The sequence below is a fragment of the Myotis myotis genome, unplaced genomic scaffold, assembly GCF_014108235.1.
Source record: "Myotis myotis isolate mMyoMyo1 unplaced genomic scaffold, mMyoMyo1.p scaffold_m19_p_15, whole genome shotgun sequence".
Classification (NCBI taxonomy): Eukaryota; Metazoa; Chordata; class Mammalia; order Chiroptera; family Vespertilionidae; genus Myotis; species Myotis myotis.
In genome coordinates this window covers 39217857-39353967 of record NW_023416319.1, presented here as the reverse complement: position 1 = coordinate 39353967, position 136111 = coordinate 39217857, and the positions used below count along the sequence as shown (strand labels likewise).

The window sequence follows — 136111 nt, the reverse complement described above, 5'->3', positions numbered from 1 at the left end:
ACCCACCTTACCCAAGAGTTCTTCCATAGATGCTCTGTAAGAGGTATCCTCCTGAACTAGCTTACTACTATTTCTTTTTCTTTTTTTTTTTTTAATATATTTTATTGATTTTTTATAGAGAGGAAGGGAGAGAGATAGAGAGTTAGAAACATCGATGAGAGAGAAACATCGATCAGCTGCCTCCTGCACATCCCCCACTGGGGAAGTGCCCGCAACCCAGGTACATGCCCTTGACCGGAATCGAACCTGGGACCCTTCAGTTCGCAGGCCGACGCTCTATCCGCTGAGCCAAACCGGCTTTGGCTACTACTATTTCTTATAACCACCTTTGTACAACCTTTATTTTATATCAGGTCCTTGCTTTCTGTCTGCCCCATGAAATCATACTTTTCTTTCTTTTTTTTTTCCTCCACACACTACTTCTCTTGAGTTTTGGCTTCAAGATTCTACTGCCCATAGCTAGCTGAGGGGCAGTTCTGTCCACTCACATGCCCTGGTTTGGGGGATACAAGCTCAAGTCACAGACTGAGCTCCCTGTTTTTCTAGAAATAAAGATTATACTTAAGACATATATAAATTTTCTCTTATTTAGATCAAGATTTCAACTATTTGTGACTGACTCCAAATTGGACTTCTTGAAAGGTAGATAAGCCAAAATGAATTACTTAGCTACCCAAGAGACCCTAACTGACCCAGCCCAGTGTCCACACCAACCAAGCTTTGTTGTTCATATGTAATACATATAATTTAGTTTAATACAACAACCCAGGAAGTATGGGTCATTATCCCAGTTTATGGAGGATGAAACGGAAAAAATTATATGCTACTGTGGTTTTTGCAAATTTGGGGATCTGAAAAAGTCTCAGGAAGTATACCTTGAGATTGTCCAAAATAGACTATATCATTATACTCTGTTTTATGTTTAAAAAATTTCTTTTGATGAGAGAGAGGAGAGAGAGAAATTGATTTGTTGTTTCACTCATGTATGCATTCACTGGCTGATTCCTATATGGAGATCGAATCCACAACCTTGGCATATGATGCTCCAGCCTGAGCTACCCGGCCAGGGCTATCCTCTTTTTTTTTTATAGAGGAATAAACTGAAGATCAGAGAAACAATTTGTATAAGGCCACTCAGAGTATGATTCATATCCAGGTTTATATGATGCTTCCAAGCCCTAGCTCTTTTCTACTACACCATACCACCTTTCAGAGGCATCCATGCTTGTTAGTAATGTATCTAGGGATTAATTTGAAGAAAAGAAAACTCAGAAGATGTAGAGTGACAAGAAGGAGAGCGCCAGTGATACTGAGATTATGTTGATTTAGTGACTCTCTTCCAAGTCCTTCTAAGTCCTTGGAAATCTGGATGATTCCCTCTCTCTGGCTGGTCAAAGAAACAACGTAAAGGAACTGAAGCAACAATAAATAATAAACAATTCTCTCTATGCATGTCTGTCTGAAAATTACTAGACATAGTGAAATTAAGCATAAGAGGCCATATAGTCATTATGTTTTAGGTAGATATTTACTTAGCATTTTATCTTTTCAAAGTTATTTATATTATATATTGGCTATTATGCTCTAATTAAAAAACAAAAACAGAACAACTGCCCTGGCTGGGTGGCTCAGTTGGTTGGAGCATCATTCTGTATAATGAAAGGTTTTGGGTTCAATCCCAGGCCGGGCAGGGTGCTTATGGGAGGCAACTGATCAAGGTTTCTCTCTCTCTCTCAAATCAATAAAAACATATCCTTGGGTGAGGATTAAAAAAAATAAAAACCCCAACAGAATTGTTTTTGCCCTTTAAGTTGGTCTTTATTATGATTGCTTTATACATAGGAAAATTAAGTACTAGAATGGCCTTGCTACATGGAAATGTAAATCAGCTGTAAAACCCAGATTGCATTTATGTTACTACTAGAGGCCTGGTGCACAAAATTGTGCATGGATGGTGTCCCTCAGGATGGCCTGCAGAGATCGGGCCCATTTGCACCCCCAGCCTCACAGCCCCAGCTCATGCCCCCAGCCTCATGGCCCTACCTGGCACCCCACCTTGGCCTGGTGCCGCACCCTCACCTACTCCACCATCCCACCTGCGGGGCAATCAATCAGGGCTGGAACCCCTGCCCAGCTCCCTCAGCGCCTGGGAGCTGGGTGGTGGCCCTGCTCCTCGCTGCCGCCACTGGTCACAGTCTGCAGGGTGATCGGGCCCCCGCTCACACCCGCCTTGACCTGGTACCACCCGCTCACCTGCTCCACCATCCTGCTACAGTCCTGCTCTCATCATGGCCCATCAGGGCCAGCAGCGCCTCCACTGCCGCCCGTTGCCAGCACCACATTGCTGATGCCCACCATTTTCTGTGCCGCCCCCTGTGGTCAGTGCACATCATAGCGAGCAGTCAAACTCCAGGTTGAACGACCACCCAGGGGGACAATTTGCATATTAGGCTTTTATTATATAGAATTACATTAAGTTTACAGATCAACTTTGAAGACAGCTATTTTGGGGAACACCCTAAAATTTATCTATTTGCAAAACTGGGGCAATAAATATGTGCCATATGAGACTTACAACATGCCTTGAGTAACTGAGTATAGAAGGCAACTAAAAGAAACACAAAAAATGATTATAGATTGTTTTCTATTTCTAGCTGGTAATTATAGCAAATAATATTTTACTAAATTGTAAGAAAATTATTGTGAGAAGCAGGTTAATTGATTTTCTCCATTAAAATGATTGCATTGCTTATTAACTTTATTTTAAAGGTTATTTAAACTTCCTCCCTATCTACCATGGAGAATCTCATAAAAGAGACCCAGATTTTCAAAAATATACTTATCTGTTTTCTAATTTTGCATGAATAGTAGGTGGAAAAAAATCCAATTACTATGTTAACAAAAAGAGGCAGCTGGACTATTTGGTGATCATTCACTGTTTGTGTTGGGATAGACTGGTTGGCAGGATTTCATTTGATTCTCCCTTCTTTATTAATGTAGAAAGATAAAGTCAGAGACTGTTTCTAGGTTCAAGTAATGTTTATCTCAAACAACAAAAAATAGATGCCATAAAAGCCATTGTAATATCAAGCTATTCAAGTACCTTAAGTTAAAAATAATGATGTACCTAAATCAAATTTAAGAGAGATACATGGCCTCTTTCAGAAAAAAATAAACTAGGTACAGGAAGATGAACAATTTTATTTTATTTATTTTTTTAAAAATATATTTTATTGATTTTTTACAGAGAGGAAGGGAGAGAGATAGAGAGTTAGAAACATTGATGAGAGAGAATCATCGATCAGCTGCCTCCTGCACATCTCCTACTGGGGATATGCCTGCAACCCAGGTACATGCCCCTGACCGGAATCGAACCTGGGACCTCTCAGTCCGCAGGCCGACGCTCTATCCACTGAGCCAAACCGGTTTCAGCAACAATTTTAAAGTTGAGACATTGATGTGTGCCCTGTTCGGTTTAAACACAGAATATATATAATTAGTGGTATAGTAAGATGGTAAAGAAAAAAGAAAAACAGATGTTATAATTAGGCAGAGAGTAAGTATATTCAGGGTTGATTCCAGAGTCACCACTTACTAGCTGAGAAGCCCTAGGCAAGTTATTTAATCTCTGTGCCTCAGTTTTCTCATCTATAAAAAATGGAGAAGTCCAGCTGGTGTGGGTGTGGCTCGGCTGATGAGCATCGACCTATACACCAAGAAGTCACTGATTTCATTTCTGGGCAGGGAACATGCCCGGGTTGTGGGTTTGATCCCCAGTAGCGGACATGCAGGAGGCAGCCAATCGATATGTCTATCTCTTTCTCCCTTCTCCTCCCTTCCTCTCTCTCCAAAAATCAACAAAAACATGTTTTGTTTAAAAATGGGGAAAGTAATAGTACCTACATCATAGGATTATTGAGATAATTAAGTTAATATTCTTAGAACAATACTTGGCTCCTAGCAAATGGCCAATAAATGTTAGCCATCATTATTACCATTATTATTATAAAAAGATATATTTTAAGTGAACGTCTTTAAATCTGGCTTAGTGAGGTCACACAGAGTGAGGTGCATACAGTTGCGCTGAGCTGTAAGCACTAAGCAAAGGCCACAAGCTGAATGGGCCATCTAGACTGATGACTCAGACACAGCAGCAGTTCAGGTTTCCAGGCTGATTCAGCCAGTCCTTGGCTTCCAGCCTGACGTTGACAACAAGAATGCTAATTAGTGCCAAGAGTAACTAGTTTTTGTAACATGGGGTGCTGCTCATTAGAGACTGAAATCAGATCTTTTACATCTTGTATAGAACATTAATAGTGATCAACCAAGTTCACATTCAAACCCATGACATAAAGGTAACATGTTTCCTATCTGTTACCCTGCTCCCGAACCATCTGCTTCTGAATTCTAAATTCTCAACTCATCCACTGCCAAGGGGCTAAACATAGCTAAAGGATTTAAATTATAATTTGATCTGACAACCACGTATCAAACAAGCCTTCTTTAGCCAAATAAGTAGAGTGGTGACAAATATCACCGCAGTATATCCACCCTAATGGTATGTGCTTTATGACAAGAAAATGGCAACTGAGGGTATTGGTAAGTATCTTAATTCTCATCTCATCTGAGAAAAGATGTCAGCATAAGATTGGTATAAAACTCAGGTAAACAGAACTATTGCTAAGGTTAAGCGATCTGGAGAGGAGGTATCCAGGGAAGTGAAGAATATTGTAGTCTTTCTGTGATTCTGAATTGTCTAATAAATAAATGTTCAATACATATAAACACCATGTGGAATAAAATGAAGCAGATTTAGATGTGCTAAATAAATGCTGCTAATGATGATGAACTGGGGCAGGCATGAAAAACAAAGAACAGTGATATTTTAAATACTACTATTTAAATGCAGTTACATATTAGCACTGTAATTAAAGAGTTTTATTGTTTTTATTAGCTATTTCTCATGAGTCCTATCGGCAGATCTGCTTTAATACTCATGTTTTACATATGAGGAAACTGACATACAAAAAGAATAATTAGCTAGAGTTACACAACTCAATACAGCAGGTCCTTGAATAACATTGTTTCGCTCACATGTCATTTCCTCCAAGGTCATTTCCTCGTTTCCTTATAATGTTAATGAGAAAAATTCCCAGAGTGGGGGCCACTATCTGTGTGGAGTTGGCACTGTTCTCCCCATATCTGTGTGGGTTTTCACTCAGGACTCTTAAGTTTCCTCCCACATCCCAAAGATGTCCACGAGAGGTCAACTGGTATGTCTAAGTTGTATGGGTGAGTTTGGGTGTGGCTGTGATGCACTCTTTGATGGAAAGGCATCCTTGCAATGCCCTGAGCTGCTGAGAGAGGCTCTGACCACCTGTGAGCCTGAACTGGAATAAAAGGGTTGGAAAATAATTATTCTTACTTGTTTTTATTAACCTTTCTTAAATGTATGTATAGCCTGCATTTATTTTGGTGTTTTGGTTCTATTATTTAGAAGCTTGGTGATGTTTGGGTGAACAGAAATATGCCATAAGAACTTAACTGTTATTTATATTAATTAGCCTATTGGTAAAATTGGTTTTGTTATCAGTCATTTTGCTTAAAGTTGCAGTTTCCAAGAGCCTATCGACAATGTTAACTGAGGACTTACTGTACTAGAAAAAAAAAATTGGAGTATTGAGTTATTATTGGCATATTTTCTTTATCTTCAAGTTTTTGTGAATTGTGTCCCCATACATAAGATGATATGATTCAGGAATTTTTAGAAGTATTTGTTAATTTGTATACATTATCTTTTACCTATCTCTGAATCAAATTCATACCAAAAAAATGAAATGTCTTAGTATAATTCTGTTCTACGTTGATTTTGTGAGTAAAAGTCCTAATGAAAAACCTTTTTGAAAATCTAGTCTCCAGGTAACCTACTCTTTTCTCTAAAAAAATCAGTTATTTTTAATTGTGATATTCTATATAATAAAAGGCTAATATGCAAATCAACTGAATGGCAGAATGACCGGTCACTATGACGCACACTGACCACCAGGGGGCAGACACTCAATCCAAGAGCTGCCCCTGGTGGTCAGTGCGCTCCCACAGGGGAAGCACTGCTCAACCAGAAGCTGGGCTCACGGCTGGCGAGTGCAGCAGCGGTGGTGGGAGCCTCTTTCACCTCCACGGCAGTGCTAAGGACCCCTCGGGGGATGTCCTTCGAGGGGTCCTGGACAGCAAGAGGGCACAGGCTGGGCTGAGGGACCCCCGTTCCAGTGCATGAATGTCGTGCACTGGGCCTCTAGTCATATTCATAAAATGAAATTTACCATGCTAACCATTTTTAAATGTACAACTCTGTGGCATTAAGTACATTCATGTTGTACAATGATCACCACCTTCTATCTCCAGATCTTTTTAATTTTGTAAAACTGAAACTTTTTACCTACTAAACAATAACTTTCCATTCCCCTCTATCCCTAAATCCTGGCAACCACGATTCTACTTTCTGTCTCTTTGAATATGACTACGTATAGTTCCAGGGAACCTATTTATGAACAGTCAGAACTGTTTTGTGTTTTAAAGAAAGCTTAAGGAGAAAATTCCTTAAAGTGTTCATTTCTGGTTAGTCTCTGAAGTAAGAATTTGTAAGGGTTCTGCCTTGAGGATCCACACTAGGCTGGTTTTAGGACTCCGATTTAGCAGAGTTGTGAAACAATTAGGATTTCAGGTGGGAGGCAAGAGCCTCCAGTCTGCAATGTGATTTATGATTGGCTCTCCTACCCTGACAATGCCAAGGGTACTTCTGCAAACTGTGGCAATGAAGAGTTGTTCACATGTATTGGCTTTCATGTCTCACATCTTCACGTCTGACATCTTTATAGTTCCAATCACCTACTTTTTTTCTTTGAAAGCTCTAAAGAACAAGACCTAGTAAGAATATTTCTGGGCAGTCTAATTTCTATCATGGGGAAAATTTTATTTGTGATAAAATACTGCTGGCTATATTTTTAAAGCATGGTTTTTTCAAGAGTTCTAAGCCATTTTATAATACTTGAGAGCAAATACAGTGAACTCCAAAGGCTGAAAGCACTGGTTCCTAATTTTTTCAAGTACAAGGATGCCTTTCCAACATTAAAAAATGTGTGGGTCTCCTAAGTGATGATAAATATAATTTTTAATCTATTGATTTAGAAAATACATAAAAAACAGCCATTAATTTAATACTTATTTCCAACAAATTTATGTTTTACTATTTGTAACACTTTCTAATAAATAATATGCTTATTCTGTTTCCAGACATGGATTTGTGGACCTTTTACAATTGCTTCATGGCCCTACAGGGGTCTTGCTCACAAAAGAGAAATTACTGATCTAAGGAAAAAAGAACCTTCTAGCCCACCCAACTCTCTCACTCACTGGCTCTATGATCTTGAGAAAAATCACTCCATATACTTCAGTTAACTCATCTTTTCAGTTACTGAAAAATGAGGAAAATTTTTTTTATTTACTTCAGATTACAATTAGTATAAAATAAAGTATTTAAAAATTGAAATGTGATATATATATATATAAACTTTTAAAAGCGATATATAAATATGAAAAATTTCATATTATAGGAAAAACATGGAGACATTAGCAGAGAACCTTGGACACTAAAGATTAAAATAGAAAATATAAAATGACTAATTTTAAGGTGTAAATTTAGGCACCTTAAGAAAAGAACTAACATTCCAATGTAATTATGAGGATGTTTATAAAGAACTGTACTAGAATAAAATTGGAAACACATTTTTTTTTTAACGTGGAACAATAATTATGATATATAAAAATTTTAAAAAGTCTTTAAAACAGTATAATATGACCTTATTTTATTTATTTATTTTTAATTTATTTCTTAATTATAATTGACATAGACCCTATTTTATTTTTTAAAATTCTGGAGTACAATATTCCAAAAATTTAAATGGTTATGCCTAGGTAGTAGAATTATTAGAGGTTTTTCTCTCATATTTTTTCTTTGTTGTACTTTAAAAAAAACACCTCCTAATAAGGGTGTATTTTGTTTACATATAGAAAAAAATAGTGAAAGTTTCCCCCTCAAGCCAACCCCCCCAAACAAACAAACAAAAAACCCAAAGCCTCAAGTACACGGGAGGGGGGGGGGGGGGGGGGGAACGACAAAATTTAGCTGTTGTATAATTGATGGATTGATGGTATCTATCTAATATATGTGTGTATATAAATTAACTTTGTGTGTCTATATCTATTTCTACATCTACATCTATATCTGCACTTGAGGAGGTAATCAGAATGACCGGTAGGAAAGGGAAATGAAAAGAAAGAATCAGCAATGTTCATTTAAGAAAGTCTTATCTGCTCTTGATGATAGAGCTGGGGGCCCCGGTCCAACACGGCCAAATGCCACGACCAATTACCTGCCTTGCTGCAATCCTTGCAGCAACATTCTCATCTCAATTTAGTTGTTTAGTTTTTATTTATTTAAATTTTTTTCTTCTTATTGATTTTTTAGTTTAAAAAATACATTGCCTTATAGATAAAAAAAAAAATTATGTCAATAGAAGAACATATTTGTTTGTTCTAAAGCCATTTATCTCATTATAAATTAACAAATTGAAATTCTGGCTGCTATATTACTCTCTTCTGAGTTTGGTTTGTAAGTACTTTGCTAAAGGACTGGATCGCTGTAAGAATTTTTGATAAACAAATTAGGTTTCTGAGCTTGGACAGCTGAGGACCAGATGATGGAACTTGATGAGTTCATCAAGGTAATTACAAGCTGCAAGGTCTTGTGACAGTCAACCACTGGACTTCCCTAAGAAGCAGTCTTATAATTCAAAGTCTGACCTTTAGTATGAAATAAATACAAGGCAGGTGTGTCTTGGAGACTTTGCCATAAAACATTTCCACAGTATGAACAATGGGGATGGCTTTTAGCTATGATCCAGCATACCTGGATCTGGAGTTGTAGATGAATTGTGAACCAGAAAAGGTCAGTCAATTATCCAAAACTGCAGTTGAAATCAGCTCAAACATGAAATTATAATTGGTGCCTCCTAGTCCAGCATATGAAACTGTTTTATAGAGCCTTTATGAAAGAGTGTCACAGGTAGATAATGCACATATTCATGTCTGAATCTCCCTTTCCTGCTTTAATAAGCACTTACTGAGTAACTAGTGTGTTCAAAGCACTCTGCTAGGTTAAGATTTTCTTCAAATCTGTTCTGTATGTCTTATGAGTAAATGTTTAACATTCAAAGTAGGGCGGAGGAAAATGTGACTATTTACTAAGAATCTACTACTTGCCAGGCACTGTTCTGGATGTACTACAACTTAATTCATATATTATTTACTAAAACCTTAGGATATGTACCATATAAGTTCTCTAATGAGATCATAATTGGATGCACTTCATTTCATCAGGTCATTCCATCAAGCTACTTATTTTATCATTAAACAAAAACCATCAATACTGAAAAGCATTTATTAATCATATAATTTTATATAGAACTGAAGTGCCACTATAACTGAATAATTTTAGAGTAATGGGTTATAAGTGGTCATTCAGAATGGAGACTAGAGGCAATGACAGAGCCCCTTTGTGATGAATCAACAATGAATATTACCAAAAGAAGAGTTTTTTCTTCTCCCATTAAGTACTTAGGCGTTCCCTTAAAAAAGAAAAAGAAAAGAAAAGCTCAGGAAAGACCACATATTGTATGATTTCATTTATAGGAAATATCAAATAGGAATGACTGCTAAATGATTATGGGTTTTGGGGGAGAACGGTAATGAACATTTTAAATTTAATCGTGACAATGGTTAGAAAACTATAAATATACTAAAAAACCACAGAATTGTACACAGTTAGTTGAATTATTGTGTGGTATGTGACTATATCTCAATAAAGCTGCCATTTTTTAAAAGTTCTGAATTTTTGCTGTCCAATAAACACAACCCCTCAGACTGGCCCTGTGAGACACCCTCTTTCTAGTAATAGCATTGGAGGGTTTTTATCATTAATCAATTGTAATTTCAAAAAGCAATAGGCAACCAAAAAAGTGAATTCCAGAACAGAAGTCAGGAACTTATAGAAACTATGGAGAGTGATAAATACTCTGGGAATAACTTATATGCATCATAAAGCAAATCACTGACCTAATTCTTCATGAAATAATAATACTGAGAAAATCCTGACCCCCTCCAGGATTCTGTTGTCTGTCTTTGACCAGCTCAACCACTCTGTACTTCATCCATGAAAAAAGCACACTGTTGCCCAGCCAGGCCTATTTGTGTAATTTCTAACCTTTCCTTTTTGGCTCTGCAGTATCTTGTCCATTTTTAAATATTACTTGGAGGTACCCTTTCCTTCATTCCTCTTCCACCTTGTTTTACAATTTTCTAGGACAGCCTCCTCCCTGTACTTCCAACACTTGAAAAAAATAGCACCTACACACCCCAGAGAGCCCAGTTCCGCAAGGAGAAAAGGGGTGGTTTAGTAGAAAACCTTGGGTGAGGATAGATATAAAAATACTCTTACTGCTCTCTGAAACATTAGATTCCTGGGGGCGCCAGGAAATTTCCTAGTAAAATTTACTAGGCAATGTTAAATCTTTCAATTGTCCGGACATCCCCGTCAGTTTCCTCTTGCTTTGCCTCCCAAGGTGATTTCCCAGGGAAGGCCTTACCTGGCATAAACTGCAGTGGGGCTCCACCCGCTAAGGAGGTTGCCACCGGGGCTCCCAGCCCCTCACCTCACTTGTTGAGGGCAGGGAAAGCTGCCTGGCTCTCCCTTCCCGGGCTTGCCCGTCCTGCTAATTTTAGGCTGCTTCCTCATGCGGCTGCCATGGGTATCAGAGCATGTGGCTCCCTCCGAGGAGCTATTTTCTCCTGTGAGCCTCACTTGTTTCCAATGTCTCTCCCTTCTTTGCCCACCCCTCTCCACTCTGTGGGGTTGAACTATTTCAAAGTAATCAATAATATCTCTTTCAGAATTATGCTAATTCTAATCTGAATTTACTCCTGAATCCAAGGGACCAAGGAAAACCTTTTATATTATATTTTAGTTGTACCTTCCAGGGGCCATATTTTCAAATCATGTGTATCTAACAAATATTGACTAGGGTTTTACTGTGGCTAAGATGTCGCCTTAAGTCACAGGGATACAATGATGAGCAAAGCAAATGTGTATTTCAATGAGGTAATCTTGATAACAGACATTTATCAAACTTCCACTGTGTTTTGTGCTCTGTGTTAGCACCTGGGAATGTAAAAATCAACAAGGTAGAGCCCCTGTCATCAAAGATATTTCCATATACATAGAGATTCAAAGAAGCATGGCTTATAAATTCCTATTGAGAGTTAGATATAATGGATTCACTCATTCATCAATAAAAAGGGACCTGAGATGATTCTAATAACATAGTACTTACTCTTCAAGGCTTTGGAGGAAATTTTTAAAAAAGTATAATATACGTCCCTCCCTTAGAAAGATTGTAATTGAAACAAGGAACAAATATGCAATTGACAACTATTTAATGGATCTTTATTATACACATGTTCATTGTCTTCACTTAGGGCTTCTTAATTATCTTCTTCCCTAGAGACATTGTTTTGAGAGATTTTGTACAAAATTTTTTTTCTAACGATTAATTTTTCATATTTTATTGCTCAAAGATAAAAAAAAATTGGCAACTAGAGCTTCTGACTAATATGAAACAATTTGTATTTGTTCATTCTTGGGGATACAAGGTTGAAAAGACCCAAGTTCCTGACCTTGAGCTAGCAGTCCAGGGAGGAAGACAGACAAGTGATTATATTGTAATGTGGCAAGTTCTACAACAAAAGATGAAACCAAATTTGGTGGCGAGGGGGGTTTCCTAACTGTTATAGACAGGGCAAGTCTTCATTCAGAAAGAACTGTCTGAGTTGAGTCTTGAGAAATGATGATCTAATTAGGTTGAAGGCACAATGTGAAAATGAAGGAAAGTGTGAGAGAGCATATTTCATAGCTTATATACTGAAGATAAGGTATGATTGGGAGGATGCGGCAAGAATGAGGTTGCAGATGATGATAAAGACTTAATTGTGTAGGATTTTTAACGCCTAGTGATAAAGATTTTAAGGATATGTGATCAAATCTGCATTTTAGAAAGATCACCTCCATGGCTGTGTGGATGGACCAAAGAGCCAAGACTATTGGTAGTCCACAGTTGTGGCAGAAGTCCAGGCTGGAAATGCTGATAGTTGTAAATAAGGTAGTGTAGGGACAATGAAGATTTAAATATTTATGACCAAAAAGCCAAGAAATTATGTCTGCATATGTTATTGGCAAATCAAACAAATTGCTTATTAACTTAAAGAATAAAAATAAGCAAATGCAATAGACAAAATACACATGCTAAACAGCATCTCAAGGGTCTCCTTTATATCATCTTGAGCATTTTGCTAGTCTGTGGAGCCTGAGGGGTTGGAGAACCTGGCAAAGCTATTCTAGGCAATCAAAGCACAGATGATTATCCAAATATAAACAAGGCATGTCTGAATATATTCAGCTCAAGATTTTTAAAGTGGTGGAGGAATTAATTAACCTTACTGTGATAATCATTTCACAATGTATCAAATCATCACATTGTACACATTAAACTTACACAATGTTACATATCAATTATATTTCAACTAGAGGCCCATTGCAGGGATTCATGCACCAGTGGGGTCCCTCAGCCTAGCCTGCACCCTCTCACAATCCGGGACTCCTCGGGGGATGGAGAGCTGGTTTCGGCCCAATCCTTGCAGGCCAGGTGGATGGTCCCTTGGCCTGGCCTATGCCGATTGGGCTGAAACTGGCCCGGTGCATGAATTCAGTCATGTTTCTATGCCTGTGCACTGAGTGTCTGCCCCCTGTTGGTCAGTGTGCATCATAGCTACTGGTCAAACGGTTGGACACTTAGCATATTAGCCTTTTATATATATAGACTGGAAGCCCATTGCAGGAGGATTCCTGCAAGTCCCGGCTGGGGGCGGGGCTTAGGCAGCCCATTCGCGCCACCACCCAGGGCCGCACACGGGGGTCCTGGCTGGGGGCGGGGCTTAGGCGGCACACGGGGGCTCGGATGGCGGCTCATGCTGGCCGGCCCTGTCTGCGGTATGCAAATTAGCCGCCATCTTTGTTGGCGGCTAATTTGCATATCACACTGATTAGCCAATGGGAGGCGTAGCGAAGGTATGGTCAATTACCATGTTTGTCTATTATTAGATAGGATAATGCTGGCGGGGGGGCAGGGGAGGGAAGACCACCACAAAATAAAGCAAGTACAGACATACCGTAATATATTGCAGGTTTGGTTCCAGATCACTGTAATCAAACAAGTATCACAATAAAGTGAGTTGTAATCTTTTTGCTGGTTGAGGGTTTTGCGCACAGTTTGTTAAAAAAAAAAAAAAAAAGCTGTGGGACATTTACACAATGAAATACTATGCAGCTATAAAAAAGGGGATCTCTTACCCTTTGGGACAGCATGGATGGACCTGGAAAATATTATGCTAAGTGAAATAAGCCAATCTGAGAAAGCAAACATCACAGGATCTCACTTATTTGTGAATGAATTGACCAACAAAAGACCCGAAGCATGGAGGCATGGAACAGACTGACATACCTCAATGTGCGGTTGGGGGGATGAGAAGAGATAAACCAAAAAATGTATATACTTATATGCAAAGTCCATGGACATGGGCAATAGGGTAGTGAAGACCTGGGAGGGCGGGTAGGGGCTGGGAGGAAGAGGGTAAAGGAGAGAGGGGGGAATGGGAGATATATGTAATACTATCAACAATAAAAAATTATAAACAAAAAAGAACATGGCAGATAAACTTATAAGAGCAACTCTAACCCCTCACTCAGGCAATTGCATGAATCTCACTCTTTCCATTATTCTAACATTTTTGATTGTATGTAAATGGATATCTGCCCATGATTTTTAATAGTGTTTTAAGAAGAAAGCATAACTTACCTCAAAGCCTCTTAGTAGTTCTCCTTCATCTGTGTCTCCTTTTTCTTGGTTGTATCTTTTTAAAAAATGTCTCATGGATTTTTAAGTAGAATGTGACTCTCCATTGGTACCAAAAAAAAGATTCTTAAAAAAATTTTTTTTTTTTTTTATCCAAAATGTGTTTATTGGGATGGTTTCCCACTCATCTTGATTTGAGGTGCGTTTAGTGCTGCTTCCTTCTGAAGGAGCATCCTCTGTAAGCCTTGCTTTTCCTCCTGTTGGCTGACAGAGAACAGTGGAGCAACCAATGCACAAAACTACCGTTTGTGCATGGCTAAAGACGGTGGTGATTTTGTAGCATCCTGGGCACTTCACGTCCATAAAGTAGGAGTTGGGGCTCTGCACCAGGCACTTCTTCTTGTGCTTCTTCTTCTCCTCCTCCTCCGGGGAGGTGTGCAGGAGATCCTTGGCGAGAGGCATGTCGCCGCCAGAAAGTTAAAAAAGTTTTTTAAAAAGAAATGCAACACCTGTGGAGTGGAACAAAACAAAGCACAGAAAACAAGGTATGACTGCAATGATATTCTCTGATGGTGTAGTACTGAAAAAAAGAAAGATGTTTTCCACACCAAGAACAATTCTAACATTCACTACTCCCCGGGATTTCTATTCTATTGTCAACACTATCAGAGCTTGTGAATGAGAGCAGTTTGGAAGCTGCTTTTGGGACGTTAGCTCTCTTAACGATTGAACAGATGAAGTTTGTTGTTTGTTTAAAGTGAACAGCCCAAAACACTGAAATTCACCTCTTAATATACTTAAGTTTACAGAGTAATTTTTCTGTTTTGTTTTTGTTTTTGTTTTTTTTAAAGTAAAACAGCCCAGCTGATGTGGCTCAATGATTGAGCATCAACCCATGAACCAAGAGGATACCGGTTTGATTGCCTGTCAGGGCACCTGCCCAGGTTTCAGGCTCAATGGTTAGTAGGAGGCATGCAGGAAGCATGCGGGAGGCAGCCAATCTATGTTTCTCTCTCTCTCCCTCTCGTCTCAAAAAATCAATAAAAAACATAATTTTAAAAAATAAAACAGCATTCTTAGGATAAATTCTCAGAAGTGTGACCCCTGGATCAAATGGCAGTTCCATTTTTTTGATGCATGGAACAGACAGATCTCAGAGGGGAGTGGGGGAGGGAGGATGGGAAGAAATTAAACTAAAGTACTTATATGCATTTATGCCTGGCCCATGGACACAGACAATAGTGTGGTGAAGGCCTGGGGTGGAGGTGTGTGTGTGGGGGGAGGGTATGGGGGAAAATAGGGGACATCTGTAATAATGTCAACAATAAAAAATAAAAAATTATAAAAAAGTAAAACAGCAGCTTGAATTGTATGGATTTTTCTTGGGGAAACATTGCTGTCATTTTAATATAGCTAAACTGCCATATGGAGATGGCAACTATAGTATGTCTTTTAGGAGCACTGCCCTTCCTAGTCACTACTTCTCAACTGTTCCTACTGGCTATCACATCTTACATTGAGACTATAAGAATCCATTTTCAAACTCAAATGAAAATCTATTCATAAAATGCTTGTGTTTTATTTATTTTTGGATGATAGCTATTTTGTGATCCTGTGCTGCTTCTTTAAGATTTTTAATGCTTAATTAAGAACCTGAAATGTGTTGTAAATTCCCTTTAGAAATGAAAAAGGTGCAAGCAAGACTGTTTTGTTTATACAGTTGTGTACTTTGAACGTTGCTAATAAAGGATTCAATAGATGAACATAATCATTCTGTGCTTAGTTTCTATTCAAAGAAGTAGTACTGTTAATTTGACAAAGTCTTGTCAAATTTAGTTTTAGTCCTGATCCTATTTGAAAGCAGTGAGACATGCCACTTAAATATATACATACATATATACACATATGTATATATGTGTGTGTATATATATATATACATATATACATATATACATATATATATATATATATATTTTCTTGTCTTTTGACTTGATGAAGGTTATATTACTAATTTAAGTTGGTAGGGGACCGGGCACAAGGAACAAAATGAAGTGAACTTTCCAGATTTCATATTTCTGACAGCTATATTAGAACTTTCCAACCTCAGATATCTTTACAGGACCCTTCAAAATCAGTAGCAACAAAATAGTTCAATTTGCTACCCAAAGTTTGACTGTTAAGCCCTATAGTTGAGATTTCTCCACTTTATTGCTATTTTGTTTCTTTTAAAAGAAAAAAGATTCATGTAAGTATAGACCCCACACTTCATACTGTATTGCTTTGGTGGAGCTCATTATCAATTAGAACTTGCAGAATCCTCATCTTATGATTGCTGGGATAAAATTAACTTTAAAACGTAATTTATGATATAATTCTTTGTTTTTAAAAACAATTTTTATTCTTTACTGACACACAAGAAAGACCCAGGGCATTTTGAGCACTTTCTCTGCTCGGAAAGTATAGTAACTGGAGTACTAGCACGGTAATTTCAAAGGCTTGAACACATCCCCACATACTGGTCAAGGGCCACATTACATGTGATTTTGCAGGCTTATGCCTATTTCAATGCTAGTTGAATGCCTAATAATTAGGGGATGAAAAGCAAACACAAAGAACTTATAGAGAGTTATAGAAAGAGAGCATTTAAAAAATGTTTCAGATATTCATAATATAAACATTTCTACTGTTTCACACTAGGACACTGAGAAGGAAATTGCAGCTAGAATGTAAATTTGGAGCAGGATATGAAGTTAGTATAATTGTGAGAGTGAAAGTTGAGAAAAATTCTATAATAAATATCCAGAATAATTTTATATTATAGATTAAACGGCATAGGTTGTAACAGATATTATCAAAGCAAAAAATTACCAGTGGCTCAGCATTCTTTCCTACAAACCTTCCATCACAACCCTGTTAATCCTATTCCTGCAGAATGTTTTTTATCCACTTTCTTCATTTTTTAATCTCCATCACAACCTCCTTAGTTCCACCACTATTCTCTCTCATTTGTATTATTGCAAAAGCCTGCGCAATAATGTATATCCTCCATTTTGACCCTCCTCTAATTCAGCAGTCCTATTCAGTTCAGCATCAAATGAAACCTTTTTTTTCTTTTAAAAATATATTTCTTTATTGATTTCAGAGAGGAAGGGAGAAGGAGAGGGAGATGGAAACATCAATGATGAGAGTCATTGATCGGGTGCCTCCTGCAGGCCCCCCACTGGGGATTGAGCCCGAAACCCAGGCATGTGCCCTTGGCCAGAATCGAACCTGGGACCCCTCAGTCCGCAGGCTGACGCTCTATCCACTGAGCCACGTTGGCTAGGGCTGGAATCTTTTTCTTAACACACATAATCATTGCCCCTTCCGCTGGCATAAAACCCTTGAATAGTACACAGAATAAAACTCCTTAATGTGCCCTACTGGATCTGGACTCTTGCCCACCTATCACCAAGCATATCAAGTGTCCCTGTGCTCAACTGTATTAATTTTCTTTCAGTTCCTGGAAAATGCCACATTCTCTCCTCCTTCAAGGGTTCTGCATTGCTCCCTCCACCTAGAATTGCTTTTCACCCCTCTCTTCACATGGCTTGATCCTTCTCTTTGTTCTAAATTGTGTGTGTTTTTTCCATGATGAATCTAAGTTATTTATTAAACTATCTCCTGCCATAAACCCAGAGAAGGGAGATTAGTATGCTCTAGTCATCCTTTGGTACTTAGGAAAGAAAGTCATCTTAAGGCTCCATACACTTTTCTGGTCCATGTGCAGAGTAATGGTCCAAATCAGTGCTGTGATCCCCACTAGGTAGTGGTCCAGGTTCTCTTTATTCATCTTCATAGCCAGTTGGAAGCAGATTCACATGAGGATTATGAAATAGAGTATAGTTACCATATTCCCAGGGAGAGGGCTTAGACCTGATCTGAGATGGGGTAGGTCACAAATTCCGGTCTCTCCTACTCTTCTCAGTTTTTGTTGTTGTTGTTGCTTTTTTGAGAGAGAGGGAGAGGGATATAGAAACATCAATGAGCAGGAAACATCATCAATGGGCTACCTCCTGCACACACCCCATAATGGGGATGGAGCCTGCAACCCAGGCATGTGCCCTGACCGGGAATGGAACTGGTGATCTCTTGGTTCCTGGGTCAATGCTCAACTACTGAGCCACACCAGCAAAGCGGTGCTCTAAGTTTTAATAGTGACTCCTCTTTGAGGTCTTCACTGTCCATTCTATTTCAAGGACTTTCTCTATTATTCTCTATTTCTACCCTGTTTGTACCCTTAGTATTAAAATCTGAAATTCTTTTGGCTGGCTAGTCGTTTTTCCCCCTTCTATCTCTACCACTAGAATTGGGAAGGCAGCACAGAGTAGGTGCTCAGTAGAGACTTATTCAAGAACCTGGTAAAAGATCTGCCTTGTGTACACATTAGGCTGAAGCCATTAATGCTAGCTCAAAGGCCAAGGAGAAATGACTATGGGGCCCATAAGACAGAGGATGAGAAGAGCAGAACTCTCCAGTTGCTAGGGAGGGATCTAAAAAAGTGTGGCTGTTCAACTGCTTAAGTGGAGGCTCTAATCTCAGAGAGTAGGAGGGGGTAAAATGACTAGAGGAGGCTTTTCCAGTTGTCTAGACAAGGTGAAATTATGATTTGGTGACAATTGGTAATAAATTATTTTGGACAATACCATTTTATCCTTTCAAAGTTAACTAATAAGAGGATTAACCTTGCCACTCATCCCATTTTCCCATTGTTGGAACTTAGGTTGTTTTAAATATTTGGTATTAGAAATAACATTGGGTGCTGTAGGCTTAATAAAAAAAAAAGAAAAGAAATAACATTGTAACAAAAATCTTTGTTCAGACTTTTATTTTCCTCTTACTAGAATTGGGAGAGTAGCACATAGTAGGTGCTCAATAAATATTCCTTAAATGCATCTTGTATTTCTTTAGGACAGAGTTTAAGAAGTGATATTTATATAGTTTAGTACACTATCTCACAATAAATATTGCTATTATTATGAACTGTTAAGTGAAATTTACTGCCTCCTGAAACATATGGCTAAATATATTTATTTGTGATCATTTACAATGCTGCCAGCACCCTTAATAATTCAATAAATAATTTTTGAGCACATGCTGTAGGCCATAAACTGTAATATATTATAATTGATTATCTACATATTACATATATAATATACATTTATGAATCGTACAATAAAATATCAGGTAATGATAATGGATGTGAAAGGCAATAAAGTAATATAAGATTACAGAGAGTGAGGGGGTGGTTTTTTGGATAGAACAGTCAGGGAAGACTGGAGAGATACATGAGTAGAGAACTGAATGAAGAAAGTGAGGCGAGGTCCAGCACGAACAATATGGCTGGATGGAAGGGAGCAAAGCTAAGAGTGGGACAAAATGAATACCTATTTTAGTGGTGTCTCAACAGCCTGAACATTACCTTTTAAAATGAAAATAATACAGTAGGTTAAAAAAATTTTCATTTTGTTCTAAATTAAAATTATTTCATTATTGGTGATATGGAATACTTTCCCAAATCTTGACTACTTGTAGTTCAAAAGAGATAATATTAGTAATAATAGCAATCACTTATAAAAACCACTTGCCAAAGGAGCAAGACACTGTACATGTCACCTTACTGAATCCCACAACAACCTAGTGAGATAGGAATTAACATCCCCCACTTATAGAAATTGTGACTGAGGCATAATTTTCTGTAAAACAGATCATTAATAAATGTCTGAGAGGATAGGAGAGAGATTTGAGGTGGCCTGTAGGCTCAAGCTCTGAATCCAGACAAATCAACATCAGAGGCCATATTTCTCATCAATATCTCATGCTGCTTTTATGCAGTAAATTTACATTATCCTAATACCCCTCTGATCCTATAGTTGTCTCATCTTAAAGATAATCACAGGCTATTTTCTAAAATCTTACACTACAGTTTCATAGATTTATAAGGTTAAAAGGAACATCTACAGATGTCCATTCTACTTTCTATAAGCAAGACCTATCATTAAAAATATTCCAGAGAGAAGAGCAGTTGAGATCTTGCTCTTGGCATATGTTGCCAGTTTGGCTCAAATAAACTCATAAAAATTATCTACCAAAAAAAAAAAAAATTCCAGAGAGATGTATCCATGTGGCAGAGATAGCTGTCCACTAATTCAGGTTTCTCTTCTACAGTATAAAGTAGTACCTGGAACTCAGACAGGGATTGTTTCCCTGTCCCCTTGCATCTAGGTATGTAGTTCTTGCTAATGCTGCATGTGGCAGAATATGTGGCACGTCTCAGATAAGAATTTTAAGAAACTCCCCATACTCCTATCTCCTCAGGTTCCTGGAAATCAGCTTTCATTCAGTAGGAATATCCACTTGGACTGTTAAGAAGGTAACAAATACACCTTTATTATGTTAAGCCACTCAAATTTTAGTATTGATTTGTTGCAGCTCAAGTATATATCTCAAAAATCCCAAAGTCCATAACTTCCCCTTCACTGATATATTCTGAGGGATCAAGTCCTTAACATTCAAAGAGAACAAAAATCCTGTAAGGGCAATGAAGCTACCAAAATAAGAATGAAGCATTTTTTGTGGGCATTCTCACTATTCCTAATATTGAAATTACTAGAAGCTTGGTGCATGAAATTCATGCACGGATAGGGTCCCTAGGCTGCCAGCAGGGCCTTCCTTTGTTCCACGCTGCTCCCGGTCGAACTCCCGAGGGGACAATTTGCACATTAGGCTTTTATATATAGAGATGGATGCTTTCTTTGCTTAAAGCATCTTGTCATTTTTACACTTATTTCTGTAACATACTGTCGTTGGTTGAATTGGGTCCCCCAAAGAGATTTGTTGAAGTCCTAATTTCTGCTAGCTGAGAATGTAATCTTATTTGGAAAGAGGGTCTTTGTAGATAGAACCCAGTTAAAAAGAGGTCATAATGGATTGGGGTGGGCCTTAATCCAATGACACACTCTTTTAAGAGGAAAATTTGGACACTAAGTAATGCTTAGACTGTTGAGATACATAGGGAAGAACACCATGTGGAGATGGAGGCAGAGATTACAGTGAATGCCAAGGACTGTAGCAACCACGAGGAGCTAGGACAGGAGAATGGGGGCGAAGTTCTCTGAGAGTCCAAGTGGGAACCCATCCTGCTGCCACCTTGATTGCAGACTCCTGGCTCCTGTAACGGAGACAATAACTTTCCACTGTTTTAAGCCACCCGCTTTGTGGTATTTTGTTATGGCAGCCCTACAATACTAATCTGAAATGTGCTTTTCAAGGAGATAAAGACACATGACCTATTGTGGCATTCTTTCCAAGGCCTCAACATTCACCCCTAAGTCACAGGTTCTAGAAAAGTCCAACATAAATTACCGAAGTGCCTTCCTTGTTTCAAGTTTCCTCCTTTTAAGAGGTTAAAACTTCGATTTTATAAAGCAGGGACTCCAGCCATATGCATTACTACATTTTCCCCGAGTGAAGGAGATGCTGCAACGTAAATTTACCTTCCAGGGAGAGTGCAGCAAGTGATGGCAGCCATCACTATTACCAGAAGCCTAAGTGGTGGTGCTGACATTTAATGCCATGGCCTCAGCCATGGCTATGAATATACCTGTCATCCTCAGATTAGCTCCGGCTGAAGCTGAGAGAGACAAGAAAAGGCTTCACGCGCCTTCATAACTCTGTTGTCTTTCATCTGCTACTTAAAATTCTCCTTGGGAAAAGACAGAATAAAATTATAGCCTGGAACCTATGAGCAGAAAAAGAGGGTTTCTTCACTAAAAGGCCCTCGTACACGCAGAAGCACACCTCCGACGGTCAACTTCGGTATCTGGCCCTTGGCTTCCAAGGCAAAAAAACCAGCTCACTGCGCAGGCGCGCGAGGCGCCGAGTCCGGGGAGGATTCCGGCGCAGGCGCGCGGGGCGGGAAGTGGGCGGGCCCGCACGCGTGCTCCGTGGCTCACTTCCGGCGGCCCCTCCCCCTCCCCTCCCACGCCTCTTCACTTCCCCCTCTCCCTTCTCCCATCCTCTCCCCGAACTCTCCCCACCCTTCGCGCTCTCCGCCCCGCTCGGCTCCAGCCCTTCCCCTCCCGCTCCATCCGGGGCGCTGACGGCTGTTTCTGGACTGGACATCGGCGGCGGCGGCTGTTCTAAGAGGAACCCGAGAAACTTTCCCAGGAGCCGGGAGGGGAGCCGCGAGCAGCGGCACCGACACCGGAGGAGCCCTGCATGGTGTTCGCCGCCACGGGTTAAAGGAGGAGGGTCCAGGCGCTGGAGACCTGCCTCAGCGGCCTCACTGTCTGGGGGGGCGCCGCCCTCCGCTGGCCGGAGCTTCCCCCTGCCTTGAGCGGTCGGGTGAGTCGTTGCCCGGGGCGGGGGGGTTCGGGCGTGTGTGACGGCGTTAGGAACGGGGCCGGCGGGGCCGGGCGGATACAGGCCGGCCGGGCGCCGGGTGCTTTCTCAGCGCTTCCTCGTGGTGGGGGGCGGGGAACGAGGGCAGGGTCGCGGCTCCCCGGCATGGGGCCCGGAATGTGGCACCTCGCGGGGGAAGGGCCCCTTCGGACCGAAGGCCGCCGAGGTGCCGAGCCGCGACCGCCGGTCCCTGCGACTTGTGCGGGCGGGCGGCTGCCGTAGTGAACTGAACTGGTCGGCCGGCGAGGCTGGGGGTGCGCAGACGGGTCCTCCCCCCTGGTCCCCCCGAAGTGGTCTGAGTGGACGGACGTTCAGGGAATACGATGGGAATGAAAACTGCTGCTCAGCCCCCTACCTGTTGCTGGCGGGAGGACGCCTTTCTTAGACCCCTTCAGACTTGGAAAAGAAAAGGATGGTTAAACCTCGTGCGCTGAAATCAAGGGGTATTTTTCTCTGTCCTCTCTTCTTAAAATTTAAAAAAAAAAATTTTTTTTCCCCCCGGGGGAAACAATGCAGAGCTCTCGGGAACGATCGAGTTCTGATGTTCCAAAAGAATGAGGTCCAACTTGTGTGAATGGATGGAGTCGTGGAATGGGACGGCGTGGGCACCGGCTTGCCCGAACGTCGGAAAGTTGGGTTTTGAAACTTCGCAGGTTCTGTGTAATAATGAATGTGGGTGACTGCCGCGAGCACCAGGCGGACTTCCTGTCATTGTGTTACTTACTCAGTGATGCGATGTCCTTTAAGGCCCGGGTGGCTGTAGGCGAACTGGACTCTGTTATCTGTGTCTTCACAAACGCAGAAATACTCCATGTGCTGGAAAGTTCGACCGATTTCGCCACCCAGCTATCAATGGCCCAGCCCCCATCCCTGTTTTTTGAAAGGTCGGCCGTGCTGGAGTTGCTTGCGGGTTGTTTTTTTTCCATCCTCATATAATGGTCTCGGAGGTATAGATAGATATTGATGGCCCAGGGGGAATGTTTTCCATTCGCGGTTACCACTCATTAATAGACAAATGTTGAATTTGGGGGAGAATCTCGATATTAAACTGCGTGTTTTCTTTTGTGAGTATTACAATTATGTCCATTGATTTAGTTTTAAAATTAAAGTTGTAGTGAGGTCGGAGTGTTACGATTTTTATTTTTGTAAGTATGATCTTTGGAGGCGATTGTCGTTAAGATCGCGGCCTGGCAAGAGAATAATTTTCTCTAGGGCCTCAACATTGGCATGAATAATTGGAAGTCGTGTAAATGGTGGGAAATTTAAAGTTTCCATTATTGGTTTTCTATTACAGATCAGAACTTCAGTTTTCTGTTGATGTGGAGGTAGGTATTAGAAGGTTTAATTATGCGGTGGCTTCAGGGAGATTTCAGGGTTTTATGTTTCTGAAGTTGGCTAAGTTTTTCACTGTAATTTCCTTGATTGTTGAGACAGTAGATGTCTTATTTCTTCCATTGAAATTATTTAAAGCAAAAAGGAGAAAAGGATTAATTTCATCAAGATATTTATAATATTTGTAGTAGAGTAAAAACGAAATATTTAAACTTTTACAGAGCTCATGGAGAGAGCTAAATGTTTCTATAGCAAATATTTTAAAAAATACAACTGATTGGTTTTTGAAACTGAATGATGCTTATATGTAGCATATTGTGAGATAGATTTAATATTTACTATGTAATAGTTATTGTAGCCTTGCAATTGAAAGAGCAACAATACATCATATTTCCTTTGAAGTCATCTTAACTTTTTTTTCTATCTCCTCAGCCATAGGGATACCTCCAACTTTCCAGTGTTTCAGAAGGGAGTTTTTTGTTGAAACTGGAAGACCTAAAGAATTACAAACATGTTATGCTGGGGAAATGCATCTTTTGGACAGCTAGGTTTGGGTGGAATTGATGAAGAAATTGTACTAGAGCCCAGAAAAAGTGACTTTTTTATAAACAAAAAAGTCCGAGATGTAGGATGTGGACTCAGGCATACTGTATTTGTTCTGGATGATGGAACAGTGTACACATGTGGATGCAATGATCTGGGACAGCTAGGTCATGAAAAATCCAGAAAGAAACCAGGTAAGTTGAAAATTCGTTTGTTATTTCTAATAATTATATCATTTAAGTTTGACATGTCAAATAGTTCTTCTAGTCCTAGACCCATATTTTTTGTCAAACTTTAAAAGCAAACCAGGATTTAAATATATCCTTTATATTTACATACTCCTAAGTACTTTATATTGTGGTTTCCTTTTTTAACTCCTACTGTTATAAAACCTTACTGTATGAAGCCTTGTTTCAGAAAATAATTATGGTGATGTAAACAAATAGAGTAAAATCATTGTTTACATTGCCTACATTGTTTAGGTATATTTGATATAGAGTATATAGTATGCAGGTCTTTTTTACCAAGTACTGTTCAGCGACCTCTGGCAGATTTTAAATGCATAACTTTGTGTTGTTTTTCATACATTAGAAAGAAAAATATTAATATGAAAGCATTTTACTTTCCTAATATATATAATGCTTCTATTTTTCTCCCTGTTGTAGCATTTTAAATAACATCTTTTATTCTCCTCTAGCACCACTAGCTGTTAAAGGTTTTGTGATTCTGAGATGTCCTGATTTTGTAGTAGCTATACAAGCAAGTTTTAAAATAATTGCAGGGTAATGAGAATTTTGAGGTCATATTTTATTCTGTTTTCCTGGCTATAGATATTTTAAAATCAAGTATTACCACACTTAGAAATATCATTGTTATGTGAGTTTTTTGCTTTAATTATAATAACTAAAAATTAACTCTTAAGGTGGTAAATTCAGATAAAACTTCAGCTGTATTTAGTTTCTTTTAACTTCAGCAATATGGCACTTAAGTATATTTTCTGTGGCAGTGTTTTTCTTTACAACTTCTTTAAGAGGTTTCTAGTGTTAGTTTACTTTGGAGAGGTTAATGTAGGTATATTAAAGCATTAAATTAAGGCATATTATTCCTCTTTTATACCATCTTACCACCATGCCAAACTTCGCTCTTCTACTTGTAAATGCTGTATGGTTTTCATCCTTCCTTGTTAGAGTCTTAATCTCTTTTCTTCTGCCTTAATTTGTAATATAATCATTTTGGATGAATGGTAGTGATGCTTAATACAGTAGGTTTAATTATTGCAGAACTCAAGGTAAATGGCAGCTTTCTTGTATGTATTTTATCTCATTAAGAATATTTTATGGAATCATCAGATTTTCATAATTAGGCATGGAAGTTATGTTGGTAGATGTGAATGGTAATTTACTGATAAGTATTTATCACTGCTAGTGGCAGATAAATCCTTTACATTTTGCCTAGCTTGGAATGCTGCCTCAGGTTGAGATTTTTCATAGTATGGGGCTATTGCTATTATATTTAACATGCCCCACAGAAATAACTAAACATATCTCTGTATTGCTTTAGTAATTTCGGAGAGGCTACAAAGGCAAGTAGAAAGTACAAAGCCAGCACATAGAAATCGCCAGTATAGTTGCTGAAATTTACTATGCTTTAAAATTTGTAAATGTTAATTGAACAGACACCTGTTCTGTGTCTAGGACAGGGGTAGATACTGCACAAATAATATAATGATTATATTGCCTGGAACAGCTTTTAACTCTATAGGTAAGATTCTGAGAAACTTAACTAGCTAGAAGCTTCTTTGTGGTCATGCTGACATTGTGATGATTGCATTGTGACATTTATATCAATCACCCTATTGATTCATCCTGGAAGCATTATTTGGTAATAAGAGTTTGGGAGGGTGGGTTTACCTAATATATGATATCTCTTTAGGATTGCCTCATTGTCCAGGGTACATCATATGCTATAGAGAAATAAAAGGCATAAACTTTGTCTTGAAAAATTTAGAGCCTGGGCTGGGAGTTAAGGCACGTATAAATGAAATAACTGGAGAGAATTAAAATTTGACATGATGTGATACCTACTTTGAGTCTAGGAAATTTAAATGATGGGAAATGTCATTGTGGGATAGAATTAAAGATTTCTGGAAGACAATGAAGTCTTAAGTTCAATTCAATCATTGATCACATAAATAGCCAGAAAAGAAATCTGGGGCTTAAAATAACAGTTTTTTAAGGGCGGGATCCTAATTCTGAGAAAAGCTTTTTATTACCAGAAGTTCAGTTTCAATGATATATTGAAGTGTACCTAGGTTACAGAGGTAAGAGAAAGTAAAAGTCAAAGAAAGGTGGTAGGGACTCTGGTAGGGACTTTTTAAAATTTTTATTGTTTTTATTGATTTTAGAGATAGAGGAAGGGATAGAGAGAGAGAGAAATATCAATTGGCTGCCTCCTGCACACCCCCACTGGGGATTGAGCCCGAAACCCGGGCTTGTGCCCTGACCAGAATCGAACCCAGGACCTACGTATTGGTTCATGGGTCGATGCTCAACCACTGAGCCACATGGGATGGGCTGATAGGGACTTTTAACCTCAGTTTTGATTTAAGGTGCTTGAGAGGAAAATTTGAATGTGTTTAACTAAAATTATTTCCCTTTGGAATAATTTCTTAAACATTTAAATGTGTGCCGTCTCCAGCCCTTTTTAAAATTTGTGAGTTTGAGGACTGAATTAGAACATAAGTTCTTATTTAATTGGTTTTAAAGTCTTCTGGTAATAGAGTGAGTCTGGTTGAATTTCTAGGACCATGTTATAAATTATAAACATAGTAATTCTCTTCATCAGGGCTTTAAACGTGTGGAGGGAGCTAAGAATTGTGTGTTGTATTTTTACAGAGGCTGGCTTTGTAACCATACTAAGTATTCTATAATAACGAATAAAGTGGCTTCATTCATTAAGGATAAGCTATTGTTGAGAATCTGATAACCAACTGGAGGACTCGGCCTTACAGTGTAGCTAAATGGAATTGATCTATAGCCTATGGGGAGAGGTTTCCATTCATACTTTTTAGAAACCACAGAGGAAGTTTTCACTGATTTTCCTTGTATACCAAGAGTGTAGATTATGCCCATGGTTCAACAACTTTCTCTTTTTTATGTATACCCTTTGCTATCACTACTAGCTCTTTCTCATTTATTCCTTAGAAGTGAACATCTATTTCACTTTCAAGTAGAGTCAAGCCTTGGTTCTTGAAATTTCCCATCTTGAACAGTTCAGTTCTCTACCAAGTTATTCACGGAAAGAAATGTCTCAGTTATCGAACAAAATTTTGATTCTCAACCTCACAACTCTTTCATGCTGATAAGTCAGCATGACAAAAAGCATCTCAGACCACAAAGGAGAGAATGCACCAATACAAGTCAGTTACAGCTAAACCTTACCTTGTTAACGTCTCAGGAAATTGTGCTGGAATATTATTTTGGGGTGGGTGTGTGTGTGTGTGTTTCCTTGTTTGCTTTTTGTTACTGTTTTTTGCTCTGGTTGCTGGGGAAATGCACAGATTAGCACAATTTTAAAATATAAAGGAGCCATCAAGAGTGCTAATGTTGTTAAGGATGTGAAAGATACAATGATTACAGGCAATTGAAAAACTGTTGTTGTTTTGGATAAACAAAAGACAGTTAAGCCAGTGACAGCATTTTGGAGGCAGTGATATGTAAAGATGCTGCATGCCGACTTCCTGAAAGATACCCCTAGAAGAAGTGCTGAAAGTGATTTGTTTAAGGCTACTACGGGTGGTTTGATAAAAAAGAAGTGTTTGTTTATACATTAAACAGTACATTAGACATGCACTGTTTGTAAGAAAAGTTAAAACGGAATCATTTGGAGGTCTGGAATGAATTAATTCAATTTACATTATTTTTAATGGGGAAAAAATGATTCAGTTTTCAAACAGATCGCTTCTCGAACACCCTTCTGGAATGAATTAAGTTCGAGAATCGAGGTCCCACTGTATGTATTTTTCTTTCATAAGAATTATTTTTAACTTTTTAATTTTTTTAGCTAATGGCTCTCAGTTTCTTAATTCATAGCTAACAAGTAAATATGTTACACTTCAAAGTGCTAGACCCGTGGTGGGCAAACTGTAGCTCGTGAGCCACATGTGGCTCTTGGCCCTTTGAGTGTGGCTCTTCCTAAGCCTTGGGAGTACCCTAATTAAGTTAATAACAAACAATGTACCTACCTATATAGTTTAAGTTTAAAAAATTTGGTTCTCAAAAGAAATTTCAATTGTACTGTTGATATTTGGCTCTGTTACTAATGAGTTTGCCGACCACTGTAGACCAGTGCAGCTAAATTAATTATTTTATTTTTATCTTTCCAAATTCACGTCTAAAGATTTAAAAATAACATAGGAAGTGTACTTTTCCTAACAAGATCATTAACTCACTATATATCAAATCATAGGTAAAATTTGGTGGCTGTTTTGTACATGTGTTTTCATTTGTTTCATGTAATATGTTTTACACATGTATTTCCATTTGTTTCTTGTAATATGTTTTGCACATGTATTTCTATTTCATGTAAGAAACAATACTAAACTATTTTGTGACCATAATTTGTAAATAATGTGATACAGTTCTGTTAAAAGGTGACGTTTTGATAGCTTTTTATGGTTTGTAAAATTCATTCAAGTAGATTATCTCATTTAATCCTTACAACAGTCTTGTATGGTAGCCGGGGCAGGCTTTATGGTCCCCATTTTACATGAGGAAACTGAAGTTAAAAGATTAAGAGACTAACCATCACTAGGCTAGCAAATAAGAGAACATTCCAAATTCAAAGAGAAGCGATTTTAGGAACAATAAAGAAGGTTGAGAGTTCTATTTTAAAGATATAATATTGCACCAACATTAACTAAAATTTTAAATGTGTATGTTTTATTCTTGAAATAAAGGCTAACTTGATTAGCAAAGCTAGCAAAGTTTGGAATAGTATAAAACTTACTGTAGCTTGTGCTCAACTCTCTACAGAAGATGTAAAAATTATAAGCATTGATTCTGTTTCCTGTAGCCCAAAGTGGTAATTTCTTTCTTTTAAAAAAATTATATTTTTAATGATTTCAGAGAGAAAGGGGGCAGGAGAGAGAAACATCAATGATGAGAGAGAATCATTGATCAGCTGCCTCCTGCACGCCCCCTACTGGGGATTGAGCCTGCAACCTGGGCGCGTACCCTGACTGGGAATTGAATCCTGACTTCTTGGTTCATGGGTTGATGCTCAGGCAGTGAGCTGGCTGGCCTCATTTCTACTGTTCGGTCATTCCAATAAAGTATTTTGTTTACGTGGCAGTAATTACGTGGCTTGCCTTTCTTGCTTCATTTTCTGACCTGCTCTCCTTGTTCATAAAACATAAATCTATTAATGAACTGCTTAAAATATCATTGTAATTTAAAAGGTAATATAAGAAAATAAATGTATAAGTGTGGAAAATAAAATTATTCACTTAAGAGTGGATTAAAAGTACTAAATTATTCCACATATTTCTTATTGAACCAAAGCATGTAATACCAGAGCAGCTCATTATGTTTTATAACTCCTAATTTTAACTGTACCTTCTGAGGAAGTGAAAGATAATGGATGATATATGGAGGCTTGCTTTGGACACTTTGAGAAAGGTTAGTGCCCAAGAATCACAGTGTTCAAGAATAGGAACAAAAAAATCATAATGCAAACAGATGACTACTGTTAGAGAGATGTATAATAATACTTTACTTTGTGTAGGACCCTACATCTGAGGAATTTCAAGAGCATTACACAATAACTCATGGTTCCTTTCAAAATGCTTGTGACACAATTTGCAAGAATTATCCTCATCTTAGGGGATAAATTTACGGAGAAATGGCAGCACAAGTTGGTAAGTAACTTGTCAAAACAGCAGGTGACTGGTGAACAACTATAAATTAAATCTAAAAATTTAAGTCTACCAGTCTCCTACCTTATTCACTAAATTGTGCTTATGTTTAGAATTATTTATAGTTTGTATCTTTTATTTGAGGCAGATGAAATACTAATGCACAGATTGTTTCCTTGCCATTCTATTTGATGGCTTTTTGAAATCGTTATTTTACCAAGATCTTGCATTGTGATACCACTTTGGTATTATACCCTGTGTGGTATGAAGAATATTTAAACAAATGAACAAAAACCTATCATTGTACTCCCCAGTCTTTTCTCTCCTTTGTTATATATCATATTCTATATCCCTTTGTTGTCTAATGCTATGCTGTGCTACTATCCAAGGCCCAGTCGATTGATTTGGTGGCGAATATTGGAGCTTGGATTAGTTATGTTGTATCAAGTCTGCCATGTATCTCTCTGTAGGATGCATTGGTTTGGTAAATGCTTTATAGAATCTTAACCCACAGAGAAGACAATAATAGCAATAGTTGTCTAATCTGAGCAATTTAACAAGTACAGACTTTTTAAAAGGACTTGGAAGTGATGATTTTTCTCTGCATTTGGTATATTAGTGTTTTTATCTGATTGGAAGTGAGCCATATACTTTCCTTGAAAGAACCAGGAGTATGGTTGATTTCATTTCTACAGTTTAGGCATTTATTAAAGATTTTTGTTGCAGATGACAGCATTGGTGGTCTAGTTTCTGTCATCTCTTTAGTAAATATTCTTAGGGCTCCATGTCCCTAATATGACATACAAAGGTAGCACTATTGAAGATAATTTTTTACAAACTCCTTGCATTTTTAAAATTGCTTTGAATAAATCAAGTTTTACTTCATAGATATTTATTTTTCCTAGGCTATAAAGCATATCAGGTACTTTGAGATACCTATTAAAACCTAATAGAAGAAATGTATTCAAACATTGTTATAAGGATTTTGGGGGCTAGGATTGCCCCCAAAATTTAGTAAGTAGAAAAGTGGGGAGCATTAGTGAAGAGACTGAATCAGCGAGCCCATGGTTTGATTCCTTTCAACTTCTATAAATATTTTTCCCAGGCTGATGCAGTTTACAAGGCAGTAATTATTTTTTTATCTTAATGAATTGTGGCAACTATATGCAAGAAAAATCTGTGCTATTTACAATTGTATTGTTGGAATTATTTTTTTAAAAGAAGAATTTCTTAACTTTTGGTGGCTCAGTCTTAAAACCATATTTTATTTACCTGAAATTACTTTAGCTTTTCTTGGCCATAGGAAAACATTTTAGAATTCTTTAGTAATGTGTTTTTCACATTATTTTTAAACTAGAGGCCCAGTGCACGACAGTTGTTCGGGGGGGGGGAGGGGGGGGCCCTGAGCCCAGCCTGCACCCTAAGCCGGCAGTCGACATCCCCTGAGGGGTCCTTAGTGCTGCCGTGGAGGCGGGAGAGGCTCCCACCGCTGCAGTTGCCAGCCATTAGCCTGGCTTCTGAGTGAGTGGCCCTTCCCATGTAGGGACGCACTGACAACCAGGGGGCAGCTTCTGCATTGAGCTTCTGACCCCTGGTGGTCAGTGCGCATCATAACAATCAATTGTTCTGCGGTTTGGTCGAATTGCATATTAGCCTTTTATTATATAGGACTAGAGGCCCAGTGCACAAATTCGTGCACTGGTGGTGGTGGTGGTGGTGGGGGGGGCATGGCCTGCAGGGATCAGCCCACTGTGGGGATAAGGGGGGGATGGCGTTCTCTCTTCTTGCAACCAGCGCATAGAGAGAGAACTCGGGGGTTGATGAAATCTTGAATAGAATGGGACAAGGTTAAGGAAAATTGAATAAAACAAGACTGAGACAGAACTAGAGGAAAGCTGGGACCAGGTGTGGCGCCTGCTCTCTGATAGATGAACAGGGCCCAGAGCCAGCACAGCAACCTTTATTTATAGCCAAATACCAGGAAGTTTTACTAAGGTTAAGTAAAAGGGGGAATGCGTGCATTCTTGTAGCTTCCTCGTAAATAGTCACCTCTGGGTGGGTCCGAATCACATTCATTCCTGGTGCTTGACTGGATTTAGATAAGAACCCATTTCCTGGTACCTGGCTTTGAAGGTCAACTGAGGCATTCCCACCTCTTAGCTGGATATACCCCCAAGATAGGCTCTGCCTTCATCATGGGTTCAGTCGACATGAATTTAAAAGAAAGCCAGCGCCTTCCCTGGCAGGGGGCCTTCCACATGGGAGCACTGCTCATCCTGGTCAGCCGAGTGGCGCTACCACTGTGGGAGCGCAGACCACCAGGGGGCAGCTCCTGCATTGAGCGTCTGCCCCCTGGTAGTCAGTGTGCTTCACAGTGACTTGTCATTCTGGTCGTTCTGCCATTTGGTCACTGGGCTTATATATATATATACTAGAGGCCCGGTGCACAAAAATTTGTGCACTTGGAGGAGGGGAGGTTCCTCAGCCCAGCCTGTGCCCTCTCGAAGTCTGGGACCCCTCAGGGGATGACCACCTGCTGGCTTAGGCCTGCTCCCCGTGGGGATTGGGCCTAAGCTGGCAATCAGACATCCCTCTGGCAGCCCAGCAGCCCTCGGGGGATGTCCACTTCCCAGCGGGGAGCAGACCTAAGCTGCAGTCAGACATCCTTAGTGCTGCTGAGGAGGCAGGAGAGGCTCCCACCACCACCGCTGTATTGGCAGCCATCAGCCTGGCTTGTGGCTGAGCAGAGCTCCCCACTGTGAGAGCGCACTGACCACCAGAGGGCAGCTTCTGCATTGAGTGTCTGCCCCCTGGTGGTCAGTGTGTGTCATAGTGACCAGTCATTCCCAGTCTTTCTGCTGTTAGGGTCAGTTTGCATATTACCCTTTTACTATATAGGATAGAGGCCTGGTGCACGGGTGGGAGCCGGCTGGTTTGTCCTGAAGGGTGTCCCGGATCAGGGTGGGGGTCCTGCTTGGGTGCCTGGCCAGCCTGGGTGAGGGGCTGATGGCTGTTTGCAGCTGGTCAAACACCCTTCAGGGTGGGTGTCTCCACTGGGGTTCCTGGCCAGTCTGGGTGAGGGGCTGAGGTCTGTTTTCAGGCTGGCGGGTGACTGAAGCTCCCAATTGCTCCTTTTTTTTCTTTTTTTTTTTTTAATTCTGGGCCAGCATTAGCTCTGACTCCAGCTCTGAGGCCTCAGCTGCTGAAAGCAGGTATCTGGTTTGTTTGGGTTCTATAATCAAAACACTGTATCAACTCCAGCTCTGAGATCCCGGCAGGCTGAAAGCAGTTTTCTGGGGTTTTGTTTAGCTTCTATATTTGTAACAATGTTTCAAACTGCAAGCTCAGAGGCCGGCAAGGCATGCGGGGAACGTTGGTTTCCTCCGTCACTGAAGCAAGCAAGCCTCATGTTAGCTTCAAGCTGCCTGGCTGCCAGCCGCCATCTTGGCTGGCAATTAATTTGCATATCTCGCTGATTAGCCAATGGGAAGGGTAGCGGACGTACGCTAATTACCATGTTTCTCTTTTATTAGATAGGATTACATATTCTTAGTAGAAAATTTGGGAAGTAAGGGAAGTAAAATTCAATCATCATGCCATCATGAATAGATAAATACTGTTGTCCATTTGACATTTTTTATATACTCATAAATGTTTCTGATTAAAGTAGGAATATGTTCTAGTATCTCAAAAATTTTCCCCCAGTAATAATTTAATAATAATTAGAATTTCTCCCATGTTTTTAAATGTTTAGGGATATTGCTAATGATAATTCAACATTTCATCATTTAAATGTACCAAAATTTATTTGTTGTATTTTTTTTAATTTCCAGACTTTTGTTATAAGGAATGCTACCATGAATATATACATAAATTTAGTTTTATTTGCATCTCTATTTCTTTAGGAAAAAGAACATTTTTAATTTTAGCAAATGTAGTAGAAGCAATGTCTAAATTTATTTAAAAATTTTAAGCACCCTTGTGCTTCGCTTTACAAAGTTGATAAGCCCAGAAGATATTTATTTTCAAACAAATGTTTTAAAAATGTATTCATTTGACAAATTTTTTAGTATAACATGATAAATACAACTTAAAGATTTAGAAGGGAAGATAAAACAAGTGCACAAATAAATAGAAATACATACAAATATAAAGTGTACTAACTCTTGCAAGATGCATAGATAATGCTATGTAAAGAGGTGGATATTGTAAGTAACCATTTGGGATGGAGTGGATCTAGGTGAGTTTCTATAGGAAAGATAGCATATGAACTGGAAGGATATAGTATTTCAATGAGGAAAGATTGAAGAAGAGTGTTCTATAGATAAAGCAGCTCAGATCGCCAAATTTGAATTACCTGAAATATCTGAAAATAGTGACCAGGAAGGTTAGAAAGGTAAAATTGAGGTCAGATTATAGAATTAATCAAATTGGGGAGCTTGGATTTAATTTGATGGATATCCAGTGATAGTTTGTAATAGGAATCATCAGGTTTTATAAAGGAGGGGAGAGAATCATTTATGCCTTATCCATAAGTCTTAAAACCACCCTGAAAAGTACATATTAGCTTAGATTTATAGGTGAAGGAAATACAATTTCATGAGGTTAAATGAATTGCCCAAAGTCTAAATTAATAAAATAAACGTACTCTCAGTTGTACCTGGGGAAAATAAACAAATATAAATAAATAAAGCAATCCTAGAAATTGACAAGATAAAGAGACAACAATCCAGCAGCAAAATGGGCAAAAGATATGGATAGGCATTAACAGAAAAGGGAATAAATACAAATGGCTCTGAAACAAATGCATTCTCTTCAACTTCATGCATACTAAGAGAAATGCAGGAAACTGCAATGAGGTATCATTTTTTTTCACATATCAGGTTAACAAAAAATTTTAAGTTTGATAATATACTCTGTATGGTGAGGCTGTCAGTAAATAAGTTTTCATAGGTTATTAGTATAAATTGATAAATTTGTATGAGGGTATTTTGCCAGCATATGTCAGAATTACAAATGCACATACCCTTTCTCCCAAAAGTCCAAGAATATAACTCTTGCTCTGATAGCTACATTTGTATATGTACAAAAACGACATTAACTGCAGCATTGTTTATAATAGCAAAACATTAGAAGTGATCAGATGACTATTGAGAACTGGTAAAATAAATTATGGTCTATTCAGTCAATGTAAAGTAAGGCTATGTAATTGTGAAAAGAATGAAGGTGTTCTTTTTGTACCAAAATGGGAAGATCTCCAAGATACATTAAGTAAAAGGCAAGGTTTAGAACATTGTATAGAAAGATGTATTTTGGATTAGCATATATATTTATATATACATATGTATTATACATTTCTTTCCTTATTAATATGTAAAAATACCTGGAAGGGTACATACAACTAATAACAGTAGTTACTCTTAGTGCAGAGGTAGGACAATGGATGAGAACTCTGTTGGTGAGGAAGTGGATGGTAGACACAGATTGTCTCTCAGCATATTTAAAGGGTAGGCTCTGGAAATAGAATGCTTTTATGCATATCCTGGCTCTGTTACTTTTTAGCTGTGTTATCTTGAGCACATTGCTTAGTCACTCTGTGCCCGTGTTTTCTTCTATAAAATTAATCTTGCCAAACTCCTAGGGTGGTTGTAAGGATGAAATGAGATAACACTTGAAGTGCAAAGAACAATGCCTGGCATGTGATGAGTGCTCAATAAATGTTTGCTTAAGAGAAGAAAGCTGTTAATATTACAATGGGAATTTAATTTTAGATGTGACTTACACTGAAATGGGTGATAGGCTGTTTGCATATTTGCCTTCAGATAGATACCATATTTTTCCATGTATAAGACCACTTTTCCAACCCCAAATTAAGAAATCAATATTTTAAACATAGAACAAAACACATTTTTATTTAGTAATTACCACAGGTAATGTTTACATACCAGTACTATGATATTATGCAGCATATCACTTTATTCAGCTTCTGGTGCATCACTGCTCTCTTCTTCATCACTATTAGTTCCAGACATATCAATTTCTTCAACTTCTATTGTATCACTGCTGTCTTCTGAGTCACTGTCTATATATGTGAGATCATCCTCATAAACCAGTGACATTTTCTGAGCTAACATTGTTGTGTTCTCATGGCCAGCCCTTCTCTTTTCATGAAATTAAAGCACTATTTTGCCTTTCCTGTAAAATCAACAATGTTCATTTTGCTTGCAAACATTCTTGCCTGACATTGAATAGGCTTGGTCGACACACATAAGCCACTCTGGTGCTGCTCCATAATCTAAATCTTAAGCCTTTGCTCCAAGTTTGCCCATTTTCCTGGTTTTCCTCTTAAGCCCTTCTTTTTTGGCATTTTTTTTTTATATATATTTTTATTGATTTTTTACAGAGAAGAAGGGAGAGAGATAGTTAGAAACATCGATGAGAGAGAAACATCGACCAGCTGCCTCCTGCACACTCCCCACTGGGGATGTGCCCGCAACCAAGGTACATGTCCCTGACCAGAATCGAACCTGGGACCCTTCAGTCCGCAGGCCGACGCTCTATCCACCGAGCCAAACTGGTTTTGGCTTTTTGGCATCTTAATGAGTTGTTCTTCCTGTTTTCTCCACTGTTTGATCAGATGCTCAGTGGGAGGAGGTCCAAATTGTCTCTCTGCAGCTCTGTTTCCATGCTTTTTTGCATAGCTGATTACATTCAGTTTGAATTTTGCAGAGTAAGACAGTTGCTTACTGGTATTTGTCTTTTTATTTTTTGACATCTTTATGGGCTCAGAAAGCTCTGTTCCCTGTTGCATCTGTGCACTCTCCACCTCCACTTCCAATTACGGTATAAGGCTCATGATTGGAGGAAGCCTCTTTAACAAGGTATGGGCAGCTACGCACCTGCATGGCTCCCTCCTTGGCTGACTTCCATGTATAAGATGCCCCTTGATTTTCAGTCTAAGGATTTTAGGAAAAAATAGCATCTTATACACGGAAAAATACGGTAATACATATCTTTTCATTTAGAACTGAAATTCAAGTATTAATTCCAAAAAAATGAGTGTCTTCCTACTCTGTCCCATACATTATGCTAAGCTTGAAAGTACTTCTTTAACTTCAGTATTCAATTATTATGTTAAAATTGTTGGAGCTCATATTAAAAAATGTGCCAAAATATCAAAAAAATGTATGTTTGTGATGCTTAGAGGTAATGCTATATTTGAGCAAGATATAAAATGAATTGGATTTCTTTAAAGATACAGAAAAATAAAGGAATTAAAGTCCCCTTTTTTTGTTCCTTGGAGAAGCACATAAATAATGGAAGTTAGACATCATTTATTTTCAAAGGTTTATTTAATGATGAATAATTGGAAGATGTTTTAATCTACTCAGGTTGCTATAACAAAATTACTATAGTTTTGGTGGCTTGACTAACCAACATACACTGAGTGGCCAGATTATTATGACCACCTGACATTTGTAGGCAAATTAGCTGTAATTTCGTGCTGAAGTTGCTAGAGGGCCAGACCATTATAAATAGGGAAGCAGGTTGTTTACCACGACAGTAGAAATGATTTTTTTCTGAAGATATGGGTGAACAATGCAATTTAACAGCCTTTGAACATGGGGTGTGTGTGTGTGTGTGTGTGTGTGTGTGTGTGTATCCCTTTGCACGAAGATTTGCACAATAGGCCTTTCTTCCCCTGGCTGCCGGCACCGGTTTTCCTCTGGCACCCGGGACCCAGGCCTTTGGTCCAGCCACAGGGGAGAAGCCAAGCCTCTTCAGTCTTCGCTCCGCACCTGCAAATTAACCGCCATCTTTGTTGGGTTAATTTGCATAGTCGCTCTTATTGGCTGGTTGGTGTTACGGAGTGACACCAATTTGCATGTTTCTCTTTTATTCGTGTACACACACACACACACACACACACACACACTGGCCAGATTATTATGACCACCCGACGTTTGTAGGCAAATTAGCTATAATTTCACGCGGAAGTTGCTAGAGGGCCAGACCATTATAAACGTCTAAATAGCACAACATACCTAAGCATCACTGCTGATCAAGTTCATCCTATCATGTTGATGGCGTATCCCAATGGAGATGGCTTCTTCCAACAAGACAATGCACCATGCCACGGTGCTCGTATTGTGCAGGAGTGGTTTCAAGAACATGAGGGAGACTTTACCTTGCTTAGGTGGCCCCCACAATCACCAGATCTCAATCCAATTGAGCATTTGTGGGACGAAGCTAAAAGAGCCATCAGGCAGCTGGTTCCACAACCATGAGATCTCACAGAACTGGACAGTGCTATTCATCAAGCATGGTGTCAGATTCCTCGCATCACCTTTCCACATCTTCTGGAGTCAATGCCAAGAAGAATTGCTGCAGTATTGAAGGCAAAAGGTGGCCCAACGACGTACTGATGGGGTGGTCATAATAATCTGGCCGCTTAGTATATATTTCTCACAATACTTGAGACTGGGGAGTCCAAGATCAAGGTACTAGCAGATTTGGTGTCTGGGTAGCACTTCACTTCCTGTTCATAGAAAGCCATCTTCTCATTGTGCCTTCATTTGGCAGAAGAGCTGAGGGAAAGGGCACCAATCTCGTTCATGAGAGCTCTATCATGACCTAATCACCCCAAAGGCTTACGACATACTATCTATCACTTTGTAGGGTTATGAATTTTGAATTTGGAGAGGGCACAGGTATTTAGTTCATATCAGAAGGTATATTTTGTGTACTGTATGTGGAGGAACATAGGCACTTAAATAAATTATAGTTATTCACACTTTAAAATTCTGCCCCGCCCAAAAAGTAAGCAGACCTTTAAATTAAAAATAAATGCATTTGATTGCATCTCTCTTTTTTTATAGTTGTAACTATTTTAACAGCAATGCCAAATTTTTTTGCTTAGTATATAAGTATGTTAATAAACGGGGCATCTGTTTACAAGGTGCTTAACTATGGGAGAAATTTATATACATGAACTGATAAAATGTAGAGAACAAAAGAACATTTTAAATGGAAACCATTGTATTATAAGTTAGCTATCTCCATCTCTAAAATAAACTGAGGAAACAACTCCTCGTCCTTGTTTATTAATGCTTCTTGAATTCCCTCAGATTCACCTTAGGATCTGCTTTCTAACCCATAGCACCAACATTGATTCGGTTGCCAAATCTTATGGTTCTTTCCTTAGTAACTCTCACATTTCCTTTCCTTTGCAAATGGCTAAATGCGTGACCTTCAGCTAGTTGCTTTAAATTATTAGGGCCAATAGTTTTTTGCTATCTCAATCTAACATTTATTTTTATCTTAATTAGATCATTACTGGTTTATGTAAAAACTGGCAAAAAGTTTTTAACTGATGTTTTTGTTCCAATTCAGCCTTCCTATTAATTTAGGATTAATCTTTCTAAGGCATATTTCCATTTCTGTTGAATTTGCCCAGCTGAAGTACTATCTCCTACATCTCCCTGGATACCGTTGTAAGAACTCAAATTGCATATTTTTGTGTAACGAAGGACAGTTACCTGGCATTCAGTAAATAAGTTGCTTGGCTGTCTATTTTATATGATTGTTTAGATAAAAATCTTCTTTACCATGCTAGAGAGTAGAAGCCTTACTTTAGTATAGATCTTTGTCACTGTGGTGACTACACTATGGTACACACAGAAGGAATATGAGTTTATTGAATGCACACATGGTCAATGTATTTTATTGGATATGCTATAGGAAAGGAAGAAAATTATACATAGACTCTTGTTTCAATGAACTTGGTGGCCATAAGCTACATTATAACAGAAAATTTAAAATTTGAAACTGTTCTAAAAATGTACATGTTGGATATGATATATCAAAGTTGGTGTGAGCATAAGAGGAAGCAAGAATGAGGATTGAAAGAAATTTATTATACTCAGATCTCAGAGAGAGGGGTCACTGTATGCCACACACAGATACAGGGGAAGACATCAGGGTAGTCAGGAGGCAGAGAACAAGAGCACAGGTTATGACATTTATTTGGGTTTCCCAGGGAAAGGCAAGACTGGGCAGAATAACAGTTTAGGATTGGCTAGTTTAATTCCTCCAGGCTTTGGGCTATAAGGTTGGTTTCTAGTTTCCTACTACCTGGCCTGGGATGATTTATGGTATGGGAAATACTAGCTTGGTGTGTGAGAGTTAGATAAGGATTTAGTTGGTGTTATAAACTCTGGATTAGCTGGTTTTTTGCATATGAAAAGCATGCTAGTAGGCAAGTAGTTCTCTTTAGGAATTTGTCCTGAAGGGACTGTTGCTTGCTCTGTAAGCCCCCTCACCTCCCACGTCAGAGCATCAAGAATACAGAAAATAAGAACATATGTTCATATAATTGGCCCTGTGATGAATGGATACCAAATATATGAATAATCTAAACACACACACACACACATACACACACACAACAGAACAAAACCTCTGCTAGTGTACTTTGATGGTTCTTGCTTAAAAAGAAATTGAAGTAAAGCAACTATATGACATATTTATGTTGGAATCTTTGTATTTCAAGACCTCCTTTTCTCTTCAGAGCAATTTCAACAGTTCCTAAACATCCAGAAAGGGCTTTTCTTTCTTTCTTTTTAAATATATTTTTTAATTGATTTTTTTACAGAGAGGAAGGGAGAAGGATAGAGTTAGAAACATCGATGAGAGAGAAACATCAATCAGCTGCCTCCTGCACACCTCCTACTGGGGATGTGCCCGCAACCAAGATACATGCACTTGACCGGAATTGAACCTGGGACCTTTCAGTCCGCAGGCCGATGCTCTATTCACTGAGCCAAACTGGTTAGAGCCAGAAGGGCTTTAAAAAAAAATACGGTAAAGCCCTAAATTTTTATAAAAATGTTAAGTATATTTGGAAAATCCATTATTAAAACATAATCATGTTCTTTAAATATTGTTAACAGAAGGACAATAAATAGGGGAATGTTTATATGTTAGTGCCTTGATCTGTAAATAGGGATGATGGTATACCCTACTCATGGTGTTATGAGGATTAAATGAGATTACTATGTCATTTTGCACAGTGCCAGGCACATAATAAGCTCTTGATGTATGTTAACTGTATACCTCTATGTAGATAGAATGCATAAGAGGGGTATGAACTTGTAAACATACCCATTTGTAAACAATTTTTAAAATCAAATTAGAAATAGCTCCATATGAATATTATTTTGTGGGCTGTCAGCTAAGACATATAAGTCAGTTTACATTAATTTTATATTTTATCAGGGCACTCAAAATGCTTTAATGGCTATGGGTTGTACCGTTTCAAATTTCTATTGGTAATAATTTAGAGAATAGACACTAATTTTTTTTGATGTTTTAGTCTTATTTCCTTCAGTCTCAATTTGTTTTATAATACACTTTATGATCATTACGTATATGGATTTTTTTAGAGATTCTTTACAAAGTGTCAGTAAACAATAACTTCACGTTAGGAATAGGGAAGTACATGCCTTGAGTGAAGTAGCCTTTTGCTTCGTTGTTATCTCTGTAACAGAATTAACTATGATTATTTAAAGTTAAAAAAAGCATTCTGAATTATTTATTGTTGTTATTCACTAACCTTGAGTGGTTAATGTCATCTTTCAAAAGTCAGAATCATAAATGTATTAACTACACATTCAGTTGTTTAATTAAATAATTAAAAGAACCATAAGAAAAAAATACCCTTGTAGGTAACCAGAGTTGACAGTTTAGTATTTATTTTCTCAGTCTTTTTTTCTGCATATATATTGGGGCTGAGTGACTTTTAAAAAAATGTTTTATTGAGGAAGAGAGAGGGAGAAAGAGAAACATGGATATGAACATCAATCAGTTGCTTCCTAACTGGGCATCAAACCCTTGACCTTTCAGTGCCTGGGATGATGCTCAACCAACTGAACCACATTGGCCAAGGCTGTGTGTGATATATTTTTTTTTTATTTTATTGATTTTTTACAGAGAGGAAGGGAGAGAGACAGAAAGTTAGAAACATCGATGAGAGAGAAACATCGATCAGCTGCCTCCTGCACATCTCCCACTGGAGATGTGCTCGCAACCAAGGCACACGCCCCTGACCGGAATCGAACCCGGGACCCTTCAGTCCGCAGGCCGATGCTCTATCCACTGAGCCAAACCAGTTTCGGCTGTGTGTGATATTTTTAAACAAGAATGGAGTTACATAGTGCCTCTTAAATAAAATACTCTCTTGTGAACATTAAGTTTTTTGTTTTTTTTAAAATATATTTTATTGATTTTTTTACAGAGAGGAAGGGAGAGGGATAGAGAATTAGAAACATCGATGAGAGAGAAACATCGATCAGCTGCCTCCTGCACATCTCCTACTGGGGATGTGCCCGCAACCCAGGTACATGCCCTTGACCGGAATCGAACCCGGGACCTTTCAGTCTGCAGGCCGAAGCTCTATCCACTGAGCCAAACCAGTTTCGGCTGAACATTAAATTTTTAGAGATGGATTGTTCTTTTTAGAGTTTGGAGTTATTCAGAGAGAAGGAAAGAAGAAACATTTATAGCAACTAGGAAGGCATGGTAGTTCAGAGGATTTTGAAACTTAAACTTTGAAGTAAGTAAAATTTGAAGAATTAAACATTGGCATATAGCCATCTGGCAAAATTACTAAGGAATTGAAATGATGCCTCTTTAAATTAGTTATTTAACAAAGTGTATTTCTCAGTTTTAGAATTGTTATCAACATGGCTCTGCTTGGTGTTCATTAACAATACTGTTTTTCAGGCCCCATAAGTTAAACATAAAACATTAACAGAGGTTTTTGTTCTCCAAATAAAACATTGAAAATCATTTAAACTTTGTTAGAATTCAGTGTTTTAAAATTCATAACACATGTTGGACTTTATTAAACTCATAGACCATATTAAAAGTTAAAATTGATTGTGGACTTGCATCACACCTGGAAATAACCAGATAGTCCTTGATTTATGAATGAATTGTGTTATTAAAATCTTTAAAATGTTCTTTGCGTATGGAAATTTTGCTAGATAAAGAAGTTTTCAAACAAATCTTCCTTAAAACATATTGCACCTAAGTATAATATTTTAATAATTATATTTAAGTGAACTGTGTAACATTTTCTATAGAAAAATTCATTTGGGTTTTAAATTTGGATGTCAGAAAAATATCTGCACCCTTCAGCTATCCTGACTTGTTTAGTTCTGTTGGTTTATCAGTTCCAGAAAGTTCAGGATAGATATTTGTCGGCAGCATTTAACTTAACTAAGATAAACAATAATCTGATCATAGCCTCTGCTTCCTAGGTAAGAACCTCTTATCACTCCAAGTTAATTATTTCCCTAATGTTTTGATTTTGGGAAATGGGACATTTGTTCCTGTGGGGTCATTTTAGAAGTTGGGGGCTTTCTATGTCTTAAAACAATTCTTTTATTTTTTTTCTGACTACCAAAATAATACATGTACTGTAGTCTTTTTTAAACTTATAGAAATGTATAATCTAAAAAATGGAAGGCACTTTCCCCCCTGCATTCTAAAGATGGCTACTACTATTTATATTTTCATGTCTTTTACACTTGTGTTAAAAGACATAATTTTATACTCATTTATATAAAGGTCTGTGATTTGCTTTTTATTTGATACTAGAGGCCCGGTGCACAGGATTCATGCACTGGTAGGGGGACTGTGGCCTGCAGATATCACACACACACACCCCCCCCACCCACCCCCCCAGTGGGAGCGTACTCATCCCAGCTGTTCCCAATGCCTGCAGCGGTAGCAGCTGCTCATCCTGGTCAGCAGAAGCTCCTGTGTTGAGCGTCTGCCCCCTGGTGGTCAGTGCGCATCATAGCGACTGGTCGACCAATCGTTCTGCTGTTCAGTCACTTGGCTTTTATTATATAGAATAGGACATTTGTCTTGTTAATATATAGACATTCTTTTTAATAGAAACATCAATTTTTATTACATGGATATTCCATAACTTACCTACTTATTGCTGGAAATCGGGTTATTTCCTGTTGTTTTTTCCCAATTACAAACAGATTCAATAAACATTATTTTACAATGTATAATGAGTTCTTAAAAGGAAAGTGGGTCAAAGGGCATGCATGTTTAGAATTGTAAAGCCTATTGCAGCTTGCTCTTTAAAAAGCTTTTTTTGGCTTATATTTTAAAGATTTTTTTTAGAGAAGTGTGTTTGTTTTTTGCCAATTTTGTGTAAATATTTTTTGCCATTTTTTAACCCTTTGGGAATACAATAACATCACATAAGAATTTAACATCTGTGGATGACAGAGGATATAGAGTGACATGATAATGTTTATATTTTTTCTCAAATGGCTGGGTTAAAAATCTTTTTGTTCTTGCCTGGTCAACTGAGAGCTGTAACAAAACCTTAGCCAGAACATAAGGTTAAATATATATACAGTTGATTAATCAGTTACACATCTGTTAGTAAAAGCGTGGGAAAGGAAAGGAAAGAGGAATAAAAATATTTTTTTTATTCTACCCTTTTCCCTTATCAATACTGTAAACAACTGTCCTTTTCGCAGTATATTTAGTGCCTCATTTTTCACATTTTTGTACTTTTTAAAATATATAGGTTTATTGATTTCAGAGGGGAAGAAACAGATTGAAACATCAGTGATGAGAGAGAATCATTGATAGGCTGACTCCTGCATGCCCCCTATTGGGGATCGAGCCTGGAATCCAGGCATGTGCCCTTGACTGGACTTGAACCCGGGACCCTTCAGTCCACAGGCCTACCAATGCTCTATCCACTGAGCCAAACCAGCTAGGGTGCATTTTTATACTTTTTGTTGTGGTGATTTTACAGTTTAAAATGATCCCTAAGCATAGTGCATAGTACTGAAGTGCTATGTAGGGTTCCTAAGCCCAAGAAGTCTGTGATATGCCTTACAAGGAAATACACTAAGGCATGAGTTACAGTGCTGTTGGCTGTGAATTCAATGTTAATGAATCAACAATATATATTAAGATGCCTTCAAACAGAAACACACATAAAAGGTTACTATTGGTCAGTTGCCAAAAATGTGATCAGAGCTTATAGGAACCTAACCCTGAATATTCCGTAGGGGCAGTGATTTATTTGCTAAATAAGTATTCATGGTGACTTCATAGAACATAAGTAACTACTGCAAACAACAGTAATTGATTGTATTCCCAAGTAGACTAAAATAAAATGACTATAGTTATAACTAGAATTATGATGGAGTTGCCTAGAAAGATGGTGCAGTAGTGAAATCAATCTTTAGCATCCTTCAGTTTTCTTCATAAGTTTTGTAGAGTTTTGCATCATCTTTTAAGAAGGTATAAAAGAATCCTGTAGTCACCATCTTTGTAGCTTTTCTTTTTCTTTTTTGTAGCTTTCATTGACCACAGTTGAGAATGCAGAAATTTTCATTTTCTGTCTTTAATGGCAAAGAGAAGAAAATTGACAGAGAAAGAAAGCTATTTCACAATTACTAGATAAATTAGAAAGTGAATGTGGATAGTACCACTGATGATGGTGAAATTGATCATTGAGTTTGGAGATAATTCCACATGAATTTTCACAAACTCAAGAATTGAGGAATATATTTCTTAGGTTCTAAAGGAAATAGGATGTTCTTATCCAGTTAGTTATTTAACAAGAAGGATTGTATCTTTTAGCATTTTGCATGAAGCTAGACCTATCCTGTATTGGCTAAAGTGATGTATAACAGTATTTTTTCTTATGTTGGTGCAACAAAATTTATTCGATGTAGCATGTAAGTGAACAAATGCTGAAATCAGATATGCATACAAAGGTAATTCGGAGGAAATAGATGAAGTAGAAATGAAAATCATCATTAGGTTGAACATTTTAATTGGTTTTTATAAATCTAAAGACAATAATATTTGCATTATGGAGTAAAGAAGAGTATTATCTCCTTAATAAAATGATGTGCCATCAGTTTTCAAAAATACTGCATTTTAACTGTAAACGTGTAAAAAGAACCAGAAGTAATGATGAGGTCATACTGATCTGCTATCAGTATTTACAACTTGAATATATATATATATAACATTTCTCTAGTTTTTTTTCTTCTCTGTTACTGCTCCTCTCTCTGAATAATGTATTTTTTCTTTCCCAAGGCAATGTCCTTTACTTAATGTTTTCTTTGCCTTTTTGTGCCTCCCAGAACTAAATGTTGTTGTTTTTTCCTTAAAGAGGAACTGATATGGGCAGTGTTATTTTTCTCAAAAAAAAAAATATATTTTTTTTTTACAAAGAATCTTTTTTAAAAATATATATATTTTATTGATTTTTTACAGAGAGGAAGGGAGAGGGATAGAGACTTAGAAACATTGATCAGCTGCCTCCTGCACACTCCCCATTGGGGATGTGCCCCCAACCAAGGTACATGCCTTTGACCGGAATCGAACCTGGGACCCTTCAGTCCACAGGCCAACACTCTATCCACTGAGTCAAACCGGTTAGGGCTCAGAATTTTTATATGAACATTTTGAAGCATAAAGTTGAAAGAGTAGCACAATGACCAACAGTTAAAATTTTGCCACATAATTTTTATCTGTATTATTTCTATTTTTAAAATATTTTTTTAAATTGATTTCACAGAGGAAGAGAGAGGGAGAGGGAGAGAAACATCAGTGATGAGAGAGAATCATTGATCGGCTGCCTCCTGCAGGGGATCGAGTCTGCAAGCATGTGCCCTTGGCTGGAATCGAACCTGGGATACTTCAGTCTGCAGGCAGACGTTCTATCCACTGAGCCAAACCGGATAGGGCTATATTTTTAAAAAAACAGATTCCTTATTTCTGAATTACACTCAGCTGTAATTATGTGCTATTAATAAACTTTTCCAAGAATCTTAGCATCATATCCTCATAATTCCATCTTGTAGCACTTATTTATCTAAGGACTCAGTTGTTTTTTAATGGGCATGCTTGGCAAGTTTTTCTTTTTTCTGTCCTCTTCCTTATATATCCATACTCAATCCTAAATTGAATTTAATATTCACTTATCCCTCCCTTTTTTAACTATGTTTCTTGACTTTGAATGGCAAATGTAGATCAGTGATTAAAACTTAATAGAGTTAGCATACTATCTGGTAATAGTAAACAATGTTAGCTGTTGGGTTTAATATGAACTCTGTTTTCTTTTTCTCACACAGGACATCATTGAGGCAATCTTTCTAGTGATTTTTTTTCTGGGTTCATTAATTCCCCTTTCATTCTTGCTTATCATTGACTTTCTTTTCAAGCCATATTGTTTTCAAGCATTTAACCAGAATTTGACCTGGATGTGAAATGTCTCAATGTACCATTGATTTGACTTTCTAGCATACTAGGAGGAAATTATTAAAGCTATTCATTTTGATGAGACATTTGGAAAAAATAGCAATGTTTAATAATTGTACAAAGTAGTTACCAGTTTTATATATTTGGTAGTAGAAAAGCCTCTGTTAAATATTATCCCCATGGCATATAACTTGTTAGTGTTTCTTTCCTTTCCTTTTTTTGAGTAAGGAAAGGTTTATTGATCTAGAAGGCCTAGCTAGAGAGGATGGGAGAACTAATTCTCAAATCCACTTTAAGAGAATCTGGAGTTTAGGCATACTTTATTGTCAAGGAGGGGTGAGGCAAAGGGTGTGTGCTTAGACAGGTAGGCAACAAAGCAGATCCAAGGAACAGCTCGAAATTTAAAAATCCCTTTGTTCTTGACCTACCCTCTTAGTCTGGTTCTAGAGTCCTTATTTTGTGCATATTTCCCCACCTCTTCCCCTGAGGAAGGGGTTGCTCAAGCCTCAAGCAGAATTTCTTTAGTAATTCGCGTATCTATAGCAGAAGATTTAGCCTGAAGGTCATTGGAGAGAGCAAGCATTTCACTCTTGTAATTCCCCCCTTTTTGTTCATCCTTTAATTTTGAGGGAAATAGGGCAACTGAGTCCAGGTTCAATTAAGAGGAAGGATTGGCTTATAAAATGGAGTCAGATTTGTCACACATCCTGTTGCTCTTAATCTGACTCCTACAATCTCATGGGAAGTCATAGGGAGTAACATTTTTTAAATAATATATTTCTGAAATAGTTATACTGTCTCAAAATAGGTATCTCAATACTTTGATGGGACTAAAATTCTGAAAGTACCAAAATTATTTATCTTGAGTTATTACTATGTAGAAAAAAAGAGCTTAGGTTAGTTTTAAAAAGGGAAAACATCTGTTTTATACATTTCTTTAACTATTTTCTCTAACAATCTATTTAATTTTTATTTTGAATAGACAATATATTCACATGGTTCACAAATCAAAGTAATATAAGTACACATTATGAAGTTTGCTCTTATTATTTAACTACCCTGTTTCCCCCTCTACTCACACCTCCTACAGGTAACTATGTTTATTAGTTTTAGTATATCTAAAGTTTCTTTATGTAGATGTAGGCAAATATGAGTATATATTGTTATTCTTCCTTATGAAAAAAATAGCAAATCATGTACACTATCCCACATCTTGATTTTTTTCTGCTTCACTAATAATGCCCTTGAGATGTTTCCATATCACCATGTAAAAATTCACTATTTTTTGTAGAGCATAGTATTCCAATGTGTACATTAAATCCTTTTTTAGTGGATATTTAGAATATTTCTAGTCTTTTGTTATTATACACAGTGCTGCAAATATACATAAATACACACATTCTCTCACACACATATTTATAACCTGTCCTTTTAGGTTCTCCAGCTGGGCCTATCTAGACAAAAGATAGATTAACAAGAGAAACAAGAGAAAAAAACAAGTTTATTAACACATGCTTTGCACTTACACAGGGGAGCACTCAGTAATGAGTAATTAGAGGTGTTAGAAGGTGGGCTTATATAGCATCTTAAGAAGAGAACAATAAATGTTTAGATAGGTAACAAAATAGAAAGGACTTTGAATTTCTGGGGTGGCAAATTGTGGGAAGGTAACTAATACAGGCTAGTTAGTAAAATTTATGTAGCTTTTACTGGTGCCATCTCTAAGGGTCCCGAGTTGTCTCTGGTGATTAACTTCTGCCCTTCCTGGTAGAGAGGGAAAGGGGACACATTTACAAGTCTATGTTCCTGCTTTTAGGCAAATACCAGAACAGAGAGCTTTTCTTGTATTCTCAGTGGCCTTCAGCTGAAAATAGTCCTGATGCCAAAGTGGCATATTTTGGGGTGGCATACACTGCTACCCTTCAGCACTTAGGTGTATCTGTAGGATAATTTCCTGGAGATGGAATTGCTACGTTCAAAAAGAAAATAAAAATATTTTGTTAGGTATTGCCACCTTCCTCTCCCATCAAGGTTGTTCTATTTTTTATTCCCACAACCAAACTCCCACTATCAATGTATGAGTGCCCTTTTCCCCAACAGATTAGGTCTTTTTACTGTCTCCAAAATTTTGCCTTTTCCAGAATGTCATATAGTTGGAGTAATACAGTATGTAGCCTTTTCAGATTAGTTTCTTTCACTTAGAAAATACACATTTAAGTTTACTCCATGTCTTTTCATGGCTTGATAACAACTCATTTCTTTTTAGTGCTGAATAATATCCTATCATCTCGATGTACCAGTTTATCCATTCATGTACTGAAGGACGTTTTGGTTGCTTCCAAGTTTTGACAATTATGAATAAAGATGCTATAAATACCCATGGGAAGGTTTTTGTGTGGACATAAGTTTTCAACTTCTTTGGGTAAATACCAAGGAGCGCAATTGCTGGATCATTATGATAAGTGTGTGTTTAGTTTTGTAAGAAACTGCCAAACTGTTCTTCCAAAGTGGCAGTACCATTTGCATGCCCACCAGCAATGAGAGATCTATAGCTCTATATCCTTGCTAGCATTTGGTGGTGTCAGCATTTTGAATTTTGGCCATGTTTATAGGTGTATAGTGGTATCTCATTTTAATTTACAAATTCCCTGATGACTTATGATCTATTCTAGACCATCCTTTCATTTGTTTAACTTGACATCTACTTCTATTTTGGTGGGGTTGTCTGGTCAGATTTTGGACTGTTTTGTAATTGGGTTCATTTTCTTATTGAGTTTTAGAGTTTTTTCTTGTATTTTGGATAATAGTCCTTTATTAGATGTCTTTTGCAAATTTTTTTTCAGTCTGTGCTTGTTTTCTCATTCTCTTGATAAATGTAAACTTTTATAATAAAAGGTTAAAAACCACATAGAAAAGTACATAAATTAAAAGTGTGTGTCTTGCCTTGCTGGCGTGGCTCAGTGGTTGAGCATCAACTTATAAACCAGGAAGGTACGGTTGGGGCATATGCCTGGGCTGCCAGTCCCCAGTAGAGGGTGTGCAGGAGGCAGATGGATGATTCTCTCTCATCATTGATGTTTCCCTCTTTCCCCCTCCCTTCCTCTCTGAACTCAGTATGAATACATTTTTAAAAATTGTCTGGCTCTATGAATTCTAAGTGAACATATTATTTCCCTGTTTATGTTATCAGTCTTTTTACTGCTTTTAGTTTGTTTTGCTATATAATAAATTGAATTTTCTCAAATGGGTACATGGAATCTCTTCTTCTTTTCTTAACTCAGGACTTTAAGTGTCTTCCAAAATTCTTCCCGGTATCTTTCAAGGCTTTAATCCCATGTCCCTTTTGTATATCTTTTATCTTAGCACTTAATCACAATCCCTTATCCCACCTGTTATTCTATACATTGTAAACTCTTTTAGAGCTAGAATTCTTGTTTTTTGTTTTTTGTTTGTTTGGGGTTTTTTTAGTTTTTTTTTAGAATTCTTGTTTTATTTGTCTTTGTGTGTCTAGAGTTTGGAGCAAAAGAAGTATTATACGCTATTACTGTTTAGTATGAATGATTGTTTCTTGGATTTTAAGTGCCTTTGATTTTATAGCCATTGCTCTCTAATTTAGGTATTCTTTGTTTATTATTGTTTAACCAACCAGTCATTCATTCCTCTTGTCATCCTAACATTTTCTGCTTTTCACTAGTTACCCTTGAAGATTGTTTTGGAGAAACATTGACTTATTTCTGGGGCCTCTGTGAGAGAGTAGAGATCTCTTGTGTGTTTTCTTTCTTTCATCATAATTAAAACTTATGGGAATGTTTTGATGTAAACAAATGATGCCATACTTCTAAGTTTGTTTTCTTAATTTTTGGGGGGGACAATATGTTATATCTTGTTTTCCTTTTTTGTATGTTTCTGCAATATAATTTTATGAAAACGTGCATACAAAGAGTGAGAGATTAGTATAATGAACTGCCACATACTGTTCACAGCTTCTTGTTATTAACTCATAGTACTTTAAGGTAAGTACTTAAAATATTGTTAGAGGTGTACAGATTCCTAGAGGATATTTAGGGCTAACCTCCCACCCCAAAATAGAGGATAGTAATTCAGATACAATTTTAATTTCTCTATACATAGGGATTTAAACCTCCTTGATGTGATCTGTTTCATTATTGAACAGTTGTATTTGTATACAGAGCTAAAATATGCTTCTGAAGAAACCGTTTGATTCATTTTAACTACTTCAACACGAGGCTTCCAGTTTATTAAAGACAAATTTATAGCTTTCTCATTAAGCTAAAAGAATTAATTTTAAGTGGCATCATAAAATAATTCGTGGTGGACCCTGGCCTGTGTGTCTCAATGGATAGAGCATCGCCCTTCGCATCTAAGGGTAGAGGGTTCGATTCCCAGTCAAGGGCACATACCTGGGTTGCAGGTTCTTCCCAGGCCCTGGTTGTGGGCGGGGGGGGGGGGGGGGGTGTGGAGGGGGCGCAGCCAATCTATGTGTTTCTTTTTCTCCTTTCCCTCTCTTCCAGTCTCTAAAAATAAATGGAAAAAATATCCTCGAGTGAGGATTAACAAAACAAACAAAAACTTGTGGTACTAGTAAACTGATAAGACATTGCACATTTTAGGACTAAGGAAACAATTTCACTTTCTTGACTGATTTGTCAGTGGTTACAGATAGTCTTATGAAGGGCCAATATTTAGAATTAATTCTTAGTTTAAAACTTGAGCACGTTTTAACCACATATGGAGTTTTTATGTCTTTGATGTTAAAATGGCAGTCGATAAACTGAAACCCGTTTGTTGTGGTCACGTTGCCTTTCAACTCTCTCCTCAGCATAACCAGTAGATGCTTCATTTATGAGTTCTGTAAAAAATTTGTTTCCTATCAGAAATTGCCAATTCAGATTATTTCATTAAATTCAGAATCACTCCATAGTGGTATCTATAGGGTAATGTATGTGTCAATTATTTTATTACTTAAAAAAAAAAAACAGCCCAGGTTATTTAAGTGATTCCCTTTTCAGCTGGACTCTCTTATATTGGTAAATGGCTTTGAATGAAGATCACTTTCTGAGAGAATCTTTATAAACCCTTAACATTTCCCTAAATGTTCAAATCACTTAATACAGGGTGTCCCCCAAAAATATGTACACACTTTAACAGCTGGTAGCTCAATTTTGAAAATGAAATGTATTTTAATAAACACTGCCTATATAGTTACTCAAAATGTGTGTATACATTTTTTTGCAACACCCTATATTCTGAGTCAATCATTCACTATGATATATATATGTATATTCCACAATGAAAATTTTGTATGGAACATATTTGCTAGATTTTTCAGAATAACTAAAGTTATACTTAGTCTGTATTTCAGCATTTCCTTAGCTTTTTTATGCAAGATGAAGATTGTGTTTTATTTCCATTGGTAGTTCTAAACTAGAATATGTTTTTCTCCTTGATTTCTGTAGAGCAGGTTGTTGCCCTGGATGCCCAAAATATTATAGCTGTTTCATGTGGAGAAGCTCATACATTAGCACTAAATGACAAGGGCCAGGTGTATGCTTGGGGTCTCGATTCTGATGGACAACTTGGCCTGCTAGGATCAGAGGAATGTATCAGAGTACCCAGGTAACAAAGGTGACCAAAAAGAGGTCTTTAATAATCTTTTATCATAAATTTATTATTAAATTTTCCTGTATACTTTGGGCATGTAAAAGTTGACACCTATTATATCTCCCCTTTGAATTCTGAAGTTTACTAGTTAGGTTCTTACCTTTAATTTGGGTGGAGTGCCCCGTTTTTTATATACTTTTGTTTTCCCCCACATATCTTGACTAGCCCAGCTATTGACATAGTAAATATTGATTGGTTGCATGTTTCTCTATCTTGTTTTTTTAGTGTTTATTGTTTCTATTCAGTACAGAAGTTCCACATACAAAAAAGTTCCACATGCTTAGTGTAAAAATAATTCAGCTACTTTCCACTTTTTTATATAGCAGTGACCATAATTTAATTTATGTTAACCATTAAAGTCATCATAGAATTATTTTAAAATGAAAAATAAATAATGCTTCATTAATGTTGTAGCCTTAAAGATTTACATAAGGCATAATCATTGTTTTAATGTTAAAAATTTTAAGAACATATCTAGGTAAAAATATAAAGATTTAAATAAAAACATCTAATTTATTTTAGATAAATAAATAATACATGAAGTCATGCTTAGTTTTTAAAATTATACAGTTTTTTTGCCTCCTTAAATTCTTGCTCTTTCTTCCTAATAGTTATAGGGACAAAAGAGAAATCTCCAGGGAACCAAGGAATTAAGCTAATTTTAGGTAGCACTTTTTAAGCACACATTTAGATATTTTGTATTTAATTTAAAATTGATGTTGATTTTGGTTTAAGAGATATGAAGTAATACTTGGATAAGAAAATGGAGCACAAGAACTACTAATATATATCAGAGCAGGAACTCTCATCATTCATTGTTAGAAATGAGTTTTTTGTTGTTGATCTTTTTAAATTAGGGAAAGGTAGCTCCTTTAATAAGCCTGTAACCTTCCCTGTGTTGTAACATATTAAAAGTTTTTTTATCTTTGTTCTGACATTTTATATTTGTTGTAGTAATAAACTGTTGAGATACATCACAATCACCTATTTTTTTATTGAACCTGTAACTAAATTTCACAGACCTCAACGAATTTCTTCCCCCTTGTTTCTTTTGCAATAACAATTAAATACTTGGAGCGTTGAAACAAATAAGTATTCCCGTTATGCTTTTAATGTCTCTTAATGATGGTTCTGTTGGGGGAAAAAACCTTTTTTTTTTTAACCAAGTAAATTAAATTCTTTGTCATTTCAAATTTGATTTCTTTCAGAAAATGGTATTTTGCAACCAGTGGTCTTTGGCTAGGTAATACAAAGCATTCATAGAAACATAGTGACCACATGTTTGTCATATTCTCTGTTTTTATTTTCTCCCAAAAGTAATTGTTGTAGGATGGGGTTTTTAATTTAAGATTTAAAAAATTTTGTGGTTTTAGGATTGAAAAGAGACGTACATGTTAGATTTTCTAGGTTAATATTCTCAACCATGATTCATGGCAGAGCTTTCTAGTTTACCCTCATTTTTACTCCACTGGTGTCTTAATTCTCACTACTTACATTTTTGTTTCTATTCACTTCTGGTATATGAGATTTCAGTCAGTAATCTGTAGAACAGCGGTTCTCAACCTGTGGGTCGCGACCCTTTCACAGGGTTCGCCTAAGACCATCGGAAAACACATACATAATTACATATTGTTTTTGTGATTAGTCACTATGCTTTAATTATGTTCAATTTGTAACAATGAAAATATATCCTGCATATCAGATATTTACATTACGATTCATAACAGTAGAAAAATTATAGTTATGAAGTAGCAACGAAAATAATTTTATGGTTGGGGGTCACCACAGCATGAGGAACTGTATTAAAGGGTTGCGGCATTAGGAAGGTTGAGAACCACTGCTGTAGATGATTAGTAAATGGGAAAGAAAGATAACTGGTTTTTATATTTGTTAAATAGCTATATATTAACATTAAGCTGTGTTGTCATTTTTCCTGTTCAAGCTCATCCGTTTTTTTGTAGACTGGTCTGTCTGGTTTATTGTGACATAAACATTGTTTTTACTGATATTTCCAAGTTTTAAAGGTCAATTTAATATTTCAGTAAAAATATACTTTTATGAAAGACTGCCAATAATTTTTCTCTTTAAGTTTCAGTACCATATCACTTTTTAGATGCAAGGCTTTTTCTAGATTCTTAGAGACATCAGCCAGCTTTGTAAATTTCACATACATTTTGAATAAAATGTATCGAAGACAGGAGGAAACTCATATACTAATAGATTTTTTTAAATTACTGTTTATGATTTTCATAACAGTGATCAGAAATGTGAGGATTCACATTAGACTGTACTTTCTTGAGAACAAAATCCATGTTTATGCTAAAAGATAATACATAAATTAAATGATACTTTAAAATTAAAGAATGTAAAACTAATAATTGGAAATTTGAAATTCTTACTACTTTGATAATCTTTTTCTACTTCTAATTTTGTTATGTTTTGAAATAATCCATTCTTGAAAAAGACTGAAATTATCAATATCAGTGGTCTCTGTAGACCTGAATTTTTGGCTAGTTATTTCTTTTTATGTAGAATATAAGTTATACTTTTATTTTTAAAAAGTTAAGCCTGATTTTACTATGTTTAGTTTAATGTAACTGGAAATACATACTTTCCCATGCAAACTTTAGAAAAATAATTGTATTAAATTTGTAGCTTATTTTTTAAAGTTCTATTTATCAGACATAGGTGTGATATGATCCTTGTGAGAACAGCTGTTTTTGGACTGTAGAAATCCAACAGCTTGGTCAGAATTCATTTTCTTAATTTCACTCAGGTTTAAATATATGTTAAAATAGTTTTAATACCAAAGTCTCGAAGACTTTATAAACTTACTCTTTAACAGTGTATTCATTACATACTTTTTGTAAGGCACTGGGGTAGATGCCAGGGATTGTGTGGGTATAAGACACATAATCTGCCTTCAGAGAGTTTATTGTTTAACAGTACACTGGTAATAAATGAATAAGTATGTCAGTAATTAATAGTGATAAATGCTGCAAAGGAAAAGACACAGGGTACTATAAGAATGTAGTTTTGACGTGTTTTACTTGGTTTGCAAATTGGACTTGATTAATTCCTGTTTTTGCATTGCCAATGTTTGCTTTTGGTAATTGCAGAAAAATGAGCATTTTGCTACCTTTTTAAAATCTGAGGGTACATTAGATCCTTCTAACTTGTTGGATTCTGCTAAATTATAGCAACGTAACTTTCAGGTTTTATATTTAAGACATAAATCCACTAAATAAAAATATTTTTAATATAATAATATGGGATTAGAGTAACTCATCTTTCTCCTGCTCAAAATTTGATTTGCTGAAGCTGCCTCCCGAAAATCATGTGTATCGACTCTCTGGTCAGAGCTTGCTCCGGACTTTCATTTGGTCGAATCAGGTCAGGTGGCAGTATCAGGTAAAGGGAAATAATAAGAACATATGTTTCCTACCCACTTTTTTTCTTTAAAACATTCATTCAGTAAAAATAATAGAATGATCAGGTAAAGGGAACTCCTTAAGAAAAACCTGGGATGTTTGATGCAGTTACTTGATTTTTGTATTGTTTGAGAAATCATATTGCAGTTAAGGAAAAATCAGAAATGGGAGAAAAAAAGAAACTATAAAAATATAAGGAAAAAACGCAAGACAGCAGAAATATGACCGAACATGTCAGTGATAATAAGTGTGTATTGATTAAATTTTCCTGGTAAGGAATTAAGTTGAATGTCACTGATTTAGATGCAAAGCAAAGGGGCCAAAAGGAATTGATTTCATAATTTGTGAATTGGTAGTAATTCACATAATAGGAATGTTACTTGTTCTTAACCTGATAGAAGAGAACATATATTAAACTAGGCCAGACATCAATTTTAGACAAATTAGATCATGTACATTTGTTTTACAAGTATATTACAAGTTTTATGTGTTAAGCTTATTAAAAAATTTTTTTTAAAATTTTGACGATATAAGAAATTGTAAAAGCACTCTGAGGGATATTTGAGGTATGCACATAGTTTGCTAAATGTCCTTTCGAAGTATTTTCTCATCACACTTCTAATTTTCTTTATGTCTATATTTTGTGTACTGACTTTAGCATAAATTTTTGGTAAATTGGGCATGTATAAAAAATAACGAACTGCTAGGTTGGTAGGAAACAACTTGTGCATAGTAGGTGGTCAAGAAATAGCATATATGAATAGTATTTAGGATCAATTTAATAAATGGAATTAACTGATTCTGATCTCTCTTCTTCTTTTCTAGAAATATTAAATGTTTATCAGATATCCAGATAGTACAAGTTGCTTGTGGTTATTATCATTCACTTGCACTTTCTAAAGGTAAGCATTGTTTTTATTTTATTTCCCTTTTTCAGTTTTATTACTTGATACTTTAATTGAGCAGAAAGTCCTCCAACTTTGTTCTTTCTTTAAAATTGCCCTGATTCTTGATTCTTTTCCATAAACATTTTAGAATTAGCTTGACAGTTTTCACAGACGCACAAACTATTGGGACTTTGATTGGGATTGCATTGTCTCTGTAAATCAATTTGAGGAAAGTCTTTACACAATGTCTTTTAGTTCCTGAACATGCTGTATCCCTCCATTACTTTAATCTTTTAATTTTTCTCAGTAGTATTTTTTTGTTTTCTATGGAGAAGACTTAGGGCTCGTTTTATTAGACTTTTCCATAGGTATTTGATATTTTTTGTTGTTGTATGGTGTCACTGTTAGATTATATATTGCTAGTATATAGCCATGAATGACATTTATTTTTGTGTCTAATTGTTTCTTTAGTTTGTTAAATGCTATTCCTTCATAGCTGGGGAAAGTTATAACTTGCCTAATCTCATTTGATTTCACACATAAACTTTTTATAAATAAAAACAGAGGTCAAGATTCCTATTAGCTTTGTTTGATTTCCTTTCTTATTAGTTTAATTTTTTCATATGCCAGCTAAGGATTGTAACTTGGGTTAGTTAAGAAACTGCCATATGTTCATTTTTACTATTAAAAATAAGTTACAGTAGCTTCATTATTAATATTATATTGTTATTTTAATTTATTAAATGTCTGGTGAGGCCTGCTATGAACGAAGCACTACGTTAGAGCTGTAGGAAAATATAGATAAGTTAACATATTGTGGACGGATCATGAGAATTCTCGCTTCATATTACACAGTGTTTTACAAAGTATCATACTTTAAAAAGATATTAGCTTGTAAGAACATGTAATAAATAACTTCAAAATGCAATGGGTATTTAATTTTAAAGCATGCCTTTAACATTTATGTAAAACGTTTTTTGTACTCGTTCAGTAGAAACTTATGTGGCCAGTAGATAAAGCTAGCAATAAAACTACTGGTCTGCAGTATGTTAAGAGACTTATCTTAAGATAAGTTAAGTTTTAAGGAACATACCATCTAGTGCAGGGGCGGGCAAACTTTTTGACTCGAGGGCCACAATGGGTTCTTAAACTGGACCGGAGGGCCGGAACAAAAGCATGGATGGAGTGTTTGTGTGAACTAATATAAATTCAAAGTAAACATCATTACATAAAAGGGTACGGTCTTTTTTTTTTTTAGTTTTATTCATTTCAAACGGGCCGTAGTTTGCCCAGGCTGATCTAGTGGAAGAGACAGATATACAAATAAATAGCTATAAATTAAGGGAAAATATATGTGTGTGTACGTACACACACACACACACACACACACACACACACACACACACACACACACACTAGAGGTCCGGTGCATGGATTTGTGCACCGGTGGGGTCCCTCGGCCTGGCCTGCGGGGATCAGGCCAAAACCAGCTCTCCAACATCCCCCAAGGGGTCCTGGATTGCAGGAGGGTGGTTCTCGGGTGATGCACTCCAAAATCAGGCTCCCTCCTCTCTGGTTCCTAATGCATCACCCGAGAACCACAGCTGCCAAGTCACCGCAGCTCGGTAGCTCCTGCATTGAGCATCTGCTCCCTGGTGGTCAGTGTGCGTCATAGCTACCATTCGGAGTGTCTGTCCCCTGGTGGTCATTGCGCATCATAGCTACCGGTCGGATGGTTACTTAGGCTTTTATATATATAGATGCTACTTTGAACAAGGTAAAAGTAAAATGCAAGAGGAATGAAGAAAAAGTGTAGTTAGTTCCAGTCAGTAGAATTAGTAGCAATAATGAGGGGATATGTATTTGATGCAAGTCTTGAAAGATGAGAAGAATTTACTCAGAATTGGAAAAATGGTTAGAAACAGCTAGGGGAAATGTTGAGGATTGGCTAAGGTGATAGTATTAGTAAAGGCATAAAATCAGGGAACTATTTTATTTGTTTATTTGAGTATTGACATGTAGTTTTATGTGGTATTGTGAGAGCATGGGAGACATGCTCATACTTTAGTTGAAACTGAAGTAAAAACAAATCTGTTACAAACGGCCTTAAATCCCATATTAAGGAATTTAGACTTTTTTTATATATATATATTTTTTATATATATATTTTATATATTTTTTTATATATATTTTATTGATTTTTTACAGAGAGGAAGGGAGAGATATAGTTAGAAACATCGATGAGAGAGAAACATCGATCAGCTGCCTCCTGCACATCCCCCACTGGGGATATGCCTGCAACCCAGGTACATGCCCTTGACCGGAATCGAACCCGGGACCCTTCAGTCCGCAGGCCGACGCTCTATCCACTGAGCCAAACCGGTTTCGGCGAATTTAGACTTTTATAAGTAGTTGGGAAACTGGCATCCCTATATTCTTTATTGTTACTTTGTCAACTTCTCTTTTAATATTTCGGTAGGTAGACCCATAATAAATTTAAACCCAGAGGTTTTACTGTTGAGGGCAGTTTTCTATTTTGACTCATAGGTAGGTAATCTTTTGCCTTGTTCAGGTCTAATCTTAGTACAGTGTCTTATTTACTGAGTGAATCTTTCTCTCATTTTCTTTCTGTCTTTCCTTTTGACCACTTAGTATGAACTAGACACTCTAGCAGTGGTTCTCAACCTTCCTAATGCCGCGACCCTTTAATACAGTTCCTCATGTTGTGGTGACCCCCAACCATAAAATTATTTTCATTGCTACTTCATAACTGTAATTTTGCTACTGTTACGAATCGTAATGTAAATATCTGATGTGCAGGATGTATTTTCATTGTTCGCGACCCACAGGTTGAGAACTGCTGCTAGAGTGTGCAGCATTCAGTGATAAGCAGTACACTTCTAGCCCTTAGGATACAGTCACACAAATAACACTGTGATTACATACTATGAAAAAAGACTGTAAAGAAAAAATCTTTAGGATATTTAGAACATGTAATAGAGCAGTGGTTCTCAACCTGTGGGTTGCGACCCCTTGGGCGGTCGAACGACCCTTTCACAGGGGTCGCCTAAGACCATCCTGCATATCAGATATTTACATTACGATTCATAACAGTAGCAACATTACAATTATGAAGTAGCAATGAAAATAATGTTATGGTTGGGTCACAACATGAGGGACTGTATTTAAAGGGCCAGAAGGTTGAGAACCACTGTGAGGGACTGAACTTAATCTGAGATCAGAGAGAGCTTCCTGCTGGGGGAGAGTGGAAATGAATTAGACAAAGATGAAGGGGAAATTTAGGCGAAAGGAACAGCAAGTGCGAAAAATTGGCATTTTTCAGGTGAGCAACAGTATCAAATCTGCATTTTTATATTTCTATGTATATGTACAAAATGCCTGCTAGTATATGCATAGATTATTTCTGGAAGTACTTATCAGTAATTGGTAAAGAGTAGTTATTTCTTGGGAGAGTAACCAAAGGTCTAATTTTAGAGAAAGACTTACTTTAAGCGCGTACTATTTTATAGTATGAATTTTTAAAAATCAGTTGTTAGTGAATTAGTTATTAGTTTAATGTATTAGTTTCGTTTATTTATTTAATAAAAATAAAAAAAAATATGTTTAAAGTTGCAAAAGAGGGTGGCAGTGTGGGGACAAAAGTGACAAGCAGACCGAACTATTACAGGAACCAGTTGAGATGGTGGGGAGTGGATCTATTTGATGAATGCTACTAGCATATTATTGATAGCTAAAACCTTGAGCTTGGATGAGTGCCTCTTGGGAGAAATCATAGAATAAAAGTAAAACCTGAGGAATAGTAAAAAGAGATGGTCCTTTCCTGAGGAGAATAAAGTTACTTGATTTACCATTCATCACTAAAGTCAGTCAACTTAAAGTATACTAAATATAGAATGTTCTTCTAGGTAATATTATGTTTCCATATAAGAAATAAACTTAAGAGGAATATGTGTTTCCATCTGATAAGGGGAAGAATATCTCAAAATAACTGATGATTTTCAAATGAAACTTTGTGTGAAACAAATCGTTAATTTTATGATTTTTGTTTTACAGCAAGTGAAGTTTTCTCTTGGGGACAGAATAAATATGGCCAATTGGGTTTAGGCACTGACTGTAAAAAGCAAGCTTCACCACAACTGATTAAGTCTTTGACTGGAATCCCTTTCATGCAAGTTGCAGCAGGAGGAGCCCATAGTTTTGTACTCACCCTTTCTGGAGCTATCTTTGGATGGGGACGCAACAAATTTGGTCAATTAGGTCTTAATGATGAAAATGGTAGGTTCTCATTACTATAAATGTGCTTTTAAGAAGAGATGATCTTTTGAAATGGATCAATGATTCTTAGTGTCAAAGAGAAATGTATTGAAATTTTAAAATTTCATTTGATGATAATTTAGGGGATGGTGGGAGGCCAAAAAAATAACATTTTATCATAAACTATAGAAATTATAACTGCACAAAAATTCTTTGCTGTTGGATGTTCATTAAAAGAGGATTGAAAACATTACTTCAAATTGGTAGCCACATTATAGGCCAACATTGGTGAAAAGAAGCAATACAATTATTTTGAAAAGTAACAAAGCATTAATCTTTGAAATTTTCAAGGAATTAGTAAAATAATTTGGATTAATCTTTAGTTTGGGCTTCACTTTTAACATTAATGCTAGAGTCTTGAAAATAAACATTTTGAATTAAAAAAATTATAACTACTTGAAACAAATTGGTATCTTGGAATTGATTTTTCTTAACTACATTAGGTCAAATGCCAGTACTTGAAATACAGAAACTGAGTTCATAAAGTTTAACATAATTGTAATAACAAAAGTGAGTTGTTGGTCTAGTAGCAACTGGTAATGATAACCAAATAATACTCTCAAAAATAATTTAAAAAAAATTTTTTTCTGCATAAGAAAAATAAGGTAGGGCATTATATCTCTTCTTCTTGAAAATAGCAGAAAGTATAATTTTCAAATATCCTATGAGTTTAATTACCAGTAGGTGAATATAAAGTATGTGTATGGATTAGAAGTAGTCAGATAGCTTTCTAATTCCTTGGTTGCTGATTTGCGTTTAAGCAGTTCACTTAAATTACTCTTTTTAAATCCCTGCTTCATCGCAGTAAAATAGAAAGGTCTGGGGACCCAACTTAGTAGGCTTGTATTGCAAAAATCATTGAATCGTGGTTGAAATTATTTAGTCATCACTGTCCACTGAGCATGGGAAGCTATAGAGGAAACACTGTAGAAGAGTTTTAATTAAATATTGTTAATGTCTCTTGTTGGAATTTTCAGATAGGTATGTTCCTAATTTACTAAAGTCACTAAGAACTCAGAAAATAGTTTATATTTGTTGTGGAGAAGATCATACTGCTGCACTAACCAAGGTATTGTACTCCTATAAAACTTATTTATTACTACTCATAAAAGTTATTTCATAATTAGTAAATGTTTTCCTAATATGTACATTAAAATGAGTGTTATCAATATCTAAAAAAAATTTATCTTGGAAAAGGACCTAGATTATTATTCTCAAAAACAGTTTACCTTAATTTCCAAACTTGTCCTATGTTATGAAATGTGAATTACTATCTGTTAAATGATGATAATATATATTGTTCAGTTATTCAGCTTTGTGTGAAATACTGCTTAAATAATATTTTGAATAAAAGAATTCCTTTTAAGTTTGTCAGGCTTGCCATGCTGTGTATATCTATCCCACTCACGCATAGTTCTGCCTAACTTTAATTTAGCTCCCATTTGGCTTACAAATATAACAAGTAAGAAAGCAGTATCATTCAAAATAGCATGAAAAAACATTAAAATACTTAGGAACAAATTTAACCGAGGTGAAAGACTACATAAGACATCAATGAAAGAAATTGAAGAAGATTCAAATAAATGGAAAGATATCCCATGTTCTTGGATTGGAAGAAATAATATTCTTAATATCTACCCTACTCAAAGTGATCTACAGATTCAGTGCAATCCCTATCATAAATCCTATGGCATTTTTTTGCGGAAACAGAACAGATAATTTAAGACTTTGTATGGAATCACTAATGACCCAGAATAATCAAAACAATCTTGATGAAGAAAAGGCTAGAGATACCACACTTCCTAGTTTCAAATTATATAAAAGTAGTAATTAAAACAACTGTACTGACATAAAAACAGACACATAGACCAATCAAAAAGGATAACCCAGCAATAAACCCACACATATATGGTCAACTAATCATTGACAAGGCACCAAGAACACAGTGGCAAAAGGTAGTCTTTAATAAATGGTGTTTGCAAAACGATATCTACATGTAAGAGACAAAATTGGATCCCTGTCTTGTGCCACTCATAGAATTTCAAAATAGAAGGACTTAAATGTGAGGCCTAAAACTGAAAAACTCCTGGAAGAAAACTTGGGGAGAATCTCTCACACATTAGTCTTGGTACGACACCGAAAGTGCAGGCATCAAAAGCAAAAATAAAAACAAATGGGACTACATCAACCAAAAAAAACCTTTGCTGCAAAGGAAACAGTCAACAAAATGAAAAGGCAACCTATGAAATGGGAGAAAATATTTGTAAATCTGATAAGGATTAATATTAAATATACTAGTATATAAGGAACACATAAAACTCAATAACTTAAAATTAACCTAATTTAAAAATGGAGAACGACCTGAATAGACATATTCCCAAAGAAGAACACAAATGGCCAATAGGTACAGGCAAAGGTGCTCAATGCTAACATCACAGTCATCGGGGATGTAAATTAAAATCACAATGAGCTATCACCTCACATTTTTTAGGATGGCTATAATCAAAAATCCCCACAAAGGGCAAGGATTGGGGAGGATGTAAAGAAAGGAGAACCCTTGTATGTTGTTGGTTGGAAGGTGAATTGCATATCCATTATGGAAAACAGTATGGAGGTACCTCAAAAAATTACAAATAGAACTGGATGAGCAAGCAATTCCACTTCTGGAATTATATCTGAAGAAAATGAAAACAGGATCTCAAAGAGATAACTGCACTCCTATGTTCATTACATCAATGTATTTATAAGTGGAATCTTAAAATAATTATATTAAGAGAAACAGAATGGTGTTTGCCAGGAGATTGGGGAAAATGGGAAGATGTTGAACAAAGGATACAAACTTTCAGTTACAAGATGAATAAGTTCTGAGGATCCAGTGTACAACATGGTGACTCTAGTTAATAATACTATGTTATATAATTGAAATTTGCTAGGAATAGATTTGAAGCATTCATACACACAGAAGTATGTGAGGTGACGTATTTGTTAATTAACTTAGTAGTCATTTCACAATGTTTGTAGATGTCAAACCCCATTATATACTTCATACTTTTTTGGAAATTAAGTCATATCTGAAATAAAACTGGGCAAATATCAGTTATAAAAATCATTAATAAAAATTAACACTATTTCTATCCAGAAAAGTAAATTAATATTAACTTTATGTGATAATAATATTGTAATATATATTTTTACCAGTTAGAGGTTTAAGCCAGTGAAGATACATAAACATTTATATGTGAAATGTTTGGTGACCATACTTTGCTTTAAATATATTTCTATTGATTTCAGAGAGGGAGGGAGAGGGAGAAAGAGATAGAAACATCTATAATGACAGAGAATTATTGATTAGCTACCTTCTGCACACCTCACACTGGGGATTGAGCCCACAACCTAGACATGTACCCTGACTGGGAATCGAACCATGACCTCCTGATTCTTAGGTTGATGCTGAACCACTGAGCCATGCTGGTTGGGCCCATAATTTGCTTTATTTTATTGTTAATCCTCACCTGAGGATATATTTTTCCATTGATTTTCAGAGAGAGGGAAAGAGAGAGAAACATTGATGTGAGAGAAACACATCAATAACAAAAAACACGTGATTTTTTACAGAGAGGAAGGGAGAGAGATAGAGAGCTGGAAACATCGATGAGAGAGAAACATCGATCAGCTGCCTCCTGCACATCTCCCACTGGGGACACGCCCGCAACCCAGGCACATGCCCCTGACCGGAATCGAACCCAGGACCTCTCAGTCCGCAGGCCGACGCTCTATCCACTGAGCCAAACCGGTTTCGGCGAAAAATCAATTTTCTTATGTAACAACATGTATAAATACTTAGATTGTTTTTTGGGTTTTTTTTTTGTTTTTATTTATTTTTATCTTCACCCGAGGACATTTTTTCCATTGATTTTTCAGAAAGAGAAACATCCACAGGCAAGAGACACATCATTTGGTTGCCTCCACACATTTGGGGCTGGGGATTAAACCTGAAACTGTGAGGTACATGTCCTTGACCAGGAATTGAACCATGGACCCTTCAGTCTGTGGGCTACGCTCTAACCATTGAGCAACTAGTCAGGGCAATACTTAGGTTATTAAATGTTAAAAAGGATAAATTATTATATATATATATAGCAACAATATGAAGAAAAACAATTGAAAAATATTAATTGTGCTTGTTTGTTAAGCTACCATCACAGATCACTTTATGTATGTAACCTCTAATCCAGCTATAAATTTTATAATAATTTTTTTCTAATTTAATTTTTTTCATCATCATTTATCCCTCCTATATCCTCTTCCACCTCCACCCACCCCTTTTTATTAAAATTTTTAAGGATCATTTATATTGTCTGCTAGAAATAGCAATATTTGTGCACTCTGGTGTTATATACTCTGTGTTAAAAGTATAACTTGTTTGAAAACTGGATGATACCATTTTAATGGTTTTGTGAAATTTTATAGGTGTGTACTTGGAATTCAACAAGAATATAATGACAGTGAAAGGCATTGCTAAAGTAGCTTACTAGTATCTCTTCAGAGATGACTTCAATTAAATATAATAGCAAGAACACAATTAAATACTTTAAAAATATGTGAAAATATATAGCCATGAACCTGGAACTCTGTTCGTTTTAAGATATTTTACCTTAAAAAGGTGTCATCTGTTAAATTGTGAAGATAATAAAAGTAAAAATTTGACTCCATAGTTAAGATTAGTTTATTTTCCTGAAGATGATTTACTTTTATCAGACCTTCTAATGATAAAGGGTTTTGTCTTTTTTAGGAAGGTGGCGTGTTTACTTTCGGAGCTGGAGGGTATGGTCAGTTGGGTCATAATTCTACTAGTCATGAAATAAACCCAAGGAAAGTTTTTGAACTTATGGGAAGCATTGTCACTCAGATTGCTTGTGGAAGGTAAGCTATTATATAAGAGTATTTTGGTCTCTCTAACATTTTACAATTATTTAGCAAGTTTTTTTTAACAGTTCAGAGGTCTTTTATTTTTTTGACACCTCTTATGCCATGAAATTCATAGGGAATAGGTTCCAGCTGGTCACGTTTCTTTCCATTGGTTCTTACTAAGTGTGAATCTTTTTGGGTGAGCAGGCTGGCGTTTCAGTTGAACCCCCCAAAACCTTTTCCTATGGCATACTTTTATTTTGGATGGTTTTCCTTCACATGTTTTAGGAAGCTGTCTCAGTTCTTAGAGTACTTATTAGAGCAATGCCCTTCCCTAGATGTCTACAATATCACCTCTTTTTTTTTTTTTTTTTTATAAATTTGGGTGTACAAGGAACAACTTCATATTTTCTAAAAGGCCTAGAGAACATATTGGGATGCCTCTCTTCTTTCCCTTAATGTTGATCATTTTTGCAAATTAATGGAAGGTGGCAGTTTCCAGCTGAAAGGAGGATTTTTTTAAATGAGTTGTTCAGGAATCTAGTAGGCTAAGGTTAAAAAATATTCTCCCCTAAATGCCTAATTTGCTGTTGAGTCATAGTAACAGGAAAAACATCTTTTATACTGATTATTTCACCTTTCTTTATCTGAGGCAAGATATTAATAATATATATGTAACTAGAGGCCCGATGCACGAAGATTTGTGCAAGAATGGGCCTTCCTTCCCCTGGCAGCTGGCACTGCCTTCGCTCCGGCTGGAGCTGCCTTTCCGCCTTCCCACGCTGCCCAAAGGCCTGGGGCGATGCAGAAGGCCTGCATCATCCCGCCCCACCCCCAGCCGCGCCTGTGCATGCAAATTAACCTGCCATCTTTGTTGGGTTGATTTGCATACTCCTGATTGGCTGGTGGGTATCATGAAGGTACGGTCAATTTGCATCTTCCTAGTTTATTCGTGTCGATACTGTATTGTCTAGAACAATAATTTTGAAGGGAAACTGTAGTTCCATCTTTTTTGTTTGTTTTCACCTTTTTTTTTTTTTTAAAGAATGAGGGAATTGACCAATTAATTATTTAATGCATAAGATTAGTTAGTGGTGAAAATTGAATTAGAATACAGATCTCCTGATTCCCAGTTGTTGGGAGTGAATATATGAAAGAGCTTCAAAATTGATATTTACCTTTGGTGGTTTATAGTAGATAGATCCTAAGAGGGTAAATGTACTTTGACGAGTTAACTCAATTTGACCATTTAGCTTAAATTTTTTCACTGTGTGTGTATCCTTATGCAATATAGCTTAATTTTGCCAACTGTTAGCCTCAGATACATGGAATCACATTGTAGGTAACCTTCGGTGAACTTTTTTTTAACATCTTACTTACATGATTATCCATATGTGTGTAGCTGTGGCTCCTCATCATTAGGTCTCATTGCTGTGTTTCATTTAATTATAAACATACATAATTATTCTATTATTAATGGGCATTTGGGTGTTTCCAGTTATTGGTAATTACAAATAATGTTGCTTTGAACATTTATTATATGATATACATAAACCTTTGTATTTCTATAGTAAATACCTAGAATAGAATTGTTCGGTTATAGAGGATACTTAACTTGAATTTTGCGAGTTAATGTCATTCTATTTACCAAAGTGGTTATACCATTTTACATTCCCATTAGTATTGCATGAGAATTCCTGACAGTATCTTTGTCACCATTTGGTATTGTCAAACTTTTTAAAATTTTAAATTCTTGGATATGTTGTATTAATCATGATTTTATTTTGTTTTTTCATGATTTATAGGGATTGAATTGAATCTGTAGACCACTTTGGGAAATACTGCAATCTTAATATTAAGTTTTCTAATGCATGAATATGGGATGTCTTTTCATTTATTTATATAATTTTTTTTACTAATATTTTGTGGTTTTTCATTCTTTTACCTTTTTGCTTAAGTTAATTCTTTTTTAAAAAATTTTTGACTTTTTTTTTTTTTTCTCCCCGCCACCCCCACCTCGTCCCCCCTTTTTTTTTTTTTTAAGAGAGAAGAAGGGGCAGAGAGAGTTCTAGAGAAATAATCAGTGTGAGAACGAAATATCCATCGGCTACTTCCTGCATGCCCTCCACTGGGGATCAAACTGGCAACCTTTTGGTGCATGACATGATGCCCAGCCAACTGAGTCACTGCTATACAGAGATAATTTTACTTATTCCTTTCTGATTTAGAGAGTCAGAGAGAGAGAAACATCAATTGGTTGCTTCCTATATGAGCCCCAACTAGGGATCAAGCCCACAACCTAGGTATGTACCCTGACTGGGAATTAAACCCTCAGCCTTTTGGTGTATGGGACAATGCTCCAACCAACTGAGCCACCCAGCCAGGGCAATATTAAGTTTTTAATGTTACTCTTATTAAACAATATTACTTGTATTTTATTATCTTGGTGGTGGCACTTGTACATGTACATCTCAAGCATCTGCTTGCATCACGTTTACTAAATTTTATTGACCAGAAAAAATTACATAGCCAAATGTAAAGTTAAGGTAGGGGAGAAACATGGTGCTCATCCACCATGACAAGGATGTGCATGTTCAACACTACAGGGTAATAAAGAAGTGGGATTATTGTTTTAATCTACCTAACAGTATTATCATAGAATTTTTTTTCATGTTTGTGGGATCCATAGTGATATCCTTTATTTAAATTATCCTTTCTTGTTCTTTTTAACCTCATGTTCTTTTTAATTTCCCAAGTGTTGCCAATTTATTAATTTTATTCAAAGTATCCTCTTTTGGACTTCATGATCCATGTTTTGTGTTTTTCATTTTGCATACATTTCAGTCTTTGGTACATTCATTGTGGCATGCAGTATTCTATATACAGGGTGGGGCAAAAATAGGTTTACAGTTGTTTGTATGGGAAATAATGCAATCCTATATAATAATAGACAAACATGGTAATTAACCGTAGCTCCGACATGCTTCCCATTGGCTAATCAGGGCAATATGCAAATTAACTGCCAGCCAAGATAGCGGCCAGCAGCCAGGCAGCTAAAGCGAACAGGAGGCTTGCTTGCTCCAGTGACAGAGGAAGCCAAGGTTCCCCGCCTGTCGCTGCCGGCCTCTGAGCTTGCACTCTAAGAAACAATGTTGCAATTATAGAAGTTAAACAAAACCCAGAAACCTGCTTTCGGCCAGCCGGGCTTCAGCCAGCAGTATCGCAACAGTGTTTCAATTATAGAACAAACCCAGATCCCTGCTTTCAGCAGCTGAGTTCTCAGAGCTGCAGCCGGGCCTCAGAGCTAAAGCCAGCTCTCAGCTCCAGTGACAGCCGTAGAAGGTAAATGAATCCCAGAATTAAAAAAAAAAGAAAAAAAGGAAGAGTTGGGAGCTTCAGTCGCCCGCCAGCCTGAAAACGGCCCTCAGCCCCTCACCCAGACTGGTCCGGCACCCCAGTGGGGAACCCACCCTGAAGCAACAAGATGGCGGCTAATTTGCATACTGAAGGTGGGCGGCAGCGGGCAAGGCTGTCCGCGGTCTGGGACCTGGATCCATGACCTCGCGGGCGGGTGGCAGCGCTTGAGGCTATCTGCGGTCTGGGACCCGGATCCGTGACGTGGTGGGCAGGGGGCAGCACTTGAGGCTGTCCACGGGACCAAGACACGGATCTGTGACCCTGGTGGGCGGGGGCGGTGCTTGAGGCTGTCCATGGTCCCGGGACCCGGATCCGTGACCCTTCCCGGCGGGGCGGCAGCTCGCACAGGGGCGGACCAGCCGGGGTTGGGCAGGGCAGGACGCCTGGCTTCCACCCAGCCCCAGTCACTCTGGGCAGGTGAGCAGCACAGAGAGCCTCTGGACAGGGGAGGCAGGCCGGCGGAGGGCGGCCTGTACTCCCCACATGACGGTGGTGACAGCTGTGAGCCCGCCAAGCAGAGCCTGCAGGCTGAGCTGAAGTAGCGCCTACAGGCCATCAGCGCCCAGGAGTGGCTGCGCAAGATCCACCTCCTGGCCCAGAAGGTGCAGGGTCGCAGGGACAGCCACCGTGGAGGGCCAGACTGACGTCCTCCTGGCCGCACCACGGGGGTTTGCGGATCTGCAAAGTCAGAGGCCTCCAGTGTACACATCCCCCAGCACACTGTCACCCTCCCACGCCTGCAACAGTTGCAAACCAAGGCATGCACATGTTCCCCCCGCCTCTCCACCGCCGCCATAAACCCAGCATGCCTAACGCCCCCACAGGATGTGCACACATCCCCTCTGACGCACTCACGTCCTTTGGAGAGTGTCTGGGTGTTCTGGGTGCTGAGGGTGGGCGCCTGTGAGATGACAGTGAGAGGGCGGAGTGGTGATGCCCTGTTCCCACGGAGGCCAGTGCAGCTACAAGATCACCTCTAGGGGGTTAATGCAGGTGCTGTGGCGGGAGCAGATGCAGACAGACACACCAGGTGGGTACGGGCGGCCCTCGCTGAGGTGCCGTCGGTCAGCGTTCAAGATCAAGAACCCAGAGGTGGAGAGGAATTCCGTCCTCTCAGTGAAACAGTGGGATAGTCCGGGCGACTGTAGAGGAGGAATGTGCACTTTGGGTGCCAGCACCCATGAGCGAAGGCTGCCCTGACTGAGCCTCGCTTGCTTGGGGCCTAGCGCACCCCTGCCAGGCAGCGGGTGACAGGACGTGCTTTTCTGAATTAATGAGAGAAAACGTTGATTCTCCTGCTACCCACAAAGGTTGAAAGTGAAGTGGGGAGATGTGGGGAGTGAGCAAGGTTCCCCGTCTGGGGGTTCCAAATCTGCTGTTGGTTTCGTTCACTGCTGACTAGAAATAAACAGGGTGTCCCCCCAAAATGTATACACACTTTGAATACCTACTAATTCCAATGGTTTTAAGCATAAGAAAGAAACAGCAATGGAGCTGTTATCTGTTAAAAGTGTAGGTACAAACAGGTAGTTGGACATTCCCAGAGGGGTCTCAGATTAGAGAGGGAGAAGGCCAGACTGAGGGCCCCTTCCCCCCCCCCCCCCATCCCAGTGCACGAATTTCGTGCACCGGGCTACTAATACTATATAATAAAAGAGAAACATGTAAATTGACTGTCCCTTCACTACACTCACCAGCCAGTCTGGGTGAATATGCAAATTAACCCAACAAAGATGGTAGGTTAATTTGCATACACAGGCACTGGTGGAGAGCAGAAGTGGGAGAGCTGGCAGCTTGTGGGGATGTGACTCCCTCGGTTGCTCCCTTGGGGGGACGTGGCTCCCTCTGTTGCCTGGCGGAGAGCAGAGCAGGAGAGCCAGAGGTGTGGGGGGCCATGGCTCCCTCAGTCGCTCCCAGTGTGGGGAGCACCAGGAATGCTGGGAATCATAGTTCTGGTGGCAGACAGATCTCCTAGACACTAGAGCAAAGTGAGCCTGGAGCAAGTTACTATTGCAGTGGGGGATGGAGGGAAAGCAAAGATGAGAGACATAAGTAAAGTCACAGTGTCTTAAGAAAAATTAAAGGGAAGTTATCCCAAAACTTCCAGGAAATCTCCACCAATGAAGTAAAGAAAAAATTGCCTCTATTCTGTGAGCAACAAACCAAACTGGGTTGGGGGGGGTCTCAGACAGTTCCCTCATATGATTGCAAAGACAGACAGAATCTCCCGGATTGGAGAGGGCTCCCCTGAGGGCTCCCAGATTGGAGAGGGTGCAGGTCGGGCTGGGGCCTCCCCCCCCCCCCCCCCCCGCACAAATCTTTGTGCACTGGACCCCTAGTATATACTAATAAAAGGGTAATATACTAATCAGACCAGATGTCCTTCCAGACAAAGCCACAGTGGCAGGGGCCGAGGCAAAGGCAGTTAGGGGTGACCAGGCCAGCAGGAAAGGGCAGTTAGGGGCAAGCAGGGGAGCAGACAGAGTGCTTAGGGGCGATCAAGAAGGCAGGCAGGTGAGCACATAGGAGCCAGCTGTCCCGGACTGGGAAAGGGATGTCCTACTGCCAGTTTAGACTCAATCCTGGCAGTCGGACATCACCTGAGGGGTCCCGGATTGGAGAGGGTGCAGGCCAGGCTGAGGGGAACCCCCCTTCCCCCCGGCACGAATTTTGTGCACTGGGCCTCCAGTTAATAAATAATACAAGAAAACTCTTTGTATACTCACAACTGTAAACCTACTTTTGCCTTACCCTGTATGCCCATTATGTGAAGTGTTTGTTAACATTGTTCAGATCTTCCATGTGTTTGTTTTTATCTTCTTTCTCACTTTTAAAATTAGTTACTGAAACGGGAATGGTACGGTGCCCTACACTATTTGACTAGTTTCAATTTCTGCTTTTAGGTCTGTCAGTTTTTGCTTTCTCTTTTGAGGATCTGTTATATGCTTATGCAGCCTGCCTGTGTGGTACAAAATTAATTAGTGTAGAAGAGGCTATTAATAAATACCTTACAGAATATGTTAGAACTGTAATGGCTTTATTAATTTATTTTTGAAGAAAAATATCCTTAATCTTTGCTGTGCTTTTCTAAATGTAAATTGTTTAGAAGGTAACATTAAGTCTGAGGTTTTCTATCTTTTACTCTAGGCAGCACACTTCTGCTTTTGTTCCTTCATCAGGACGAATTTATTCCTTTGGACTTGGTGGGAACGGCCAGCTAGGAACCGGTTCAACAAGCAACAGGAAAAGTCCTTTTACTGTGAAAGGAAATTGGTGCCCATATAATGGACAGTGTCTACCAGATGTTGGTAAGTTCTGTTACACACACATTAGAGTAATTGTTAAAATGTTGCTCTTAAATCATGAAGTTTTCTGTTTTAAATGAAAGAATTCAAGATACATTGTTTAGTGAAAATCAGACACTAAACAATCTATGTGGTTGCTTAGTTTGTTTATATTTGCATATATGCATAACGGAACTTGGGATAAATAAAGTAATAAAAAGTCGTTTCAGAGACTTGGACATATGGGAACTAGCTGGTGGCTAGATAAAAGTGGAAAGGAATACTTTTGTTTTTTATTTTTAGTTGTAAAATACACATAACATAAAATTTGTATAACATAATCATTTTTTAGTGTATTTTTAAGTATATTCACATGGTTCTGCAGCCGTTCTCGAACTCTTTTCATCTTTCAAAACTAAAACTCATTCATTAAACACTCTTCCCATTTAACTCCTCCCACCAGCTTGGCATCCCCTATATTCAGCATTCTATCTATAAGAATTTGACTTGATCTTCGTACCTTGGATGAGTCTAACCATGTAGTATTCGTCTTTTTGTGACTGGCTTATTTAATAAATTTAGCATAGCCAAACCGGTTTGGCTCAGTGGATAGAGCGTCGGCCTGCGGACTCAAGGGTCCCGGGTTCAATTCTGGTCAAGGGCATGTGCCCTGGTTGTGAGCACATCCCCAGTGGGGAGCGTGCAGGAGGCAGCTGATCCATCTCTCTCATCGATGTTTCTAACTCTCTGTCCCTCTCCCTTCTTTTCTGTGAAAAATCAATAGAATATATTTTAAAAAATAATAATAAAATAAAAATAAATTTAGTATAATCTCCTTAAGGTTTGTCCATGTTGCAGCACATGTCAGAATATTCTTCCTTTTTAAAGTTCCATAATCCTATCTAATAAAAGAGAAACATGGTAATTAGCCGTAACTTTGCTACCCTTCCCATTGGCTAAGCAGGGCGATATGCAAATTAACTGCCAACCAAGATGGCGGCCGGCAGCCAGGCAATTGACACAAACAGGAGGCTTGCTTGCTCCAGTGACGGAGGAAGCCAAGGTTCCCCGCCTGCCGCTGCTGGACTCTGAGCTGCAACATTGTTGCAAATATAGACCCTAAACAAAACCCCAGAAACCTGCTTTCAGTCAGCTGGGTTCTCAGAGCTGGAGTCTCAACAAAGTTTCAAATACAGAAGGTAAACAAAGCCCAGAAACCTGCTTTCAGCAGCCGAGGTCTCACAGCTAAAGCCGGCTCTCATCTCCAGTGACAGCCATAGAAGGTAAATAAATCCCAGAATTTAAAAAAAAGGAAAAAAGGAGAGGCTGGGAGCTTCAGTCACCCCAGTGGGGACCCCCACCCTGAAGAGGGTGTGAACAGCTGCAAACAGCCATCATCCCTTCATCCACTCTGGCCAGGCACCCAGTGGGGACCCCCACCCTGAAGGGGGTGTGACCAGCTGTAAACAGCCATCATCCCCTCACCCAGGCTGGCCAGGCACCCAAGCGGGACCCCCACCCTGATCCAGGACACCCTTCAAGGCAAACCAGCCGGCCCCCACCTGTGCACCAGGCCTCTATCCTATATAGTAAAAGGGTAATATGCCTCCCAGCACCAGGATCAGCAGAGCAGCGAGGCCTCACTGCCCCTGTGTCAAGCGGAGCCGCGAGGCCTCCCAGCACCGGGATCAGTGAAGCAGTGAGGCCTCTTAGCACCGGGATCAGCTGAGCATTGAGACCTCACTGCCCCTGTGTCAAGCGGATCCGCGAGGCCTCACAGCACTGGGATTAGAGGAGCAGCAAGGCCTCCCAGCACCTCCTGGCCCGTGGCTCAGCGTGACAGGGGGCAGTGCACAAACCCCCTGATCGCCCTGCGGCTGTGTGTGTGACGAGGTGGGGCCACAACCTCCCTATCTGCCCTGCTCTGTTCGTGACGGGAAGGCGCCCCAACCCCCTGATCGGCCCTGCTCTGTGCCTGATAGGGGAGAGCTCCCTAACCCCCTGATCGGCCCTGCTCTGTGTTGACAGGTTGAGGCGCCCCAACCTCCCCGTCAACCCTGCCTTGAGTGTGACAGGGTGGCGCCCCAACCCCCCAATCGGCCCTACCCTGAGTGTGACTGAGGGTGGCATCGCAACCTCCTGATCGGCCCTGCTCTGTACATGACAGGGGGGAGCTCCCCAACCCCCTGATTGGCCCTGCTCTGTGCGTGACAGGGGGCAGCGCCCCAACCCCCCTGATGGGCCCTGCTCTGTGCGTGACAGGGGGCAGCGCCCCAACCCCCCTGATGGGCCCTGCTCTGTGCGTGACAGGGGGCAGCGCCCTAACCCCCTGATCGGCTGGCTCTGTATGTGACAGGGGTGGTACCACAACCCCCTGATCCGCGCATGACGGGGTGGCGCCGCAACCTGGTCATCGACCCTGCCTTGAGTGTGACTGGGGGCGGCACCCCAACCCCCAAATCGGCCCTACCCTGAGCGTGACTGAGGGTGGCATTGCAACCTCCCGACCCGCCTTGCTCTGTGCATGACGGGGTGGCACCCCAACTCCCCAATCGGCCCTGCTCTGAGGCCTACCAGGGGCTGCACCTAGGGATTGGGCCTGCCCTCTGCCACCCAGGAGCAGGCCTAAGCCAGCAGATGGTTATCCCCCGAGGGGTCCCAGACTGCGAGAGGGCACAGGCCAGGCTGAGGGACTCCCCCCATCCCCCTCGAGTGCACAAGTTTTTGTGCACTGGGCCTCTAGTCTATATTTATAAAAGCCTAAGTGACCAGATGACCGGACGGTAGCTATGATGAGCACTGACCACCAGGGGGCAGATGCTCAATGCAGGAACTGTCCCCTGGTGGTCAGTCAGATCCCACAGCCAACTGTCTGGGGCTGGCCAACCTCCTATGGTCCCTCCCCTTGTCCGACCAGTCCCAATTGGCCTTAATCTGCCCCAATTGCCAACTAGGCCAAGGGAACCCACCCATGCACCAGGCCTCTATCCTATATAGTAAAAGGGTAATATGCAAACTGACCCTAACAGCAGAAATGACTGGTCACTATGACACACACTGACCACCAGGGGGCAGACACTCAATCAGGAGCTGCCCTCTGGTGGTCAGTGCACTCTCACAGGGGGGAGCTCTGCTCAGCCACAAGCCAGGCTTACGGCTGTCAGTACAGGAGTGGTGGTGGGAGCCTCTCCTGTCTCCTCAGCAGCGCTAAGGATGTCTGACTGCAGCTTAGGTCTGCTCCCCGCTGGCAAGTGGACATCCCCTGAGGGCTGCCGGACTGCCAGAGGGATGTTTGATTGCCATCCTGGCCCAATACCCCTGGGAGCAGGCCTAAGCCAGCAAGTGGTCACCCCCAAGGGGTCCCAGACTGCGAAAGGGCACAGTCCGGGCTGAGGGACCCCCTACCCCCGAGTGCACAAAGTTTTTTGCACTGGGCCTCTAGTCCTATATAATAAAAAAGGAACATGCAAATTATCCATCCCTCTGCTATGCACAAGCCATGCCCAGCAGCCAATCAGGACCGAGTATGCAAATAAACCCAACTATGATGGCGGCGGCCACGGAGCTGGAGTGAGCAGGAGGCTTGGTTTGCCTCCGGCGATGGAGGAAGCCAAGCTTCCCGCCTGCCCTGGCCTGTCCTTGGCTCTGCTCAAGTCTGCAAAGTTTCAATTATTGAAGATAAATAAATGCCAGAAAGAAAGGAGAGGCTGGGAGCTTGGGTTGCTGGGGGGGGCGTGTCCAGCCTGAAAACGGCTCTCAGCCCCTCACCCAGACTGGCCAGGCACCCCAGCAAGACCCCCACCCTGATCCGGGACACCATTCAGGGAAATCCAGCCGGACCCCACCCATGCACCAGGCCTCTATCTTCCTCCTATATAATAAAAGGATAATATGCAAATTGACCCTAACAGCAGAATGACTGGTCACTATGACACACACTGACCACCAGGGGGCAGATGATCAATGCAGGAGCTGTCCCCTTGTGGTCAGTGCTCTCCCACAGGGGAGTTCTGCTCAGCCATAAACCAGGCTGACGGCTGCCATCACAGTGGTGGTGCATGGAGCCTCTAATCAGGGCAATATGCAAATTAACTGCCAGCCAAGATGGCGGCCGGCAGCCAGGCAGCTGGAAGCTAACATGAGGCTTGCTTGCTTCAATTACGAAGGACTCCAATGTTCCCCGCCTGCCTTGCCGGCCTCTGAGCTTGCAGTTTGAAACATTGTAACAAATATAGAAACTAAACAAAACCCCAGAAACCAGCTTTCAGCCAGCTGGGGTCTCAGAGCTGGAGTTGATACAGTGTTTCGATTATAGAACCTAAACAAACCAGATACCTGTTTTCAGCAACGGAGGCCTCAGAGCTGGAGCTAGAGCTAAAGCTGGTCCCGAATAAATTAGAAACAAGGAAAAAAGGAGCGGTTGGGAGCTTCAGTCACCCACCAGCCTGAAAACAGCCCTCAGCCCCTCACCTAGACTGGCCAGGCCCCCCAGTGGGGACCCCCACCCTGAAGGGTGTGTGACCAGCTGCATACAGCCATCATCCCCTCACCCAGGCTGGCCAGGCACCCCAGTGGGGACCCCCACCCTGATCCAGGACACCCTTCAGGGCAAACCAGGCGGCCCCCACCCGTGCCCCAGGCCTCTATATAGTAAAAGGGTAATATGTCTCCCAGCACCGGGATCAGCATGACGGGGCAGCGCCCAAACCCCCTGATCGCCCTGCGGCTCTGTGTGTAACGGGGCGGGGCCACAACCCCCCGATCGGCCCTGCTCTGTGTGTGACAGGGTGCGGTGCCCTAACCCCCCCCCCCCCCCCCACACACACACACACACACACGGTCCCTGCTGTGTGTGTGACGGCGTAGAGCCATAACCTCCCCATCGGCCCTGCCTTGAGTGTGACAGGGTGCAGCGCCCCAACCCTCTGATCAGCCCTGCTCTGTGTGTGACAGGTGGCGGTGCCCCACTTCCCTTATCGGCCCTGCTCTGTGCGTGACAGGGGAGAGCTCTCCAACCCCCTGATTGACCCACCTCTGTGTGTGACAGGGTACGGAGCCCCAACCCCCCTGATGGGCCCTGCTCTGTGAGTGACAGGGGGTGGCGCTGCAACCTGTCCATCGACCCTGCCTTGAGTGTGACGGGGCGGTGCCCCCACACCCCAATCAGCCCTACCCTGAGCGTGACAGGGTGGCATCGCAACCTCCCGATCCGCCCTGCTCTGTGCATGACGGGCGGCGCCCCAACTCCCCAATCAGCCCCGCTCTGAGCCTGACCAGGGGCTGCACCTAGGGATTGGGCCTGCCCTCTGCCACCCAGGAGCAGGCGTAAGCCAGCAGGTCATTATCTCCCAAGGGGTCCCAGACTGGGAGAGGGCACAGGCCGGGCTGAGGGACCCCCCCTTCCCCCCGAGTGCACTAATTTTTGTGCACCGGGCCTCTAGTGTATATTAATAAAAGGGTAATACGCTAATTAGACTGGAAGACTTTCCAGGAAACTTCCACACCGAGACATGTGGCAGGGCTGAGGCAGAGGTTATTGGGATCAGGCCATGAGGGGAGGGCATTTGGGGGTGATCATGTTGACTGGGGTGGATAGTTGTGGATGAGCAGGCCAGCAGGATGGGGCAGTTGGGTGCGAGCAGGCCAACTGGGGGGACAGTTGGGGGCGAGTGGACCGGCAGGCAGAGTGGTTAGGAGCAATCAGGCAGGCAGGCAGGTGAGCAGATAGGAGCCAGCAGTCTTGGATTGCGAGAGGGATGTCCGACTGCCAGTTTAGGCCCTGTTTCCCAAAGGGTCGCAGATTGGACAGGGTGCAGGCCAGGCTGAGGGGCACCCCTCCATACCCCCACTGAGTGCACAAATGTCATCCACCTGGCCTCTAGTATATAAATAATATATATCCCTTACCATGATAAACTATTCTTCAGAATTGTTTTCTTATTTTAGCTATGTCTGATTTTCTTTGGGCTTTTTCTCTGAGTTGTGGGACTTGAATTTGTTGAGACTTTATTCAATTATGTGTATAATTTGAAAAGGTCTATAACTTTTTATTATGAACTAGGGGCCTGGTGCACGAAATTCGTGCACTGGGTGTGGTGGGGGGGAGTGTCCCTCAGCCCAGCCTGCCCCCTCTCACATACTGGGAGCCCTCAGGCGTTGACCCCCATCACCGTCCAATCGCAGGATTGGCCCCTTGCCCAGGCCTGACGCCTCTGACAGAGGCGTCAGGCCTGGGCAGGGGACCCTCATTTCCCCCCATCACTGGTTCTGCCCCCAGCCCAGGCCTGATGCCTCTGGCCCAGGTGTCAGGCCTGGGCAGGGGACCCTCATTTCCCCCCATCACTGGTTCTGCCCCCAGCCCAGGCCTGATGCCTCTGGCCCAGGCGTCAGGCCTGGGCAGGGGACCCCCAGACCCCTCCGATTGCTGGCTCTGCCCCTTGCCCAGGCCTGATGCCTCGGCCAGAGGCATAGACCCCCATCACCCTCCGATCGCCTGATCGGCCCCTTGCCCAGGCTTATCGCCTCCGCCAGAGGCTTATCCCCTCGATCACTGGCTCTGACCCCCGCCCAGGCCTGAGGCCTCTGGCCCAGGAATCATGCCTGGGCAGGGGACTCCCATCTCCCTCTTGATCGCTTGCTCCACCCCCCGCCCAAGCCTGACGCCTCTGACCCAGGCTTCAGGCCTGGGCAAGGGGACCATCATATCCCTCCAATCCCCGGCTCCGCTCCCCGCCCAGGCCTGATGCCTCGGCCAGAGGAGTTGACCCTCATCACCCTCCGATCACCAATCACCGGATCGGCCCCTTGACCAGGCCTGAGGCCTCCGGCAGAGGTGTCAGGCCTGGGCAGGGGACCCCCAGCTCCCCGCGGTTGCAGGCTTCGCCCTTGCCCAGGCCTAACGCTTCTGGCCGAGGCGTCCGGCCCCGGGCAGTGGGGACCCGCAGCGGCAGCAGCGCCGCGATCTCCCGCTCTGCCCCTGCCCAGGCCTAATGCCTCTGGCTGAGGTGTCCGGCTCGGGCAGCGGGGACCCACAGCTGCAGCGGCCCCGCAATCATGGGCTCCGCTTTAGGCCGAGGCAAGGGACCCCTAGCTCCCGGGACTGCCAGCTTCGACCGTGCCCAGCTCCCATCGCTGGTTCCACCCCTACTTCCTGCTATCACTGGCCAGGGTGGCAAAGGCGCCTGATTCTCCGATCATGGCTGGGGGGCAGGGCAAAGGGCCACCTTTGCCCTGGCCCCCACCTCTTAGCTCCCCCCTGGGTTTCCGATCACTGTCAGTGGCAGGGGGCTTCTTCCTGCTTTCCCTTTCGCCTCCCTGCATTGTGCCTACATATGCAAATTAGCCGCCATCTTTGTTGGCAGTTAACTGCCATCTTAGTTGGCAGTTAATTTGCATATAGCCCTGATTAGCCAATGAAAAGGGTAGCGCTGTACGCCAATTACCATTTTTCTCTTTTATTAGTGTAGATAGCCTTGAAGATTCTTATTTATTTATTTGTTTGTTTGTTTTTGGTAACTAAAAGGCTATCTCAGTTATGCTTCTATTTTGCAAAGATCAAGGTGTGATACTCTTTTCTTGTTTTCTGTTTGATTTTTATGTATAGAATGTGGCTTCATTTTCTTCCGGTTACTTAGGTTTGGAATACACATTTATTTTAATTGTAGTGTTTTTTTTCTTGTGTCCTCAGCAGCATATTGGTGTTTTGTCATATCAGTTTCTTCCATAAAAGGCACTAATAAACAAGGATTTTGTATTTTCAAGCAGACGGACTATTTTAAAGAATCATGTATTTCGTTTATATAACTTAGTCAGTTAGGAATGCATATTATCACTGTTGAAAATGTATACCTTGAAATTATTTGCATTAAAATGAGAAAGGAGATGGAGTTTTAAAATTAGTTATTTTGCTACAATTTTGTTTCATCAAAGAAATAGTTGGTTCACAGTAGCCAAAAGGTGCAAACAATTCAAATGCACATCTACAGATGAATGAATGAAAAATTTGATATGCACATGTAATCAAATAGTAGTCAGTCATAAAAAGGAGTGGAATTTTGGTCTATGCAACAACATGAATGAACCTTGAAAACATGTTAAGATACAAACGGACAAATATCATGATATCTTTTATATGAGGTATCTAGAACAGTGAAATTTACAGAAACAGAAAATAGTATAGAGGTTACCAAGGGAGGAGGAGAATAAAGAGTTATTGTTTAAAAGGGTACAAAATGTCTAGGATTATAAGAACATTCGGGAGATGAACCATGGTGATAGCTGCGCAAGATTTTAAGTGTGCTTAAGGCTGCTAAATTGTACACTTTAAAATAGTTAAAATGGGACCTTGGACTGAAGGATCACAGATTCGATTCCCTTCAAGGGCACATGCCTTGGTTGCAGGCACATGCAGGAGGTAACCAATAGATGTTCCCACTTGAATGTTTCTCTCTCTCTCTCTGTCTCTCCCCCTCCCTTCCTCTCTCTCTAAAAATTAATGGTAGGAATATCCTTGGGTGAGGATTAACAAAAAATAAAAATTTTAAAGATCCTATCTAAGAATAGACAAACATGGTAATTGACCATACCTTCACTATGCCTCCCATTGGCTAATCAGCATTATATGTAAATTAACCACCAACAAAGATGGCGCCTAATTTGGATTCTGCAGGCAGGGCAGGACAGCACGAACTGCCAGCGCACCACCATCCAGGTTAAGCCGGCCTCCCGGGACCCCATCTGCAGGTTCCCGGTGGCAAGGCAGGCCCGCCGCCGAAACCACAGCAGCCAGCCGTGCCTTGCCATCCCGGGACCCGATTGGCAGGTCCTGGGCGACAAGGCACGCCCGCCCCAGAAGCCGCCTGATATGGTAGTAACTCTATCAGTAGCACTCTGAAAGTCAGTGGCATAAATGCACCAATTAAAAGACAGGTTATGAGGGTGAATCAAAAACAAAATCCACTTTAAATATAAAGACACATAGATTAAAAGTAAATGAATTAAGTTGCAGCCTGTTTTTCTCAGTGGATAGAGCATTATCCCGTGACTGAAGGGTCCCAGGTTCGATTCCAGTCAAGGGCTTGTACCTCAGTTGCTGGCTTGATCCCCAGTCCCTATCAAAGCATGTGCAGGAGGCAACCAGTCAATGTGTCTTTCCCTTTCCTTTCACTCTCTCTAAAATTCAATGGGAAAATATCCTTGGGTGAAGATTAACAAAAACAAAGTAAATGGATTAAGTAACATTAAAGAGATTATAAGAAAAGTATATTCCAAATTTTGTTAGTTGTATAATGGTTATGTTTAGATTATTAACACCTAAGAAATTGGGTGAAGGGTACATATAATATGCTGTCGTATTTTATAGTGGTTTTTTTTTCATATGTATGAGATTATTTCAAATTAAAATATTAAAAAATTAAAGATTAATAAAACATTAATTGAAATGTGTATGCATTCCATGAAAAATCTCCTAATTGTTTCTAGCATACTTTATTAAATTGTGCTAAAATTTACAAGGGTTCAATTAAAAAAATATCTTAATTCTAAATGATATAATAGAAAATATATAATAGTGCAGTTATAAGCACTTATCTGAAAATAAAAATTTAAAGAAGTGAATTTAAAGAAGGGATTAGCCAAAGAAAATATATGCATAACCCATGGACACAGACAACAGTATGGTGATGGCCAGAGAGAAGTGGGGAGCAAGAGCTGGGTAGAGGGGCCAAAAGGGGGGAAATAGGGACATCCTATATAATAATAATAAAAGGCTAATGTGCACATTGACTGAACGCCAGAATGACCAGTTGCTGTGATGCACACTGGCAACCAGGGGGCAGATGCTCAATGCAGGAGCTGCCCCCTGGTGGTCAGTGCACTTCCATATGGGGAGTGCCACTCAGCCAGAAGCTGGCTCATGGCTGGCCAGCACAGTGGTGGTGGCAGGAGCCTCTCCCACCTCTGTGGCAGCACTGGTCGATGTTTCTCTCTCATCGATGTTTCTAACTCTCTGTCTCTCTCCTTTCCTCTCTGTAAAAACTCAATAAAATATGTTAAAAAAGAAAAAAAAAAAAAAAAAGAATGTCCAACTAACAGTTTAGACCCGATGCCTTAGGGGCCTAAGCCTTTAGTTGGACATCCCCCGAGGGCTCCTTGGCTGCCAGAAGGTGTCTGACTGCAAGCTTAGGCCTGATCCCCCAGGGAGTGGGCCTAAGTCGACAGGTGGACATCCCCCAAGGGGTCCTGGACTGTGAATGGGTGCAGGCTGGGCTGAAAGGCCCCCCCACACACACACTGCATAAATTTTTGTGCACCGGGCCCCTAGTCCTATATAATAAAAGGCTAATACGCAAATCAACCAAATGGCGGAACGAACGGTTGCTATGACACGCACTGACCAGCAGGGGCAGACACTCAGTGCAGGAGCTGCCCCCTGGTGGTCAGCGTGCACCCACAGGGGGAGTGCCGTTCAGCCAGAAGCCGGGCTCATAGCTGGCGAGCGCAGTAGTGGTGGCAGGAGCCTCTCCCACCTCCACAGCAGTGCTAAGGATGTCCGATTGATGGCTTAGGGGAGTGGGCCTAAGCCGTCGGTCAGACAACCCCCAAGGTCTCCCAGACTGCAAGAGGGCGCAGGCTGGGCTGAGAGACCCCCTGAGTGCATGAATTTCGTGCACCGGGCCTCTAGTAAATACATAAAATAGTTAAAATGCTAAATTTTGTTATGTATCTTTTACAACACTATATATTTATATATTTTGCATATCTACAGGGTGGGGCAAAAGTAGGTTTATAATTGTGAGTACACAAAACAGTTTTTTCTTATATTATTACTTATTACTAGAGGCCCGGTGTACAAAATTCATGCACGGCAGCGGGGGTGGGGAGGGTGGGGTCCCTAAGCCCAGCCTGCACCCTCTCCAATCTGGGATCCCTCTTGCAATCCGGAACCACTGGCTCCTAACTGCCTCTGCCTGCCTGCCTGATGCCCCTAACTGCTCCCCTGCCAGCCTGATCATCTCTAACTGCTCTTTCCTGCCAGCCTGATACCCCTAACTGCTCTCCCCAATTGGCCTTATCTCCCTAACTGCTCTCCCCTGATGGCCTGATCCCCCTAACTACCGGCCTGATCCCCCTAAATGCCCAACTGCCCTCCCCTCCTGGCCTGATCCCCCCTAACTCTTCTCCCTTGCCGGCCTGATCCCTCTAACTGCTCTCCCCTGCCAACCTGATTCCCATAACTTCTCTTCCCTCCTTGTCTGATTCCCCTAACTGCCTAACTGCCACCTTCTCCCTTCTCCCTTCTCCCTTTTCCCTTCTCCCTTCTCCCTTCTCCCTTTTCCCTTCTCCCTTCTCCCATGGTGCCGCCTTCTCCCTTCTACCTTCTCTTGCAGTACTTTCTCCCGCGGCCTTTGCAAAAGGGACCGTGGTGCTGGACCTGCCCTCTCAGCCACTGCAGCTGCTGGCCCTTGACCCTTGCAGCTGCTGTGGCTTTGTCTGGAAGGAAGTCCAGCCTAATTAGCATATTACCCTTTTATTAGTATAGATTATTGTATTATTTTTCATACTAACAACTGTAAACGTACTTTTGCCCCACCCTGTATAAAGGTTGATAATTATTTTGCACTATACTAAAGGTGTGAAGCATACACACACTAGTTAAATGTGAATTTAATTTACTCAACCCCTCCAGAGGTGAAGTCTGTAGCCCCCAGTATTAACATTGTTAACATAAACTTAATCTGTTGTGGCTGTAAAAACAACACTTTTTGATAGCATATTCCAAGGACTTCCAGGTTGTTTCCTTAAAGCTGGGCAAAGGTATAAACTTTGGACACCTGTATTAGTTTGTTAGGGCTGCTATAACAAAATATAAACTGAATGGCTTGAACAACACAAAATGTATTGACTCACAGTTCTGGAGGCTAGAAATCCAAGATCAAGGTATTGGCAGGATTGCTTCCTTCTGAGGGCTATAATGGAAAATCTGTTCCATGTGTCTCTTCTGGCTTCTAGTGGTTTGCTGGCAGTCTTTGGCATTCCTTGCCTAGTAGATTTCTGCCTTCGTCTTCACATGGCATTCTTTCTGTGTGGATATCTATGTCCCAGTTTTCCTCCTTTATAAGGACACCAGTCATCTTGTATTAGGGGCCTACCCTAGTCTATATGATCTCAACTAATTACATATGACATCAGTGTTTTTTCTCTCCCCCCCCCCCCCTTACCCCACTATCTTAAAAAAAAAAAGATACAGACTAGAAAACACCATTTTTGTGTGTAGGCCAGAAGAAAGACTTCTAAACTTACCAAATGCTGTTCATGCTTGTGGGATCATTTAATGTTTGTACTTGGTCAGCCTCATTTCCATAGCAATTAGAATATTCCAATATATTTTATATCATTGAGTCCATGAATGGGAGGTCTAATTAAGTTAGATGATTAAGAGAAAATCCAATAGTAGCATATTTGATGCTTTAAAAAATGTGATATAAATCTGATTTTTTTTTTCTTTTTTTACATTTTATTTTTATCACAGACTCTGAAGAATATTTCTGTGTAAAAAGAATTTTCTCAGGTGGAGATCAAAGCTTTTCACATTACTCTAATCCCCAGGTAATAGTAGTCATAAATAATTACTAAACTCAAAGAAATTAGAAGAAATTTTTCAACCAATAAATGTTCTTTATATTTTATAAAGTAATTGCCTTACATTTTTTTCCTCAAGTTTACAAAATTTTGCTGATTCATATAAGAAGTTTTGGTTTCAGGTGTTTAGTAGATATTTCTGTTTTTAAAAAAGTCAAATACTATACATACTATATTTAATTATATATCTAGGTTTAAATTATATGTAATATCTCCTCCCTCTGACTAATCTGCTTGTTTTAAAATTTAGAATGGTGGGCCACCAGATGACTTCAGATGTCCTGATCCTTCAAAGCAGATCTGGACTGTGAGTGAAGCTCTGATTCAAAAATGGCTGAGCTACCCCTCTGGAAGATTTCCTGTGGAGATAGCCAAGTAAGAAAGACAAATTACCTACACAGCACAAGCTCCCAACTTTGTGGTAGAGCAAACCTGTACTTAGGAGTTTTTATTTAAGTAAATATTTTGTTAAATATCACTTACTGAATTGTTTGTGTACAAAAGTTAAAATGTTGCCTTGACTGGTTTTGCTCAGTGGATAGAGCGTCGGCCTGCGAACTGAAGGGGTCCCAGGTTCGATTCCGGTCAAGGGCATGTACCTTGGTTCTGGGCACATCCCCAGTAGGGAGTGTGCAGGAAGCACATCAATGTTTCTAACTCTCTATCCCTCTTCTTCTCCCTTCCTCTCTGTAAAAAATCAATAAAATATATATTTTTTAAAAAGTTAAAATGTCTAGAATTTCTATAATAACGGATATTTTAAGAGATCTTTCATTTAGACTTGTTAGAATTCTTTCATGTACATAATGATATATGAAATGACTTTAAATATTAAATGTAGCCACTTTAGGGTTAGGATTGAAATGTTTCTTGTAGCTTCCTAGTGGTAACTGTCTTAACTTTTATATTCCCAAGAAGATTTGAGTATTACTTTCTTGAATATTTTGCTTATAGATGAACTTATTTAGTACTTAAAGTTTTTCAAATTGTAGGTTGTGTTGGTGTTGGCTTCCCAAATAATAACACCCCAGATTAGATTTACCAGAGTGTGAAATTAAGAAAATTAAATGTGCATGTTTTCATTTACAATTTTTTTAAAAGAACATCAGATTTGTTCAATGAATCAGATGAAAGTAATGTTTGAGAAACTTAAGGATATGTAGTAATATCTTTATCAAGTATTATTTAATCAATCTTTAATAATTTATAAAGTCCAGATTATTCTAATTAAGTGTTGATGAGAAGAATGTAAAATTAAATAATAGATTAAACATTTATTTTAATTTTTATTAAAAAAGAAAGGCAAACATTTCTTATTTTGTTATTTTTAAATTCCTTTTTAGTGAAATAGATAGAACGTTTTCTTCTTCTGGTTGTCTAAATGGAAGTTTTTTAGCTGTTAGGTAAGTGGCAATTCTTTGATATACTGAATTTTTTAAGTTTATTATATTAAATAAGTGAAATAATTTTAAAGTTTCATTTTATTATTTTTCTCTCTCTTTTTTTTTTTAATAGCAATGATGATCACTATAGAACAGGCACCAGATTCTCAGGGGTTGATATGAATGCTGCTAGGCTTTTATACCACAAACTAATACAACCTGATTATCCTCAGATAGCTCAGCAGGTTTGTTTTTTTTTTTAATTGCCTCATATTTGTATTATGTAGCCTGTTGAGTTTTTTATTCCATGTTACTTTATGTTTATAGCCTAATTAACTTTACAGTTTCATACTCTTCATTATGATGCCCTTTGTATGGTTTTATTAAATTCAGTCAAACCTCGGTTCTCAAATGTCTCCCATCTCAAACAATTCAGTTCTCCAAGTTGTTTACAGAAAAAAATATTACAGTTGTTAAACAAAACTTCTCTCAGGCTACAAAGGAGAGCATGCAAGTCAGTTTACCAGCTAACCATCTCGTTGTTAACATTTTAGGAAATTGTTCTGTGAATATTTTTGTTTTTGTTTGTTTCTTTTTGCTTTTGTCACTGGTGAAATGAACAGTTAGTACACTTTTAAAACATAAAGAGGACATCAAGAATGCTAGTGTTGCTAAGGGTGTTAAAGAAACAGTGATCACAGGCAATTGAATAGGTTAAAAAACAAACAAAAAAACTGTTGCTGATTTAGATAAAGGGAAAGCAATTAGCCAGTGACAGCATTTCAGAGGCAATGATATATGAAAAAGTAAAGATGCTGCAGGCTGACTTCCCAAAAGACACCTCTGGAACAAGTTCTGAAAGTGATTCCTTTAAGGATAGTAGAGGTTGGTTCGGTAAATTTAAGAAAAGAGTGTTAGTTTATAGATTGACCAGGGTTTTAGACATACACTGTATGGAAGAAAGGTTAAAACAGGATATCTGGAATGAATTCATTTTACATTATTTCTAATGGGGTGGAAATGATGCGGTTTTCAAATAGTTCGTGTTTTGGACAGCCTTCCAGAACCGAGGTTCCACTGTATATAAATATAATAAATTCATTACAAATTAAGATATTTGTAATTTAGCTGTCAAATATCTGTAAATCTTTTCAGACATCTGGCACAGACCCTTAATTGCTCAACATTATCATGTTGTTTAAGTCTTTATATAACTGTAGAAAGAGAATTTAATGAAACTCATACAAGAATGCTTTTAGCAATGCTTAGGCATTAATTTTTATTGTGCTACAAAGTACATTTACTCAGTCATTGCAAGACTTTTTTCTTTCACCATTTCATGTTTGCTGTAGTATAAGATTATCTTTTTGTTTTCATGTTTTTGGAAAATACATTTATTTTAAATGAAGTAGGTTTTACTTTTTGTCAAAATATAGGTGGCAGCTAGTTTGGAAAAGAATCTGATTCCTAAACTGACTAGCTCCTTACCTGATGTTGAAGCATTGAGGTTTTATCTTACTCTACCGGAATGTCCTCTGATGAGTGATTCCAACAATTTTACAACAATAGCAATTCCCTTTGGTACAGCTCTTGTGAACTTAGAAAAGGCACCACTGAAAGTACTTGGTAAGAATTTAATTTTTTTTTCTTTTATAACCTTTTCTCTTTAAATGAAAATGCTCTGAACTTCTTATTTACTGTATTGCTCTTTGAAAATTTCTACCCTGCTTATTTGACATTGTCTTAGGGAAAAATAAACCTTTTTTTCTAGTCATTTGATGCTAGTTATTGAAGTTTTTGGAAGTATTAAAATTTTGATCAAACACTAGCAGAGACAGTATCAGGAAAGATAAAAGTTGTTTTTCATATTCCTCTCCCCCATCTCCTCCAGAGTGATCTTACTATTAAAAAAGTAAAGGAGAAGGAACAATTAAAACTGAATAAACATGATATTAAATCCTCCTTGAACTCTGTTAACCCTTTGCATTCTTTTCCTCACTTGCTAGTTTCTTGATGTTTGACTTATTTCTCTGCATGTAAATGAGATTCTTCTGCTTGTCTGATCTTACAGTTCTCTCTCTCTTTGTTCATATTTTTTGGCCTAAATTTTTCAAATTTTTTTTATTTTATTTTATTTTTTAAATATATTTTGTTGATTTTTTACCGAGAGGAAGGGAGAGGGATAGAGAGTTAGAAACATCGATGAGAGAGAAACATCGATCAGCTGCTTCCTGCACACCCCCTACTGGGGATGTGCCCACAACCAAGGTACATGCCCTTGACTGGAATCGAGCCCGGGACCCTTCAGTCCGCAGACACTCTATCCACTGAGCTAAACCAGTCAGGGCGTCAAATTTTTTTTTAAAATGTGTTTTTATTGATTTCAGAGAGATGAAGAGAGAGATGGAAACATCATTGATTAGAGAAAAATCATTGATCTGCTGCCTCCTGCATACCCCCTACTGGGGATCCATCCTGCAACCTGGGCATATGCCTTGACTGGGAATCGAACTGTGACCTCTTGGTTCATGGGTCGATGCTCAACCACTGAGCAACATCGGCCAGCCAATTTTTCTTATCTTAATTTTTCTAATTGTAAAGATTTCATCTATATCTCCAGGCTGTTATAGTTTTCTTGCTACAGTTAACCCAGTGCTTTCCTTCCTAATAGTATTTGTTAGGTATGTGAAGCTGAGATATATGGAAGTAATAAAATCAGTACAAGAATTTATAGAATTTCTGCTGAAGAGCAGAGGAAGCAACAAGTGAGGGATAGAATTTTGGAATCCTAAGGAATTAGCTAGTAATAGAAGAGTGAAGCAAGGACTTAAAAGAGTATTATTCTGTTTTGTCAGAAGTTTTGTATTCTTTCTGTCTGCCTCTTAGGATTGTGGTATATGTAGTTAATAACAACAAATAGTGAATATGGGAAAAGACAGACATTATATTTTTTATTGTTCAACTTCTGTATTTGATTTTCTGGAGCACCTTGCCTTTTAAAGGTGGTGTTTCACAATATTTCAACTTTGTGTTGAGAGATAAAGCTTAGAAAGATCCCCAAATATTGGAGCAAGACAGTTGTAAAGTGTTTTATTTAAAAATTAAAATTCTAATTTCCAAAGCATTTTTTAATAATAACTGGTTTTAATATTAGGTATAATGGTGAGTTTTTAATGTAATTAAGGAAACCATAAATGTAACTTTATTTTTACTTTTCTTTTTATTTATTGGGTGACACTGGTTAACAAAATTATACAGGCTTCATGTGCATGATTCAACAACACTATATATATACATGTATGTGTGTGTGTGTGTATATCATCTATATATTTTTGCTTTTGATAGCTTTTAAAACAGTATTCTTTAACTTGAAGATGAGGTGAGTAAACCCTCGAAATGTTACATAAAATACTGTGTCATGTGTATCTTCCTATAGTTTTCAAAGGGTTAAGAGCCACTGCTTTAGAAGAAAAGTTGGTATTATTTTGAAAATCATGATTATTTTATTTCTATGTTCACCTTTCAATAACAGAAAACTGGTGGTCAGTGCTTGAACCTCCACTATTCCTCAAGATTGTAGAACTTTTTAAGGAAGTTGTGGTACATCTTTTGAAACTCTACAAGATTGGCATTCCCCCTTCTGAAAGAAGAATTTTCAACAGTTTTCTTCATACTGCATTAAAGGTTTTAGAAATATTACATAGGGTATGTCCAGTTATTTATTTTTCTCTTTCCTCATTGCTACTAACAGATTGATGATGTTTAATTTAACGTTAATATATTACAGATTTAGATTAGCATAAAAGATACATAATAGAATTTGAAAAAGTTACCTAACTTGTCTGTAGTTGGGCTGACCAATAGCATGTTAGTGAATTGGATTCTCTTTATATTTTCTTGTGAAGAACATAATTTGTTTAAATAATATGTTTTTTATTATTTATACATGATTGTCATATAAAAGAGACTGAATCCTAGTTGTGATTATGAGATCAAAACTCATTCTTTTACTATTGGGTACTAATGGCTTCAGTTAAAGTAAAACATTTCATTAGAAACAAATTACTAACTTGAAATTGGAACCATATATAATTCATTAATTTACCTATTATTCTTTCCTGCCCTTCCTCTCAGTATGAGAAATAGTACTCTTTATACTTGTAGCAGTTCAAAGTTATATGAAGAAGTAGTCTCAGCTGTTTCATTAAAGATGGATTTGAGACATCCTTGATAGCTGGTAGGTATATCTATGTTATGCCATTTGGTATTCTTGAGATGCTATTTTCTTTTCGGGAGACATGACCTAAGGGAGAATCTTATGTCTGTAGACTCACAAGTGACTAAAAATCTCGTATAAACCTTTACTCTTTAGTTTCCTCCCCTTAACAACTTCAATGTTTTCAGACCCTTCTTATCTAGTACTGAGGTAAATAATGAGAGAATAAAGACGATAGTCCTTCTGTTCTCTGTAAGAAAGAACCCTTACGGAGCATTTCTTTTTTTCTTTTTATTCTGTTAGTGAAGTTCCTGTGTATTTTCTAAATGACTTCACTTTTTAAATTACTCTTTTCTATTATATTTAGAATGTCCAAGATTCCTAGGGGGAAAAAGTCATTTCTCTTCACTTTATAATCAAAGAAATGATGGCCATTTCTTTCCTAGGAAATAGTCATTTTTATATTTGCCCTTCCCTGAACAAGCCTTCCTTATAGCACTTTAGGGTTAACTGGATTCTGCATTAATCTATTAAGAAGACCCCCTGACTTCATGGGATGAGCCTCTACTTTCTATATGCTTTTTGTTTAGGATTCAAGACATTAATTAGATTTTTTCTTTCCTCTGGACTCTCTTTTCCTACTCCAGTGAACCATTTTTATTAGCCAGACCTGATTTCCAAATATTAACCCTTTTTCCCTTCCTTCTTATGTACTTATCTTTATTTACCCCTTTATGTAGATATATACATGTAGATATGGTTGCTTTACCTGTATCTTTTACCACAAGTAAAAGGAAGGGGAGGAGAATAGGAAGGAATTGAATCTTTTATCTTTGATAATTACAGACAGAATTTGAGCAAGTAACTTATTTGCTTAGCTCAGAAGCCTCAGTCTCTACTGAAGAAGAATCTTACAGGAATCCATCTCCAGATACCTATTATTAGAGCCATGCTAGAGACTAGAATCCTAATTTTTTGCTAGCTGAAAGGGAAGAAAAACTCATCTAACAGTGGCCAGAATTAAACTATGCTTTGTATATAATACTAGAGGCCTGGCGACCGAAATTTGTGCACAGGTAGGGTTCCTAGGCCTGACCTGCAACCTGGGCTGACCTTCCCCAGCTGGCCCCGCCCTCCCTCCCCCCACTGCCGCCACCGGTTGCCCTTTGTGTGTGAGCAACTGGCCAGGCGATCGGAGCCCCGCTCTTACCTGCCTTGGCCTGGCACCACCCGCGTCCACTGCCACCCACCCTTGGCTCCCCGTTCTCCATTGGGCAATTGTAATCTGCCGGCCGGGGGAAGAGGCCAAGAGGTTGGCCAGCAGGCCTCAAACGGGCGATTGGGGCCTACGGGCTGGGGGCAGCTCCTGCATTGAGCTCCTGCCCCCTGGTTGTCGGTGCACATCATAGCGACCGTTTGTTCCACCATCCAGTCAATTTGCATATTACACTTTTATATATATAGATATATATAATTGATTTGAGAGAGAAGGAGAGAGAGAGAGAGAGAGAGAGAAGGAAACATCAATGATGAGAGAGAATTATTGACTGGCTGCCTTCTACACACCCCCGATTAGGGATCAGAGCTTGCAACCTGGGCATGTGCCCTGACCTGGAATCGAACCGTGACCTTCTGAGGTCTATGCTCAACCACTGAGCCACGTCAGCCAGGCAGAATATCATTTGTATATTAATCCATGTGAGCACGTTATATATATTCCTTATTTAACTTTTTAAACTCTGTATGGTTGATATTGCCCCTTAATTCTGAATGTCAAAGGTCATAAACCAGTCAGTAGCAGAGTTGAAATACAAATCCAAGCTTTTGCTTCTTCTAATGTACTTCTGTATTGACAGGTATAGTAATATAATATGTTTAACAGGTGGGTTGCTTTTATTTATTCTTTATATCCTCACCTGAGGTATGTTTTTATTGATTTGAGAGAGAGAAAAACATTGATTGGTTGCCTCCTATACACACCTGGGGATCTAACCCACAACCTGACCAGAACCTGGGAATGTGCCCCAACTGGGAATTGAACTAGTGACCTTTTGGTATACTGGACAATGCTCTAAATGACTGAGCCATGCGCCCAGGGTAAGGAGTTTGTTTTTATTTTATGCCCCTAGATCTAGTGGTTCATCTTTCCATGATAGCTGATAGTATTATTTTGTTAAAAGACCATGTTTCTAACTCTATTTGTGCTGCTTCCTATCCTCTATAATTTTGAACAAGTCTTTTTCTTTATCACATGCAAATGGAGAATTTTCTTATCAAATAAGGATTAAAATATTGGCTTAATAGTTTCCCAGGATTGGTATATTATTTAATTCATAAAACATATGGAATTATTATACCTTCATATGGCAGTGATTTTGTTATCACTAGTACCACCATTTGACTTGATTCATTGGGTTATACGGAAGCTAAGTCCTTGTTCGAAATTATGACATACTCAAAAGCAGAATGATAATGTTATCAATTTCTTAAGCATCTCTTACTGGGAGTTCTTAGAGTAGTCACTTGTCTTTCTTTTACCCCCTACTTTGGAGAAAACTTTCCTTGGTCCTGATCTCCCATAAGTGGATACTCATGGAAATTAACTATTGGGGATGTTTCGTTTTCATCTTTAGTGAAACCCAAGTTGCTTATCAGAAACTTATTTTTTCAAAAACACCTTAAGGCTGACAACTGTATTTATTCATTCTTTTTGCTCCATGGTGAATAATTAGAAGTTTGCTCAAATGATTTCCTTCTTTACCTAATCCTAGATCAAGATTAGGAGCTAAAGAACTGGACTGTGTGTTTCCTAATCATTTTGTTCCTCCCTTATGTCATGTCCTTTGGAATGCTTTTGAATCAAAAATCATATCTAATGCTCCAAATGGCATAAGAAAGATAGTTTTATTACTTGCTGTCAGGAATGGATGCATGACCAGATAAATGACTTACTGGCAAGTAATTGGGTTAGTTAGTAGTTTCTGAGTTTTCACACAGTACATTAAAGAGATACAGATATTCTTAACGAAAAGACTTAACTTGGCCTGTCTAGTCTAATAGCTACATATCTTGCTAATCTAAAATCAATGATTTAAAAAAATTTTTTTTGCAATAAACCCTAAGATAAATGAAACAGATAAGACACACATCTCTATTTACTATATACCACTTTTGAACAGAGGTTTATAAGTCAGAATGCTATAAATTGTAATTAAAATGTGAAATAAAAGTGTTATGATCAAACATAATTTTATTTTGTCCATTTCAGGCAGTATACTGAATGTACAGGTTGATTTTTTACAAATATTTATTGAGTGCCTACTACGTGCTTTTCATAGACGTTAGGGATGAGGTGATAAGGAAAAGATGTGATTTCTGCCCTTTTTAAGATTATCAACTTAGAGCACTTTTATACATACAAGCAAATAATGGTGCTATCAGAACACAAAGGAAGGCACATAACTCAGAATTAAGGAGAGCTTTCTGGGTAAAATAATATATCTACTATATAAATGTATTTTTATAGATTGCTTAAACTGTTGATTTTTATATGTAAATCTGTATACAGGTCTTTTGGATCAGTTTCCTATTTGGTGTTTAATTTCCCTATTTTTACAGCATTGTTAACTGATTTTTCTCTTCAGTTATTAAATCACTGCCACTGGATTAGCAACCATAATTTCCTCCCAAGTCTAAGTTTGACTGTAATTTGTGTGTTCCTGAACCAAACTTGGCTTCTGAATTACTCATTTTTATTCTAACATAGTATTTCTTTTCAAAAAACATTTTCAGGAAATACAGATTACAAACACTGGTTGCTATTGGTGAAGGAAACTGCAGTTTACATTTTAAAATCTTAAGATATTTCAGATAAGAAAAAATATATATCAGCAGTGGAATGTGAATCATTTTCTACAAGAATCACTACTTTTTAAAAAATATATATTTTATTGATTTTTTTACAGAGAGGAAGGGAGAGGGAATTAGAAACATTGATGAGATGAGAGAGAAGCATCGATCAGCTGCCTCCTGCACACCCCCTACTGGGGATGTGCTTGCAACCAAGGTGCATGCCCTTAACCGGAATTGAACCTGGGACCCTTCAGTGCCCAGGCCAACGCTCTATTCAGTGAGCCAAACCAGCTAGGACAAGAATCACTACATTTTAGAGTCCAATGTGATAAAAAGTTAGTGTGTGTATAGTCATGCACTGCTAAATGAATCATGGATAATTTTGATACTGTGTGGATATCATAGAGTGCACTTAACAGAGATGGAATAGCCTACTACATACCTAGGCTAGATGGTATGTAGCCTATTACTCCTAGGCTGCAAGCCTGTATGTACAGCATGTTACTGTACAAAACAACATGAGATTAAATCAAGCATGAGAGGCAATGATGCAATCAAGAGATGTGGTAAGCTTGAGATGTATAAGGCTGCTGCTGGTATGACACAGCTGGCTGTTTTACAGCCAACTTTTTTTTTATTTTTTATTTCTGATAGGAAGACTACACTGTAAACTAATGATAAGTGTAGTATAGTAAATACATAAATCAGTGATATAGTCATTTACTATTATTATCACCAAGTATTTCGCACTATATGTAATTGTGTATGTAACTGGTAACACAGTTTACACCACCTGCATCATCACAAATGCATTTAGTCGCCTATGAAGGCCGCCATGTCACTGGGCAATAGGTGTTTTTTCAACTCTACTATAGTCTTATGGGACCACTGTTGTATATACAATCTGTCACTGACCGAAACATCCTTATGCAGCACATGACTGTATTTATAAACATAAATATTGGAGAGAGAAAAGCCAAGGTATTTTTTTGTGTAGTTACTATATATCTTGTCATTTTTAGTAGAATGAGTTTGACTACAAACTGTAAGGCAAGGGGCTGCAAACTTTTCCTGTTAAGGGTCAGCTAGTAATACTTTACAGTTTGCGAGCCATGTGATTTCTGTTACAACTACTCAACTCCCAGCTTTGCTGCAGACAGTATGAATAAATGGATGGGCATAGCTGCTTTCCAATAAAACTTTATTTACAAAAACAGTCTAGTCAGGATTTGGCCCACAGGCTGTAGTATGTTGATCCCTGCTTTAAGATTAAGATTTTGATCTCTAGATATAAACTAAATATCTTTGTTTTGTTTGAAAGCCAGGAATAGCAGTTTCACTCAATTGCTTACAAATGGGTACCTTGACCACTGATATAAATTAATCAAACTGTGAAAGAATGAGCTCATAAGGCTTTTGTCAATGAACAGAAACTTTGAAAATAAAAGCAGTATTATTAATATGTGCTTCTTAAACTGTGTTATTTGTATCCTCAAGAGTGGGCCACAGGATCAAGCATTGGTGGTACTTGATAACATAATTTTATAAACTTATTCATAAAAGTTAAAAAGAAACATGTATATGTGTTTTATATATATATATTCTAATACAAAGTATTCTAAATACGTTGCACACATTTATATGTACAAATATTCACATATTCTCGTGTGTGTATGCACATACATATATTAATAAGGTGAGATAGTCATATAGTGAGTTAAGAGTGCATATGTAGTCTGGCTGGAATGGCTTGGTTGGAGCATCATCCCGTGCACCAAAAGGTTGCAGGTTCAATTCTTGGCCTGGGTTCATGCAGAAGGCAAATGATCAATATATCTCTGTCTGTCTCTCTTCCTCTTTCCCCCTCACTCCCTTCCTCTCTCTAAGCATGTCCTCCAGTAAGATTTTTTTTTTTAAAAAAAAAGAAGAATGGCCAAAACCGGTTTGGCTCAGTGGATAGAGCATCGGCCTGCAGACTGAAAGGTCCCAGGTTCGATTCCGGTCAAGGGCATGTACCTGGGTTGCGGGCATATCCCCAGTGGGAGATGTGCAGGAGGCAGCTGATCGATGTTTCTCTCTCATCGATGTTTCTAACTCTCTATCTCTCTCCCTTCCTCTCTGTAAAAAATCAATAAAACATAAAAAAAAAAACAACTTTGTTTCCACTTAAAAAAAAAAAAAAAGAAGAAGAAGAATGCATGTGTATTAAAGAGACCTGAGTTAATTGCTTGCTCTGTTAGCTGTATGACCTTGGTTAAGTTTCTTGAACTCTGAGCCTTAGTATATTCATCCATGTGATGATGATGATGATAATAGTATCTAATTCATAGGGGTTTAAAGATTAAACGAGACAATGCATGTGACATCTACTTAGTAAGTGATCCGTAATGATAGCTATTATTTTATTTTTGGAACATAAAATCTGAGTGGATTTTAAGGTAAAAATCTGCAATTCAGTGAAAATTTAAAGTGCCATTAGAAGCAGGAACTATATATGTATCTCTTACTCATTTTTCTTGTTCTTCCATTCATCTCCTGTTTATTGAGCACCTGATTGGACACAAGCACTATCTGATAGATTTATACCTCGACTAGATGACTCCTTTCAAACACTGCTTGGTTGGGTGTGTGTGTGTGTGTGTGTGTGTGATTTTTAAAAAAAATTACAATTATTTTTGTTATTCTCCCTAGGAAATTTAGCTAGTTTAATTTATAAGTTACATCAGCTTTGTTTGTTTTTTTCAGTGGTCTATTTTCCCTCCCTAAATGTGGCATCTAAGTGTTTGCATTTGGCCCTTCACTCTTTACCTCTCCCTCACCTTCTGCCACCCACAGCTTTAGTTGTCCCCTTTAAGGAAAATAGTTCTAAATTACGTGTTTGGAGCAAACCTTTCTCTTGAGCTACTTGGCAGTTTTGCCATTGTTTTAAACTAAAAATAGGTTTATTACCAAATTTCTCATCCTTCCCAGCTCTCATTCCTCTCTCATCAAGATTGTTGTCTTTTCCTGACATGTGTGTATGTTGCCAGCATTTGTTTTGGAGTTGTCTTTGACTCCTCTCCTATTTTCTATAACCAGTTAGTTACCATGACCTCTGCATTCTTTCTTATTATCTAGAAACCTTGAATCTTTAATATCCTAATTCAGTTTCCTACCACTAGCCTCTGTACTCATTCTTGATTATATACCTCACTCTGCCAACAGAATAATTTGCATAAAATATCACTGATTCTATCACTTATTGACTCTAAAACCTTATATCCCTAACTATCAGCTCTCACCACAGTAATGCTCTGCAACAAAACACTGAAAGTCACTGGTATCCTATATAATAAAGAACTAATATGCTAATTAGGTGGGACAGCGGAACGACCTTCCAGAATGACCAGCATGTGGGGGTGGGGCCTCGGGGCCACGAGGAAGCCGGGGCTGGGAGGGCTGAGCCCCTTGCCTGAATTTCATGCATAGGGCCTCTAGTACAGTAATAAGCATTTACTCTCATTACTACTGATATGGCCCCTGCTTCATCCTGAAAGTTGGTAGTGGTTGGCTGACCTAGGCAATAGCCCGACTTAGTTCCAAGCTGCATATTGGGTCCAGCTCTGCTTCATGTGCCTCTCATTCTTGAACCAGCAGTTTAGCTGGAGCAGATGTATACAAATTTTTGTCTCCTTTAGTTCATGCTATTCTCTCTGCCAAGAACCTCTTTAAACATTTTTGAAATCCTTTCCATTCACTTCACTCGAATTTTTTTCTTTTTTAAGAAATATATTTTTTATTGTTGATAGTATTACAGATGTCTCCCACTTTACCTTCCTCCTCTCAGCCACTACCCACACCCCCAGGTTTTTCCCCCCTGTATTGCCTATGTCCATGGGCTATGCATATAAATATGTAAGTACTTTTGTTTATCTCTTCTCATCCCACTCTCTAATTTTTATTTTCAATATTGTCCTGTGTACAGACACATAGAAATACAACCAAAATAGATACCTATACCAGTATGTCCTCCATTCTAGATTCAGCCATTGTTAACTTGTTGTCACATTTGCTTTACAAATGTGTGTGTACTGTATACTTTCTTAAATCATTTAAAATTAAATCCTGATATTGCCCTTTAATATCTCAGCATTAATTTTCTTGGTCATTTTCCTACAATAGAGTAATACTATTATTTTTCTTAAATTAACTATGATTCTATAATATCTATCTATCTAGACCAGCCGTGGGCAAACTACGGCCCGCGGGCCGGATCCGGCCCGTTTAAAATGAATAAAACTAAAAAAAAAAGACCGTACCCTTTTATGTAATGATGTTTACTTTGAATTTATATTAGTTCACACAAACACTCCATCCATGCTTTTGTTCCAGCCCTCGGGTCCAGTTTAAGAACCCATTGTGGCCCTCGAGTCAAAAAGTTTCCCCACCCCTGATCTAGACATACGCAATTTTCCTCTGTTGTACCAAAAATGTTTTTATATCACTGCTTTTTATAAAACTAGAGTTCAGTTACACTTGTTTTTTGTCTTGTTAGTCTTTTTCCAATTTATGAATGTAATATATCTCATTTAAGTTTATTTTCTCACAGCAATATTTTGTAGTTTTCAGAGGACTTCCATATTAAATGCTTTAATATTTTGTCTTCGATGCTTTTGTATTATAATTTGATTTCCCCCCCCCAAGTATTTGCTGCTAGTATGAAGAAATTAAGTTCAGCTTTATGTATTGACTTTATACTGTGTGACCTTGATAAACTAATTTATAAGTTTCAATAATTCTCATAGATTCATTGAGATTTCTCGTGTATAAAATTCTGTTATTTTATTGCCTTATTTTATTAACTAAGACATTGAGTACAATGTTGAGTATAAATGGTTTCAGTGGGTATCCTTGCTTAGTTCCTAATCTTAGAAAGAAAGCATTTGATAATTTACCAGTAAGTATGATGTTCAAGGCCCAGCTGGTTTGGCTCAGTGGATAGAACAGCGGTTCTCAACCTGTGGGTCGCGACCCCTTTGGGGGTCAAATGACCCTTTCACAGGGTTCGCCTAAGACCATCGGAAAACACATATATAATTACATATTGGTTTTGTGATTAATCACTATGCTTTAATTATGTTCAATTTGTAACAATGAAAATACATCCTGCATATCAGGTATTTACATTATGATTCATAACAGTAGCAAAATGACAGTTATGAAGTAGCAACGAAAATAATTTTGTGGTTGGGGTCACCACAACATGAGGAACTGTATTAAAGGGTCGCGGCATTAGGAAGGTTGACAACCACTGGGATAGAGTGTCGGCCTGCAGACTGAAGGGTCCCAGGTTCGATTTCTGCCAAGGGCACATGCCTAGGTTGTGGGCTCAATCCCCAGTAGGGGGTGTGCAGGACGCAGCCAATCAATGATTCTCTCTCATCATTGATGTTTCTATCTTCCTCTCCCTTCCTCTCTAAAATCAATAAAATATATTATTTTTAAAAAGTATGATCAAGCTGTGGAGTCTGTGTTTGTGTGCGTGTAATGTTTTTATTGATTTCATAGAGAGAAAGGGAGAGGGAGAGAAAGATAGAAACATCGGTAATGAGAGAGAATCATTGATAGGCAGCCTCCTGCAGGGCCCCCACTGGGGATCTGAAGAACAAACAGTTTTAGCCTGCAACCCTGGTCTGACTGGGAATTGAACTGATCTCCTGTTCATGGGTTGGTGCTCAACCACTGACTTATACCAGCTGGTCTGTGGAGTTTTTATTTTTAAAGTAGGCTTTATCTATATGAAGAAGTTTCCATCTATTCCTGGTTTGCTGAAAGTGTTTATAATAGGTGTACAATTTTGTTAGTTGTCATTCTCTGCAACTGTTGAGATGAACAAATTTTTTTTGCCTTTCCCCCCCCTTTCCTAATATTTAAAAACCCTGGGTCTGTCACGACCGGAGGCTCAACCAACCGGAAGTCAGTCCTGCAGTCAGTGATGGATTGCCATGGTGACCCAGCACTGACTGCTGAGGGGGCTGCGAATCAGGCCCAGAGAGAGGCCTGAAGAGAAAAGCAGAGTCTGATCCATAGCCTCTGTGGCAGCTTTTGATCAGCACTTGCCTCTCTCTCCAGCAACCATGCCTCCATTTCTCTCCAGGCCTCCACCGGGGCTGCTGATCAGCCCTGCCTTTCTGATCAGGCCCCGTTGATAGGCCCAGGGATGCTGACTGGCATAGAAACTGACCAATCACAACCAAATCCAGGTGAACTGTGAGGAGCCAATAGCTGCCTAAGAGGCAGAGCTTTTGACACTGACTGGCATAGAAACTGAGTAATCAGAACCAAATTGTCCAGCAGAAGGGGGCAGTTGGGGGCCATCAGGCCAGCAGGGGAGCACAGTTGGGAGCAAGATCAGGCCGGCAGGTGGGGGCAAGATCAGGCTGGCAAGGGAGGGCAGTTGGGGGCGGCCAGGCCGGCAGGAGAGAGCAGTCGGGGGCTGATCACACTGGCAGGCAGAAGTGGTTAGGGGCAATCAGGCAGGGAGGCAAGTGAGCGGTTAGGAGCCAGCAGTCCCGGATTGTGAGAGGGATGTCCGACTGCCGGTTTAGGCCTGATCTCTGTGGGGTCAGGCCTAAACTGGCAGTCAGACATCCCCCGAGGGGTCCCAGATTGGAGAGGGTGTAGGCTGAGCCAGGGGGACACACACCCCCCTCCACCCCCGCACGAATTTTATGCACTGGGCCTCTAGTAATGTAATAAAATGCATTGATATTTTAATATTATACCAACCTTACATTCCTGGGATAAACTCTACTTGGGCATTATATGTTATATTTTATATATACTGTTAGATTTAATTTGCTAATATTTGTTGAAGATTTTATGTCTATGTTCATAAAGGATGTTGATCTGATAATTTTTGTTTCTCATTGCCATCAGCTTTTAGTATCAAGGTTATTCTGGCTTCATAAAATGAATTAAGAAATGATCCCTGTTTATATTTTCTTTTTTTTTTTTTAATTAAATCTTTATTGTTCAGATTATTACATTTGTTCCTCTTTTTTTCCCCCCCATAACTCCCCTCCTCCCAGTTCCCGCCCCACCCTCCGCCCTCACTCCCCACCCACTGTCCTCATCCATAGGTGCACAATTTTTGTCCAGTCTCTTCCCGAATCTCCCACACCCCTTTCCCCCCCAGGAATAGTCAGTCCATTCCCTTTCTATGTCCCTGATTCTATTATAATCAACAGTTCATTCTGTTCATCAGATTATTTATTCACTTGATTCTTAGATTCACTTGTTGATAGATGCATATTTGTTGTTCATAATTTGTATCTTTACCTTTTTCTTCCTCTTCCTCTTCTTAAAGGATACCTTTCAGCATTTCATATAATCCTGGTTTGGTGGTGATGAACTCCTTTTGCTTTTCCTTATCTGTGAAGCTCTTTATCTGACCTTCAATTCTGAATGATAGCTTTGCTGGATAAAGTAATCTTGGTTGTAGGTTCTTGGTATTCATCACTTTGAATATTTCTTGCCACTCCCTTCTGGCCTGCAAAGTTTCTGTTGAGAAATCAGCTGACAGTCGTATGGGTATTCCCTTGTAGGTAACTGAGTTTCTTTCTCTTGCTGCTCTTAAGAGTCTCTCTTTATCTTTTGCTCTTGGCATTTTAATGATGATGTGTCTTGGTGTGGTCCTCTTTGGATTCCTTTTGTTTGGGGTTCTCCGCGCTTCTTGGACCTGTAAGTCCATTTCTTTCACCAGGTGGGGGAAGTTTTCTGTCATTATTTCTTCAAATAGGTTTTCAATATCTTGCTCTCTCTCATCTTCTGGCACCCCTATAATTCTGATGTTGGTACGCTTGAAGCTGTCCCAGAGGCTCCTTACACTATGCTCGCATTTTTGGATTCTTTTTTCATTTTGCTTTTCCGGTTGGGTGTTTTTTGCTTCCTCGCATTTCAAATCATTGACTTGATTCTTGCGCTCCTCTGGTCTGCTGTCGGGAGTCTGTCTAATATTCGTTATTTCAGTCCGTGTATGCTTAATTTCTAGTTGGTTCCCCAATATAAGATCGAGGGTCTCATTAGTTTTCTTGTAGATCTCATTAAGTTTGTCGGCGGCTTCTAAACAGTTCTTGAGAGACCTTAAAAGTGTGGTTCTGAACTCTATATCTTCCATTGACAATTTTGTCCTGTTTCTTTGTCTCCGCATGTTGTTATGCTTCCTTGGTGCACCCCCTAGTGGTCTTTGTTCGCAGTCTTATAGTTAAATCTTGATTGTTGTAGTTAATTCCAGGGAGGGTTTGACCTCCAGGCCAAGTGGCTATGAGAATCAGCTGTGTCAGCAGTGAGAGAACTTCTGTCCTCTAGGGAGGTGCTAATCTGGCGTTTGCCTGAGGCTATCCGGCAAATGCCTGTGTGCAGGGCTTGGGCGGGGCGGGTCGCACAGGATCAACAGGGTGGGCGGGAGAGAGCAGTTATGGCGGCTCTCAGTCCTGTCCCCAGGGGCTCTGCCTCTCTGAGTCCCAGCACCCGCTGCACACCTCGGAGAGAAAGCTGCACTCGCTCTGACCGAAGCCAGACAGTCCCGCTTCTCCCGTTTGAGTCTGGGTCCCTAAAGACTCGCCCGGATCTGGAGCTCAGAGACTGCGACTCCCTCCCGATTGAAAACGCCAACCGCGCCCTCCGCCGCCAGCCCGCTCCGAGCACTCCGCACCTCAGAACTTGACTTCAGCACTGCGCCTCCTCTGAGTGTCCATATGCGTTTCTCTTTCCTCCTAGTTGTAGGACTTCCACTCAGCCGGCGTTCCTGTGGTTCTGGGTGCTGTCCCTTCTGTTTTTTGGTTTCACTTTTGAAGTAGTTGTTCAAAGCAGCAAACTCCGGCGTTAACCTATGCCGCCATCTTGGTTCTCCCTGATCCCTGTTTATATTTTCTGAGTTAGTTTAAGATTGGTATTTCTTTCTTAAATGTTAGATAGTGTTAGGGTGTTTGGCTTTTGACGCAGGCTGTGAAAGAATTCACAACTGAGCGAAGAGATAGATGCAGAAAGGAAGTTTATTTCACTTTCCCAAAAGGAAAGGGCCAATGCATTGCTAAACAATACAAGAGCAAAAAACAGATGGTGGCCCCCCTTAAGTCTTCACTATTGCTAAGCAGCAAGGAAAGTAGGAGAACCTTGGGCTGAAGTTGAGCAGACTTCAAAGTGGGTTGTAATTTGTTCTTCAGGAGGCAGTTTGAGCAGATATCCTAGGGAGTTATCTTATCAGCATTTTTCTCAAGCCTGTAAAACATGCTTAGAGCAAGAGTTCAAAAGAGGCCTGTTTGAAGGGAAGGAGGGATTGGAACTTTCTATTATTCCTGAGTTGTAAAAACAGCAGGGAGGAGGTGTATGCAATAATGCAGCTTGAAAGTCGCTTATCTTGTCCTTCAGTTTGAACAGAGGGGTTGTTTGAATCAGAGGAGCTTATAGTCTTGGGGCTTATTTACTAACTGCTTCTCATAAATTGTGGAAGGCTACAATAAGGGAAAAAGCGGCCTTTTTTTCTATCCTAATAGATAGAGCCTTGGCCCTTGTGGCTCAGTTGGATGGCATGTCATTCCATACACCATAGGGTGGCAGGTTTGATTCTGGGTCAGAGCACATGCCCAGTTGTAGGTTTGCCTCCCAGTATGGGAGGCAACAACTGAACAATATTTCTCTCTCAGATTGACACACACACACCCCTTTCCTCTTTGTAAAAATCAGTTTTATAAAGTATATTCTCGGGTGAGGGGGGAAAATGTTAGATAAACTTACCAGTGAAACCATCTTGGTCTGGAGTTTTCTATATGGAAATTTCAAATTTTTAACATTGAATTTTAAAAATAAAGTGTAATTTATGTTCTCTGTTTCTTGAGTCAATTTCAGTAAAATATCTATGCGGTGATGTTCCTTCTTTCATTCTTGGTAGTGATAATTTGTGGCTTCTCTCTTATATAGTTTGGCTAGAGGCTTCTCAGTTTTATTGGTCTCTGTCTACAGCCATACCACCCTGAACGCACCTGATCTCAACTTTATTGGTCTCTTTATAAAACACATTTTCTTCACTGATTTTTCTCTAGTGTTTTTCTGTTTTCTTTCATCAATTTCTGCTCTTTATTTCCCTTCCTCTACTTGATTTTGCCTTCATTTGATTATCTAAAAAGATGGTTCTTAAAGCAGAAGCTTAGGTCATTGACTTTTTTTAACAAGATAATTTAATGCTTGTTCTTCTTTACCAACATCCCACAAATTTTGATTTGTTGTGTTTTTATTTTTATTAAGTTCAAAATATTTTTCTAAAGTCCCTATCTTCATGCTTCAACATCTGAATCATCTTTTGAGTCTTGACTCATGACTGGTTGCTTTCCTCAAGACCATTTTTGTGTGGTTTTTATTTTGTTTGGTTTTTTTTTTGTTACCTATAAAATAGTAGAGATTGAAGTAAATAGATTAAAAACCTGTAAATGTGTGCATCTCTTCTTTGCCTGTTATTGTGGAGATTTAAACAAACTCTTCAAGAGTTAAACTGGGATTGAGTTTTCTCTAGTAAGCCTCAAATTCTTCTAATGTTGCCTGATTTGTAAGGCGGAGATAAAATGTCAAAGTGTTTTTCTCAGTATTTGTGCTTCAGTCTGCATGCCTGCTCCTTAGAGGAGTTTCTCTCCTCACTCTTGTACCTTCTCGGTGGTAAACTGATGTTGCTTGTTAATGCTTTCAACATTGGTAGAGGAGAGAGGAAAGAAAGGTTCTTTGTTGTGCTATAGCCTCCATCTTAGATAGATTATGTGTACCTGGATCTTGAGGAGGGAAGTCCTCAAAGTTTCTGCCCACCCCTGACCCCATAGCAGAGGTCCTCTAGTCCTACTGATACAAGATTCTGGGCTCAAGACTGTTGCTGCCCCCCTTCCTACCAGGGATTGAGGGTTTTTCTCTCCTCCAGCAATAAGGCATGGAATCGCTTCCCTTTTCTCAGTGGCTGGAAGCTTTTGCTCTTTCTGCATGAGAGAAGTATCTGGACAGGGTGTCAGGCCTTGTTCCTTTCTCACAGTAGAAGCCAATTCCTTGCACCACTGAGAGAGGCTCTTAATCTACTATTTCCAGTCATTGAGGATGTATAAATGAGTGCAAACTGTCTGAAGCTCCCGTAGTCAGATATAAACAATTATCATTTTAGGTGATTTCTTTCCTACGTATATGACAGCAATATCTTCCTCCTCTCTGCCACAGGTGACCCTTTTCTGGCATCCTATTTCTCTTCGGAAACTTTTGTCCGTCCTTGGAATTCAGGTTACTTGGTTATCTTAAGACTTTAGCTCCGTGGTGGATTCAAGGAAAACTTTGGATAATTTAGAAGTGTTGTATTTAATTGCCAATGTTATAGGCTTTCCAAATACCTTTTTGTTACATTTAGTGTCCGTTCCATGTATAATTACTGGGTGGAATATTCTATAATAGTGAGTTGGTTGGAAATGTTTAAATCTTCTATACTTAGGTGTGTGTGTGTTTTTTCTATCAGTTACTGAGTGAAAGGTGTTAAAATTTTCAACTATGATAAGTGGGTCTGTTGATTTTCCCCTTCATGTATTTTGAAGCACTGTTATTTGGGGATTGTTGTGACTTCTTGATAAATTAATTCTCTTGTACATACGAAATGTGCCATTTTTACTCTGGAAATGCTTGTCTTGAAGTCTATTTTAAGAGTAGCCTCCCAGTTGCCTTCTTTTGTTGGGGTGTTCCCCTGCCCCCCAAGTCTCACCTTGAACACTTTCAGTTTAAGAGTTACTGAAAGATGTAGAGAGAATTTGCATACAGATTTTGCGGCTTCACCCCCTGGGATCCTTTCTGAGCTTTTTTTTTTTTTTTTTTTTTTCCTTGCTGTCTGCCAAGTGGGCACTCTCAGTCTCTGATCTGTGACTCCTCTCTCTGGTAAAACTGCTGCTTTCTACTTGAACTCTATCTCCTGACTCTCATGTTGATTGGAAGGCACTCCCACAGGAAAAATTTGGAACCCCCATTTTTTTTAAATCCCATTACTTTGACTTTTTGGAGAGTCCTGGCCAGTCTTCTTATAGAATTCCTACAGTCAGGACGTTTGTCTGATTGTTTCCTTAGGGTGATGTTTGACTTGTTCCTCTGTCCTTTGTGTTTCCTGTAAAGTGGAATTTAGATCAAGAGACTTGATTAGATTCAGGGTAAACCTCTTTTGCTTCAGAGATAATGTCTGTATTTCCTGTTGCATTATATAATCAGCTGGATAATAGTGTTTGATTATTCCAGTATTGGTGATGATTAGTTTGATCACTCAGTTAAGGTGGTTCTCTCCACTGTAAAGATTTGTTTTTCCCTTTGTAATTTCTAAGATGGTAATTTACATTCTCTTTATTTTTCACATCCTGCCCACTGACACCTCTTAAAAACATTAGGTATAAGTCCCATCCCCAACCAGAAGTCCTTATAGTTTCTAGTTTATATACACTATATGTATTTTAATGGTATATTTCTCATACTGGGTGGTGGTTATATAAATATTTTTCATTTTTACTAGATTTTCAGGTACTGAATGCATATATTAGATCTTATAAATCTGTTTCCCATACACATACTATGTGCATATAGTAGGCACTCTGTAAAGTATTTTTTATAGGAAGAGAAAATTAGCTAAGAAATCTCACGCCTTTTTCTATTAAAACATTTTTCAATCTCAGGTAGTAGTTAAGTTTAATGTTAATTATACTTTTTTTTTGTAGGTAAATGAGAAAGCGGGGCAGATTATACAGTATGATAAATTTTATATACATGAAGTACAAGAATTGATAGACATAAGGAATGATTATATCAACTGGGTTCAACAGCAGGCCTATGGAATGGTATGTTTCCTATTTTATGATTTCATTTTTATGTATCATTTGTCCTAATATGAAAGCAATTGCTTGTTTTAGAAACACCAAAGTTTTTTTCAGAGCTTTTTTGCAGAGCTTATGGTTGAAATAAAAACACATTGCAAAGGAACAGCTACATATTACGCATATTTATTTATAAATAAACATTCCACTCTTACACCAAAACCAAATCAAAGAGATAGATCATACTTTTCTAAAGAACAATGCAAATTTGACATGGATTTATAACTCTCATTTATTTTCCATGTGATTGCCTCTTAATTTTCTAATGTTGAGAATATTAGAGTTCCTGAGACTGGAATTCTAAGAATACTAGAGGACCGTTGCACAAAATTTGTGCAAGGTGCCTGGCCCTCGCAGCCCCGGCTTCATCCAGAAGGTCGTTTGGCTGTTCAGTCTAATTAGCATATTAGCTCATTATTATATAGGATAGTATTACTGTTGTGAGATTAGAGCCTCAGAACTACCAGGGGAGAGCCCTAGGACTATTGATTCTATTTTTTATTATTTCCCCTTTTATGTGTTCAATTTTATTTCAGATTTCTTCATGTACATCCACATGTGTATATACTTCTTTCTATGTTGCTAAGTCTCTAATAACTACAACTTAATGTCCCCATTAAAATAATAGCATAGTCTTATAAAACTTGAATTTGGCATGTAAAATTTTAATATGGAAATGGGTCAGCAGCTAGATGTAAAAGTCAGGCTAATACTCTTATTTGCTAACCTTGATAGTGCACTTGAAGCCCCCTTTTCCACCCAAAGCAGATTAAGCATTATGTATGTAGAAGGGTGAGTAGCCTTTCGTTGCTTGCTAGGCGTCATATGTAAATTCCTTGTGGATAGGTGCTCTTGTCAGTTTATTCACCAGCATCTCTAATAGTGTCTGGAGTATGTGTCTAGTAGGCACTAAAAGAGTATTGTAGTTTTTGAATGGCAGTGTGGTCAGTCAGTGCATGCTATTTTTAGTATACTCATCTATAGGTATCAGGTTACTTCTAGGTACTTGGGTCTGGATTGGAAGAGATTTGTTAATCTCTTCTCCCCCATCCCAGCCCACTCCCCAAAATCACTAGGAATCTAGGTTAAATTTACAATTAGTTATTCTATAGATTTAGGTCTACTCATTTGCTCATTCAACAAATATTTATTGGGAATACCCTTGGTAACAGAAAATACAGTGACAAACTAGATAGTTAAGGGCCTTATCCTCATGGAAATTATAATCTAGTGGACAAGATGAATAGTAAAAAAAAAGGAAAAAAATATTTTTTAATATGCACTTATATAGAGAATTAAAATAAGAGAATGTAATAAAGACTATGGTTTCGTACAATTGGATAATCAGAAAAGTCTTGTCTAATGAAATCTGAGCTGTAATCTAAATGTTAAGAAACAGATGTGTAAGATCAGAGTAGAGAGAATTTCAGGGAAAATGAACATCAGTAAAGACCGTGGGTGAGAACAAGCTTGACATGTTTGAAGGATAGAAAGAGGCTAGTATGACTAAAATATGGGAGTCTGGAGGGGTTCTGGGAAAGGGTCAGAGAAATGGACAGTGGCCAGATCATGGAGATTTTATAAATTAAGATCAGAAACTTGGATTTTATATGAAGTGTTATGGTAAGCCATTGGAGGGTGGTAAGCAGAGGGGAATTACAGTATGATTTATATTTTTAAATCATTGTTTTGTTGGCTCTATGGAGAACGGAGTGAGGAGAATAAAGCAACAATGAAGAGGGGAAGACTAATTATTAGAGACTGTTTTAGTAGATTAGGGGAGATAAAATGATTGGTTTGATTAGGTTGTTGGTTGTTTAGATGGAAGAAGGAAGTGGACTTGAAATACCTCTCAGAGGTAAAAGGGACAAGAATTGCTGATGGATTGGAGGTGAAATGAGAGAAGGAGAGAAATCAACAAAGATTAAGGAGTGGGGTAAGGCAGGGGGAAAACTAGAAGAGAGTTGTAGAAACCAAAATTAAGTGAAAGAGAGGCTGTGTTGAATGCTGAGAAATAGGATAAAATCATCAAATTAAGCAGTGAATTTGGTTATTTGAAGGTTATTGGTAATCTGGCTAATGCTAAATTTGGAGGTGAGGAATAGGGAACAACAACCATAGGCCATACTTTCAAGAAGTTCTGAATAAATATTTCTTTTTTTCCTTCCCTATTTAAATTAAATCTCTAACCTAGGCAAAGCTCTTCAAACTCTTTCTCCACAACATCCCTGAGATAGAGGGAAAAAACTATTTCTTGAGGTTAACTTCTCCCCTGTGAGACTTGTTAGAAGTCTCATATTATCTTCGAATGAACACACATTTTGGACATAATACAGGAGTGGACAAATATATGTTACAGTTGTTCATGTGGGAAAATATCTAAAAGAATCTATCTACACTATTAAAAGAGTAATATGCTAATTAGACCGGACGTCCTTCCAGACAAAGCCAGGTGGCGGGGGCCAACCAGGCCGGTGGGGGAGGGCAGTTAGGGGTGACCAGGCAGGCAGGCAGGCAGAGGCAGTTAGGGGCATCAGGCAGGTAGGCATGTGAGCAGTTAGTAGCCAGCAGTTTCAATTGTGAGAGGGATGTCCGACTGCTGGTTTAGGCCTGATCCCAACAGTCGGACATCCCCTGAGGGGTCCCGGGTTGGAGAGGGTGCAGGTCAGGCTGACATCTGAACTTATATCTAGTATATATAGGCCATAAACTACGTGTATTCTTAACAAGTTAAGAGAAATGCCAATCTAATAGGTTTGGTTTTTGTTTTTGTTTTTGTTTAGTTAGCAATAATTTTGTGCTAAATGGAACAGCTGTGGTTTGATTGTTTGCTTTTAAGTTGGCAGGCCTGTATCTAAATTCTTCTTAGTATATAACTGAGGTGATATCAAATTTAATTTCTTAGGAGCTATTTCAGTGCAACTATTTTCTGGTAAAGGAAGGCCGTTAGAGGACCACCTTCTTATTTCTTGACTTTTTCTCTTTGCTTCTCATTCTCTTCAGATCTGTTAAGATGGTTGCTATACTTCAGAATTGTCCTCTATTACTGTGTTCTTTCAACCACATGCTTTTCCTTTATTTATAACAGTGATATTGAATAGGTGGTTGCATTTTCCACTTGTTCCTTATTTAATTTGCTTAGTGAGTTTAATATCATTACAAATCAGAACCCAGAACCCAAATCCTGGTTTGAGTTCTTCTAATCTATCTCTGGGAATAGAAGGCTGACAGTTTACATTTAAGGTCTTTGACTATGCAACTCTTAAATAGTTCATTAAGTTATATATTATGACATTTAACCTCACAGAGCATTTTTCTTTTAGAGTTCAAAACACTTTCACATTTACACATAATATAAAGATTTTTTTCTTGGAGCTTTTTAATAAAATTCATACTTTTGCATCACAAGTCTTAATACCAAGTCAAGCATTATATGACCCTATAAGTAAAGTTTTAAAGAATCTATCCTAAGGATACATACATGCTATTTTGTGATGATACAGTTGTTTTCATATGTGTATTCAGATACACATATACTGTGTGTGTGTGTGTGTGTGTGTGTGTGTGTACACCATTATTGCACATGAATGATCTTAAAATAATTCCATTGCTTCAATGTGAAAGTTTAAAATATTCTTTGATAGAACATAATTACTATATATAATAATAAAAGGGAAATATGCTAATTAAACCAGACGTCCTTCCTGACGAAGCCAGGGCTGGAGGGAAGCCAGTGCCGCAGCCAGGGGAAGGAAGGCCTACTCGTGCAAGACTTTTCGTGCATTGGGCCTCTAGTGAATTATAAGAAATACTAGAGGCCCCGGTGCACAAAAAATTGTGCACTTGGGGGGGTCCCTCAGCCCGGCCTGTGCCCTCTCGCAGTCTGGGACCCCTTGGGACCGGGGGGGACCAGGCCTAAGCTGGCAGTCAGACATCCCTCTGGCAGCCCGGGAGCCCTCGGGGGATGTCCACTTGCCAGTGGGGAGCAGGCCTAAGCGGCAGTCAGACATTCTTAGCGCTGCTGAGGAGGTGGGAGAGGCTCCCGCCACCACTGCTGTGCTGGCAGCCGTCAGCCTTGCTTGTGGCTGAGCAGAGCTCCCCCTGTGGGAGCGCACTGACGACCAGGAGGCAGCTCCTGCATTGAGCATCTACCCCCTGGTGGTCAGTGTGTCATAGTGACCAGTCATTCCCAGTGGTTCTGCTGTTAGGGTCAATTTGCATATTACCCTTTTATTATATAGGATATGTGTATAAATTTTATTTATACACATTACATTACCTTGTTCTAAACACTGCTGGGAAATTATTTACCTTTGTTATATTTGTCTTTATGCCATAATCTATCAGGTATACACGTCCCTAATTCTTAACCATTAAAACCTAATTCTGTGAAATTCTTTGCTTTCCTTTTAATATGCTTTTGTACTGGTGAGACCCCTAACTACACCTCATCTCCTTCCATCTTCCCATCCTTTTTCTCTTTACATGTTTCATGAAGTTTTTTTGTTTTTTTTATCCTCACCCGAGGATAATGGTTTTTTATTGATGTTTTGAGAGAGAGAGAGGAAGGGAGAGAGAAACATAATGTGAGAGAGACATCAACTGGTTGTCTCTTGCACGAGCCCCCACCAGAGCCTGTGATTGAACCTGCAACCCAGCTATGTGAATGGAACCTGTGACCCTTCAGTGCGAGGGCCAGTGCTCTAACCATTGACAACACTGACCAGGGCCATCCTTATGTTTTAAGCATTAAATTTTTTTAATGTTTGAGCTTTTGTCTAAGATACTATACCTGTAATTGAAATTTCTAATAATGATTTTAATCTGGTTGTCCCTTGAAAGCCTATCAGGTAAACCATTTTGCTTGGTATCTAATATTCTTCTTTTCTCAAGTTTTCCACTTGTCTCATTATTTTTCATATTCTTTCCAATTCACATCTCTCTTCACGATCAAACTTAAGTTTTGCCAGGTAGAGAAACTGAGCCCTAAAATTATTTCTTTAAGACCAAGTTAGGCTAGGATTAGTTTCCCTGTTCTACCTAAATTCTGCAAGTAGGTTGCTTAGTTGCTGAAACCAAATTTTATTATATTCAAGCCTCAATAATAATATGATCACAAGGTACCTGAAACAAGTGTTACATTTATAATATATAAGGTACATGTGGAAAGGGTAAGTTTTGTTGTAGATGTATTTTGGTCTACATTAATTCAATATTCTTCTGTAGCAAAATATATGAAATGCTACTTTGAATAGAAATAGTTAAATTTGGACACTAACATTGCTCTTTCCTCATTGTTACATTCTGCATGGCTGTCTTAGGATGTCAACCATGGATTAACTGAGGTAAGTTTGGTGTAATAGTCTCATGTCCAGAGTAAAATAGACTCTGCTTTGTCTTAAGTGGTAGGAGAGCCAAAAGTTTCTCGTGTGTGACTTTAAAATATATATGCATATTTATAAAAATGAATTTAGAAATTATCCTGTATAGAATTTCAGAGGAATTTTATGAAGAAAATTAAACCCTATTTTCAATTTAACCTTACACCTGTATGATTCCTTTAAACAATATTTGCTTAAAATTAGTTCCTATTTTTGCCTTCCAGCATAAAATTTAATATGTCCTCAGATTTTAAAAAACAAACCTAAAGTTTGACATATGCCTACACAATAAGTAGAAAATATTTTATATTAGAGATGTAAAATGATCTTCAATTTTTAAACTAATAATTGATGCTAGAAATGGTCATAAAATTAAATAAACTTTCAGCATGATCATCTTCCTCACTTTTTTTTACATAATCAGCAATTCTAGACCTACCTTTTTAACACTTGGAAATGTTACAGAACTTCCTTTATACTTTTGTTATAGGCTAGGTTTTGTTTTGTTTTGCTTTGCTTTGCGTTTTTTCCACTTGAACCAATGAAGCATTTAGAGTTAGTTTTAAGTTATGCCTAACATCGTTTCCTTCCTCATTCTTAAATAGAAGTAGCACATAAAATTATCAAATTAAAGTTGTGGAACCAAAGGGAGAAGACTTTAGAAATCATCTCAGTCCTCTGGAGTTTCAAAGTAGTAAAATGACTTTCCACCAGTAATAGTGACACAAATACAGGAAAGAGGTGAAAATTGTCATATGAAAAACAGCGAAGCCCTGACCAGCGTGGCTCAGTGGTAGAGCGTTGGCCAATGCACTGGAAGGGTCTTGTGTTTGATTCTTGGTCAAGGGCACTTACCTGGGTTGCAAGTTCAATCCTTGTGTGGGAGGCAACTATTCAGTGTCTCTCTCTCACAATGTTTCTCTCTCTCCCTACCTCCTTCCTACTCTTAAAAATCAATGGGAAAAATAGCCTCATGTGAGCATTAACAACAACAAAAATAGTGAAGAGTAATTTACTGTAAAGTTAATATAATTCAGGTTTTGTCTTACATGTTGAGAACAAAGGGTTGATACTCTATACTGATTGAGTACTACTGGATTATTTTGGTTTTCGTAGCCGTAGTTAAGAGAGCATTAGACAAATTTAAATTTAAAAGAAGGCAGTTATGGAGAAGACTTTCAGAATGGCTGAAAAATCTGGGAGTATTTAGTGGGGAAAAAAGACATGGAGGAGAGGATGAGGATTTGAAATATTTAAACCACATGTACTTCCCTGCAGAGTCAAAATGAAGACTGAAATACAAAATAAAGTGATGCACAGTGATATGTAGAAGTGCAGATTCAGACTAACATAAAGAACTTTCTAAGCACTTAAAAAGAATTGGGCCGTTTCATGGTGTATTAAGTTTTCATTAGAAGCCTTATAGCAGGGGCTCTGTGTGAGGGCTGGCACAAAAACATTGCTTTGTCCGGTAGATAGCAGGAATACATCCTCCTCCAACTTCAATCATCTGTGAATAGATCAGTCCTCCCAATTTTAAAGATTGGCAGAGCGTAATAATACCAGCGCTTATTTTGTATGTTAAACGAAAGAACAGATTATTAGGCTTGTTAATGGTGGCACCCTAATGGCGTGCAGGAAATATCTTTTAAATGAGTAAACAAGCAGATTGTTTTATGGTTGGCCTCAGTTGCTAGAGTAGCCCTAGCTTTTGTGAACTAAGTGCTGTATTTAACTTATGGGTTTCTAATTTTAGAATAAATTTGCAATCTACTTCACTGAAACTTGGAGTTAATATGTTAAGCAAAAGGTACTTGCAATTTATGGTTTTGTGGACTCTCAAGAATAATCCCTCCTAACATTGGGTATTGGGTTTATCAGTAAAAATTCTATACAGGCATACCTCGTTTTATTGCATTTTATTGTGCTTCACAGATGTTGTGGGGTTTTTTTACAAATTGAAAGCAACACCAGCAAAAAGATTGACTTGCTTTTTCATGATACTCACTTTATTTCAGTGGTCTGAAACTGAACCTGCAGTATTTCCGAGGTATTATGCCTGTATTGGGAAATAAGCAACATGTTTTTTTTATGATTCCTAAACAACACACAATGAATAAACAAAGAATGTGATCAACTTTATTAGAAGTGACGGTACCTATAAGAAATATAATCACAAACTAATTTGTACTAATAAGTTAATTTTTTTTCCAGTTGGCAGATATCCCTGTTACAATCTGCACATATCCATTTGTATTTGATGCCCAAGCAAAAACTACTCTGCTACAAACAGATGCAGTTTTACAGATGCAGGTAAAATATTTTATAATATGTACTAATCTGATTTCAGAGTGGTTTTTGGATTTTTATGAAGTTTTTAAAAAGTGAATATTTGAAACTTGCTTATAATCATCTTTGGGGATATTTTGTGCTTGTGTGTTCTGTCTTTTGCAGAGTGCCTTTTGTACCGATAAAGAGCACTGTTGCATGTGACATGTATGTTCTTATGAGGGCTACTTATATGTATTTAAATGAAAATAGAATAATTTAGTCTTTATCATTATATATCTAAAAAATGGTATTATCCTCTTTCATTACAGAAATATGCAATCTTTATAAATAATTTTACTAGTTTACTTAATAAACTAATTTGCTTCAAGTCTTGCTTCATTATGTGTCCCCTATTTACATACTTGGTAAAAGATAGAGGTGAGTAAAGGTGAAATGATGTTAAAGTAGGATGCATTTGATCACTTGTTAGGAGGAGGAGAAATCTCCTTGGAGAAAGTTTCATTTTAAAAAATTCTTTTCTAAATTTGGTTGTCTCTTCCCTCTCCTTTCTCCCCCAACTCCCTGTGTTTTATGTTATGCATTCTTTTATTTATAATGAGGATTTTTTAAAACTAGTTTACATATGACTTTGAAGGTCTACGGTAGGTTTGCTTTATCATTTGAACCTGTAAATAAAGGTTTTGAGTTTTTTTCTCTCTGGTATAGAATAGCTAACTGTAGAGACTGAGGACTAAGAAAAGAATGAGAAGAAACCTTGGGCATTTAATATTCTAAAAATGTTTTAAAAAATTAACCCCTTATCCCAATGTTGATTGCTATTTTCATTCCTTTAAAATTAATGCATTTAGTGTTCCAAATCCCTCTGGATATTTAAATAATAGATACTAGGGGGAATTTTAGAGATGTGCTTATTTCCTTTTTCATCAATAGAAAAAAAGAAGTATTTTGTAGGATTCTATACTAACAGCTCATAAACCAGTTTTTTGTTTGTTTGGCAGATGTTAAATCAATAAGTCACATGGTGCATTTAATATAGGATATTCCATTTTAAAAAATTTATCTTTATTGAAAGTATCATAGATATCATGCCCCAACCCCACATTGATGCCCCTCCATCCTGCCTTCAGGCCAAGAACCTGGAAAACCATAGGAAAAGAACAAAGTGTTTAAATGATAAAGCCAAATGCTTGTTTTGTGAGCTCATAGGGTGATCACTCTGCTAGATGAATTTCTATAATACTTCCTTAGCCAGGCTGTTTCTTACTCTCTTTAGAGGTTTGTTATTGTTTTTTACCTCACTCTACATTCCAGTTCTCTTTTGAGAAATAATAGTGTTCAGATTTATCATATTACAGTTCTATGCTTACTTAATAGTATCATTAGTTAATATAAAAATTTAAAAAGGATACTCTTTATGCTCAAATCACATTTTAATAAGCTCATACTATACTAGATAGTGTGTTGGGTGCTATATGAATTCAGTAGTATAGGAAGTGTTATAGGGATTATAGGATATCTAATTAATAGGTAGAGGTTGCTTTATTTAGTCACAGTAGCTTCTTTGTAGCATTGCTATTAAACTTTTCATCTTTTGTTTTCTAGATGGCTATTGACCAGGCCCACAGACAGAATGTCTCCTCTCTTTTTCTCCCCGTGATTGAGTCTGTGAATCCCTGCTTAATTCTAGTAGTACGTAGAGAAAATATCGTAGGAGATGCAATGGAAGTCCTTAGGAAAACAAAGAATATAGACTACAAAAAGCCGCTCAAGGTAATTTGACTTTTTTCATTGTAATAACTGGGACTTATATTAAAAAAATGTGTTTAACGTTTTCCTATTTGTTTTTAGTATGTCTTTGAAACTTAATAAAATTACATACTTAAAAAATTTTTCAACTATTAATTGCTGAGCGTTTTTTTGTAATCAATAACATGTTATAAGGTCTCCAGAATATACTTTCATTTCTTTACATTCAGTATTTGCATTATGTTATCTTAGGTTATATTTGTTGGAGAAGATGCTGTTGATGCAGGAGGGGTACGCAAAGAATTTTTCTTGCTCATCATGAGGGAATTATTGGATCCTAAATATGGCATGTTTAGGTATTATGAAGATTCCAGACTCATTTGGTTTTCTGATAAGGTAAAAGGCTCACCCATCTAAGTTACTTCTGTGTTTATACTTATGTATATATACCTATATGTATCAAATTAACTTAGTAGTAATAAGAGTTATTACTGGATTCTTAACATTTGACCCAGAAATCGACTTTATTGCCATTTGAAAAGTCAACACACATTAATGCTTACCACACATTTTAAATTAGCAAAATAAATTAATAGTCAGTCTGAAAATGATATTGACTATTCTTTCTTCTGATTTATATTTGAGGATTTAATAATTATTACCGGATTAACTTTTCATCTGGAAAAAATTAATTTATCATTAGGAATCATTGATTTCTCTACCTTTATCATTTAGGGCAGAGGTAAACTACTCAGCAAACTATAGTCTGTGAGCTAAGTTCCTCCCAGCACATGTTTCTGTAAATAAAGTCATGCTCATTCATTTATCTATTATCATGGCTGCTTTCTAGCAAGGTCCCTAATTTTCAGTATCATTAATATTAAAAAATATATACTAAAACAAGTCATTTTTAACTCAGACAGAAATGTGTGTTTGTGTGTATATAGATGAAAATGTAGAAAGATAGGCAGTTTCCTGGACTATATAAATGGCAGTACAAACTGGAACAGATGTGGAGACAAACATTTTGGCAGTAAGCTTAACTACCTTATCACTTTGTAATTTTTTCTTACAAAGCAGAATTCCTCCTAAAGAAATATTCCAAACTATGGACCAAAATATATGCAAAAAAGATGCCTGTCATATTTTTAATATTACTAGCTAGTTAGAATAACTAACATTTACTGAGCCTTTACTGTGTGCTTCAGGAACTGCACTAAAAACATTTTATATACATTATCCCACTTTACCCTCACAACCACCATGTGAGATAAATACTATTTTTGTCTTTGAAACTCCTGAAGCTAGATGGCGAATGAACCATATCTGGAGCCCCAGATCTACCTTTTAAAACTCTCTTCTCTTAACTCTCATGCTCACAGACTTTTCTGTGACCATATATTACTTCTCTAAAGATTGGGAGAGAGGTAGAATAAGCATTGTTTTCAGTGCTTTAATAATATAAATGTCCAATTACAGTAAAAGAGCTAATTTAGCAAAGCATGGTACTTTTATATCATGTACTGTGCTGCCATTAAAAATCGTGTTCTGAAGAATATTTGATGACATAATTAAATACTTGTGTTGCAATTAGAAAATGAGCAAAACTTAAATGTTTTTCTGAATATTTTTCTGAACTTACAGTAGATGAAAATACATAAGTATTTTTAAATAGCTTCTGAGTAGTTTTTATGTTTTTTTTATTTTCCATATTGTGAATGTGTATAATTTTTTAAATTCAAAAAATGTTCATCTTCATTTATTAATTTAAAATTTAATATGAAAATGTTTATATTTCTGGTGGGAAATACCAGTTGAGAGGTTATATGTGTAATCTGATTGCAGCTAGATTTTAATTTTGTCTTAGAGAAAATATTGAATGGAAATGTGCAAAAGAATGCAAACAGTCATTTATTTATCCCAGGGAGATAGGAATGAGAATGAACTTTTTTATTGTTACTCATTACTTTTTTCTATATCTTTCAAATTTTCTACTATTAAGTATTTGTTTTTGTAATCAGAATATATTTATTACTCTTTTAACTTAGAAAACAAGTCTTTACTTTTTTCCTTATTTTTAGACATTTGAAGACAGTGATTTGTTCCATTTGATTGGTGTTATCTGTGGATTAGCTATTTATAATTTTACTATTGTGGACCTACATTTTCCTTTGGCTTTATATAAGAAATTGCTGAAAAAGAAGCCATCCCTGGATGATTTGAAAGAACTAATGCCTGATGTTGGGAGGTTAGTTGTAAAAAGTGGCAGGGGTGGGGCTTAGGAAATAGGGAATGTATAGAAAACTTTCCTTTTAGGAATGATTGTGTTTTGTTATTCTTGTTGAATTTTCAAAATAAACAAAAGCTGCTTTAATAAAAGCTGTTACTTTGATCGAAAATTTTCTCCTGAAAGACTTAACATGTATAAAGCCATTTGCTAAATTTTTACTGGCTTAACAATACTTTGTGAATATCAAATAATAAATTTAGGAAGGTGTTACCTTAGAATAGTTAAATGATTTACTTGGACTTTTACTTCTGATCACCTTCATGCCTACCTAGAATTTGTAAAGTTTCTTTTTATTTATTACATAAAATGGAATGAAAATTGTATATAAATAAGGACACGTATTGAAAATAGGTGAGTACCTTTGTATTCCAAGGAAGAGATAAAAATTAAAAAGTAATTATTTTTTCTTCCACAATGTTTATTTTTGCTATTGTACATCCACCATTCTGAAGCAAATATAAAAGTACAAATTACTAAAAAGATTTTATCAAAAATGAATGAGAATTATATATTTACTCATAAGCAAAATTGTCAAAATATGTAATAATGTTTTGCCTAAAAGGAACATTTTTTGTTTTGCAGAAGCATGCAACAATTACTGGATTATCCAGAAGATGATGTCGAGGAAACATTTTGTCTTAATTTTACGGTAAGATGGAAAAATACAGGGTAGGCTGATTATTCATCATCCCTTTTATTTGACAGCTGTGCCTTATGGTGTTTCTTTATTTTTATTGATGAAATTCTTAAAGAACCCTTTAGCTAACATTTATTGAGCATTAACTATATGCTAGTCCTAGAACATGCATTATTTCATTTAATCCTTGTAACAATCCTATTAGATTGGTGGTATTATCCTTATTTTACAGATGAAGAAAACTGAAAAATAGTCATTACATGTTAGACATAGTATTTATATCCAGCTCTATGATTTCAAAGGCTACATGCTTTATCATTATGCTAAAGATCTTTACAAATACAAGGGGTCTTCTTTATTCAAATGCTCATTTTTGAGTCTGCAATTACAAGTGTTTAGAGAAGCAAAAATTATTGTAACATGAGATATTCATCATCGAACTTACCACTTAAAAGGTTAATTTCCACCCAAGACATTCCTTCACAGTAACATTCATCCTTGCGCATTTTGTCTTACTGTTGGTTGACATACATAATAGAAATACAAATACATTGGAATGTTATTTGGAAAATGAAACTCTAAATCATGTGAAAGAAGCATAATTGTGTTAATTTAGCGAAAGAGATGTTGAGTAACTCATCCAGTAACATGCAGAACCATTGACAAATGAGGATCTGGCAAAAGTAGACTAGTTGATAATTAAGGAAGAGAAAATCACTAAAGATGATGAGACACTTCAGAAGGGAATGATTTGAATATTATAAATTAGACTCTTGGAAAAGGGTAAAACCTTTAGTTTTCTTTCTTTTTAAAAACCTTATTTGTATATTTGTTTTCCTCCCAAACAGTCCTCATTGTGATCTTATGGTCAAAGCTGGTAAAATATATTCTGCTCACAAAATTTGCCCTAAAAATTGTGCCCTCTCTGAAAATAATATATCCATTCTTTATTTTAAGAATTGCCTCATGTTACATTTCTAAGAAAATTGGTAAATATATGGTGAAATCAATTTATTTCAATAATTGTTTTTGTACGGACAAATATCCTCCTTGGACTTTTTTTGTAACTATGACATTTTGATTCCCCTTTTCATTTATTTCACTTATAAGTATATCAGTTGTCTTCGAATCTTTATTGGTCATCTCAATTGACTTAAACATTGGCTTCCACGTAATTTGATTTCTAATTTATTAGTCACTAAGTTTATGAATGCTTAGTATATTCAAGAACTATGGTAATTCAAACATTCCCACTACCATTTCTTTCCTAGAGATTTCTGATGGCTCTTAGTTGCTTACAGACTAAGAGCTTTAGAGCGGGCTTCAAAGACATTTGTGGTCTGGATTTCTAACTCTCATTGTATCCTTCCACCCAGGGTCTGTCATGCTGCAGTTTTCTTTCACACACCCTTCCATCTTGTTTTTTAAGTGCCATACATTTTTCAGAACTTGATATCTACTTTCATTTCTGTCCTTTTATTCAATCTGTGTGCTCAGTCAGATATCGAACCCCCTCCCAGTTTTTCAGAGCCCTACTCATTCTTCTAAGTGCTTTTAAATGACATTTCTTCCTCAAGGTCTTTCATACTTCTCCAAATAGAAGTAAGTTCTTTCCTCTGTCTACTGATAGCATTTTGTTCATGTCTCTGTTATAGCATTTATTTTATTGTAATGCGTTGTTTACATGTCACATTTCTCCTCCTTTACTAGGTAGTAAACTCCAGAGCAGGAATTTATTTATCTTTTATCTGATCATGTCACTCCCACTATAGTGTTCATAGATAGCAGTTACTAAAAGAAAAAAAATGTTTTAATAGAAGAGGATAATATTCCAAAAAGAGGGAATATCAAAGAGAAAAGATGCAAAGGTGGGAATGGTAACATTTCTAGAAAAGTTAGCAGACTAGTAAGAGAAATAAAAAGTTTCAAGCTAATGACATAACTGGAAGACCCACCTATGATCAGGAAAGCAATGAGGCAGATGTGAGGTGGAAAGAATGCATAGCTGGTCTACACTGAATGCATTTTGACACTTGAATTCTATTTCCTGTCCAAGGAAAACATCCTTTCTAATATTTTACTGTAACTTGTAATGACCATTCTAAAATTTTATGCACTATAAATACTTAGTTTCTTATTAACTAACCAAACACTTGGTAATTTATAATTAGTCAAGGTAGGATTTCAGACTACTAGAGAAGATGAAAATTTATAGTTGTGGCTTTATGCAGAATTCAAATAAGCTTATGGTAGCAGAATTTTACCTCAAATTTATTAATTCTTATTTTTAATGAGAGAAAGGTAGAATATAATAATAGGTTATTAAAATAATTTAATAAATTTTGGGTCTGACATTGACTTTTTTTAAAAATTTAAATAGATCACAGTTGAAAACTTTGGTGCAACAGAAGTGAAAGAGCTGGTTCTAAATGGTGCAGACACAGCTGTTAACAAACAAAATCGGTAAGTGAATTATAGCAGCATCAGTGGTAGTAATAAGATTTAGTAGACTTTTTTTTCTGTATTTAGAAACATGTCACGCAATCTTAAGTTTTTACCCAGATAAAACTTAACTTTTTTAATGGTCAGTAAGTAACTTCCCTTTTGCTCCTGAAATCCCTTCACGATATTAATAAAGGGTTAAAAAGGCCATAAACAACAACAAAGAGAAGAAATAACAGAAAACAGCACACATTTTTTGAAGCTAAAAAACAGTGATAACTAGCCAACTAGAGAAAGCTATAACATAAGATAGACTGGGTGGAGCCAAGAAGGTAGCCAGTTCATATTGTAGAATAAAGGCTCTGGAATTGAGAATAAAAAATGTTAGAAAGTGCATGAGGTTTAGGGGAATGCTGGAAACAGATAGATTGGCTGTTAAAGTAGCAGAAACCCATTTCCCTTATCACACCAGTAGCCTGGAAACTTCCCCTCTCCAGACTTAGCAGAAGATTGGAAATTTACCTTCTGGAGAGATTAAAGTAAAGGTACTATGGGTTTGAGAACTGTTAGATACAGCCAGGGACAAGTGGCTAAACTGAAAACAGGGAGTTTGGAAGTTTACAGCTCCTTCCTATTTGACACTACATTGGAGGATTCTTCTCCGGTAAAACTTCCTAACTTTTAAGTGTGAATGGATAGCCAAAAGTCAGTAGACATTTAAGGAAAGATCAAAAGTAATTCTAAGGAAACAGAAACAGTGCAGGATGAAGAAAGTGAAGTCAGGATCCTCAAAATTATAAGGGTAGCATCCATAAGGATACTATTAAAAATTAAAAGAAATAGAATGATATTTGTCAAAGAAATGGTACTAAAAAAACTTCCCAGAACTGTAGTGCCTATTAAGATTGAAAGTGTGGAAATGAAAAAAAGACACATACCAGGACAAAATACAAGAAATTTCAAAATTCTGGAATAAAAGGGGCCCTAAAACCCTTCCAGAAAAGAGAAAAAGAAAAAAAAAAAGCAGACCATATACAAAGAATTAAAGAGTCAGAATAATCTACTTTTTTGTTGTTTTTTGTTAATCCTCACCCTAGGATATTTTTCCATTGATTTTTAGAGTAGAAGGGAGAGAGAGAGACAGAGAGAGAAACATTCATGTGAAAGAGACACATTGATTTGTTGCCTCCCGCAGGCCCCCCAACCAGGGCCAGGGATCAAGCTTGCAGTTGAGAGGTACATGCCTTTAACCAGGGACCCTTCTGTCCACAGGCCAAAGCTGTATCCCCTAAGCCAAACTTACTAGGGTCAGAATAATCTACTTCTAATGAATGATAGTGAAGCTAGAAGATCAAAATTGTGGAAGAAAATTATTTTTAACTTAGAATTCTATATTGAAACTATCAAGCATGTGTGGGTGTATAAAAACATTTTCATACATGCAGAGTCTCAGAGCATTTCCTTCCAGTGCCTTTTTCTCAGGAAGTTACTGAAGGATGTGTTCTACCAAAACAAGAGTTAAACCAAGAAAGAGGAAAACATAGGATCCCCCAAAATAGAATCCAATATAGGAGAGAGGCAAAGAGGATTCCTTTTGCAGAAGGAGTACCCGGTCTGGGTTAGATCAAGAGGATGGAGGGCTTCAGGAGAAAAGTGCAACTGATGCTACCTAATATATTTGAATGAAATAAAAAGGAGGTTGACAATTCTGTTGAAGTTGGGGATGAAGTAGCAAACTAAGGGAAACAAAAGTTCTTTTTAAGAAAAGAAAAGTAACCATAGAATATTCTGTAGCTTAATTATGAATAATATTTAAATCATAAAAATGTTAACAATGAAAATTAAACCCAAAATTGTTATAATGGGAATATCCTGGAAGGCAAAGTGAGAGTAGAACAATTATATAAAAGGTGAGTCCTTACCTTTCACAATAGATATTCAGTTCTTTAGATAATATTTAAAATTAAAAGTCAAGAAATAATAATAGAACTATGTTGTTGAAGGATGAAGATAAATACAGGAGGAATAGCAAGGCGATAACAAATAGTTGCCTTTGAATGGCAGGAATTTCTGGTGGAAAGGTGTAAGACAGAGAACTGCCTTATTCTCTTATTCCAATTCTTTAGATAAACTAGCTTAATGGCTGTTGCCAGGGACTTCATCCCAATGATTATAATACTGATTCTGCTCCTTAAAGCTGTGTAAATTTAAGTAAACTAGTTGATGTCTCTGTGCCTCAGTCTCCTTTTCTGTAAAATGGGATGGTAAATTGTACCTACTGCATGGAGTTATTTTGAGGATTAAATGAGGCAATAATTTCAACAGGCTTATTAAAATGGTACCTAGCACATGTATGTGCTCAGTAAATGTTGGCTGTTAGAATTATTAGTGTTTGACACTTTTAACTTTGTGTATGTCTTTGATAACAATGAAGCTGTTTCTAATATATTGTGAAAAAACAGGTCTTTCTATGCTATTCTTTTTTTTAAAAATCTTGCTTTTGAAAAACAGATTTTTTAATGCTTTTAAAGTTTCTATTGTTGAACTAATTCTTTAAGTTTCTAAAAAATATTATTTCACATAGATTATTGACTTTAGAAATAATTTAAAGAATGTGGACCCTTGTACTACCAGCCCTACTTACATAATGAAACTGTTAGAGACAAAAATGTTATTAGTGCATAAAGCAATCTAGCCTTTTTTGCTTAAGGGACTTTTAAGAGACTTAACTAGTATAGATAAATTTGCTTTCTAATTAGGTAAATTATAAAATTATGCATTACAAAATTATGTTTCTTCTTATTAGAACCTATGTTATATTTTATACTTTACAATAGTCTCATTTAACCTTTTTTTCTCTTTGTAAATTCGGTTTGGAATTATAATTTTCTAAGAAAATTATCTGTAGATGACTGAATTTACTAGTATTTCTATTTGTAGAATCATCCTTTCTAACTTGGAAGAAAAGAGTATAAAATATTGAAATCCTTTAGTACCCATTCTTGTTATTTATTTGACCAGATAGTAGCTGCATAAAGTGTTTGTGGCTTACAGAACAAATAAAATAAAATTGTAATTCTTATTACTGGGTAAAGAGGCTTCCTTTTTTCTTTACAGTTTCCTTTTGTATCATAACAGCCAAAAAAGCATCAGGGTTGTGTGTGTGTATGTGTGTATGTATACACATATGTACCTTTGAAAAGAAACTACACTTGGCATTTCTTAAATGATTATCCTAAAAGATTGCATAATTACCCCTCTTGGAATTTAGCTTTTAAAATAAGTTTTGTTTCAGATTTATTGATATCCAAGGAAAAACAACGATCTTATCAAATAATCTGAATCCTAAAGCTTGCTTTTTTTAATCACCTAATATATTTAACAAATCACTCCTTTTAGGAATACCTGTGGAATGATGCATGTATATTATAAATAATTCGTTACTATTTTAAAATGTATTTGGATAGCCATTTGCATCATCATTCTTCCTACTAGGAAATGACAGGTTTCATTTAGAAATAGCCCAAGAATGGTTGTGAATGATAGATAAGTCTACATGACTCCTAGATATACTGTATTTTTGTATAGAAAGAATTATAAACTCCATAAAGACTTTATTCCCTTTGAACCCTACTCAGTATCTACACTAATAAAAGAGAAAGATGCAAATTGACCATACCTTCATGATGCCCAGCAGCCAATCGGGAGTGAGTATGCAAATTAACTCAACAAAGATGGGTTAATTTGCATACGTAGGCACAGAGCAGCTGGGGGCGGGACAGGACACCTCTCCAGCCACTCCAGGCCTCTAGGCAGTGTGGAAAGGCGGCTCTGAGCCTGAGCAAAGGCAGTGCCAGCAGCCAGGGGAAGGAAGTCCCATTCTTGCACGAATCTTTGTGCATCGGGCCTCTAGTTACAGATAAATAGCAAAAGTATAGGAGGCACTCCAAGTTTTAATAAGCCTACAATATACTCCATTTAAAAAAGATTTTTATATTTGCATGTGTGATTTTTTTTCTAGGCAGGAGTTTGTTGATGCTTATGTGGATTACATATTCAATAAATCGGTGGCTTCCTTATTTGATGCTTTTCATGCGGGCTTTCATAAAGTGTGTGGAGGAAAAGTCCTTCAACTCTTCCAGCCTAATGAACTACAAGCAATGGTTATTGGAAATACAAATTATGATTGGAAGGAACTAGAAAAGGTAGGGGAAAACACATCTATGATATTGTTGAATGGGAAGACAGAAGGAACATGGCTTGTTGATGGAAATCTTGTCCTCTCTTTGTTTTTCATTTTGCACTGTTACTGTCACTTTTATAGGAACTTACTTACTGTACAATGAGTATGTTTTAATTGTGTATGAATTAGATAGCATTTTTATGTTTGTGGTATTGGTAGTGTTCATATAGAAAAATGTCATTTGATAGACTGGATAGAGCTAAAACCATTTAGATAGCTAACATTAAAAAAATACAATACTAAGACAACAAGGATACAGAGCATTGGAAACTCAAATACATTGCTGGTGGGAGTGCAAATGAAATAGCCACTTTGGAAAAAGTTTGGCATTTCCTTATAAATTTAAAATATACACTAGCTACATGACCGAGCAGTTCCATTCCTAGGGTTATGTTATGTTTACACAATAATTTATAAACAATGGGGGAATAAGGCCGGCGTTATTGATTAATGGATACACGGTTTCAGTTTTGCAAGTTGAAAAGAGGTTTGGAGATGGGTGATGTTGATGGTTGTGCAAGAGTATGAATGTACTTAATACCACTGAACTGTAAAGGGTGAAGATAATAAGCTTTATGTTTTGTGTATTTTACCACAATATTTTTAACGTTTTTAAAAATCTTCAAACAAAAATGGGAAATAACCCAGATGTTCTTCAGTGGCTGAATGGATAAAACAACTGGTACATCAATACAGTAGAATACTCTTCAGCAATAAAAAAGAATGATCTATTGATGCATGCAACACCTGGGATGACTCTCAGATCCTTACATTGAGTGAAAGCAGCCAGTCTCAAAGGATTGCATGCCGTTTGATTCCATTTATATGACACTCTTGAAAATTCAAAGCTATGGTGAACAGAGGCTAGGGGTGAAAGGAGTGTGTAACTGCTGAGAGGTAGCACAAAAGAGTTCTTTGGGATGATGGAACTCTTCAAAATCCTAATGGTTACATGAATAATGTATATATGTGTTTAAAAGTCATAAAACTATGTATGCACCAAAAAAATCAAATCTTACGGGGTAATAATTTAGAAAATAAAATTTTTTCATTAAAAACATAATTTAGGACTTCTGGTTAAACATAATGGTATAAACATGTCTGTCTTTGCCCTCTCCCAAAATCTCACTAGAATGACAATAAAGGAATAGAAATAGAAATACACAGATCAAAAACAAAACAACAAACAAAACGGTGAACAAGAGAAAAAGTTTTAGAAGATGGAAAATAGGTAGTTGCATTTATGAGTGACTCAACGCAAAGAAAATTGAATTTTAAGCCTCTGGAGCAGTGGTTCTCAACCTTCCTAATGCCGCGACCCTTTAATACAGTTCTTCATGTTGTGGTGACCCCCAACCATAAAATTATTTTCGTTGCTACTTCATAACTGTAACTTGCTACTGTTATGAATCATAATGTAAATATCTGATAGGCAGGATGTATTTAGGCGACCCCTGTGAAAGGGTCATTCGACCTCCGCCCCCCCTCCCCCAAAGGGGTCATGACCCACAGGTTGAGAATCGCTGCTCTGGAGGAACAGGGTTTATCAAGAGGCAACTCATTTCACACCCTAGATTCTAGGGAGACAGAATGTACGTGTGCGTACCCTATTTTAGGTTGTTATCCAGTGAAGATCTCTAAGAAGGTATAAAGACATAAAGTGGGCCTAGAATCTCTGAAAGGCTCAGGAATTGTTATTTCGTGTTATTCTAATGGCAGGGATGTGGGGTTGGGCTAAAAGCAATAGAATTACTTTAAGCTAATTTAAGGAATTATTAGACCTTTCACGTCCCCTCTTCTACCCAACAAAATACAGCTCCTGAGAGAAGCTTGAGAATCTGAGGGATTAGATAGAACTAAGGATGGCATTCAGAAGGTGGTACCCAGGCCTAAATCCCCCAGAAAGGAGATTGAAGGTTTCTTTTGGAGGGTAATTGATCTGCTAAAAAGAAGAAAAATATACTGTAAGGAGACCCCAGTGAACATGGACCCCACTTGCAATCACTCTAAAATGAAAACAATATAATAGCTTCTCACCACACTTTAGATCAGCCGTGGGCAAACTACGGCCCGTTTGAAGTGAATAAAACTAAAAAAAAAAAGACCGTACCCTTTTATGTAATGATGTTTACTTTGAATTTATATTAGTTCACACAAACACTCCATCCATGCTTTTGTTCCGGCCCTCGGGTCCAGTTTAAGAACCCATTGTGGCCCTCGAGTCAAAAAGTTTGCCCACCCCTGCTTTAGATCATACAGTTTGTTCTTGCCTCATCTCCCTTCATTCTTCCTTTCATTTACCCTGCTTTACCCTTATTGGCCTCTGCTGAACTTAGAGCCCTCAGGAACACACCAGTCTTGGAGCCTTTCTATTTGCTATTCTATGTGCCTGGGACTCTCTTCATCATGTTAAGTCCAAATGGTCTGGCTCTCACTTTATGTCTTTATACCTTCTTAGAGACCTTCACTGGATAACAACCTAAAATAGGGTATGCACACGTACATTCTGTCTCCCTGCTTCCCCCCCCCCCCCCAATTACAATTGACAGTCAGTATTATTTTGTATTAGTTTCAGGTACAGCATATTGGTTAAACAAAAATGGTCCCTTTCAATATTTGCAGTATCCACCTGCACCGTACATTATTGCAATGTTATTGGCTATTTTCCCATGCTGTGCTTCCCATTCCCATGAACATTTTGTGACCATTAATTTGTACTTCTCAATCCCTTCACCTTTTTCACTAATCCTCCAACCCCCTCTCTATTTTTAATTTTCAAATTTTACTTAATTGTCTTTACTGTCTGTCTCTCTTTTCCCTCACTACAATGTAAACAGCATAAAGGCAGGGTTTTTGTCTTTGTTCCCTGTGTATTTCCAAAGCCTAGCACTCAGTAACTACTTAAAACCTTGCCTGAAGATATAATTGACAGAGCATTCATTAAGACAGTAATTTTTTAGTATATTTTAGTGTGCTTATACTTAGTATATACTTTGGTTTTTTCCATTGTGTATCTGATTTATTATAATTTTAGTGATTATGATTTGTGACTTTATTTTATTTTTTTAATATATTTTATTGATTTTTTTACAGAGAGGAAGGGAGAGAGATAGTTAGAAACATCGATGAGAGAGAAACATCGATGAGAGAGAAACATCGATCAGTTGCCTCCTGCACATCTCCTACTGGGGATGTGCCCACAACCCAGATACATGCCCTTGACCGGAATCGAACCTGGGACCTTTCAGTCCGCAGGCTGACGCTCTATCCACTGAGCCAAACCGGTTTCGGCATGATTTGTGATTTTAAATGCTCCTTCTTCATCAGGGCTCTACGCATTTCCCCAGAACCACCTAGAGGTTTCAGAAAAAAGGAATAACTTGAGCCATCTTCCTTTTATTCCCCACTAACAAGCTCACAGAATTTAATTCAAATGGGTTAGTATAGTAACTGCTGGAATTCAAGCTATTTTCTCCAAATTAAATTTCTGCAAATTACTAGCAAATATTTTGTAGATTTTAAGAATACAGTCATTGAACTATGATTAGCTACAAAAAGAGACCAAAATTCAAGAAGTCCATTAGTAAATATTTATTGGGCCATTGCTGGATGCCTAATACTTCACAAGAGATTAAGGAGACAGCAGTATTTTATGGTCTTTGCCTTCTAATAAGGGCCCTAGACATTAATTGAACTGTGATGGATGCAAAGGAAGAGAATTTAGTGGGGTGGTATATAAGGAGCCTGGCTGAGGCTACACAAATCTGGAAAAGCCTCTTAGTAGTAGTAATTTTCAAAAGGTAAGGACTTGGTTCACTGCACTTTCCCCAGTGCCCCAAACTTTGACTAAATCTCATTAAATATTTGAATGAATTGGGTGACATTTAATATGAGTCCCAAAGGATAAATAGAAATTAGCCTTGATGAATTAAAGAAGAAAGAAGGGTGTATATAAGTGGTCTAGGCTGAGGGACCAGTGTGTCCAAAAGCCCTGATGCTGAAAGGTTCTTGCTAAGAACTAAAAGTTAAAGCAGCTATGGCTGGATTTAAAAAAACACACTTCACAGTGAAGATTTAATTCTCTCTTATCACTCTTTTTTTTCTTAGTGCTAACATTTTTTAAGGTGGAAGTTACTGCAAATTACCCCAAAACTTAGTGGCTTAAAAATCAGAATGAATATTTATTGTCTCATACAGTTTCTGTGGTTCAGGAATTTAGGGATAGCTTAGCTGGATGGCTTTAGCTCAGAGGTCTCTCAGGAGTTGTATTCAAATAGGTTAATATAGTAACTGCTTTAGCCATCTGAAGGCTTAAGGAGTGGTTCTCAACCTTCCTAATGCTGCGACCCTTTAATACAGTTCTTTATGTTGTGGTGACCCCCAACCATAAAATTATTTTCGTTGCTACTTCATAACTGTAATTTTTGCTACTGTTATGAATCGTAATGTAAATATCTGATATGCAGGATGTATTTTCATTGTTCGCGACCCACAGGTTGAGAACCGCAGGATAGAGGTTTCCCTTTCAAGATAGCTCACTGATGTGGCTGTTGGCCAAAAGCCCAGTGTCTTACCAGGAACCTCTCCATAGGGCTATTTGATTGTCCTTATGAAATGGCAACTGGCTCTCCCAGTTGGTGGGTGATCAAAAAGGCAAGGCTGGAGTCAGAATTTTTCATAATCCAGCCTCATATCTGCAATATCCTAATGATTACAGGGGTCAGGCCTATTCCGTGCAGGTGGCAGAGATCAGGGAGAGGTCATCTTGGAAACTGACTACGCAGAAAGTTATTAGTGTTTTGTTTTTAGTGCCTTTTTTTCCCCCCCCCAGGAAAGTTAGAAAATAATTAATTTAACTTCTGTTCATTAATACAGAAGTTTTATATTTATCGCAGGTAATTAATTCCATGTTGAACTTTAATAATCCGTTAACATTTTAGCAATTCTAGTTTATCCTTTAGATACTTACTTTTGGAGGTATTACAATCCTATCATGCTCTTTGAGGTGGTGGAATCAACATTTCTGTCGATTCATACATGTTTTCTTCTCTTTCCCCTGGAATTAATAGTTCCAAATTACAAAGTGCCCAGGAAATAAAGGTAATCAGCTGAAACACATGAGTTTCAAACTCCTGAACAACCTTTCTGTGCTAAGGAAGTGAAGCCAATTTTTCAGATTCAAGAAAAAACCAATATCCCTCCATATTAATAGGGGTTTTTTTGTTTGTTTTCTAGAATACAGAATACAAAGGGGAGTATTGGGCAGAACATCCTACAATAAAAATATTTTGGGAAGTATTTCATGAATTGCCATTGGAAAAGAAAAAACTATTTCTGTGTAAGTATTTCTAACTTGTTCTATATTTTATGAGAATGTAATCTAATTATTAAACTTATTTAATGGGAGATTGCTTCACTTTTGTTATTTTTTTTATAGTATTGTTCCAAGGTCCTATTTATTACATATGTTTTCTTATTTGAAAGTTAAATTCAATTTGTCTCCAAAATGGAATTGGTTCTTTCAAATGAAAACAACTATAATACTGATTATAGTAAACTAGGGTTGTAATTTATTTTAGAAAAAGGTCTCTTCTTTGTTGAGTCTTCATTTTCTTTTTGCTTCTGCCCCAAAACGTTGGGAATTTCTGTAGAAACTAGTCTTAAATGGCTATTACCAAAAGAAGGGCTCCCTAATGTTTTTGTCAGGGACAATAGTCATTTGTTCATCAAACATTTATTAAGCTTCTCCTGTGTGCTAATAATTAAGATTATACTTTCAAAGAAAATATATTATAATTATATTGATGTGTAATTACCTTATGTCTCAAATATCATGCTCACACATATTCTGGCGATGGACTTCCATATTTGAGCAAATGTTAATGTAAAGGTTTGCTATAGTGCCTATAGAAAATAACTTGATAACCTATATTGGTTTTGATAAAAGTGGTTGGCTGAATGATTTTTTTTCTTGGCAGTATTTTTGACAGGTAGTGATCGGATTCCTATTCTTGGTATGAAGAGTCTAAAACTAGTCATCCAGTCAACAGGAGGTGGTGAGGAGTATCTCCCAGTTTCCCATACCTGCTTTAATCTTCTAGATCTTCCAAAATATACAGAAAAAGAAACTCTACGCTCTAAACTGATCCAAGCTATTGATCACAATGAAGGTTTCAGTTTAATATAACTTGGCGTTATAACTATTCTGTTTACTGCAAAAGCATTAAACTAATTGTTTTTCTTATGATGAATTCAGCAAGGTGACAGAGGGAGTTACTATAATCTTGCAAAATGTTCAATGCTTATTAGTATTTATGAAAGCCAAAAAATATTAAAGGAAAAGTACAAACTGTTAATACTGAACTTAATGTACAGAACTATGGATTTTTTGACCATCTTCCAATAAACATACAAGTATTGTGAATACATTGTAGTTTTACTAACATAAATTTTAAGAGTTTGTTTGCATATTTCACAAATGATCTGATGTGTGTGTGCATGGAAATGTTGCTTGAATTTTCTTGAATCACTGGGTAAAAAACCTTTAACTTTGGCCTGCAATAGTCATTTGATTATTTTTTCATTTTGTAAATAATGTTAAGTTTTGTAATAAAATAGTTATGTTCTGATACCAATACAGTTTCTATGGTTATAATTGAACTGAGATGACTTTTAAAGGTTAAAAATTAAAATTTAAATCTTATTCTAAGAACTTAAAAAGCAAAAATTAGCATGGTGAAAACACTTTTTTTGTGGTTTTTGTTTCTGTTTTTGTTTTTGTTTTTTTGCTAGAATACATGTCCTTGTGCAAACTTAAATTATGGGTAGGAATTATCTAAATAACTTATAGTTCTTTCCTTTTGTGAATCTTGAGATGCCACTGATAAATGGGATTATCAGAAAGCTTAATTTTTAGTAATGGAAGAACTTTGTACTACAGGTGCCAGAAATAGAAACATTGGCTACTATGAGAACCAATCACTGAGTTATAGTTTCCAAAACTATTGATGCGGCAGGCTGGATTTTTCAGTGCTTTAGAACTATTTCCTTGAATTTTTAAGAAACAAATCTTAGTTTTATGGTGCTGTTGCTTAGTTATCTCCTGTCATTAAATTGTAACAGTTGATGCAACACTTGTGACTTTCTGCTATAATGCAAATATTTATTTTTTAAATTTATAAAAATATGCCATGAAAACTGTTCAAATAATAAAGATTTATTGGTTTAATATTTAAATTTTCAGTGGTTCTCATATAAGATTCAAAATTCTTCAAGAAAAGTAATGTCTCAGGGAAGGTCTCTTAAATTTTGGCTTGTTCCCATTTCCATCAAATTTGTCTTATCTTACAGAGTCTTATAGCTGTAACTCAAAAATCTAAAACAACTCTGAAAAAACTTGCTTATCTCATTTTGCAGCAAAACCCGATCTGAATTGTTGAGGCTATTTATGGCAGGTATCAAATGGGACTTTTTGTACATTTTATTGTGGCAATATTAATATGTTTATTGTTTTATTTACATGCTGCCTCCAACCCATAATTCCAAAATGCAAATGAGCCCAGGATTTTTGGAGAAGAGATTGTGGACTTGTACTTTTCAGTAGTTTAATATAAAAACTTCTCGTGGTTATAGGTGTCTTTTTATGAAGATAGAAGCCTTAAAAACAATATTTTCACCTAAGATAATGTTCCTCAAAATTGCATTCTTCCCTCTGAAAATCATTCCATGTACCTGATATCATAGTTTCCCTGTGCATCTATTACTTGAGGGTAGTGATTATTCGTATCATATGCTGTGAAGCTGATCTGTGAAATAGCCACTTAGGAGCAATAGATAGAATTCATTGAACAAATATACACACACACACACTCTTGCACTGGGGGAGGGAGGGTCCCTCAGCCTGGCCTGCACCCTCTCAGAGTTCAGGACCCCTTGCTCCTTAGTGCTGCCATGGAGGCAGGAGAGGCTCCCACCACCACCATTACGCTCGCCAGCCGTGAGTCCGGCTTCTGGCTTAGTGGCGCTCTCTTGTGGGAGCGCGTTGACCACCAGGGGCAGCTCCTGCCCCCGGGTGGTCAGTGCACATCATTGCAACCAGTCATTCTGGTCGTTCCACTGTAACAGTTGCTTAGGCTTTTATATAGACTAGAGGCCCAGTGAACGAAATTCGTGCATTCGAGGGTGTCCCACAGCCCAGCCTGCGCCCTCTCTCAGTCCGGGACCCCTCCTTACCGCCCATAGTGGAGGCGGGAGAGGCTCCACCACCGCCTCTGCACTCACCAGCTGTGAGCCTGGCGCTCCCCCTGTGGAAGCGCACTGACCACCAGGGGTAGCTCCTGCATTGAGCGTCTGCCCCCTGGTAGTGCATGTCATACTGACAGATTGTTCTGCCGTTCAGTCGATTTCCATATTAGGGTTTTATTATACAGGATTTTAAAACATATTTTTATTGATCTCAGGGAGGAAGAGAGATGGAAACATCAGTGATGAGAATCACTGGCCAGCCGCCTCCTGCATGCCCCACACTGGGGATCGAGCCCGCAACCTGGGCATGTGCCCTTGACTGGAATC

General features: G+C 38.2%; 1 protein-coding gene and 1 pseudogene across 12 annotated transcripts; one reads left to right on the top strand and one right to left on the bottom strand.

The window, feature by feature from the left end:
* Positions 1-14154: 14154 nt before the first annotated feature.
* On the bottom strand, positions 14155-14506 carry LOC118670249 (annotated as a pseudogene).
* A 7538-nt stretch (positions 14507-22044) lies between these two features.
* Positions 22045-134175, top strand: HERC4 (HECT and RLD domain containing E3 ubiquitin protein ligase 4). 12 transcript variants are annotated; one of them, XM_036336875.1, is made up of 27 exons: positions 22045-22403; positions 23755-23785; positions 24225-24529; positions 53049-53208; positions 56575-56664; positions 57510-57586; positions 61646-61867; positions 62884-62975; positions 66699-66829; positions 73379-73539; positions 86045-86121; positions 86405-86529; positions 87498-87557; positions 87670-87781; positions 88973-89162; positions 91069-91241; positions 108354-108473; positions 113831-113854; positions 116105-116203; positions 117785-117952; positions 118181-118324; positions 120010-120176; positions 120801-120867; positions 123236-123318; positions 127319-127502; positions 132776-132878; positions 133519-134175. In XM_036336875.1, exons 3-27 carry the CDS (start codon positions 24304-24306, stop codon positions 133725-133727), a joined length of 3264 nt encoding a protein of 1087 aa, XP_036192768.1. In that variant the 5' UTR covers positions 22045-22403; positions 23755-23785; positions 24225-24303; the 3' UTR covers positions 133728-134175. The 12 variants fall into 12 exon arrangements, with proteins under 12 accessions (XP_036192768.1, XP_036192769.1, XP_036192777.1 ...); XM_036336876.1 differs by lacking the exon at positions 23755-23785; XM_036336878.1 differs by lacking the exon at positions 56575-56664 and having other exon boundaries at positions 22046-22403.
* The last annotated feature ends 1936 nt before the right edge of the window (positions 134176-136111 follow it).

Excerpts from the sequence above, each read along its gene's own strand:
- HERC4 (XM_036336876.1), top strand. The coding sequence starts at position 24,304 with ATGTTATGCTGGGGAAATGCATCTTTTGGACAGCTAGGTTTGGGTGGA. Across the intron at positions 91,242-108,353 it reads TTTTAGAAATATTACATAGG|GTAAATGAGAAAGCGGGGCA; the intron begins GTATGTCCAGTT and ends TTTTTTTTGTAG. Across the intron at positions 120,177-120,800 it reads CTAATGCCTGATGTTGGGAG|AAGCATGCAACAATTACTGG; the intron begins GTTAGTTGTAAA and ends TTTGTTTTGCAG.